The 144,179-nt window shown below is 42.5% G+C and overlaps 1 protein-coding gene across 1 annotated transcript; it reads left to right on the forward strand.

Moving 5' to 3' along the window:
* The first annotated feature begins 29,322 nt into the window (after nucleotides 1-29,322).
* LOC126176291 (trypsin-3-like) lies at nucleotides 29,323-114,993 on the forward strand. Its single transcript, XM_049923441.1, has 6 exons — nucleotides 29,323-29,403; nucleotides 58,572-58,690; nucleotides 65,923-66,061; nucleotides 83,505-83,621; nucleotides 99,185-99,340; nucleotides 114,850-114,993. Exons 1-6 carry the CDS (start codon nucleotides 29,323-29,325, stop codon nucleotides 114,991-114,993), a joined length of 756 nt encoding a protein of 251 aa, XP_049779398.1.
* Nucleotides 114,994-144,179: the final 29,186 nt, after the last annotated feature.

Raw genomic sequence — 144,179 nt, forward strand, 5'->3', positions numbered from 1 at the left:
TGGTGTAAGCACTCTTTGAATATTTAAAATTACAGCTACCGCTATCCAAGACTCTTTTTGAGGAAATGTAACCTGATTGTAACCAAAAAGTCATATGCGCTAAATTAACTGACTGAAAACATTTAGTAAACTAACAGCCATCCATTGTCAAGACTGAAAAAGCAACCTGGTTCACGAGTACCCAAAAAAAACTGTGAGAATACTGAAATATCTCTTACGTTACAAGCAGTCAAAAACTAATCAGAAATCATTGTTAATGAACAAGAAACGGAGGTCACATTCTCACAAAAACAAAGCACTGTGTAAATCAGTTTCTTCTAAAATCAGAGCTTGGTCGTTCACAATGTAATTAATGAAAAAATAACATGAAAAATTTGTCATTGATAATATAACGTCAAATACAAAGAAAAATTATTTACCTATTCCAACTACTATCACAAACTATCTGTAACTAACCAAAACGAAAACTCGATCGTCCTTAAAGAATATTTTAACTTATAAAAGCGCGTGGATCTTAAGGCCCCCATCCTTGTTCATAATTTAATCCAAGTTTTGTCGCCATTGGGGCCGATATAATGTATCACTTGTGAGTGCGTACTTTGCACACGTGTCGCATCCATGCCTTGAAAACTACATATCCAAAGTTGCTACATTCAGTTATATTTAAGGCTCTTTCCCGCTACTCCTATCCACTCGCTGACTTCGTGAAAGAATGAAATGGAGTAGTACGTATGAAAATGCCCGTGTGCCCTTTTTCCTATTTGCCACTTTGTCCTCAGCTTATTTTGTCGTTATGTTCTCTGATGTTGACTGCTTGACTAGATATGTTGGGAAATTATAAAATATCTGTGAAGCAAACTATATCGTGTCCGCATACATAAACTAACTAACCTGATCATGATATTATTCACATTAATAATCAAGTAATTATTTTTGTATTGCCAAAGATCGAAAGAGAAAAAATAGTTAACTTTGTAGTGTGTTGTGGGTTATAATTGCGCCTGGTGAAATTTAGTTTTGACGGTCATGAATAATCGTTTTCCTTAATTGATGCAGATCCTTAACTTTGGATACGAGTTTTGGCCAGAGATTAAATTCCGCTGACAGGATGACAATTTTCAACGATGAAAAGTACCTGTCGGTCTGGGATAATGACCGTGACTTTCCACCAAAAGACACTTGGAATAAGTGGTTTGGGAAGTTGTTTATACGACTAAAGAGGTGCTCTGAGTGTGACACAGATAATTCCAAGCAAGTTTAATACATAGGCCAGCACTGCAGCACTTTGATAATGCGTTTGATGATAAAGGCAGAAACGTTGACAGGCTTTTGGAGGTAATTGTACCTTATGTTTATTTAGAAAAGACCCGGTTAAGATTTAAGAGGGAGCACTTATTTCGTTTGACGATGAAGAGGCTGTGCGACAGACAGAGACTCGAACCCGGAACTTTTTCGTTCACTGCTCTTAGCGACTGAGCTATCCAGACAATACTCACGACTGCTCTCATAGCTTCAGTTCTGTTAAGACGTTTCGAAACAATGCACACGCGGCAGCGGAGTGAATGATGGACTCTGCACGCATGGTTGCTTCTGTGAAGCTTGTAAAGTAGGGAACAGCTACTGGAAGAAATACATCTGTGAGGGCAGGTCAATCGGAAAGACCATCGACTGAGGAAAGCAAGGTTCCGAGCTTGAGTCCCTTTCCGGTACACAGTTTTGCTCTGCTGGGGAGTTTCAAAATAACACGCACACCCCTGTAGAGTGAAAGACTCGTTCTTCAAACGATAAACGATACATCACAAAACAATAGAAACAGACGAATCACGTACATTATTCGCTATGTTCGGTAAAAAAGGCAATCAGTAATTAGAGAATAAGAACTAATGATAAAAATCAAGTTAACTACGATAGACTTTTGCACACTGAGCGCTCTCCAGTTTATGAAAAAGGAAGATGAAAGACTGACTATTTCTGCTTTTTTTACCTGCAATGTTTTGATTAGTGAAGTACTGGGAAGGTTCTCGTGGCGTTCGCTAAACCAGATATTTGTAATGTACTGATCATATTCAAAGGTATTTAATACGCTTATATTCTCACTCAAGAGTAATAAATAAAGTTAGGTATGTATATTGAAAATTCGTTTGCTTAATTACTCTGAGTTACAATATGGTGTGTTTGAACAGGTTCTCTTTTACGTTAGAGCAAACCTTGAAATTTGCGAGGTTAAATATTCTCACTAGTTTGTGCTCTCACAATTTCCGAACACCCATCATCACAACAAATTAAAATTGTTAAAACAGAAATCATATACGCTATAAATCATGATACTTTTTGATGTTTACTTCGTGTGAAGGCACAGTCGTATAAAACTTACTGGAATTCAGGAATATTTACTTCGTCTTCTTTGGTGCAGGAGTTTCGGAAAACCGTGTTTAATAACTCTGCTTCAGTGGCACTGTCATCAGTGACTTCACCGTGGTATTGACTGCGTCTTGCCACTGGTGTGCTGTATGTATGCCCAGAATCTCATTGGGTTTTCTGCCAGATTTCGAGACAGAATTTCGTTGTGGAAATCATTAAAAACTTCTCGCATTAAAGTACGCGCTATATTTCGAACTTCTGTAAAACTTTGACAATCTTAGGAATTTTGCCTTCTTTTAAATTTGGCCTGCTTTTTTCGTTGCTTTTTCAACAACGATTTGACCCGTTTTGTGTACCATGGGGGATCAGTACCATCACTTATTAACCTATGTGGTATACATCTCTCAGTTGCTGTCGATACTATCTCTCTGAAAACATTCCACAACTTTTCTACACTTACATGGTCAGATCGGAAGGAGTGAAGATGGTCTCTTAAAGAGGCGTTAAGACCACTTTCATCGTTTTTTTTAAATAGATATACTTTGCGTTTCTTTCTGATGGTTGTAGGTGTTACAGTATTCAGCCTAGCAGCAACTGTCTTGTGGTCGCTAATCCCTGTATTCGTCACAATATTCACTATTTGTACAGGATTATTTGTTGCTAAAAGGTCAAGTATACTTTCGCAACCATTTACGCTTCGAGTGGGCTCATGAACTAATTGTTGAAAATAATTTTCTGAGAAAGCATTCAGTACAATTTCGGATGACGTTTTATGCCTGCCGCCAGCTTTAAACGTATAATTTTTCCAGCATGTCGAGGGTAGATTGAAGTCAATACCGACTATAATTGTATGAGCTGGGTACTTATTTGAAATAAGACTCAAGTTTTCTTTGAACTGTTCAGCAACTATATCTTCTGAGTCCAGGAGGGGGGGGGGGGGGGGGGTTCGGTAAAACGATCCAGTTAATGGTTTAGTCCGATTGTCAGGTATAACCTCTACCCATACTGTTTCACGCGAACTATCTACTTCAATTTCGCTACAAGGCAAACTACCTCTGACAGCAATAAATACTCCACCACCAACTGTATTTAATCTATCCTTCCTAAACACTGTTAGATCGTATGAAAAAAATTTTGGCTGAACTTATTTCCGGCTTTAGCCAGCTCTCTGTACAACTATTTGAGCTTCAGTGCTTTCTGTTAGGGCTTGGAGCTCTGGTTCTTTCCCAACACAGCTACGACAATTTACAACTACAATACCAATCGTTTCTACAACTACCTTACTGTGTTTTACCTACCCACTTTTAGACGGACGCCCCTTGTGTGGTTCCCTGAGACCCTCTAACCTAAAAATACTGATAGTAATAATAGTACCTGCGCCAACAAAATGTAGCCCCGTAGATCAAAAGAAAAGCCGTTCTGTGAAAGTAACTATTGCATCCTGAGTTGTGTTAAATACTTATTGTATATATTCTATTGTAAACTTAATATTTACTTTATTAAGGTGGAATTTTTCAAAGAAATTAGTGATCTTCATATATAACGAAGGATGCTTGTTCACAATACAAAGAAGACTGCTACTGGTTAGGCAGCTGACTGGAAAGATGGAAACTGTCTGTAGGAATATTAAAGAGACCTTTGATGGAAAGAGAAGCACCTGTATGAGTATAAAGAGCTGAGATGGGAAGCCTAAGGAAAAAGGCAAGGCTGGAACGTGGAAGGAACATATAGTGGGTAAGGGTAACATAACTGCAGACAACGTTATAGAGGGCGATTTCATCTCAGGTCATACAGATCAAGAGTGAACGTGTCAAGTTCCAAATGATACCTCACCAAAACTATAACATTTGAATTTCTGATGATTCGTTACAACGCTACAGACCTCTATAAATGAGAGTATTTGTGAAAATTCCGTAACGAAAGGGAAAATTGAAAAATTGTAATAAAGAAACCAAAAGTGATAGAGATCTGAATTTATTTTCAACAAATACTTCGTTCCAAATACTATGAGACATGATTAATACATACACACTTCTGAACCTTTATTCATTTTTTTAGAAAAATAAACAATCAAAACATGTAACTTTCTGCGAATTTCAAAATTATGTTTTGAAAATATCAGTAGTCACGTCATGTTAACCGTCTTGAGAAATAATAAAGTTGAAGGACTGTTAACTGTTCGCTATGACATTAATGCATGAACTTCTTAAACTGAGAAAATATTTGCACATTAAGATGAAAGAATCTGAAAGTTTTTGGTTATTTAGAAATTATTTTCTCCAAAATCAGCATCCTAAATGTTCTAAAAATTTCACGGTACGTTAGTTGGTCATTGTACTTAGGGAATGTACAATCAGAATGGGCAATACTTGTCTGTACAAAATGTGATAAATTTCTCAAGGTAAAAAAATCATGGACACTTAAATATTTAAACTGAGCGATGACTTTAAGTAAATTTCATACGAAACTGTTATATCTGAATCAAAATAATTACCTTACAACATTATAAGTGAGTTGGAAAACCATTCATAATTTGTTTGAAAACATTTATAACAAAAATGAGGTATAGCGAAATTTATACACATTTTAATGATATTATTGACAAATTTGTATTGTTTTCTGTCATTATTTTACTTCTTCATGACCTTCTATGAATTAAAATTGCTTACAATGTAACGGTCAACACTGCGCCGTTGAAAAGAGGTCATTTTTTTCATCTGCTTCTTTTGTAGCCGAGCTCAATTTTCAAAAGGACAAGGATGATCCAACAAGAGCAGTACTTGGTGAATGTGAACTGCTTACTGATCTTTTGATGATGGCCATTTGAAACCATTAATAGGACCATGAGGTGTCATAAAGGAGAAGGTTATATCTTCCAGCTCATGAGAGAGACTTATTATCCGTCCCATCCACCTCTGGTTGTCATACACACAAGAAATGAAGTGGCTCACTATGAGATCTTCTATATATACTGTGGTCCCTGCACATCACACACAGCAACAGACTGCATTTCGTTGAAAACCGTTCTTTCAATGTGTGTGCCAGTCTGGGATGCAATCCAGTAGTGACTTGATTGAATTCCTACGACAGGCTTCACAGCAGACCACTCTTCTCTCTTTTAAAACGGAATTCCCTTAATGTACTACCATTTAGAATTATGAGTTTAATGTTGTTACCAATGTTGATATGGTGTGTACAAATCCAGTAGCATCTCTTATAGCATCAAGAGCTTCATGCTGGAGATTTAATCTTGCTCCAAGATGTTTACAGAGACCTCCTACCCCATCACATGCACCTTTTCCATGACTTTTTTTGTCTTACTTCCTGTACTACAATGTTGACCAAGTCATAAAGCTGAAAGCGGTTTTCAAAATTAGATGCTGCACCATCAGTCACATACACATGTTTAGGAAATGCATAGTCTCTAGATGCTCTGTCATCAGTTATCAAGCAGACAGCGTAGCATGCATGGGCACTGTCATGAATGAGATCATCACCGACAGTAGCGAAACAGTGTGATGCTCCAAGGAAATGAGCAACTATACTCACAAAGATTAATATTAATAGTTTTGAGACACTATGCCTAATCAAGAAATAGGAAGTTAGTGGTAGTAGGGCGTCTGCTTTAAGCGCATGCCACGTTGGTGACACAGACCATTACTGCGGCGCTAGTCTTACCGCTTATGTACATTGGAAAAACTGTAAAGAAGGCGACTCTACGAACGTACGTTAAATCGGTCAATCTCACTGAAACGTGAAATGACGTCATACAAGAAGTGAAACGAGAAGTTTCTGAATACCAGAAAAGAAGAAGCAATGCATCTGGAAAATCTTGATTGAAAATAGATTACCTGGATATACGAGTGTAGTAGTCTGAAGTAGTTGTTTTGGTAAATGGAGGAGCTTCAAAACTATTTAACACACATAATTAACTATGGAGTTTTAGTCACCTTGAATAGCTAGGATAAAAAGTTCTCGGTAAAATTACCACGCTAAATTCTGAAGAGCTCCCAAGCTTTTGATGATGACTACCCCTATTATCGTCATCAAAGACTATGTGAAGGCTATATCTGATATAGTCCCTAACGATGATGGTGGATATAGTCATCGAAAGCTTGGTATTTTATCCGGTTCTGATACGACATATTTACTGAGACCTTTTTTTCCAAGGATTACCTTACCAAGACTTAGTAACGTGGATTAGTTCTAGGTATAAGCTATTCATAGTGTTTTCACTATTTGCATTTAAGTGTTGTTGAAGATCAACTCCACCTTATGCAAAAACATTTTCAGTCCTTACTGACATAAAAATATTTCGCCACTGCTGTGCCATCTTCAGTGGATATAACGTTTTAAATCTTCTTATTGACCATCTAGAATCAAATAACAATTTCAGTTGCTCGTCTTTCTTCGTTGTTCCTTTTTTTCTAAATTCCATCTTCTCCCAATGTTGTTTCCTTTTTTTCTATCTGTGTTGTTGCTGATTTCGTTCTTCTTCTGTCTTGAGTAGTATTTTACTCTTAAAGTAATTTGTTTCTGTCACTTATTTCTGTAAAGCATCTTATTACCGATTACTTTGTCCGCCCCCGGTAGCTGAGTGGTCAGCGCGACAGAATGTCAATTCTAAAGGTCCCGGGTTCGATTCCCGGCTGGGTCGGAGATTTTCTCCGCTCAGGGACTGGGTGTTGTGTTGTCCTAATCATCATCATTTCATCCCCATCGACGCGCAAGTCGCCGATGTGGCGTCAAATCGAAAGACTTGCACCCAGAGAAAGGTCTACCCGACGGAAGGCCCTAGTCACACGACGTTATTATTATTATACCGATTACTTTTACCAAAAACATAGGAATATTTGTTTCGTTATCCTGTCCTCATTTTTTTACTCCTAAAATAATTTCTGTCTATCACTTATTTCTATAAAGCATGCTATTACCACTTTCTTTTGCCAAAAACATAGGATTATTTGTTTCGTTGTTCTCTTCTCATTCGGTAGGGTTTCCAATCGGTAGGGGTTTCCAAGGAAGATTAGCCTCTGCTTTGTAAATAATTATGATATTTTCTCCATTTTATCGTGAGCTTCTCATTGCTCCTCATTTTCCAACCGTCAGTAGTTTGTATTGCACCCACTATTTTTCCAACAATCCATCTTTCAATACCTCTACTCTGTTCATCTTGTAGTTTATTGTTAAGAATTCTCATATGTATAAAAATTCAGGTCTTACCACTGACGTACAGTTTTGTTTTCTTAATTACGCTGTTCTGGTTGTAGATATGTTCTTCCTATTTTATTGACTCTTACATATGTTGAAAATTTTTCTACTGTATAGTATCTCCAAGAAATTTACATTTACTTATTCTCTCTATTCTATCTGCTCTTGTCTCTATTTATTTTGGTGAATTTTTTATATTTGTCATGAACTTTGTTTTTTTTTTAGTTGAAGTGTTGAGACTAGTTCTATCAGCTACTTTTCTCAGAACGTTGAGTTTTTTCTGAATCTACTGCAAAGTCGTCTGCGAAAGCCAGAAAGCTTACCTTATTTACATTTAATTTTCTTTCTAGAATCATTAGTTAATTTTTGTGATTTTTTTAGTTCCTGATATCAAAGCTTCACAATTTTTTTCTAAGACGCAGTTTAACAGTAAAGGTGCCAAACCGTCTCCTTTATTTCAAATGACTGAGATAATTCTTCCAAACATTTACCTTTAGAATTCACATTCCTTACGATATGATCATTGCACCTGTGGCTGTAAGGAGGACAGAGACAAGGGAATGGCTAAGTCATTCACAGGTTTTCAAAATTGTAATTGGCTTCGAAAATTTCCCATTTGAGAGCAATAAAAGGGAGGAATGTGTTACGTTTACGTCAGACAAAGAGTACTTATTACTTCATGATGTTGTGCAATATGTTGCCAGCCTATTGTAAAAGAGAGAGGGAAGATAGTCTCGGATAGCGTTTAACTTATAGCATGGCACATTGTTGACATGGCTTGGCGTTAGTCAAGTGAGAGAACTGAGCTAGGCAGCAGTATTCATAGACAGAATTCCGGCAGCGTTGATTGGCCGATACATAAGGCAGCAGATCCCTACTCAGTGTCGAAGAGAGATGGCGAGACAGTCATGAGGAGCAGGTCACCATGAGCGTACGTGTGTCGGTCGTAGCTTCGACTCATCGCAAAGTAAAGACAGAGTAACCACAGTGGCCTCCTTAGTCAACATATTGAAGTGGCTTTAACTTATTAGAATCTAGCTGATTGCTCACGTTGCATATTGACTGTCTGTGAGGATGAGATCATAAAGTGCGTCGCATAAATTCATTCTGTATATCTGCCTGAACTTGCAGACTGGATATAATTCGGTTATGAAGTGTATAGTGCAATGTATGTGACGGCACCACTGAATAAATGAAGTTACGTGGCATCACTTTTTAGATCGTGTACGTTCTTTACTGACTAAACCAGTAGCAGATAACTACCTTCACAATCGACCATTGCAGCTGTACCTCTGGATTCAGATCCCGCGAGTCCACGATCGGCGCTTCCACTGCAGAGAAACAGACATCATCTGAAAGAAGCAGATTATTGGATTTCAGATCAACGACATCGAGATGTGGCCGACCTACATATCTCCGACGACGACCTCACCGTGAACAGTTGCTTTGTCGTTCTAAGGCGTGGTAGGCAGCGAAAGACGTCCCCGGAGGCTGATCAGAAAGCCTCCCCGGTGCGTCTGACAAACAGGTTTCAGGCACTATCTCTGGCTGAGCCAGATACAGCTGCCTGCCCTGTTTCAGAGGATGATTCTCAGCCTTCAAGGTCCGGGCAATCGCAGAGGGTGGGCTTATTGGTAGTTGGGAGCTCCAATGTTAGGCGCGTAATGGGGCCCCTTAGGGATATGGCGGCTAAGGAGGGGAAGAAATCCAGTGTGCACTCCGTGTGCATTCCGGGTGGAGTCATTCCTGATGTGGAAAGGGTCCTTCCGGATGCCATGAAGAGCACAGGGTGCAGCCAGCTGCAGGTGGTGGCACATGTCGGCACTAATGACGTGTGTCGCTTTGGATCTGAGGAAATTCTCTCTGGATTCCAGCGGCTATCTGATTTGGTGAAGGCTGCCGGTCTTGCTTACGAGATGAAGGCAGAGCTCACCATCTGCAGCATCGTTGACACAACCGACTGCGGACCTTTGGTGCAGAGCCGGGTGGAGGGTCTGAATCAGAGGCTCAGACGGTTTTGCGAACGTGTTGGCTGCAGATTCCTTGACTTGCGCCATAGGGTGGTGGGGTTTCGGGTTCCGCAGAATAGGTCAGGAGTTCACTACACTCAGCTGGCGGCTACACGGATAGCGGAGGCTGTGTGGCGTGGACTGGGCGGTTTTTTAGGTTAGAAGGCCTCGGGAAAGTACGGGGTCGGCTGTAATCTCAAAGGGTGCATGGCAAATACAGGACGTGATTGGATCAAGGAACAGTCGGAATTGTAGTTGCAAATTGTTGTAGTTGTGCTGGGAAAGCCCCTGAGCTACAAGCGCTAATAGAAAACACAGAAGCTGAAATCGTTATATGTACAGAAAGCTGGCTAAAGCCTGAAATAAGTTCTACAGAAATTTTTACGAAATCTCAGACGGTGTTCAGGAAAGATAAATTAGGCAGAATTGGTGGTGGAGAGTTTGTGTGTCAGTAGTGGTTTATCTTGTAGTGAAGTCGAAGTAGATACTCCGTGCGAATTGGTATGGATGGAGGTTATACTTAACAGCCGAACTATGTTAATAATTGGCTCCTTCTACCGACCCCCAGACTCCGATGATATAGTTGCTGAACAGTTCAGAGAAAATTTGAGTCTCGTAACAAATAAATACCCAACTCATACGGTTATAGTTGGCGGGGACTTCAACCTTCCCTCGATATGTTGGCAAAAATACTTGTTCAAAACCGGTGGTAGGCAGAAAACATCTTCCGAGATTGTCCTAAATGCTTTCTCCGAAAATTATTTCGTGCAGTTAGTCCACAAACCCACGCGAATTGTAAATGGTTGCGAAAACACACTTGACCTCTTAGCCACCAACAATCCAGAGCTAATAGAGAGCATCATGACTGATACAGGGATTCGTGATCACAGGGTCGTTGTAGCTAGGCTCAATGCCGCTTCTTCCAAATCCACCAGAAACAAACGCAAAATAATTTTATTTAAAAAATCGGATAAAGTGTCACCAGAAGCCTTCCTAAGAGACAATCTCCATTCCTTCCGAACTGACTATGCAAATGTAGACGAGATGTGGCTCAAATTGAAAGATATAGTAGCAACAGCAATTGAGAGATTCATACCTCATAAATTGGTAAGAGATGGAACTGATCCCCCATGGTACACAAAACAGGTCCGAACGCTGTTGCAGAGGCAACGGAAAAAGCATGCGAAGTTCAGAAGAACGCGAAATCCCGAAGATTGGCTAAAATTTACAGACGCGCGAAATTTGGCACGGACTTCAATGCGTGATGCCTTTAATAGGTTCCACAAGGAAACATTGTCTCGAAATTTGGTAGAAAATCCGAAGAAATTCTGGTCGTATGTAAAGTAAACAAGCGGCAAGATGCAGTCAATACCTTCGCTGCGCAGTGCCGATGGTACTGTTACCGACGACTGTGCCGCTAAAGCGGCGTTATTGAACGCAGTTTTGCGAAATTCCTTCACAGGGAAGACGAATGGAATATTCCAGAATCTGAAACACGAACAGCTGCTAGCATGAGTTTCTTAGAAGTAGATACCTTAGGGGTTGCGAAGCAACTCAAATCGCTTGATACGGGCGAGTCTTCAGGTCCAGATTGTACACCGATTAGGTTCCTTTCAGATAACACTGATTCAATAGCTCCCTACTTATCACTCGTATACAACCGCTCGCTCACCGATAGATCTGTAGCTACAGATTGGAAAATTGCGCAGGTCGCACCAGTGTTTAAGAAGGGTAGTAGGAGTAATGCATCGAACTACATACCTATCTCATTGACGTCGGTTTGCAGTAGGGTTTTGGAGCATATACTGTATTCAAACATTATGAATCACCTCGAAGGGAACGATATATTGATACTTAATCAGCATGGTTTCAGAAAACATCGTTCTTGTGCAACGCAGCTAGCTCTTTATTCGCACGAAGTAATGGCCGCTATCGACAGGGGATCTCAGATTGATTCCGTATTTCTGGATTTCCTCACAAGCGACTTCTAATCAAGCTGCGGGCCTATGGGATATCGTCTCAGTTGTGCGACTGGATTCGTGATTTCCTATCAGGAAGGCCGCAGTTCATAGTAATAGACGGCAAATCATCGAGTAAAACTGAAGTGATATCAGGTGTTCCCCAGGGAAGCGTCCTGGGACCTCTGCTGTTCCTGATCTATATAAACGACCTGGGTGACAATCTGAGCAGTTCTCCTAGGTTGTTCGCAGATGATGCTGTAATTTACCGTCTAGTAAGGTCAACCGAAGACCAGTATCAGTTACAAAGCGATTTAGAAAAGATTGCTGTATGGTGTGGCAGGTGGCAGTTGACGCTAAATAACGAAAAGTGTGAGGTGGTCCACATGAGTTCCAAAAGAAATCCGTTGGAATTCGATTACTTGATAAATAGTACAATTCTCAAGGCTGTCAATTCAACTAAGTACCTGGGTGTTAAAATTACGAATAACTTCAGTTGGAAAGACCACATAGATAATATTGTGGGGAAGGCGAGCCAAAGGTTGCGTTTCATTGGCAGGACACTTAGAAGATGCAACAAGTCCACTAAAGAGACAGCTTACACTACACTCGTTCGTCCTCTGTTAGAATATTGCTGCGCGGTGTGGGATCCTTACCAGGTGGGACTGACGGAGGACATCGTAAGGGTGCAAAAACGGCGGCTCGTTTTGTATTATCACGTAATAGGGGAGAGAGTGTGGCAGATATGATACGCGAGTTGGGATGGAAGTCATTAAAGCAAAGACGTTTTTCGTCGCGGCGAGATTTATTTACGAAATTTCAGTCACCAACTTTCTCTTCCGAATGAGAAAATATTTTGTTGGGCCCAACCTACACAGGTAGGAATTATCATCAAAATAAAATAAGAGAAATCAGAGCTCGAACAGAAAGGTTTAGGTGTTCATTTTTCCCGCGCGCTGTTCGGGAGTGGAATGGTAGAGAGATAGTATGATTGTGGTTCGATGAACCCTCTGCCAAGCACTTAAATGTGAATTGCAGAGTAGTCATGTAGATGTAGATGTAGAACAAATAGAGGCTGATACCGGTCTTGCAAACACAAAGGCAGTGTTGTGCTTGCTATATATTTTTAGTTCAGTGGGAAGTCGCATCAGAAGGCTGTGAACATACTCTACTGGCCATTAAAATTGCTACACCAAGAAGATGACGTTCTACAGACGCGAAATTTAACCGACAGGGAGAAGATTCTGTTATATGCAAATGATTAGCTTTTCAGAGCATTCACACAAGGTTGGTGCCGGTGGCGACACCTACAACGTGCTGACATGAGGAAAGTTTCCAACAGATTACTCATACTCAAGCAGCAGTTGACCGGCGTTGCCTGGTGAAACGTTGTTGTGATGCCTCGTGTAAGGAGGAGAAATGCGTACCATCACGTTTCCGACTTTGATAAAGGTCGGTTTGTCGCCTGTCGCGATTGCAGTTTATTGAATCGCGACATTGTTGGTCGCGTTGGTCGAGATCAAATGACTGTTAGCAGAATATGGAATCGGTGGGTTCAGGAGGGTAATACGGAACGCCGTGCTGGATCCCAACGGCTTCGTATCACCAGCAGTCGAGATGACAGGCATCTTATCCGCATGGCTGTAACGGATCGTGCAGCCGCGTCTCGATCCCTGAGTCAAAAGATGGGGACGTTTACAAGACAACAACCATCTGCACGAACATTTCGACGACGTTTGCAGCAGTATGGACTATCAGCTCGGAGACCATGGCTGCGGCTACCCTTGACGCTGCATCACGGACAGGAGCGCCTGCGATGGTGTACTCAACGACGAACCTGGATGCACGAATGGCAAAACGTCATTTTTTCGGATGAATCCAGGTACTGTTTACAGCATCATGATGGTCGCATACGTGTTTGGCGACATCGCGGTGAACGCACATTGGAAGCGTGTATTCGTCATCGCCATACTGGCGTATCACCCGGCGTGATGGTATGGGGTGCCATCGGTTACACGTCTCGGTCACCTCTTGTTCGCATTGACGGCACTTTGAACAGTGGACGTTACATTTCAGATGTGTTACGACCCGTGGCTCTACCCTTCATTCGAGCCCTGCGAAACCATACATTTCAGCAGGATAACGCACGACCGCATGTTGCAGGTCCTGTACGGGCCTTTCTGGATACAGAAAATGTTCGACTGCTGCCCTGACCAGCACATTCTCCAGATTTCTCACCAACTGAAAACGACACTGGACTCGCATTCGGGAGGACGACGGTTCAATCCCGTCTCCAGCCATTCCGATTTAGGTCTTCCGTGATTTCCCTAAATCGTTTCAGGCAAATGCCGGGATGGTTCCTTTGAAAGGGCACGGCCGATTTCCTTCCCAGTCCTTCCCTAACCCGAGCAAGTGCTCCGTCTATACTGACCTCGTTGTCGATGGGACGTTAAAAAAAACACTAACCTAACCTAACTGAAAACGTCTGGTCAATGGTGGCCGAGCAACTGGCTCGTCACAATACGCCAGTCGCTACTCTTGATCAACTGTGGTATCGTGTTGAAGCTGCATGGGCAGCTGTACTTGTACACGCCATCCAAGCTCTGACTCAATGCCCAGGCGTATCAAGGCCGTTATTACGGCCAGAGGTGGTTGTTCTGGGTACTGATTTCTCAGGATCTATGCACCCAAATTGCGTGAAAATGTAATCACATGTCAGTTCTAGTATAATATATTTGTCCAATGAATAACCGTTTATCATGTGCATTTCATCTTGGTGTAGTAATTTTAATGGCCAGTAGGGTATTTGCTGTAGCTGTACAGAAGGCGGGGAGAAGATCTGAAAAAGCAAGTATGAAGTACGGAGGGAATCCGTGTATACTTCTGGTAGGAAAGATGCCATGTGTTCTTGATGTGGGCATATCGCCTTCTTCTAGTTACCATTTAGACTTTAGAGACTGTGCACCGACAGTGTCATTAAAATGCGTTTATGAATGACATTATACTTCCTGTCTTTTGGTTCTATACGGTGATAAACTTCACATGATGGAAAGTCGATAAATCCGATGGATATTTTAATCTTTTTCAGCTGTATTCTTGTAGGACGGCAGAGCGTTGATGTGCACATAGCTTGTTCAAATTTTACACAGTGTGCTATATTGCCCGGCCTCACCATAATGTCTAGCTTCCTCCTGTTAACACTCAGTTGTTTCAGGGTAGTCTGTGACCTTTGCTTGTATGTGTATTTACTAGTTGACTGAAGTTCCAGTATCACGACCTACAAACATGGCGCTGTTCTGATTGAAAATCTGGATACCTGCCAAGGGAAACTTCGTTCCTAATTATTCTCTTTATTAGAATTAATCTTCTTATTTTGTTACTATTCACCTTCATTAATGGTAAATACTGATGCTCTCACTTCAGTGCTGTTCTAATCTTGAAGCACTGGTCTGACTGCTCTGCTATTATACTGAACGCGATGCTAAATTTTCATTAAAGGTTTTATTAAGTGTCTTGTTAGATCTTGAATAAAGTAATGCTATGTATGAAGGTAACAGCCATCGCGAGTTTGATGCAGCAACTTGTTGGCTAATGCTAAAATACTGAAAATGGTTAGCTCTTTAACTGTCTGTCTTTTTGTCATTGTTATCCTAATGACTAATATCTAGGACTAACACTTTAATGATCTCAAGGTATGTAATTCGAGATTCAACTTTTGCGCTGTCGATAAATGAATATTGCTATACTATTAATCAATCGATTCCAATCTTTTGTTTTTCTTATTAGCCAGTCTACCAGCACAAAAATTATTGACTACTTTACTAGTAGCAAATAAACCTATTGGAATCTGTGACAAAACTTTCAGGGATCGTGGAGAAAAGCGTGTATCAGTTTGAGATCTGTAGTCGTTATCTAGAAAAGACTAAGGCGGGGGGGGGGGGGGAGGGGGGGGGGAACTCTTCAGTTTCGATTTGAAAGCGCATGGATTAATGCTAAGACCTTTGAATTCTTGTGGTAGCTTATCGAAAATGGATGCAGCAGTGTACTGCACTAGAGTTTAAGGAAATGCGATCCAAAAGCAGATTGGATTTCTGCCTATTATTAACTGAGTGAAAGCTGCTAACTCTTGGGAATAAGCTGATATTGTTAACAATAAACGACAGTAAAGAATATATATATATTGAGAGGCCAATGTCAGAATACCCAGAGTAGTGAACAGGGGTCGACAAGAGGTTCGCGAACTTACTCCACTTATTGCCCAAACTGCCTGTTTCTGAGCTAAAAGTTTCCTCAGAAAATGGGAAGAGTTGCTCTAAAATATAATACCATACGACATAAGCGATTTAAAATAAGCAAAGTAGTCTAATTTTCGTGTCGAAAGATCACTTACTTTAGATACCATTCGAATAGTAAAAATGGCAGCATTACGTCTTCAAACAAGATCCTGAACGTGGGCTTTCCACAACAGTATACTGTCTATCTAAACACCTAGAAATCTGAACTTTCAGTTTCACTAATCACATGCCCCTTCTGTGAAGCTAAAACGTCGGGTTTCGGGTTTCGTTGAACTCTGTGTTAGAAACTGTAAAAACTGGGTCTCACTGTAATTTAGCATTAGTTTATTTTCTACAAGCCATGAACTTATGTCATGAACTGCACTATTTAAAACAGAGCCAATGTTGCACACAACATCCTTTACTAATACGTTAGTGTCATCAGTAAACAGAAATATTTTAGAATTACCTATAATACTAGGGGGCATATCATATCTAAATAAGGAACAGGAGTGGCCCCAGAATTGATCTCTGAGGCACACTCCATTTGACCATATTCCACTCAGACTCCAGGTCACAGCCATTCTCAGCACTGTGAATAATGATCTTTCGCTGTCTGTTGTTAAAGTTCCAGACTGCAGCGCCAGAACCGCTAGACCACCGCGGCCGGCAAAATATGCCTATCGTTCGAAACGTTTTGTTTAATCCATCCAGTGCCTCACAGAGAAAAGAGAGTGTAGCATTTTTAGCTGTTAAACGACTTCTAAAAGCGAACTGTACATTTGATAGCAAACTGCATGATATAAAATGATTAATTATGCTGACATAGGCAGCCTTTTCAATAACTTTATCAAACACTGATAGCATAGACATACGTCTAAAATTGTCTACATTATTCCCTTCTCCCTTTTTATAAAGCGGCTTTATTCAAAAATGGTTCAAATGGCTCTGAGCACTATGGGACTCAACATCTTAGGTCATAAGTCCCCTAGAACTTAGAACTACTTAAACCTAACTAACCTAAGGACATCACACACACCCATGCCCGAGGCAGGATTCGAACCTGCGACCGTAGCGGCTTTATTACTGAGTACTTTAATCCTTCAGGAAACTGACTATTCTTACAGAAAAATTACAAATATGGCTAAGTACAGGGCTAACATGGGCAGCTCAGTACTTTAATATCACGCTATGCACTCCATCATATCCATGAGAGTACTTAGTCTTCAGTGATTTAATTATTAACTCATTCTCCCCCTTGTCAGTATCATAGAGGAGTATTTCAGACATCAATCTCGGAAATGCATTTTCCAAGAGAGTTAATATTATCCCCTATAGAAATTAAGTTTTTATTTAACTTACCATCAATACTCAGAAAATGATTGTTAAATACTGCACATATACCTGAATTGTCAGAAGCAGAAATATCTTTACTGCGAACTAACTATATCATGCTGCTGACCAGACACTCCCTTCACCCACTGACCATATCGTTTTAATTTTATCCTGTGAATTAGCTATTGTATATGCGTACCACACACTCTTTGCCTGCCCAATAACAGTTTTAACCACCTTCAATACTATTTCTAATGGTCTACTGTAACTTGATTCTGACTACTTCCAATATTTTGATATAATTCCCACTTTGTTCTACATGATATCCTTATCCCACTAGTCAGCCACCCAGGCTACATTCTACTGCTAGTACTCCGTTTAGAACGTTCTAATGGAAAGCAACTCTCAAAGAGCATGAGAAAAGTGTTAAGTAAAGCATTATATTTGTCAAGCATGAGAAAAGTGTTAAGTAAAGCATTATATTTGTCATCTATGTTATCGGCACTATAAACATCAGGCCACTCTTGTTCTTTAACGACGTTTAAAAAACTCTATTGCCATTGGATTAGCTTAATAGTTTGTAATTATATGTGACATTTGTTTGAGTAAAAGCATTGTAGTGTAAAATTTGTGCTTCAGGTCTGAAAGGCCATCCACACTTTTTCTAACAGAATGCCCATGTAATGATGAAGGATGAATAAAAATATTGTGTTTGGCTGTGCTACTGTCTCCTGCACCCTGGTTGGAACACCGTCTGAATCAGATCATATGCGTTTAGGAGATCTACCAACAGCTTTTTTCTTGCGCGATCAATAAAAATTAATATTGAAGTCACCACATGTAACTAATTTTTGGTACTTCCTATAAAGTGAACCAAGAACCCTCTCTAGCTTGAGCAGAAATGCTCTGTAATCAGAGATAGGGGACTTATAAACAATAACAATTTGAAGTTTAGTTTCACTAAAATCAATTTCCCCTACACAAAATTCAAATATCTGTTCAGTGCAGTGCCGTTATACGTTTACGGATTCAAATGGAATACTGTCTTTTACGTACATGGCCGCTCTCCCACTCCGCAAGGAACTCCTTGAAAAACAACCAGCTAATCTGTATCCTGGTAAAGGAAGCCTCTGAATTGTCAAATTATTTAAGTTGTGCTCCGACATACCAATAATGTCAAAGTCAAGCAGTTCACTAACTTTATCTCTAATACCTCTTATATTTTGATGAAATATGCTAATTCTTTCTCTACATGGAAACATGACCCCTTCTGAAGGTGATTCCTTAGTTAGAGGGACTTCCTTTAAGCAGGTATACCTATCAGAAAAAAATGGTTCAAATGGCTCTGAGCACTATGGGACTTAACTGCTGCGGTCACCAGTCCCCTAGAACTTAGAACTACTTAAACCTAACTAACCTAAGGACAGCACACACATCCATGCCCGAGGCAGGATTCGAACCTGCGACCGCATCGGGCACGCGGTTCCAGATGTAGCGCCTAGAACCGCTCGGCCACGCCGGCCGGCACCCATCAGAAGACTTCAGTCTAATAAAGGTGCAGCTTTAAACACCAACTACTACAGTAATTTTTCCATGAGTGCCCGGATACTCATCATTCGATTGTGTATCTACTGGGAAATCACAATCGTCTGCTTTTTTCGCGGAAACTGCCACCGATCGCGAGTCAAAAATAACAAGCGCAACGCTATCGGCGGATTATCGATTCATACAGCGGTGTGAAACTAAGTATTGAAAGATGCAAGCTTCCCAATGAAGAGTAAAATGTTCGTTACTGTTGTCAACAACAGGGTCTATGAGTGTCTGGAGCCAGCTTGTTTAAAAAAAAAATCGACATACAGCGTAAACTGTCGACATTTGTACAGTTACGCAGATACACTGACCAGCCGCAGCATTATGACCACTGATCTGCTGTCGATATAACCCGTCCAGGTGATAGCAGCGTCAGCTGTCGCGGAATGACTGCTAGTCAGACACATGCACGGTGCATGTAGTACCAGAGAGCGTTCTGTCCGTGTGTGGAATGGGAAAGACGCGCGCGATCTGTCTGAGTTTATCCGAGGGCAGATTGTGATGGCCCGGATGCTCGGCACGAGCATTTCGTAAACTGCACGACTTGTCCGGTGTTCGAGGAGTGCTGTGGTGAGTTTCTTCAACACGTGGCGAAACCACGTCCAGATGTCGTGTTGTTGGGAGGCCACTCCTCGTTACAGATGTCGGAAGTCGTAGGCTGGGCAGACTGGTAAAACAGGACAGGCGGCGAACTGTGGCGGAACTAACAGGGGACTTTAATGCTGGGTAGAGTAAAATTGTGTCTGAACACACAGTGTGCCGAACACTCCTAATGATGGGCCTCTGCAGCCGACGATCCATGTATGTGCCAATGTTCACACCACGACATGGGCATCTACTACGGAAATGGGCACGTGACCAGCGGCACTGGACGTTGGCGCAGTGGCAGAGCGTTGAATCCCGATACCTTCTTCATCTTGTCGATGGGAGGGCGCGACTCCGTCAACTTCCAGGGAAATAGCTTTTTGACACCTGTACTGCGGGACGGAGACAAGCTGGTGGTGGCTCCATTATGCTCTGTGGAACATTCACGCAGGCATCCATGGGTCCAGCGGGGCTCGTAAAAATACCATGACGTCAAGAAATATGGCACACTGGTTGCAGACCACGTACGCAACTTCATGACTATCACGTTTCCAGACAGCAGTGGCATTTTTCAGCAAGGTAGCGCACCATGTCATAAGGCCAAGAGTGTGATGGAGTGGTTCGAGGAACACATTTATAAAAGGATGGGGCCCCTCCACGCCCACACCAACGTGGTGACCAAACCAAAAGTTCTACTGTCACCCCCGTAAACATGTTAGTTTCTGAATCAGGCGTCACAGGATGCGGGCTGTGATGTTGTCCATGCGTCTGGGTAGGATTACTCATTAACATGGTCCACCAGGAGATAGAAGTGGTCGAAAACGATTGAAGGGCAGCGGTTGTAAGGGCAGAGGAAAAAAAGTGCCAAGGCAAGAGCCAAGGGAAAAAACCTCTGCGACAGTAGGGCGGGTAGTATGGGCAGTAGCGGCTTGCTATCTGCGACAGTGCATGCAAGGTGTGGTTGTGTTAGTTCGAGGTATCGTGCATCGTTACCTTTGTCGTTGTTGGAGCTTGTCGCGGCGCTTGCTGCAGCTGCTGCGTCCCTGCAACAGTTCAAGGTCGTTTTAGTTTAGTGGGCGATCGGTCATGCAAGGTGTGGTTGTGTTAGTTCGAGGTATCGTGCATCGTTACCTTTGTCGTTGTTGGAGCTTGTCGCGGCGCTTGCTGCAGCTGCTGCGTCCCTGCAACAGTTCAAGGTCGTTGTAGTTTAGTGGGCGATCGGTTATAGATCGGCTCACAGACGGTGTAGGGGGTGTGTGTGGCTGGTTTGCGTGCTGTGTACAGTACGGTTTCCTTGCGGTTGCCTGTTTTTCGGCTGGTCGCCCGTCTGGGTTTCCAGTAATAACTATGTTGCAGGGGCTCGCCAGTACTGTCGTGTTAGCGTTCTATGGACCATAGATGTTTAGTTCCTAGCCAGTAATGTCTTTGGTCTGTTATGCTTCCATCTATGGTTGTGATCGTAGTTACCCAGAGAAAATTTAGGCAGTGGTGGGGATCGAACCCGGGACCGAAGGCGTTTTGATTATGAATCAAAGACGCTACCCCTAGACCACGGTGAAGACATTAGAGGAACACAGTGTTGAGTTCCAGTGGATGTGCTGGCCCTCCAACTCGCCAGATCTGAAGCCTATCGAACACATTTTGGATGTGACTGAACGTGACCTCAGAGCTTATCGCCTCCGTCCCCTGAGTTTACTGGAATTGACCTGTGTTTGCAGATGTGGTACCAACTCCCTCCAGTGACCTACCAAGGCCTCATTTCTTCTACGCGGCGCCGCTGCTTTACATGTCCAAGTTGGACATACCGACTGCTAGGTAGGTGGTCCTAATGATATGACTGATCAGTGTGTATTCAGCGCAATAGAGTCACAAAGATGAATGGGCGTAATAAATTGAACGAAATGCTATTTACTCTTTAAGAAGCCACCGGAGACCACGGGTTCTTAAACTAAAATATTCAACGATGCCTCTGAACTTCGAACTTTTGTTGGTGACTTTCTGGTCACCCTGCAGACTATTCATTGTAGTAAACAGGCGTTGTACCTGGTTAAGGCACTAAGTCACATCTTGAGCATGAACGACCAGATAGAAACTGGGAGTCTGAAGAGGACCTTCTGCTAAGAAATTTCGCTGTCTGCTAATAGTGTGGAACGCACCGTGATTGCGGTTTTGTCCAGATGGGTACGATAGAATTCTGCGCCAGAATTCTGAAATTGTTATTAATGTAGCAACTTTTGCAAGTAGAGCGTAAGTAATTAAAGTATTACTACATATGTTGGCGTGGGATTCTTATTGACGTAAAGAAGCCAACAGTAATAGCTTCAAGGCGCTACAGTCTGGAACCGCACGACCGCTACGGTCGCAGGTTCGAATCCTGCATCGGGCATGGATGTGTGTGATGTCCTTAGGTTAATTAGCTTTAAGTAGTTCTAAGTTCTAGGGGACTGATGACTTCAGAAGTTAAAGTCCCATAGTGCTCAGAGCCATTTGGACCAGTAATAGCTTCTTTTTCGTCTTTGATTTTCGACGCGGTCGTTTCCAGACTTCATTTCTCTAGGCTGCAGTGACACGTTTGCCCTGACAGTTTGTCCTGGTAGTTTATATGGCCATCATGGAAATGTCTTATATTTAAAATCTTCTGCTCTATAACGAAAATTGTGAGACCTGAGAAAATAATACATCCCTGTCAAAGGCAACTTTCTGACAATAGTTAGATGAATGTTTCATAGAATTTTATTAGTGTACTGCGCGGAGTAAAGTTTAATTACCTCGTTCATTTTCTTGAACGTTTTACGGAACGGGGCAAAGTCAGCGCTTGGCCTTTCGGTGAGACATATCCTTTGTTGGAAGTAAGAGGGTAAAATAATGTCGAGCAAAGTAGTAAAGGTGTTACGAATACGAATTACTGAACAGTAACCCTCGCTCCATTACCTCCATTTATTTTCATTTTTCGGAATTTTCCATCATTAAAACTCCAATATGGATAGCAATTATTTAAGCCGTCGAATGATTATTCTCACTCTCTCAGAATTATCTGACGTCTTCTTTCTCTGCTTGGATACGACTGGAGAAGTTGCGGAATTAGAAAGTGTACCGAGTACATTTTTCCATATTCTGTTCGTCATATTACGGGGTATATAATGTCAAATGATGAACCTGTCAGTACCCACTTCATGTGCTGATGAACTGAAGATAGAGATGGTTATTACCTGATGCACTGGAGGCTGCCCTACGCAGACCTGAGCTCCCAGTGCCTGCGTTGCTAAGCAACAGCGGCCGCCTGTTGCCGAGAAACGGCGCGTGTGTGTCCCTCGCGCGCCTTGCCTTGATCGATCGCAGTCTCCACGGCACATCAGGTAAGCCTTCTCTTTCAGAGAGTCCGCGTGTAAGAAACGCCAGCCGCAGTTACCGGTATCTTTCACGTCTTATTATTTGCTGATTGAATTATGTAATTATATGTAATAAATTCTTCATGTACAGGTCAACAGCCCCAATGTATAGTCTAAATCATAGAACCATTTTAACTACCGTAGGCTGTTAGTTTTATTCCTTTGATGCTACACGCATATAAATTGCATTACTGGCCAGTTTCGGCCTGAGGCCATTATCAAATGTGTGATATTGGTGATGTGTGTGTCACATTTAAAAATTTTGGGTAATTTCCAAGAATGAGTGCCTATCGAAGCCGCGGGCTCCAAACAATAGATATCGGACATGCGATTCTAAATCGATCACGAGACTGTGGTGGCGTTATGATAAATTATTTGTGAGTTGCTAGGAAAACCCAAACGATTTATGACGGTAGTGAGTGGGAGGTCTGGTACTGTAGTCGTTTCTTCGGCCGATTGCCTCACGTGGAAGAATCTACTTTCATGGTTATGCAATGTAGAAAATTGATTGAATTTTTGTCGAAAATGTGACACTCTACCTATATCTTTGCGTGACTTTGACAGTCTACCCAGGTTACGGCAAAAAGGGAGTGCTTCCCGTAGCATACACATCAAATGGACATTCTCATGACGACAACGTCGACGACGAGTGAGATGAGTCGTTTCCTTTGTAATTACAAATATTTTAGTAACGCTCTTCTTTTGTCGTTGGGCCGGCCGGAGTGGCCGAGCGGTTCTAGGCGCTTCAGTCTGGAACCGCGCGACCGCTACGGCGCAGGTTCGAATCCTGCCTCGGGCATGGATGTGTGTGATGTCCTTACGTTAGTTAGGTTTAAGTAGTTCTAAGTTCTAGGGGACTGATGACCTCAGAAGTTAAGTCCCATAGTGCTCAGAGCCATTTTTTGTCGTTGCTATAGTGACCACTATAAACATGCTCGTAACTCCCGACACCAAAGTCGCGTGATCGATTTAAAATCGCACGTTCGATATCTACCATTTAGAGTCCGCGGCTTCGATAGGCAAACATTCTTGGAAATTACCAAATTTTGTTACTTGTTATGTGGAGACAGACACATTCCCATACATACACTCGTCGAATGTTACAGATATGGTCTTGCATATACCAATCAGCTTACGACAACAGCTTTCACAAAATGTCATTTGTCAAAAAAAAATTAAATGTGTCACACACACACATCACCAGTATCATACATTTGATAATTGCCGGCCGCGGTGGTCTAGCGGTTCTGGCGCTGCAGTCCGGAACCGCGGGACTGCTACGGTCGCAGGTTCGAATCCTGCCTCGGGCATGGGTGTGTGTGATGTCCTTAGGTTAGTTAGGTTTAAGTAGTTCTAAGTTCTAGGGGACTTATGACCTAAGATGTTGAGTCCCATAGTGCTCAGAGCCATTTGAACCATTTGATAATTGGCCTAAGGCGAAACTAGCCAGGAATGCAATTTATATACATGATGCATTAAAGGAATAAAACTGACAGCCTGCAGTGGTTAAATGATTCCATCATTTAGACGTTATTTTGAGTTACTTGTAAAACAGGTTCCCTGATTTTGCGTTTTCAGTTCAAATGTCGTTGTAAGAGTGTAACAAGTATCTCGTACTGATAATCAACTCTAAACGAACAGAATTCTAATATATTGGCCAATAAAGTGGGTGTGTTTCTAAATTAAGATGGATACACTCAGCAAATACTAATCAAATTAATGTGGAATAAATAAGAATCTTTTAGATGAATTACATCTGTGACATTAAGTGAACATTGCTGTACGAGTCAAGTGTGACTGTAAAGTAATGAATGGGTGACTATGCTTCAGGCTAGATACTCAGTATTGCGTCTATAACCACATATTTCCATATTTTGAATTCTAGATGAAATAGGAAATGTTCATTAAGCAGATGTCGTAATTCACTAAACTAAAGGTGTTACCGCTACGATGCTCAGTCGCAGGTCAATACAAGAAACGTCTGTCGCACAAAATAATAACCAAGTAGCGTAAAGAGGGCTCTACAACTGGTGCGAAAACTACGATATTTGCCGTAAAAAAAATCGAAGCTGGTATCATAACATAAACTTTATCTATGTAGTCCGAAACGGAAAGTACGATAACATCTAACTAAAATATATTTTTATTAAGGATAGGTATAAGCGGTCATCGCAAAAAGAAGCTAAACAATATTTGTCGGAAAGAGAATTATTCGAGTATGGTAAAAGAAACAAAGACTGGAATTACAAACAACGACATCAAGTAAGAAGTAAAAGAAACTGACGCAAATTATCAGTCGTAGTGTCGCAAAGTAAACTTTAGGTATATAGCTGAAGTGAAGTCAACGATTCACCGTCAGGAATACACACTGGCGAACAAAAATGAAGCACCAAGGAGACACTTCGTATGTGTACACGCCATCGGCAGTTATGTAAATGATAAGAGGGTCGAAATCGTCAGTGACAGGTAGAACGGTTAGCACAGAGCATTAGTGCTGTTCGTTGGATTGGGTTGTATGGGGGAGGAGACCAGACAGCGAGGTCAACGGTCTCATCGGATTAGGGAAGGACGGAGAAGGAATTCGGTCCTGCTCTTTCAAAGGAACGATCCCGGCATTTGCCTGGAGCGATTTAGGGAAATCACGGAAAACCTAAATCAGGATATATGAAGGTAGTATCTGTTCCCGAAAGAACAGATACCATTGATGACCGTGCAGCTTCTCTATAATGAAATGATAATTAAACCGATACCCTAGCTGCAAACAAGCGTTGATATACATCATTGGGGACATGTTCAAAATGTGTGCCCCGACCGGGACTCGAACCCTGGATCGCCTGCTTACATGGCAGACGCTCTATCCATTTAAGCCACGGAGGGCACAGAGGATAGTGCGCCTGCGGGACTTACCCTTGCACGCACCCCTCGGTGGCTCAGATGCATAGAGCGTCTGGCCATCGCCGGTTCGAGTCCCGGTCGAGGCACACGTTTTCAACATGTCCCCAATTATGTATATCAACGCCTGTTTGCAGCTAGGGTGTCGATTTATCATTTCCAAACCAGGATGGCCGGAGGCGGGACTGAACCGTCGTCCTCCCGAATGTGAGTCCAGTGAGGCGTATATAACAAGCGTGAAGTTAGCCGGAGGTTGAGTGGTCACTGTGAAGGACATGGAAATAATGAATACTCATTTTAGACAGCGTTATCAGCATCCGAATTTGAAAAGAGCCTCGTTGTGGGTATCCATTTGGCCAGTTGTTCGAAAAGGTTAGTATCCAGACTTGTGGGGCCACACTATAAGAATACAAGTTTTGGTATCACACTGCTAGTAACTTACGTAATACACAGTACAAAATTAATCCTTGCCCTGAATAAAATGTGGTTTAGAATACAAATATCTACATAGTCTGCAAGTAATTTTACTACGTCACAGGAATAAAACAGCTGTCACACTTTAAGGTAGTGAAACTGCCAAGAAGGAATGATAATCGTAAACATTACGGCCTAATTAAATATATATTCAACGTTTGTTGATTATAATTCACCTTACTAATAAACAGAGGTCAATGCCCAAGAATTCTGTTTTGCAAAATGGATGATGCACGAAAAAAAAATTACAGAAAAGGTTAGAATACTTCAAATTCCATATCTGTCGCGTCTCTTACCGGTAGGAACTCGACGATATGACCATATGTAGAGGAAACCCGAAGATCGATTCTGACGGCATGAAATAAAATTTTGCGTGCATTTTGCCTTCAGAATAATAATCCGATTAAAATTACTAGATGGTTGGCACTTATGCATTGGAGCAGGTTTCCTCCAATAAGAGCGCTCAACGTCACCCTCGAACCGTTCGCCGATGCCAAACTGCCACAACAAGTGGGCATTTACTTCCAGTTCCTTGTTAGCCATTCTTTCTTGAGGTGTTTAATTCCGATTCATGGGTCAGGCACTTTTATTTCGATAATCACACCAGAAACAACACGTACACACACACAGACACACACACACACACACACACACACACACAACGATGCTAATGGAACACACAGGTCTCATACACAGCACTAACCAAACAAGCCGGCCGTTGTGGCCGAGAGATTCTAGGCACTTGTGTCTGGAACCACGCGACCGCTACGGTCGCAGGTTCGAATCCTGCCTCAGGCATGAATGTGTGTAATGTCCTTAGATTAGTTACGTTTAAGTAGTTCTAAGTTCTAGGGGACTTATGACCTCAGCAGTTAAGTCCCATAGTACTCAGAACCATTTGAACCATTTGAACTAAGCAAACAATACTGGACACTTCCGCTTCGGCACAAGACGCGATTCAGCGTCACATACACAGTTATCAAAACACTGAGATCGGATTGCATTAGATAAGCGATGCACGGCATTGCGTGAAGCCGAAATTTTTAAGGCTGCAATTCATTATCGTGACTGGGTGACGTTTGTCATAAATGTAACTACTTTACACAGCTCTGTGGCACTGAGCAATACTTAGCAAGTCAACCTGACGTGTTGAAGGTCGTACGTTCGGATCTCATCAAATGCAGCAAAATTATTCGTTTATTTCCAAATCCAACCAAAAGAGTTAATTAGTTTCAATGCAACTTTTTTATTCCTTATTTTTTGGCCCGTCGTCTTTCATCATCGTACTGACTTCTTTTGTTTGCTCTAATTATTCTTCCTATCATTCTTTTTTCGTTTGGAATTTGCCTGTGTCGCCTATTATCTGCAGTGAAGTGCCAAAGGGGACTGGTCATCGGTTGATAACGCGGCAGCCCGTGTAACTGGTGCGCGGATAGTTTCAGGCAACCAATGATAGCGAAAAATTACAGTTTGGTTTTACCGCTGAAACTGAATTTTTACTGTTTGCTCGTAAATGTTAGTTTTAATCGCCGTGAACAACGCGATCGTGGTTTTAGTTCTGCCGTAGATTGTTGACAGTCATTTTCTCGGATATATTGTACAACGTGAGATTGTGTTTAGCTTAGGACGTGAGTGTAAATTCAGTCTGCCGCAGTTCAGTAATTGGTCACTCGAAATCACCAGTGAACAGAGCATCTAGCATTTCCTACGTACCTCACGGTGGCCACTTCCAACATTGTTCCACGTTATACATTACCAGCATTTGTGAAGTGACCCACCGTGTTAATGTGTCACCTATAAATGAGCGATAGCCTGCGGCCGATGTGGCAGCACTGTAGCGTAAGTGACAAACGTGAACTTCTTCTTCTCAGCGATCACAGGCCTTGTAGACCACACGCGGCATCAACGATCTGCTTCCACCGCCTTCTATCTCTCGCAGGCTCTTTCCACCCTGCGGAAGTTCCTAATGCTGCGATGTCCTTCTCTATGTCATCTTTCCATCTTGTACGAGGTCGGCCCAATGGTCTTGTTGCCTTGAGAGTTCCTTCAAATGTTTTCTTGGTGATTCTGTTGTTTTCCATTCGAGCCACATGTCCAGCCCATTACAGTCTCCTACTTTTTAATTTCTGGATGAGAGTGGGTTGGTTCATTAACTGATAAATTTCATTGTTCTTCCGAATTCTCCATACGCCATTCTCCAACACAGGTCCCCAGGTTATTCTCATTACTTTTCTTTCAAAAACATTCAGTTTTTCTCTTTCATTCTTTGTAAGCGTCCAGCTTTCTGAACCGTACAGTAGTATGGGGCAGATAATAGTGTTGTATATCTTCATCTTTGTGGTGATTGACAAAGCTTTACTTTTGAGTGGGTTGATTAGTGAGTACAGACATCTTGACCCTGAGGCTATTCTTTCACTTATATCCATTTTTATCATATTTTTACTGTTGAAACGTGATCCAAGGTATTTAAACTGGAGAACTTTTCCGAATTTAGAACTATCAAGTAATTTTAATCGAACTATAGAGTGGACAATTTTAAGCTCAGCTGCAGTACCTGGGACACTCAGGCGATTAAAGCAAATCTCGCCGGCCGGTGTGGCCAAGTGGTTCTAGGCGCTTCAGTCTGGAACTGTGCAACCGCTACGGTCGCAGGTTCGAATCCTGCCTCGGTCATGGATGTGTGTGATGTCTTTAGGTTAGTTAGGTTTAAGTAGTTCTAAGTTCTAGGGGACTGATGACCTCAGCAGTTAAGTCCCATAGTGCTCAGAGCCATTTGAACCATTTGAGCATATCTTATATGATGTCTTTGGGTAAGATACATGTTGCATGTCCACTTTGATGGTAAGAGTGGCGATAGGTGCAGATTTATGGTGAATGGCGTCGGTGGCACTGTGCCAGAGGTTGGCTGGTTGGTTGATTCGAGGGAGGGGGCCAGAGAGCGAGGTCATCAGTCCAATCGAAGTAGGGAAGGAAGTCGGTGATGCCCTTTCAAAGGAACCATCCCGGCATTTAACTGATGCGATTAAGGGAAATTACGAAAAACCTGAATCAGGACGGCCCGACGCGGGTTTGGACCGTCGTTCTCCCGAAAGTGAGTCAGGTGTGCTAGCCACTGCTGCACCTCGCTCGGTGTGTGCCAGAGGGAGAATCCCTAGAGTGAGTGAGTGTGTAACGGACATCGGCTGTGCCGGCAGGTGTCGCCTGCCGCCCACGCGTCTGAGGAGGGCGACGGTGCGGCGGCGAGATGGTGGGCGACGCGCTGGAGCCGGTGCACGGGTTGGTGGTGGGCGGCCAGGACGCCGCAGAGAACGAGTTCCCCAGCCAGGTGAGTACAGGGCGGAGGCGCTCCTCCAACACCACCTGGTGGCTACCATTCGTAGCATCGTCAACAAGACCGACTGTGGACCTCTGGTACAGAGCCGAGTGGAGGGTCTGAATCAGAGACTCAGACGATTCTGCGACCGTATAGGCTGTCGATTTCTCGGCTTGCGCCATACGGTAATAGAGTTTCGGGTTCCACTTAATAGGTCAGGTGTCCATTACTCGTAGGAGGTGGGTACATGGGTAGCGGTGGATGTGTGGAATGGACTGGACGGAGTTTTAGGATAGAGGGCCTCGGGAAAGTGCAGAAAGGGTTTCAGTTTCAAAGGGTGCAGGATGAACACAAGAAGGGGATAGACATAGCAGCAATCAATATTGTAGTTGTAAATTGTCATATCTGTGTTCGAAAAGAACCAGTGAGACAAGCGCTAACATTAAGCACTGAAGTTCAAATCGTTATATGTATCGAAAGGTGGCTACAACCGGAGATAAGTTCAGCCGGAATTTTTACAAAGGACCTAACAGCGTTTAGTAAGAATAGATTAAATACGGTTGCTGGAGGCGCCTTTTTGCTGTTAGAAGTAGTTTGTCTTGTAGCCAAATTGAAGCAGATAATTCCTGTGAGTTAGTGTGGGTAGTGGTTATACTTTACAACCGAAATGAATTTCTAATTGGTTCCTTCTACCGACTTCCCGGCTCAGACGATACAGTTTCTGAACAGTTCAATGAAAACATCTCGTCACAAATAGGTACCTCACTTGTATCATTTTATTTGGTGGTGATTTCAATCTAGCTTCGATTTGTGGACGAAAATACGTATTCAGAGCCGGTTGTAGGTATGAAACATCGTCAGTAATTGTACTAAATGCTTTCTCCGAAAATTATTTCAAGCAATTAGTTCAGGAGCCTACTCAAAGTGTAAATAGTTGCGAAAACATAACGTCGGTAAAGAAACAATACCACGTAAGTAGCAAAATAAGAATTTTACACGAGAGACAAAAAACTGTCTAAAATGCCTAATACATTTCACAGCGGCACTAAAATTGCATCGTAGCACTACGAGGAAATATTGGATCAAATAAAAATGTGAAACAAAAAAAATACACTTTAAAAAGCTTAATTACGGCACATACGCGGAATTGTCTCGGTATTTACGCCATTATCTGTTGCTTACGCGGTATTTGTTTATCAGTCTCCCGGCACAACTTGACACATTCACGTTGGTATTTGGTGCTGAGAAAGCTAGTAAGAGCACATTTTGGAGCATTAATCATTTTTTACTGAAAGATTTCATAGAAATATTTTAAATAAATATACTGTTTACATAGTTGCGATAATGTCTGCACATTTCTTCAAGAAAAATCCTAAACGTCACTCATAGTAGCAACAGAGAATTACACTGCACTGATACTCGTCACACAGTTATCTCCGCGATAATTTTCATTCATAAGGAATGTTGTTGTTATACTATGACAATATTTAGGAAGAACAGATTTAAGTTGTCGTAAATGACCCCATTTGGCTATCTTGATTTTCAGTATTTCCTTTTATAGTTTCGGGAAGCAAACATCTCCACGAATTTTCCTCGGACACCTCGGTAGTTCTTGCCACACCTCGTTGAAAGAGCGCTTGTAGTAAATAATACCATTTGGGCGGTACTGTAGCGCCCTCGCCGGCCGCGGTGGCCGCGCGGTTCTGGCGCTGCAGTACGGAACCGCGGGACTGCTACGGTCGCAGGTTCGAATCCTGCCTCGGGCATGGGTGTGTGTGATGTCCTTAGGTTAGTTAGGTTTAAGTAGTTCTAAGTTCTAGGGGACTTATGACCTAAGATGTTGAGTCCCATAGTGCTCAGAGCCATTTTGTAGCGCCCTCAGATCGGTAACTGTAGGCTAATTTTTCACGGCTCTTCCAAACCTAATTGAGTCGTACAGCCACAAACTTTTCTCTGCGTTGTTGATGAAAAAGGAATAATCTAGGTAATGGACTTCGTATGGCTGTAGCTTTTTTCTCGCTTCTTTAGATATCATAGCTTATTGACTAAGAAGTGTAAATTCATGTCCTTTAAGCTTGCACTCAATGGAACTGTGAACTGAGTCACATTCCATCTGAGTATGGCTTTCCTCCAAAAACTTTTGTCTAATCAATACTCCAGTATCAATTGCTAATCTTAAAAGAGCATTTGATAACATCACGTTTCTGTTCTAATATGTGCAGCCGTCAGAATACAGAAAGCCTTGAACGAGATTTTCCTTAATGGTTCTGGATAGGGTGTCCACGATGCACGAGGCAAAACATGATGCAACCAAATCTCCTTGCGTTTCATCGAACCAGTAACATACTGCATCACGACTTTTTAAATTATACATTGTAAAGTTATGAACGGCCAACTTTGTGTCATAATAAACTGCTCTTGCACTTAAAAATGGAGCTACTTTCACGGCCTGTAAGTTCATGATGTACACTGAGCAGAGCTTCTGCTGGGCTTCTTTCTTGTCAGCGTCTTTTTGCATCCTTGCCTGCTCTTTCAGTTCTGTGTGTTGCTTCCACAAGTTACCAAGCCTTTAACTACAACACAACTCGCACTGGTCTTTCTTGGGGGAAAATAAGCTAATATTACCATCTTCTAAAAATCAAGTTAAAGGTAGCCCGACTTAATGGTGAAACCTTCTCTGCATAACATTTTTCCACATGGAGTCCATACAGCTGTTGTTTGGATTGTAGAATAGCCTCAAGATACAACTTCAAGGAGGATTTCCTGCAGTAATGCGACGGAAGTTTCGGAAGAGAGTCCAGGAATTCTTTCGTGAAGGTTCTCTCATCTTTCTTCTTCGTCTGTTTGATTCGAGGTCATCCCATGTGTGGAATTACCCAGCCAATATCGGACAGTCCATTCTTTAATCCCAAGAGCACTGAGAAATATCTTTTTGCATACTTTGTTTCCCCAGCTCATTTTTCAAATGATAAATAGCGTCCCTTTTCTCCTGGATTCGCCAGTGTTCTTCCCTGGACGTTTGGTTGGAATTACGTCCACAAGGTTGATAACGTAAACCTTCCTCTGATCACCTGATATTATTTCCCAAAATATGTTCAATACTGCCTGCCTATCAGCAGGAAACTGATGACACTTCCTTTGAATGGATTTCTGGCACATCTTCGAAGTACATGTCAGACCTAATTTTCGTGCCATTTTTGGAGTATCATGAGTGATTTTACCAATTCTATTTTTTTTTTTTTTTTGTATCCAATATACGCCTGGCCACGCATTCTCAGAATTTTATTGGCATTTTTCTTCCAATCTTCAGGATGTGGTTTAGACTTCATTTTCCTGTCACTGCTTACGTCACCATAAAATTCTTGGCCTTCACTGTCAGCATCATTATTGCTCCCGTGATCTTCCGATAATTTATCCAGAGTGTATGGCAAACAATGAGCACCATCGCGTAGCAATGAGTGTGAAGTACTGTCGTCGCTAGTGGAAGCTGTGACTGTGGTTTCATTTTGAGGATTGTTGGATACAGCCACTGAAGTTTCTAGATGAAAAATATTTATAAATTAATTCAAGCAGACAAAGCTGAAGCTCAAATTCATGTATTTATGGGAACGACGGCATCAGTAATACTATTAACAATAATCCCAAGAAAATTTACCTGCGTCATTAGATGTTGCAGGAACAGTAACCGAGAACCCCACATACGAAATTAAATCTTCTTCGGTAAATGTAACTTCAGCCTTACGACTTTCCTCGCCTGTTGTTTGTTCTGCATTTACGGGACATCCTACAAGAAAGTGAACAGTCTAGAAATCTTTGGCAGAGATGAATAAAGCACAGAACGAGTTAAGTGGGGGCGTTCTGATTTATATCACAATAAGACACTTGCGGTGCTACTAAAATTCAAAGGTGAATAATAAAACAATTTTCTTACCACTGTCAGTCACTCTCAGGAACGATTCTCCGCTTTCATAAGTTGATTTGAGCTGAGAAACAATTTCTTCTCCAGTAAAAAGATCGTCATCTATATCGCTGTCCATTATCACGAATGAAGCTACAAGCATGGAACCACTTTCGAGCACTGTTAAATACGTAATAACGCAGTAACAACGTGCTGTGACTGCGCGCAATTTTATATTTACGCGGTATTGTTAACAGTATCCATAGATTGTAGATACGCTGTATTTAATATTCTCTACAGTTCCGCGGTATTGCCATCTATTTATTTGCTGCGTCACATACGCGGTATTGTTTTAGATAATTTTATCATGGTAAATAATTAAAAATTCTGCATTATGACGTTAAGAGCTGATGCGCATACGGTCAACGACATTATCTGACCGTAAAACGAAAAATGGACAAGTTGTCAGTTACGCGGTATTGTTTCTTCTTTGACGATAAGTGACCTCTTAGCAGCAAACAGTCCTGAGAAAATAAGCATTATGACGTAACAAGGTCGTTACAGCAAAACTGAATTCTGCGACAACTAAATCCACCAAAAGTAAACACAAAATATACGTATCTATTTATAAAAAGCAGATAAAAAATCGCTTGACTCTTTGAAAAGAGACAGCTATCACTCCTTCCTAACAATGAACGTGGAAGTGGCTTTTATTTTGACACTAAAGTGCGCTTCTTTTACGATGGCGGCCGAGCTTAGGTTCGTTCTGCGCATCCGACGTCACAAAACACAGTCAGCCAGTGAACAGAGAACGACGTTGCAAGAGCTCGACTGCAGTGCAGAGCACGGACGAGTGTCTTCAGTTTTAAAAACGTTCAGTCATAAATAAAGTAACTGAACAAAAGCAATGTCTTGATAGCAGACTTTCTATAAAAGAATGTTTGGAAAAAGCATTTTTTATACCAACTGTTTCATATTCTATTAATTAATTAAACCAAACAAGCAATAAGCCTCCTAATTCAGGGGATAGCAAGGAAATTCATTCTCACTAACCGCTTTTTCGCAATAAAGAACAGCGGTAATTGTTTATTTCCTATTGTACTTCGACGAAACGTGAGTAAATCATAGCCCGCATCTCGTGGTCGTGCGGTAGCGTTCTCGCTTCCCACGCCCGGGTTCCCGGGTTCGATTCCCGGCGGGGTCAGGGATTTTCTCTGCCTCGTGATGGCTGGGTGTTGTGTGCTGTCCTTAGGTTAGTTAGGTTTAAGTAGTTCTAGAGGACTGATGACCATAGCAGTTAAGTCCCATAGTGCTCAGAGTAATTCATAGCGATAAACAGTGTTTGTCGGTATTTTGCTTGACTCTTTTAAACTACTGCAAGAATTCTATTGCACACTGAGCTGTGTTAGCGTAACGGTTAAGGTCTTTGACTGCTAAACAAAGGTGTCCGAGATCAAATCTTGTTCGATACTTAATATTTTCTTTATTTAAAAACTATATCGAAGTGTCTTACTTCATGAATTTTATTTGTTTCACTGTAATTTTTTGAAATTTCTAGTGGCTACTAAAATCGACCATGCGGAAAGTATACGCTGTGGACTTTTACCTCTGCAAACTCTTCAAAATTTCGTGCAATGGTTTACTACATTTAATGCCGCACAATAACTGCGTTGAACATCCAAACAAAATTAAATCATTTATGGGGGGAAGGTATCAGTCAAGAAGATGTGCAAAACATCAAATTTTTGGGCCAAATAGTTTTTGTGAAATCGAATGATAAGTGTGTCAAAGCAGTCGGAACACCATGTGTCTGCACAGGCGAGCAGTGCAGTAATGACAAAATCGCGCTCAGCGCGGAATGCGGGAAGCACGTCTCTGAAGCAGCGAAAGGGTTAATGCGGCCGTGGTGGCTTTACTTCATAAACTGCGCGCTGCACCCTAAACACAGTTTGCGAACTATACTATACTATGGCGCTGCTTCTCTTGGCGCATGCATCTGGCAACGCAGCAATCTCCCGCGTCTGGGCGGGCATGCACGAGCCGCCAAGATAAAAGAATTGAACTATAGTATCTTATGGAAAAGTATAAGTTCTGCTTGTTGAATGTTACGTGCTAGTTGTTTTCACGTACATAAGGAAAAAAAGTGGACCCAAAACTGAATCCTGTGCGATTTCTCCCCAGTCACTAATGTGATTTCTATCCAGTCAATAAAATTTTCTTTCCTTCCATAATTGCTTGAATTATTCAGCGTACCTTTTTGCATTCTGTTTGTACAATACTGTTCTATGAGAGTAACAGTACCATCAAAATTTGAGAAAATTATCTTTGTGGAGAAAAACTTACGAGAAACTGGGTCGTTTAAGGAACAGAGAGATGTGGAAGATGAGGTACCACCGCCAGACACCACATTTGCTAGGTGGTAGCCTTTAAATCGGCCGGGGTCCGTTACTATACGTCGGACCCGTGTGTCGCCACTATCAGTAATTGCAGACCGAGCGCCACCACACGGCAGGTCTAGTCTAGAGAGACTCACTAGCACTCGCCCAGTTGTACAGCCGACTTTGCTAGCGGATGTTCACTGACTACATACGCTCTCCTTTGCCAAGACGACAGTTTAGCATAGCCTTCAGCTACGCCATTTGCCACGACCTAGCAAGACGCAATATTCAGTTAGTATAATCTGAACAGATAATATTGTGAATCATGTACCGTCAAGAGCGACGTTCGTCATTAATGGATTAAAGTTAAGTATGAAACTAATTACGTCCGCTTTCTGAATTCTAATTCCTTGTCATGTTCCAGACCTCACGTCAGTATAGTTCTTCCCTCCTCACGCCAGCCTGCGTGATCTAAAACGCATGCATTTCGGCCTCCATTCCTGACACGGTGTTGGCTCTTGTGCCAACCCTACAGAAGATGCTTGACTAAGAATGGTTTCCGAAGTAGACTTTGTGGAGATTGTGTTGTACTGGGTTGGACAAAATTCATAAATAAGCACACATCAACTTGTCAGTGAAATGCAGCAACAACACATCACTATCGAAACAACGTCTGTAAGCAATGGGGCCAACAATTTTGACCACAGAGTCCACTTCTATCAGTGGATTATCCAGTGCAGTACTGCTGTGCTGAGTTTTCTACACATCATGTTGTTCTCAAATGAGGTCTCTTTCTGTGGCGATGGCGTTTCCAGCTATCGCAAGAACCCTGTCTGGAGTGATGGAAATCTATAAAGTGTTCTGATTTCACATCAGCAGCAACAATTCTCCATCGACAAGTGGACTCGTATTGCACACAACTACATAACAGGATCTTTCTTGTAGCCACTGTGTTTGAATGGTGCATATTTCATAGAGTGCATTCGAGATTTTCTGTCACGGTTGTGGCTAATATATCTTTCTTGTCCTTGAAAATATGTGTTTTCTACACGGTGGTGTGCCGTCCTACTTTGATATTATTCTCCATGAGCACTTGAATAACAGATTCCTTCATCGATGTATTGGAAGTACTGTCCATTGCCAGAACGATCACCAGAAATAAACCCTTTGGTTTTCTTCTATCGCTTCATGAAGGTTAACCGAGGAAAATGGAGACAGAACCGGCATATTCCTAACCTCTGTACCTGTACGTGAGACAAAGACGATGATGACAGGGTAACTTGAATTAGTTGTTGCATGAAATTAGCGATGCCCTGATAGGTAGGGTCATAGCGCCCTGTCTCTCCATACAACACACAACAGGGATATTTGAAACGGCGCCACTTATATTTTATTTTATTTGTTATTTTTTTTATATTTGAATGCGCTGTTGTAATGCCTGTGTTGAGACTGTCAGTCATCGATTTGAAGAGGTGCTGAGAGCTCAAATTATTCTTTAAGGTGTGAGTAGTTATGGAAGAAATGGGGCAGAACAACTAGAGAAAGAAGAGAGAAAAATACTGAGAAAAATAATAGGTCCCAAAAGAGGTGGAGAGAGATGGATGCGAAGACCTAGGGAAGAACTGTACCGGAACATGAGAACAATATCCGGGGAAATCAGACTCAAAAGGGCAAGGTTTGCTGGACATGTAATTAGGATGAGTATGGACAGAATGACGAAGAGAGTGTGGAAACAACAGGGAGAACAAGGGGAAAGACAGGAACCAAGTGGGTTGTTGGACTTCGGAAGGTCTGGTTGGAATTGGGGATCAAGGTCGAAGGAAAGGAAAATTGAAGGAACAAATATACACCGACCAATATGCCGGAGATCAACGACAGAGAAGAATACAGGAAAAGATTAGAGTGTCACCAGTGGAGCCGATAGGAGAAAAGAACAATGAAGATCTCGGGAGAAGAGCAGGAGAGAAGAAGAGAAAGAATGAAGAGGTTCTGGGAGAAGAAGAGGAAAATGCAGTCCACGAAATGGTTGCCCGTAGTCCTACAGAGACCGTAACGCAAGAAGAAGGAGGAGGAGGAGTTTATCGCAATAAGAAACTGAATGTTTAATTCCAACTCTTAGTCCTTTATGTCAAAGTACTCTTCTGGTTCTCCTACACCTGTAAATTAAGACTGTAGTGATTTGGGACATCCAGCATTTGTAGAAAAAGGTATGTTTGGCACTGAATTTATGTTAACAAACACACAAAAATACTGGGAAGGAATCAGCAAAATTATAAGAATTTGCCAAAACTGTAACAAATCCATCCAAAATTGTAAACAGAAACTGGAGATGGACATAACGTTGTCGTGCTTGCAGAAAATTCCATAGGGAACAATACTCTACTGCAGATTCCAAAAACGAAATTGCAAATATCACATGAATTTCACACAGCCACAATAGGTCAGTGTGTCTGATGCAATTTTTCGGTCGTAAATTACGATAATTAAGGCTAAAAGCATCTGACCATATATCAGACTTGCATAAACGTAAGGGAAAAAGTGAACAGGTTGTTTACAGTAGGATGCGAGTGCAAGTGGGATACTCAGAGAGGAGGAGAGATGGGGGAAGGCAGCCATTTTGGGTCATAAATTATGGACATTAAAATAAGACTGAAATCATCTGGTTATAAATTATACTTATGTAAATATAACTTACGAGCACAAGTGTGCGGTTTATTCACTTCAGAGTCACGTACTACCTTAAATAAATACCGAGTAAGAGAATAAAAGGATGGATTTATTACCTAAGGAAGCTCGACCAAGGGACTGGTCTGTTTATGCAGGGAGGATAATGGGTCCGTTACCCAGGACCCTAACGACGCAGGCATAGATGGGGTGGAAAGTGGTCCTGTACACTCTTTGGCCCACAACTAACTACTACACCCAACATCTTTAGTAATCTGCTTTGCATATTCTAGGCTTGTTCTGTCCCTACTATTTTTCTTCTCTGCTTCTCCTTCTAATGCCAAGTTAACTATTCGTGGATACTGTAACAGATGTCCCATTATCCAATTTTAACATTTTTAAATATTCGGATAATAAGTTGCCGTCTCTTTATCTAAGAATAGATGATGAATGCAGCTAGTCGCTATCTCTGTGTAATGTCTTGTCTGTATAGACGTGTATCTGTTGCCTTTAAGATCCCTTCACCTTCACACATAAATCTATACAGTAAAATAAGACCCTCCCAGTTCTTGGCCGATCCGTGATAAGACAGGCGAAAAATTAGACTAATAGAGGATTATTAGTATTATCTCTATTTTTATTCGCTCTCTCTTTCTCTCTTTTATCTATGTACAGTTTTTAATATAATATTTCATTACGTGAAATCAGCCAAATAGGATCTTTGGTGGAGTCCTTCGTCTTGGTAATCAGCGGCTGGCTTGCTGTAAGAGATCTTTACATTTATTATTACTGTTAAACACTGCAGTCAGTCGGGAAAATCAATAGTTTGGACAATTTGTTCCTTTTACGAAAGATTGCGAATTCCATATGTGTACGAAGCCTTTTTGGACGATTTAACACAGACTCAGTGATTGCAGGCTCTCTTCGACATAGCTGAAACTTCCCCACTAATTACAGGGCCAACGTGATCATCAAATGATTCAGAAAAAACTCATTCGTTCATTCACTCCAGAACAAAAAAGTCACAAACCTTATTTATGGAGGAAATTGTGTATTAAATCCATCTTCATTATATATCCAGATCTCCGGTGATTCCACGCCTTAATTATTTTCCTTTCACAGTCTCTTTCTCTTCAAACAAACCGCTAGCGGCACAAATGTTAATTGGCTCGCTTTAGCGAGAAGAAAAGCTGAATATGTATCTCTCAGAAACACGTCAATCCCTCAACAGATACTCCAGAAGCTGTCCTAGTTACCACTCTAACAACCATGGAGAATGCATATACAGGGTGTTTCAAAAATGACCGGTATATTTGAAACGGCAATAAAAACTAAACGAGCAGCGATAGAGATACACCGTTTGTTGTAATATGCTTGGGACAACAGTACATTTTCAGGCGGACAAACTTTCGAAATTACAGTAGTTACAATGTTCAACAACAGATGGCGCTGCAAGTGATGTGAAAGATATAGAAGACAACGCAGTCTGTGGGTGCGCCATTCTGTACGTCGTCTTTCTGCTGTAAGCGTGTGCTGTTCACAACGTGCAAGTGTGCTGTAGACAACATGGTTTATTCCTTAGAACAGAGGATTTTTCTGGTGTTGGAATTCCACCGCCTAGAACACAGTGTTGTTGCAACAAGACGAAGTTTTCAACGGAGGTTTAATGTAACCAAAGGACCGAAAAGCGATACAATAAAGGATCTGTTTGAAAAATTTCAACGGACTGGGAACGTGACGGATGAATGTGCTGGAAAGGTAGGGCGACCGCGTACGGCAACCACAGAGGGCAACGTGCAGCTAGTGCAGCAGGTGATCCAACAGCGGCCTCGGGTTTCCGTTCGCCGTGTTGCAGCTGCGGTCCAAATGACGTCAACGTCCACGTATCGTCTCATGCGCCAGAGTTTACACCTCTATCCATACAAAATGGCTCTGAGCACTATGGGACTCAACATCTTAGGTCATAAGTCCCCTAGAACTTAGAACTACTTAAACCTAACTAACCTAAGGACATCACACACATCCATGCCCGAGGCAGGATTCGAACCTGCGACCGTAGCCCATACAAAATTCAAACGCGGCAACCCCTCAGCGCCGCTACCATTGCTGCACGAGAGACGTTCGCTAACGATATAGTGCACAAGATTGATGACGGCGATATGCATGTGGGCAGCATTTGGTTTACTGACGAAGCTTATTTTTACCTGGACGGCTTCGTCAATAAACAGAACTGGCGCATATGGGGAACCGAAAAGCCCCATGTTGCAGTCCCATCGTCCCTGCATCCTCAAAAAGTACTGGTCTGGGCCGCCATTTCTTCCAAAGGAATCATTGGCCCATTTTTCAGATCCGAAACGATTACTGCATCACGCTATCTGGACATTCTTCGTGAATTTGTGGCGGTACAAACTGCCTTAGACGACACTGCGAACACCTCGTGGTTTATGCAAGATGGTGCCCGGCCACATCGCACGGCCGACGTCTTTAATTTCCTGAATGAATATTTCGATGATCGTGTGATTGCTTTGGGCTATCCGAAACATACAGGAGGCGGCGTGGATTGGCCTCCCTATTCGCCAGACATGAACCCCTGTGACTTCTTTCTGTGGGGTCACTTGAAAGACCAGGTGTACCGCCAGAATCCAGAAACAATTGAACAGCTGAAGCAGTACATCTCATCTGTATGTGAAGCTATTCCGCCAGACACGTTGTCAAAGGTTTCGGGTAATTTCATTCAGAGACTACGCCATATTATTGCTACGCATGGTGGATATGTGGAAAATATCGTACTATAGAGTTTCCCAGACCGCAGCGCCATCTGTTGTTGAAAATTGTAACTACTGTAATTTCGAAAGTTTGTCTGCCTGAAAATGTACTGTTGTCCCAAGCATATTGCAACAAACTGTGTATTTCTATCGCTGCTCGTTTAGTTTTTATTACCGTTTCAAATATACCGGTCATTTTTGAAACACCCTGTATGCATCTCTGTTATTTCAAAGAATAAGCGCACTAGAAAATACTTTGGCGTCGTCGAGCTGTCGCTGCATATATTACGAGAAAATCAGATCAGATAACTTTTCCAAAATGAATGAATGTGGATGGTTTGATTGAAAATGATTAATTGGTGCGTGGTAGAGGGTATTTTCTGTGGGGACATTACACAGTCCATTCTCCTGGTATGGATTTTTCATAGATGTCTTTGCTTGCCCATTATTTTTAGTATTCCTTCATTCCTCACTCAATCTATCTACTTTATTATTAAAATTCTTCAGTAGCATCACATACAAACTCTACCAGTTGTTTTTTTTTTTCACTGGGTTTCCGAAGATCCATTTTTCACTTCCATACAATGATGTGTTTCAGACGTACGCTTGCAGGAATTTCTGCCTCATTTCCACATCAATAATTGACAACATTAGAGCTTTTTTAATGAAAGCTTGGTTTGCCTGTGCCAACGTTCATCGTTGCGTTGGTCATCCTGTATAATATTGTTTCATTGACAGGAGAATTTTTTCACTTATTCCAATACTATGTTGTTCACAATTTTGAAGTTAAGGCCATCATTATTCTACTTTCACCTCCTCTTCATCGCAAAAAAATGGTTCAAATGGCTCTGAGTGCTATGGGACTTAAGATCTGAGGTCATCAGTCCCCTAGAACTTAGAACTACTTAAAACTAACAAACCTAAGGACATCACACACATCCATGCCCGAGGCAGGATTCGAACCTGCGACCGTAGCGGTCGCGCGGTTCCAGACTGAAGCGCCTAGAACCGCTCGGCCACACCGGCCGGTTCTTCATCGCATTTGTCTTTATTGTATTCAACCTCTAGCTTAATTCAGTGTTATGCATGCTTTCTATTCGTTTCATCAGATTTCCGTATTCGTTTCACTCGCTCAGAAGGGCTGGAGTGTCTGCAATCCTTGGTATTCGTTTGTGTTTCCCTTGCACCTTTATTCTTCATATCGTAGCATTTAATCTGCTATCGAATAAATGAATGAGAAGAAACGTTCCTACCGTGATGAATTACTGTCAGACACACTAACCATGCAAGCTATGGTTTGCGAAAGTAAGATGATAGGTAGTTGGTTGAGGAGTGGTAAGGTGCTGATTAACAAAATTACTAGTGATTAAAAAGTACTGGTAGTTTATTACCAATAAACAGTTCTACACTTCACAATTAATAAAACAAGCTATTTAATAGTGGGAGCACTGAATAAGACAGTGAAGCTTAAGGTTCACCACATCAATAAATACTGTCCTTAAAATGCACGGGTGCAACATGATAATAATAATAATAACAATAATAATAATAATAATAATAAGATCACTCCACGTTGTCAGACCCAAAATAAAATCACATTCATTCTCTTATCAAAATAATTGAAGGTACAAAGCAGTTATTAATGCCGTATGACATTGTTCGTTAAAGAGACAGTCGCAGGTCAAGAACTTCAGTTAATCGAATACCTACACTTAACGATTGAACAAATAGATTAAGGTCCAATGTTAAAAGCCCACAAGAATCCACTTTAAGCAATTAAATTTTATATGCAAATTTCATGCCTCGCCTGTAGAGAACAGCTTACGGCAACACTGCCCACCTTAAGCGAAAAACACAACTTCACTACTGAAACAACTTTAAAAACATTTAAGACAGACACAGGCAGATAATCAGGCTTATACACACAGTGAGCTTTATGGCTAATGGCCGGTCAAACACTAGGCACAAGGCGTGAAGTTCGTGAAACCTTAACGAAAATTGCCTGAACATAAAGGGTGTTTCAGAAGTGACGGTCAACGTTCAAGGATATGACAGGAGTGATCATTCAAAACAAAAAAAGTCAAGTAAACATGGGCTCTAAAACGCATACATTAAGAGCTATGAGCAATTCTTGATCTTCGACACTGCGAAACAAATCTCTTCTACTGCAAGCTCTTTGCTTTCCATATTTTTGGATGTAGCAGTATGGACCAATACAGGAAAAAAAGTCCAGTAAACATGTGCTCTATAATGCATACTTTAAGAGCTATGAGTACTTGTTCACCTTCGCTACTTTGAAACACAACTTTTCCAATGAACAAGAGCTCATAACCTTTAAGGTATGCATTTTAGAGCACATGTTTACCGGACATTTTTTCTTGTTTTCGTCCATATTACTTTGATTTTTTTTGTTTCCACTTGTCACTTTTGTCATATCCCTGAATATTGGCCATCACTTCTGAAACACCTGTATAAATCATAAGGGAAAATAATTACAAATATAAAGATGCCCTGGCCGGTATCGTATACAACTACAATACACAACTCCACAGTAGGCAAACACTTAAGCTCAGGGGATTACAGGCAAGTGAAAAACAGCAGTAGCTCATCAAATATACAGGAATAATTGACTAAGCCCAGCAGGCAGAAACGACGAGCAAACAAATCACAGTATAATTATTACACACGTGGATAGTCCGACAAAAGCTAATACAAGTAATGTGGACTCACTAAAATCTGATTGTTAACTGGTAGTCTTGTAAAACATACTTATAAGCAGAATTAAACACTATTCTAGTAAAACACAAGACATCAATAAACAAAACAAGGCTGGCAAGCACTGAATAGCTAATACGCCAGACAAGAAGCTTATAGAAAAATTTTAACAATAAGCGCAGATGTATGTACACAATTACGCAAGCCACGCCACCCAGTAACATGGTAAGTAGGAGTCAAAATCCAAATACAATGTTCGCCACAAAATCAGCTGTAAATCAGCTGAACACAGCCTGACAGAAAAATACAAATTAGCGCCTTCACTTCCAACAGAATATCGAAGGAACGACCACAAATACCTATTAGATCCGAAAGCAACCAGGATGCAGTGTACCACATGGCAGTTAAAAACAAAGTTACCCCCCATTAAAAAGAAAAGGGCTTACCATGAAGTCTGAAATATAGGCAAGCAACGATTCCCCGAGCAGGCTCGCTTCCTCCAATGGCGCGTGACATTCCACAGTCTAGGCCGCCGCCTTTCGGCTAGCTGTGTTCGGCCTAACAGGGCGCTCACACGTCCTAGGTAAACCCGTACTTCCAACTCTTCACAATGCTACCAGAAAGTCACGTCTCGGGTTGCCATAAACGCACCTTTGTCCCTGTCTACCAATGGTCACCCGCCCTCTTGCGGGCCGACTTCCTCCAGTTTCCCGGCAACGCAGCAGAGACATACACAGAGCAGATACTATCTATAACTGAATGCCAATCATGTCGTGCGCTCGTGACTCAGAAGGGCTGCATGTGGAGAACTATGTTGAATGAACCGTGAGGGTAAATTCTATCAAGTTTCGCCTGATTCTTCCCTAGATCATCGGAGGAGGCTCGCTTACCTCGCCTCTCGTATCGCTGTCTCGATGTTCCCACTGAGTTGGCTCCTAACATACACTAGCACTCGCTATTTGTGTGTGTTCAAGATTTTGACAGCGGTACTTGACTGGGTAGTCAATTTTAGTGAAATGAAACAAACACTCGTAATGCACACGTGTTCCCTGCACGCCGTCTAATCTTCGACTCGGCGTTGGGTTATCCTAGCTCTTCCCCACCTGCCAGCACACGACACTATCATGCTTGGTCAATTAATCCCGCCAGTTATTTGTAACATTGATTTAATTCTTTAGTTAATCTCTGCAGGTCAATTTTGAATAACTGAAATGTAGTTACGCTATGTGATCAAAAGTATCTGGACACCTGGCTGAAAATGACTTTCAAGTTCGTGGCGCCCTCCATCGGTAATTCTGGAATTCAGTATGGTGTCGGCCCACTCTTAGCCTTCATGACAGCTTCCACTCATGCATGCATACGTTCAATCAGGTGCTGGAAGGTTTATTGGGTAATGGCAGCCCATTCTTCACCGAGTGCTGCACTGAAGAGAGGTATCGATGTCGGTCGGTGAGGCCTGGCACGAAGTCGGCGGTCCAAAACATCCCAAAGGTGTTTTATAGGATTCAGGTCAGGACTCTGTGCAGGCCAGTCCATTACAGGGATGTTATTGTCATGTAAGCACTCCGCCACAGGCCGTGCATTATGAACAGGTGCTCGACCTCGGTGAAAGATGCAATCGCCATCCCCGAATTGCTCATCAACAGTAGGAAACAAGGAGGTGCTTAAAACTTCAATGTATGCCTATGCTGCGATAGTGCCCCGCAAAACAATAAGAGATGCAGGTCCCCTCCATGAAGAACACGACATCACCATAACACCACCGCCTCCTAATTTTACTGTTGGCACTACACACTCTGGCACATGACGTTCACCGGACATTCGCCATACCCACACCCTGCCATCGGATCGCCACATTGTGTACCGTGATTCGTCACTCCATACAACGTTTTTCTGTTCAATCGTACAATGTTTAAGCTCCTTACACCAGGCGAGGCGTCGTTTGGCATTTACCTGCGTGATGTGTGGCTTATGAGCATCCGCTCGACCATGAAAGTTTTCTCACCTCCCGCCTAACTGGCGTAGTACTTGCAGTGGACCATGATGCAGTTTGGAATTCCTGGGTGATGGTCTGGATAGATGTCTGCCTATTACACATTACGACCCTCTTCAAATGTCGGCGGTCTCGGTCAGTCAACAGACGACGAGATCGGCCTGTACACTTTCGTGCTGTACGTGACCCTTCACGTTTCCACTTCACCATCACATCGGTAACAGTGGACCTACGGATGTTTAGGAGTGTGGAAACGGCGTACAGACGTAGAACACAAGTGACACCTAATCACCTGTCCACGTTCGAAGTCCGTGAGTTCTGCGGAGCGCTCCATTCTGCTCTCTCACGGTGTATAAGGACTACTGAGGTCGCTGATATGGAGTACATGGCAGTAGGTGGCAGCACAATGCACCTAATACGAAAAACGTATGTTTTTGGGGGTGTCCGGATACTTTTCATCAGATAGTGTTTATAGAAATCAGTTTGGGTAAAGTCTCTAGCATAGTCATAATAGCTTTTCAATCATTTAAATATTAAATACACTCAAGGAAAAAAGTCGCAGCACTAAGAAGGAACGGTGCGACTTAAGCGAAAGTTGGTAGGCGTGTCTCTACAACGGGAAGATGATGTCTATTCAAATTTCGTGCCAGTCGCTTAAGAGTGGCACTAGTAACGCGATATAAGGATGCAAAAAAGGTTTGCCTTAAATACACGCTGCAACGGTCGTGAGCGTTAGTTCCCTTTGAGACTGGACTTGGTGAGTTGATGTTAGTCTAGAGCGCCCAGCAACGAAGACCCCATTCTAAACACCTCACTAAGTTTGAATGAGGTCACGTAGTAGGCGTACGAGAAGCTGGATGTTCCTTCTGCGATTTTGCAGTAAGACTTGGCAGGAATGTAGCCACCGTACGTGATTTCTACTAGAGATGTTCGCGATAATATACGATCGCAAGAAGACCGGGAGTGTGGCCGGCCACGTGGCACTATCGAGAGGGACTTAAGGAACTGGTACAAATCGATTACTGCAAGGACAGCTCCGAGCCAGAATCCTGCAGCGTGCATTCTGTTGACCAGAAAGCACCGCCATTTGAGACATAAGCTGTGTCAAGCAACAGTTCATCGGAGAGCAGGATGAAGTCTGTTGTGTTTCTTGATGAAAGCTGGTTCTTCTTCGATACCGGTGATGGCAGTGTGTTGGCTAGAAGCAGACCAATTGAGGGGCTGCAACCAACCTGTCTGCGTGCTAAACACACTGGCCCTGCACCTTGAGTTATGGGCTGGGCGCAGTTTCGTATGACAGTAGGAGCACTCTCGTAACTATCCCACGCACCCTGACTGCAAATTCGTACTTCAGTCTGGTGATTCGACCTGTTGCGCTGCCGTTCATGAATAACTTTCCAGGGCGTGTTTTCCAACAGGGAAGCGCTCGCCCATATACCGCTGTTGTAACTCATCATGCTCTACAGAGTGTCGACATGTTGCCTTGGCCTGCTCAACCACCAAATCTGTCTCTGCTTGAGCACATATGGGACGTCAGTGGACGACAACTCAGCCTTTATCGTCCCTGTATTGACCGACCAAGTGCAACGGATATAGATCTCCATCCCACATACTGATATCCGGCACCTGTACAACACAAAGCATGCAAGTTCGCATCCGTGCATTCAACATTCTGGCGGTTACGTTGGTTGTTAAAGTACCAGCATTTCACCTTTGTAATGGGTTAACCTGTGATCTTGCAATGTTAATCACTTAAATATGTTACCTACAAAAATGTATTCCCGAAATTTCACAACGCTACATTAATTATTTTATAGTGTTGCGATCTTTTTTCGCCAGTGTATCAATCCTAGGAGTAATTCTTCTTAGTGTCAAATCATACGCTTGATTCCCTGCATCTGTCGACACTCCAGGGTAGTTCGATCTACTCTCACAAGTTCCCCACATTGCCTGTCCTTGTGACATGACCACCTATCACTTGTAAATTGCGTAAATTCTACTACCTGCTGGCTCACGCTACAGTAGCATAAGCAGTTATATATGATGTAACAAACTATGGCCTGCAATGTGGCATAAACGTCACATCAGCCAATATTTTCTTTCACATCCTTAACTGCACCTTGATTTTTCAACGCCGCCTTACACCCTCCTAAACACCGACTTATGCCTCTTTATATTACAGTGTTAATGCTCACACTGGCCTGCCCCTCTTCGTAGCTGAAACCGCTAACACACACCTGTGTGAACGACTCCTAGGTGGCCGATTCGGAAGCTGGTGGCGGAATAAATTGGTTAGGAGTGCTGGATGCGTTATGTTCCTGATCACCAGACTTTGCGTCACTCTACTAGATTAAATGGTCGACCTTTCCGCTACATGTTGAAGCGAGATCATGTGATACTTTTGATAGTGATGCGTCATTTACATTGTTTCCTCGGTGCTGGCATTTGGTGGCAACGAGTTTCACCATCTCCTGTCTCTCATCACGCAATACAAGCTTGGCACCACACTGTATGTACATCAAGTGCAGTCACATACATTCAACAGATACAGTTAAGACGCAACTGTACAGCGCACGGAATGGAGCCACTGCAGGCGTAGGAAGTGGAACCCCTGAACATGTTCCTCAGGATGAACCAGCCAACAGTACTGTGCGACTCTTACAGATGTAGATGTGTAATACTACAGACGCCTGACGACAAAGGATGACAGGAATCCAGGCCAAAGGGCAGACCAATATGAAACAGTGAACACTATTTTAAGAATATTACAACATGAAATGTGAGTTTCCCCCGAGGCACAGAATATTAAAATAACTTCAAGGAATGCAGACAAAGGCGGCTGTTGAAGATGTCACCTGGCTGCAATCCCATAAGTTATTTGAATATTGTGAGATGAATACGTAAAGGGAGAAGGCATATAGACCAGCACCCAAACCCACCATAACCATAACACTAAACGACAGCAGTGAGAAAATGAAACATCATACAGTGATACAGAAGACGAAGCAAGCACCCTAATACAAAGTAACACGTAATAAAGACGCAGCTACAAAACTGTATAAACATTTAGGATAAATATTATAGACAGAAATATATACAAACACACTTACATAGAGGCTTACAAGTAAAGAAAATTCTGGTCGTAAATGCGTAGCTCGACGACTGTATTCCGAGATTTGCCATTCTGACAAGCCCCGTAAAGTACTGACACTAATAAATCTCTACACGAGTACATAAAAGGATGTGCTGGCCGATTGACTGACGCACTGTTTGACTCCATGCCCAAACCCAAAGCGCAATGGATAGAAACTTGAAATTTGGATAGGATGTTGATCTTGTACTGTAGGCATCGTTTAAGAACAGATTTTTCGATATTCCGCTCCTAAGAGGGTGAAATAAGCGATGAAAGGGTATTTGGAAATATGTTGCTACTAAGGCAGTTTTGAAGATAGAGCTAAAAAATTAGTATTTGGTTTCTCAGTCAGAAATAAAGAAATAAGTCTTTCAGGATTTTTGGAAATTCGATCACTAAGAAGTATAATAGTAGGTGAAAGTTTTTTAAAATAAATAGTTAACAAAGAAATACTAAAGCATTTTTAAAGCTGTCTATATAAACTGATATTTTACTTGGAAATTAAACCACTAGAGAAATAGAGGATGAAAATTTTTAAGAAAATATTTCGTTATATTTAAATATTTTTAAAGTTAAATCTACGAAAATTGGTGCTTCACTGCTTGGATATGAATAAAGTAACGTGTCAGAGAGTGAAGGTCTCTATGGAAATATCACCACAAGAACTCAAAGGAAGAATTAACAAAAAAACTCTGACCCCAGCAAGCAGAATCGCTTCTTGGTCAGAAGTACATTCTGAAATGATCATGCTTCTATAGCCTTAATTAGCGCGAACAGTTTAGAAGGTGTCGCAATTTGTGAAAAACATCAAAACTCCATTAAAGAAAAACAAAAACACTGTATGCAGACTGTACAGTCTCAGCGAGGGAGGCGGCAGGCGCTGAGCTAGTACTACAGCAACTGTGACTGAAGTGAACGTCGTAATAGTCTGTAAACAGTGACCGGCTGTTGTTGCCTAAGGGTCACTTAAAAATGTAAATAATGTAGCAAACTAACTTAATTTACAGTCAAATTATATTTAAAACTTGTAATGTCAAATCGCAAGGAAATGGGTCGATGCAATTCTGACACTTTCCTTTCCAATCATTGACAGCGGCAGGCAAGCATCTTATCTGTCCTTTCCTATCATTCTTCTGTCCTTTTCTAAATTGCAAACATTTTTACTTAACTAATTTGCAGTTCTATTCTGTTTAATTTCCTCTGTAACTCCTTATTATTACATTGATTTTTCTTTGTTACAAACATTATTTGCTTGCAATGTAGAAAAATTTGTTATTACATCTGCATCTACATCTACATCCATACTCCGCAAGCCACCTGACGGTGTGTGGCGGATAAATGATAAAAAGTGTAAAGTGAACAATTTGTCTTAAAATACTGGGTAAAAGGTCTTTAAATATGGAATAAATGAAATGAACTGTAATTTAAATGTGACTTTGCGCGAAGAGGAAGCGTTTGGTATTGAAAATGAGGCGTTAGTTCAAAATGGCACTGAGCACTATGGGACTCAACTGCTGTGGTCATCAGTCCCCTAGAACTTAGAACTACTTAAACCTAACTAACCTAAGGACATCACATACACCCGAGGCAGGATTCGAACCTGCGACCGTAGCAACAGCGCGGCTCCGGACTGGAGCGCCTAGAACCGCACGGCCAGCGCGGCCGGCTGAGGCGTTAGTAAGGAGATTATTAATATGGAGCCGATACCTGCATAGTTAGGTGTCCAAGTCTTCGCCAGCTCTCACATGTATCACGCCACCTGAACGACAGAAAAAAGTAGTACTATCCCAATATTTGGAGTGGGTCAGACTCTTAGGTGTAGAAAACTCTTAACTTCCGATTAGTGTTACAGTTATAACAACTGTAGCTATAGCACATCATCAATGCAAAATTCGATTGTATCTTGATAACACTATTACAACGTTTCTCAGTATTAAAAACTATGTAAGGGGAGAAAATTCTTTATATCTACAGACCCTGGGCAGTCCTAACAAGACCACATAGAAGTGGAATCTGTATTACTAATAGACTATCATTGAAACCAGTAGCAATTGCAGGTTGCCTATCTATTGGCTTATAGGGGCGGGGCAAAAAAAAAAAAAAAAAAAAAAACCTTGATTTGAATTGCTCACGCGCTGCCTGTGACAGAAAATATCTTTGCTGCAATAAAGTCGCAGGTCAGAGCAGTCTCGGCAGTTGCAATCGCCCGCTGCTACAACTGCCGAGACTGTTCTGACCTGCGACTCTATTGCAGCAAAGATATTTTCTGTCGCAGGCAGTGCTTGAGCAATACATCGAAATTACATTTGCTCGAGCAGGGTAGTGAACCCCTTACAATACAATCTTAAATTTAACACAATAAGAGAAGTATTACAGTTAGAAATTGTGTGTTTTTGTCTTGATGCAGCGGAACTGATGGCCCGAAAATACCCGGAATTTATTCATCCAGTATTTGAGGAAGAAAGCCCATAGCGACTACCAACAACTGAAACATAATTTCAAACCATTACGAAACTTCTTCTCTCTGACACCCGCCACAAAATGATGAAAGGAAAGGATACTTTTTCACTGTGCATGCAGTAAAATTCAGAATCAGACATGACATTTTAATTTGTTGCTTCTTTACTACCAACTCTATTCGCAAGACAGTTCGCAGACAGTATCCACATATACCAGTCAATGTACTTTCAAAATTATATCATTGTACGACGTATAGTTTAGGAGATATGACTTACAAACATTGAGATGCTTGAAAAACTTGCATGCGCTTAAAATGAAGCGCAAATTACCCAGATATATTCATACAGCGTTTCATAACGACAGCACACAGTGACTTCCAACAAACATAAACCATGTTTTCGAACCTTATCAAAACTTTTTCTTGCTTACATACTTAACGTCAAATATTTACCACACCAACTCGTTTGTAAATTAATCAGAAGTTTGAAGCTTTTTTATAAATGGAACTTCGATCCTTTAAAGGGTTCGGGTTTCCCAGTAGTAGTAGGATTCAAGCAACCGACTTGGAGGGGAGGGGAGGAGTGGTATATATCTTCCTATTCTCCATTCGTTTGCCTCTTAGTGCCTTTTAATTAGATTTCTTCAATTTTCGGCATAGATTAGATTAAGTAATAATAGGCTACATAAACCATTAGTAGAAACGCTATTGTTTGTATCCTTGTTGTACTTTCGAAAGCATTTATATACATATTGTGATTGAATGTCACAGTTTAAGGTCTCGGCTGTAAACAGTGGTTAGGGACAAGTTGGTTGTTTGGAGATATAACGCAATACGAGTGAATGGTGATATTTTATTCGGATAAGTCACTGTTTACAAACACTTCTAGGGGAGAGCTTCACAGCGAAAGGGCTCCGCGAGAAGAAGATGAGTGCAAGTCTGCGAAATGCGAGCGCTGTAATCTATCCATCGTCACAGGGAATAGGGTGGAGACTTGTGCAAACAGCAAAATCGATCCTGAAGCAAATGCTTGAAGAAATTCAGAATGGCGTTATGTTCCCTGTTACATTACATCTTCATATCAGCACGAATTGGGTACTTGAAGATTTTATGTTTTCCCTTTCAATTTTTCTACGAATCTTGGCTTGTTTCACAACATGATTGGCCCTGCTTCAGTAAACCCATAACTAATAAATTCCTTGACAGACCTACATTTTCGACTTTTTTAACACTGGTAAGAATATAACATACAGCTGTGTGCCTGTGATATCCACATGTTCGTAGATTGCTAAAGAATATGCAACAAAATCTTTACAATTATTTTGCGAGAAGTCTCTGAACGTCGTCTGTCATGACATGTGTGGGACGCATGATTGACATGACTGATAACGGCACCCCGTGGAAACTCTACCTGAAGTTGACACAAATGCTCAGGTGCATCTAGCGAGTTAAACATAGTCCAATTTTGTAGCTTATCCGAACGGCAGGCTCACATGATTTTTCTCGCTATTCTTCCTCCGTTTCAAATCTTTTCCCATTCATTGTTATTTCATCCCCCCCCCCCCCCGCCCCCCAGCCCCATAAGGGCGGTGCGCGAACGGGGTGTCTGCGGTATAGACAATTTGCCAATTGACAAGAAAATCTAAATGAAATAAAGGAATAGTGAACAGAAGGGTGAGATATTTACAGTGCCTTTCAAACTGTAAAAAGATGAAAAATGTAATGGAAGTTCTTATGTATAAGAGACATGAATTCTTTCGCTTTTAGTTGAAGACCAGTGTAATAAAAGGTAAAACCCCAAAAAATAGGACTACATTTAAAACCATTTAAAAAAAACCTTTCTGCAGAACACTGATGTTACAAAGAAACACTTCAGTGGCACTAAAGTTTGAAAGATCTGCTCTGGGGTAGGTATTCCATTGTTAAAGGGGTAGGTTTTGTCGTTGAGGAGGGTAGAATGGACGTGGTATCTGGATGCGGAACAGTTGCCTGTGTATCGATAAGGTTGGAGTAACTGTTGGGATACAAGACGAGTTGGAGTAGAGGATTATTAGTGAGGCTAAAATTTTTTGAAGAAAAGGGGTTAGGGAAAAGAGGGTTGAAGGGAAAGAAAATGGGCAGGGGAAATGTGGAAAATGGACGTAGAGGGAGCTCTGATGGGGTGGAACGGGTGTGATGGGTTTAAAGTTGGTAGGAGGGATAAATGCCGGGACGGAGTTCGTTATCTGGGAGGAGGAGGCAGTTCAATTCCTTTGGGAGAGTATGAGGAGGGTATCCACTTCAGCGAGCTTCCTTCTAAATATTAAAACCCCTTGTACACGTTCAGATCATTCACATTTTCCGTTCCCGTATTCCCTGGCGTGGTAAGACCTGGAGTGCCTTTGTAAACTCCACTTTCTGGAAGTATTAGGCGTCCGATGATACACTAAACATTTTGCGAACCGGCTTGTTGGGTAAAACAATACGATTCCACGCACTATAGATTGAAGTGCTAAGACATTGTTGATGTTAAACAATGCCGAGTTGCCAATGCTGCTATTACATGGCGCCGCTGTCAAAACTGACACACCTATTTCACATTTGGCGCTTTTCCTGTGTTGTCGCGACCACATGATGCACGCGCTTCTTACTCCCCACCACACCGCAAGGCGTGAGTGCCCGTCCTCAAAATCAGCGGGTTGCTACGCCCTTTTCTAAAGGAAAGTCTTATTTTTTACAGTATTAAATTCTGTCCACAATTTTATTCTTATAAGTTCATTATGGCTCCTTAACATTGTTTACTTGCAAACTCAGTGTACTTAACATGGGCTACTGTTGACTTGCCACTGTAAGACTGCTGGGCGAGTGAACGAAACGCTACTGTGAAACTTCATAAAAATACATATTTAAAAGATACGAATTGCATTTTATCACTCTAAAATTTGCACTGCCATTTTTGCAATAATAAAGCATAGCAATCTCAAAAATTATCCATGATTCAGCACAATTTAAAATTAATTTTATCGTCGCCTTACAACAGCATGTAAACAATGTTCAGGATTGACCTCAACAGTTGTGCACCGTCACTTAAATTCACCTATATAACGGTGAAGTATACGACTTTTGTTAGCATTATTCACTTGCTTAAATAACTAGTCACTTTTACCCGATTAGCAAAGAAACATTTGAATCGCATTGGCGTTCAGGATCATCTTCAGGATCTTCGTCTGAGTCGTAGTGGAACAGCATTTTCCCGGCCTGAATACTGCACTCTGGTAGCCGTGTTTTCGGCACTTACCACTGTTTACACGCACACATCCTGACAAAGTTACCATTGGCGAGAATCTGAAAGTGGGCATAGAACTGCCATTCTCATTTTTTCCGTGAAACTATCAACTGAAATAAATACAGCTAATCACGTAATATGTTTTACAGGAAATATCTCTGTTACTCATCGATTGACACTTACCACTCTTTACAGCCTAGGTCTTCAAACGAATATAATTTTGTTATTGCACCAACACTGTCTAGTCACATTAACGTGACCACCTGTCAAAAGTCTGAATATGATCCGCAAGGATAGATGCATACTTACAGGGTGGCGCACGAAATGTGTTACCAATTGTTTCTTTCACAATTTACGATGTACATTAGATATCCCGCTGGGGTCTTGAAACGTCCCCTTAGAACAATTTATACAAGACTGTGCTTAAACTGACACACAATATTTTTAGCGCAACGCAATCTGACTTTCAAAAATCCCTACAAAAGAATGGCCCTGACTAACATTAACCTATACCTTTCACAAATCACTTACCTCACAAAAATCTTCATTACTCGAACTACTGCAATACAGCGAGCGCCACTACTGCCAGCTAAATAAAAGATTCAAACTACGGAAGTCACTAACTACTAGTAGGCATAGTTAGCAAATGAAAGATTTTAATAGAGAACAAACAATGTATTTACCTTAATAGTGTTGAAAAATCATAATATACATAGTAGTTCATAATATCCAGTATTACAAATTTCAAAACTCCGCCATCTCTCTCCCCACATCCACCACTGCTGGCGGCTCACCTCCAACTGCGCAACGCTACGCGCTGTTCACATCCAGCTGCCGCTGCCCAACACTACAATGGCAGACAACAATGCAAACTAGCCACAGACTGCACACAGCACAGCCAGTGATTTTCATACAGAGTGCTACGTAACGTTGCCAATAAGAAAACATAAACAGCCTACTTACATAAAGAAAACATAAACATCAATGACAAAAAATTTAAATAGGCAAAGCAATTGCAGGACTACAACTAATATAAGGCACTGTGCAGCAAACAAGAAAAATAAATCAGTAAACTAGCTTAACAGAGTAATACAAAGTGAAATTTAGTAGCACTATGCCTGGCAAACAGCAGTAACTTATACCTAAACATGACAAAGCTCAAGCAGAAAAAATATTACAGTAAAAATGGCCATGTTGCCATGTTTAATACTTATGTCACATCTTAACACTAGAGTGTTACTCTACCAAAAAAAAAAAAAAATACCAAGTAGTTGAAAAGAAAATTATGTATGCAGTTCCTGTGAAATGTCTTTGTGCTCCCCCATTTTTGGGAAATGTATTACAAAATTAGTATTTACTGGATCTGTAGACAGAAAATATTTATATTAGTACATTCATTTCCCAAAAATGGGGGAGCACAAAGACATTTCACAGGAACTGCACACATAATTTTCTTTTCAACTACTTGGTAATTTTGTGAAAGGTATAGGTTAATGTTAGTCAGGGCCATTCTTTTGTAGGGATTTTTGAAAGTCAGATTACGTTGCGCTAAAAATATTGTGTGTCAGTTTAAGCACAGTCTTGTATAAATTGTTCTAAGGGGACGCTTCAGTCTCTACAGCAGTACCAGCAGAGCTTGGAAAAACAAATGAGTTACGAAATGACGTGTAATTCACGATACTGCCGCTAGGAGACTAGTAAGCAGCAATGGCTGACAATGGAAGACTGACGACCCAGCAACGATCGGCAATTGTGTTACTTTTTCATGAAACGAAAAGCCTTGTTGTGAGTCAGAGGCGTTTTCGACAACAGTTTAACACACGATGGGTCCCTTGCAAGAAGACCATCCACAGGTTGTACGATAAATTTGTACAGGGAGAAACAGTGTTGGAAGCGAAGCGACCTCGGCCTAAGCCTGTTTGTTCGCCGGAGAATATTGAAACGGTACGAGTTGCTGTACAGAGAAGTCCCGGGAAATCGTGTAGAAAGCCAGCAGTGCAACTGGGAATATCCAGACGCTCTGTTCAACGCATTCTTAAAAGTGACATCCATATGCACCCAAACAAGATGACCTGTGCACAGAAGCTCACTGAAGAACACAAGCAGCAGAGACTACTGTTTGCTCAGTGGGCGAATGATAGGGAAGAAACTCTCAACAACGTTTGGTTTTCAGACGAGGCGCATTTTCATTTAGATGGTGTGGTTAACAAACAAAATGTACGCTTTTGGACCACTGAAAACCCACAAGTGCTTCATGAACGACAACATTATGCTTCGAGGATTACAGCGTGAGCAGCAATTTCCAGTCACAGACTTATTGGACTCTTTTTCTTTGAAGAAACTGTGAACAGCGAGCTTATTTGAGCATGCTTCGCAATAGCTTCATTCCACAGCTTCTTGCTAGTGCCTTGCCCTTCAACACGCAGTGGTTCACGCAAGATCGAGCAAGGACACATACTGGAAACACTGTGTTGGAGTTTTTACACGAGCATTTCGACATGCGGATCATTTCACTCAGGTCTCCAGGTCGCTTCAATGACGGAGAAAATTGGCCACCCAATAGTCCAGACCTCAATCCATGTGACTTTTTACTTTGGGCGTATCTAAAGGAAAAAATTTTCCCAAAATGTCCACGTGATTTAATGGAGCTCAGAAGACTTATTCTTCAAACTTGCAGTGAAATTACGGAAGACATGTGCCGTAGGGTAAACACTAACTTCAGTCTTCGTTTGAAGAAAGGTAGGAAACGAAATGGTGGACATATTAAGCATGTGCTGAGTTAGGACAAGTCTCCATGGACGGCTCTTCATTGTAGTATATGTTCCTTTCAGATTGTATTGGCAATAAAGTTTATATTCAAAAACAAAATGGTAACACATTTCGTGCGCCACCCTGTATGTTGATCCACTGGGACTTCTAGAATGACGAGATTACTCAGAGAGTGCCACGAAACATTCCCAGAGCATAACATTCCCCCTTCTGGCATGGACCCGTCCTACGATTGTTTCAGGGGGTTTGCTTTGAGACGTTTCGCGCCTTGCACGCCAACAGTCATCTGTCTGATGGAGCATAAAACGTGATTCATCCGGAAAGGCCACCTGTCGCCACTCAGTGGACGTCCAGCTGCAGATGAAGAACAGTCAGCATGGGTACATGAACCAGGTGCCTTCTGCGGAGGCCCATACGCAGTAACTTTCCCTGAACTGTCGTTAAGGAGACAATGTTGGTAGCAGCCCTTGGTTCATTCGGGCTGTCAATCGGACAACAGTTGCACGTTTATTCGCCAGCACACATCGCCGCGGCCGTCGTTCACCTCGGCGCCGGTTTTGGATACTACCATTTTGCCATCCACGATATTCTTTAACCACTGCGGTGCGCGAATAGTTTACAAACTTAGCCGTTTCAGAAATGCTTCCACCCGTGGCTAGACAGCCAAGGATCATGCCGTTTTGGGCGTCTGGTAAATCACCCAATCTCCGCATCCCGATAACGACTGAACTGTTTTCTGCGTCCCCCTGACACGCTTTATACACCCTCCACTGACAGTGCTGCCAACTGAAGTCAGTGAGTGGCCATTGGACGTTGACATCGAACGTAGGCTTTGGTCACTTTAACATGACTGGACGGTGTATAAGTATTACCTGTGTCCTTAATGCAATGTGCTGCCCGTTGTACCATACTATTAAATAATGTTATAGGGTGTACCACTGTCACTGTAGTCATTTGGATTGTGAACGTTTTATTACGCAAGGACACGATGAATAGAGTACAGCCTGGGCTAGCAATGAAGTTGCGAATGTTCGTTGGATATGAAATAAGCAAGTGATCTCGCAGCCTCGGCTTGACGTCTGCTCGTGTGATACGTCTGCCGTCGGGACGGGTGTCGTAGTGACGTGTGTTTACGTCTGTAGCTGTCGCTGCAGCTGCTGCGCCCCGGAGAGCCGCCCTCGTACCGCCACGCGTGCGGCGCGTCCGTGCTCAACCAGTACTGGGCGCTCACCGCGGCGCACTGCGTCGCTTCTCGCCTTCAGTGAGTACCACTCACCTCGCGGCCTGCTGCTGCTCATACACTGCCTGAGAAGAAAAACGAAGCAGCCAGAAGACGAGGTCGGAAGTACGTAGCGTCGGTGGATACGTAAATGATCTAGAGCTACAGTTCTCTGTGAAAGGAATCTGGAGGTTACAATTAAAGTGTAGCTTCTCGAGAAGGTCCAGTTTGTGCTATTGTTATCGTAAGGCAGCAGATTTTGGTAGATATGCTAATGAGGTAATGTGGAATATATTTACATTGGAGAAAATTAGTTCCACTTTTGGCCACCAGGTGAAAATCTGGGCTGTACAGCATCTCATTAACGTCTCTAGTGCTCATATTGAACAAATTGTGTAAGCGGCGGTTAATAACAAAACCAGCACTATACCTTTCTCACTTGTGTAACCTTTTCTGCCCACATCCCGTCCCTAATCCATTACGTGTCGAAACATTTCTATCAGTTGTAAGTAGACTGTATCAGTAATTCATAAATTTTTCTAAGGGGACATTTCACAGTCTCCCTTGAATTCACAGCACTAGGTTTACACCTGGTGACCACAATTGTAACTAAATTTTTTTCCTGAGTAAATCGGTTCCTGCCATACAATAATTACAGGATAAAAGTTGTTCAAATGGCTCTGAGCACCATGGGACTTAACACCGGAAGTCATCAGTCCCCTAGAACTTAGAACTACTTAAACCTAACTAACCTAAGAACAGCACACACATCCATGCCCGAGGCAGGATTCGAACCTGCGACCGTAGCGGTCGCGCGGTTCCAGACTGAAGCGCCTAGAACCGCTCGGCCACAGGGCCGGCAATTACAGGCTACACTGGACTTCTGTCAGTAGCTACACTTTAATTGTAAGCACACAGTAGAGCGGCCACCAGAGTGCACTAGCACTGTTCATGTTTAGTCGTCTTATCGGGCCAGCTGAGGTATGTAAAGGAAGTCATATACTGAGTGATCACCGTGAAGGACACGAAGACGCTGCATACTCTGGTGACGCAACATCATCATCGGAGTTGTAAAGAGGACTCATTGTGGGTTTTGGTTTCGCCGGCTGGAAGAAGCGTGCAGTATGCAGATTTGTGGAGCATTCACGTGTAACAGTGGCCTGAAGTTGGACTTCATGACAATCTGAGGGCAGACATTCTCATCATCGCGGTTCTGGTCGACCACATCTGATCACCACATGGCAGGATCGCCGTACAATGTTCAAATCATATTGGGACCCGTCCACGTCTCCACCTGCCACTCAAGAACAGGTAATGGACTCAAAGCAACACTCTGTGTCACCCCCACCATTGGCTGTAGAACAGGGGCCGCCGAATAAGAAAATTACCGTAATATGCGTAGGCCATCGTTAACACAGGAAAATTAAAGAGATCTTTGGAGAAAAGAGAACCACCTGTATGAATGTCAAGAGCTCAGATGGAAAACCAGTGCTAGGCAAAGGAGGGAATGCAAAAAGGTGGAAGGAGTACATAAAGGCCGATGTACCTTAGGGCAATATTATGGAAGTCGAAGAGGACATAGATGAAGACGAAATGGGAGATAAGATACTGTGTGAAGTATTTGACAGAGCACTGAAAAACATAAGTCGAAACAAGGCCACCGGGGTAGATAACATTCCATTAGAACTACTGATAGCCTTGGGAGAGCTAGTCATGACAAATGTCTACCATCTGGTGAGCAAGATGTATGAGGGAGGCGAAATATCCTCAGGCTTCAAGAAGAATATAGTAATTCCAATCTCAAAGAAATCAGGTGCTGACAGGTGTGAAAATTATCGAATTATCAGTTTAATAAGTCATGGTTGCAAAATACTAACACGAATTCCTTACAGAAGAATGGAAAAACAGATAAAAGTCGACCCCAGGGAAGATCAGTTTGGATTCCGTCGAAATGTTGGAACACGCAAGGCAATACTGACCCTACGACTTATCTTAGAAAATAGGTTAAGGAAAGGCAAACCCTCGTTTCTAGCATTTGTAGACTTAGAGCAAGCTTTTGGCAATATTGAATGGAATACTCTCCTTCAAATTCTGAAGGTGGCAGGGATAAAATACAGGGAGCTAAAGGCTGTTTACAAAAATGGTACAAATGGCTCTGAGCACTATGGGATGTTTACAATTTGTACAGAAACCAGATAGCAGTTGTAAGAGTTGAGGGGCATGAAAGGGAAGCAGTGATTGAGAAAGGAGTGACACAGGGTGGCAGCCTATCACCGATGATATTTAATCTGTATATTGAGCAAGCAATAAAGGAATCAAAAGAAAATTTGGAGTAGTAATTAAAATCCATGGAGAACAAATAAAAACTTACGAGTTTTGCCGACGACATTGCAATTCTGTCAGAGACAGCAAAGGACCTGGAAGATCAGTGGTACGGAATGGACAGTATCTTCAAAGGAGGAATAAGATGAATATCAACAAAAGCAAAACGAGGATAATGTAATGTAGTCGAATTAAATCAGATGATTCTGAGGGAATTAGATTAGGAAATGAGACATTTCAAGTAGTAAAGGAGTTTTGCTATTTGGGGAGCAAAATAACTGATGATGGTCGAAGTAGAGAGGATATAAAATGTAGACAGGCAATGGCAAGGAAAGCATTTGTGAAGAAGAGAAATTTTTTAACATCGAGTATAGTTTTAAATGTCAGGAAGTCGTTTCTGAAAGTATTTGTATGGAGTGTAGCCATGTATGGAAGTGAAACATGGACGATAAATAGTTTAGACAAGAAGAGAATAGAAGCGTTCGAAATGTGGTGCTACAGAAGAATGCTGAAGATTAAATGGGTAGATAACGCAACTAATGAGGAAGTACTGAATAGAATTGGGGAGAGGAGGAATTTGTGGCACAACGTGACTAGAAGAAGGGATCGGTTGGTACGACACGATCTGACACATCAAGGTACCAACAATTTAGTGTTGGGGGGAAGCATGGAGGACAAAAATGATAGAGGGAGACCAAGAGCTGAATACACTAAGCAGATTCAGAAGGATGTAGGTTGCAGTAGTTACTAGGAGATGAAGAGGCTTGCACAGGATAGAGTAGCGCGAGAAGCTGCATCAGACCAGTCTGGGCTGAAGACCTCAACAACAACATCGTCAACAACAGAACACAAGCGGCTGCGTTTGGAGTGGCGCCGTATCCAGGACGCGTGATTAGTTGCTGAATGACGTCGCATTGTGCTCAGTGATGAAACGCGGTTCTGTGCTACCAAGGATCGTCAGGAAATATAGCGGCGACCTGTCGAAGGTCCCACTCTTCCAATGTTGTGGGGAGACACAGCGGTGTTACTCCTGTCATCATAGTGGTGAGCCGTCGCGTATGGCTTCGGGTCATGGCTGGTAGTAAGGGAATTGTGACGGCACAGGTGACGTCACAGACATGCTGCGTTCTCATGTGTTACCTCGCAAGCGACAGTATCATGGAGCCTCTTTTCAACAGGAAAATTATTGTCCTCGCATGGAAAGTCTCTCTACGAACTGCCTGCGTGATGTTGAGATATGCGAGTGCTAACAAGATCCACAGACCTATCAGCGACAAAACAAACGTATAACCAGTTCTGACGTCAACTCCGTCCCAGAACAGTATCCAGGATATCAAAGACCTGTTGCAATAATCGTGGGGCAGTTTGCGACAGGAAAGGGTAGAATGACTTTAAGACATCCATACCAATCCAGTCAGTGCACGCATCCAAGCGAAAGGGAGAGCAACGTCGTAATGATAAGTGGACTCATACTACTAAGCTCTTTGTAAATTAGAGTCGATTTTGTAATCACTGAAACAACATCACGTATCCTATCAATCAGTGTAGTTTCCTTCTCCCATTCTGGGTGCTTCACTTCTTTTTCTCAGGCAATGTATGTATGCTTGTCCATCATAACAATTCTCTGCACTCGGTTCTGAATATCACCTCAGGCTGACACATACATTGGCCGACTCACACTCCGGCCGATTGTTTCAGAAGGCAGACAGAACTACTTATTTGCAGTGACATAATGAGTTTTGTGAGGGATAACTTCTATAGATTAACCCCGCAAGGCGGAACGTAATGAGAGCGCGACGTAATGTACTTTTCGAGACTTTCTCATAATAGCATTAGCATTCTGAAGTAATTGAAGTAACACATTCGATATACAAGGGCGAAATACATCGACAGAGGTAATTTATTTCGTCCAAAAGGCGATGTTTTAAGTGAGGCTAATTAATTGTAACATCGATAAAGTAAGTGAACTACATTCTGTTTCATTTTGATTTTGACATTTTTGTGGTGATTTTCAACACAGTGAGTAGGATTGGTAGCTGTCTAGACGGAGGGTACGTCCACAGGATACGAGACGTTAAAATGAAGTTCAGTAATCACCTCTCAATTACAGGTTGCATAAGAAGGTGACTGGTCGTCTGGAAAACAAACAATATTAACAATGGCCGAAACAGAACGTTACAACTCTCATAAAATTATTTTCACCTGTGGCTATTAACTTCCTTCCAACCCAATAGCAGATATGGGCGTTACAACCCAGTCCCAACTCGCAGATAACTCTTCAGAATACATTAACAAATCAACAAACCACATTCCGTATGATAATTGTTATGCGCCGGAGAATATGCCTTAAGACAAAACTCATTCATATCAACGCTCAACATTTAGCAACCATATCAATAAACTAACATAAAATTCATGAGTCCAACTTCATTCTAAAATTCCAATGACAACCCTGTAGGTATAAAATAACTTTTAAGATCGAATCACTAACCACTACAAGATATTTCTTAAAATACAATACACAAAATTTTTCGATGACACTCCCTGGCTACCACTGTCATCTATAATACTGAATCAGTTAAATACAGAAAGGAGAAAACGTATGTCAAGACACAACGTCTTACAATTCGGTCGTACAATATTAACGTCCAAAACGCAAAGTGGTAATAATTCCATTAAGGCAAAACCCAGAGCCTAGCTAGTTATGCCAGTAACGGTCACTACCCAGTCGGAGGTGTCGCCTGCAAACTCTAAACAGATTTCCTTATTTAAAGTCGAACTGCATGACTTCAGAAACGATACCTGAAAAAAGTCGGTATGATATCCACAATCTCGCAGAGAGAATGCTCTCGAACACATTCTTTATTGAACACGCCACTTTTACTGGCTTCTAATTCGGATTCCAGTACAAATCCAAACCAACAACATGCTGCAGAAAATGTGGCGAAGAGAACGACCATTACCACAACACAGTTCACACAGCTGCGCCAGCTAACTGCAGCCGGTAGTTTAAAAGCGCGGTATTCTCCTGATCGTAAGGTCACATCAGACTGCCCTCCCCGGCCTCTACGTGCATCCTTCACAGGAGATGGCGCCACCGTACAGAGCCAAAGATCCTCATTACAGCTGGGATGTGTTGCCAAGCGGCACAACATGAAGCCGTGGACCCTTCAACCCTGGACAAAACAAATCAAGATAGGTATAAACGTATCTATGGGGGTAGAAAACCACTAGAAATTACATGCAAGCTGGTCAATGTACATGCACTTACATACTCTGCAAGCCGCAGTTAAACTGTACACAGCTTACTTTTTAATACATGTAGAAAAAATGGAAACGTACATAGTGTTCCGAAAATACAGGGCAATATTTCAGGTCATGAGATAATTCGTATGAACATGGGTTCGGAAATGAATATTTATAGAGCTATAAGACATGGAAGTAGGTTACCTAGTACATAAAAACCTCCAGTTTACTTTCAGTAAGGCACGAACACTTCCAAAAACTCCAAGTTTTGTATGTACTCTTTGGCTATCAGCCCGAATTCTTGGAAAAAATGTGATGCTTCATCCTCCAAAGGTGTAGCATAGGTCAACGGTTTTAAATGGGCCCACAGGAAAAAGTTCAAGGCTATGGTCAGTTCAGCTTGGTGGCCAAACAACAGCGATTAGCATAACAGCGAATCAGGTGTTTGCGGACAAGAACAAAAAAATTGGTAGGGTCCCCACCGTGCATGAAGCACAGTTGTTGCCGGAGTTGTAGTGAAAAACCTTCCTACACAGGAGGCAACCTTCTGCACAAGAGCCATATGTACCTCAACCCACTCGAACAACAGGGAAGTACATAGTGCCCTACCAAATGGTCCTCCATAATTCCTGACCAGACATTGATGGCGAAACTTTGTGTATGGGCCATTTCAATAGTTGCATGTGGAGTGACATATGCCCGGTCATATTGAGTATGTAAATTTTGGGTGCTATCACGTGTGAATGTTGCCTCATACGTCCATAACCCATTTCTGGAAAATCGGTCCTCATACCACGTTGTTGGATAAACCACCGACAAATATAACTCTTTCAGGAAAATTCGCATGAGTCAATGCTTGAATGTGCTGTAGGTAGTATGATACAGCTCTTGTTCACGCAGATATCGCCAGACAATACAGTAAGGGACATCCGCCTAACGACCTGAGCGCCAAGTGCTGATGTGTGGATTCTGTTCCGCAGCGTCAACAAATAGTGTCCTCAGTTGCAAGTGTGGTGCGTCGTGGCAGTCCTCTTGTTCCAGGTAAAGGTGTGAAACTACCATGATCACATAAGTGGTTGTGGACTTCTTGGAATGTCTTCCTGTCAGAGCACGGGCAGTCTGGATATTGTTCGTGGTACAGCCGACAAAACTCTACAGCATTGCCATTTGGTAACCCATACATGAAATTCATGGTTGCATACTCAGCATCTGATTACACTATTGTCGAAAACAGTACATACAGATGTATGACTGGCCACATTACACGACTGCAGCAGTGCTCAACCTGTACCTGCAGGAACCCACCTTACGACATCAGCAGCGGTGAACATGCTAACTGTGTTATACTTTGTTGTCCGCCAAGGCAGTTTGTAGTGCCCACCGTGAAGTACAGTAGTTCTAGCCCAGTCAGGTCCACAGAGACCGTTATCACATGACGCTATCGTCCCACAGGACTGCCGGACTGCTAGGGCGAATCCGTAGGACCATTAGTGAAGTACGCTATAACCAACGTCCATGTCCGATATCCCAATAAATATCCACTTCTGGACCCATGTTCATATGAGGCTTTTTTGCCTGCTGCATGTGCTGAACCTCGCCCTGAAATATTGCCGTGTATTTCTGGAACACCCTATATTTCAGGATGTACTTACTATTTGTTCGTTAGCAGCAAGAGTGGCGACTGTTCGGTGTGAGTTTGACCACAGGGAGATGCAATCAATGTCGGTGGTGTCCGGCACGACTCGCCTCAACGAGGGCGGAACGCGCCACAAGCTGCAGGCGGCCATCGTCCACCCGGGCTACGACGTGGACGACTCGTGGCTACACGACATCGCCCTCATCAAGGTACTCTGCAGCGTGGTGCGTGCGCTACAGGCTGCGCGTGGCTTCCAGAACAATCTGAAATTTGCTGGCACATTCAGGCTTAACATCCCCGACTTTATAACAGGGCATGTTTCCACTACTTTGATACAAACTTTCAGTGATGACGATGAATAGTTCAGTTTGACTTGAGGGACCCAAATTCAGAAACGACTGAGCCGAAATTTACATTTTCTTAAGGCGTTATAACCTAATTTATTATCTACGTACCTAGAAGTAGTAGGATAAATCTGGAATGAGGATATTTTTGACTTCAAACTGATATCAAAATAATTATTCTAATTATTTAAATTGATCAATTAATTACCCCTTTCCCTTGATGACGTCTTGGGTTTTCTCCTGCCGGCATGTGCCCCTTCCACATCCAATTGCCATCCCTTCTCTCCCATCCCCTCCCCCTGCCCAGGAAAAAATGGTGGGAGAAATCGCTGTCAGCACTGAGCTACTGAACTGTGAGGATCTCACGACAGTAATACATTGTCAGTCACGTTGCATTAACAATTTAAGGTACTAAAATGTTGGTTACACAATTTGTTGAGTGGTTTTCACATTGTACATCCAGTTTATTTAAACACTTTGTTCACGCTACAAAGCATTGTCAGTTTGGAATTGTGTATTCTGAATATCAGTGTTTGTCAGAGCGAAGGCAGTGTGGAATATTCTTTATTTAAACAATTTGTGGAAGGATGTCGCACTACCAATTTTGGTGAGGATACCTTTGTGTGCTTGCTCTGAGAGCATATTGACAGGTAATTACGAAGTAATTAAATTGGTATTCCAATCACACAGGGTGGAATACTATATATATATATATATATATATATATATATATATATATTGGGATAAGTTTTCTGTAAATAACAACAACAAAGATGTGTGGTAACGAATTGATTTTTATTCAATTCCCACAAACAATTCTTTCTATTCACATGTCACATAATAATTTCTTCAATACTTTTTTAGATATAGTTACACAATGTGATTCTTAAGAAAAATTTTAAATTAAATTTTTACAATGCAGAGATACTTTTGCTTTCTTACACGAAAAACTACATAAATCCGTAGTCCACCGAACAGTAGCATTGGCTGATAATTCTTTTATCTGTATGATCGGTTTGATCACTGAAACACACACTGTACCACTGGTTGACAATTGGTTTATCTCAACAATTGGCTTGATCGCTCACATAGGAGCACTGGTTGAAAAATAATAATTTTGAGGACGGGGAACTAGATACACATCTACACTTAAAAACCAGTCAGACCAGGACAGTTAGTGGCAGGTGAAACATAAAAAAGACTAATCTACTTACATGATGTGCAGTTTTTGTACACGTGCATAGCGCACAGATATTTTACAAGTACAATTTTCGTTGACACACACGGTCTGCTCATATTTTTTTACAATGTACTCCTTTATATCTGTATATAGTACACAACCTTCGGACACATGGTGTGCATAAATAGATAAATATTTACATGACACACACAAGCACACACAAGCACACCACACACACACACACACACACACACACACACACACACACACACACAAATATTTTTTCTATGATAAAAGCGTAATACTATACTGCAACATTTACACCCAGTCTCATTCTCTCCCTCTCACCAGAGTCCCCCACCCCGCCTTTCTCAACAAGTGAACGGTGTGAGTATGGGAGAGTTCCAGGCCCTGTCATCACAAATGACCCCTTTTTCGTCATGAGGTGACAGGCCAACTTTAGATCGCAGCACAGTTTACACCCCACATCCTCTCATACGAATACTAGTTTGCCGCATCATATGCCGCGGCTGTGGTGGAGCACCGTGGATACTACTACACAGGCACAACAAATACTCTTCCACTCAGAGGGCTCACGATGCCTTTAGCTCGTCTCTGAGTGGCACCTTCCAACGGGCAAGACACATAAATTTTTGCTCGCAGCGCTCCAAATTCCACTATCGGTGACCAATTCGCCTCGTCTGTCATTAGGTCGATAACCTTCTTGTTTTATGAAACAATACTGTAAGGAGAATCGACCGTATACGAAGATGTGTCGAATTCTTCACTGTGGCACCTCATTACTTCAAATGGACCGCAGTTATTCACCCCTGTATTCAGCTGCCTGTATCCATATAAAGTAACTTATGATCAGCTAAATGTTGGGTCTACAAACTCATAATGAAAGCGGTACATGTGGAATTTCGATAGGTCTCGTATCCACATCCCCGTATAGAGAGGTTTCGTGAACTCTACTGCAGCCTCCGCTATCTCCACAGCAACAAAGTTCTCATTGAACATTGTGACGCGTTTAAAATTTGGTGTGCATTCCCCCCCATTTCAGATTCGGCTTTAATCAAAATTTAACGATTTTCTCTTATATCCTCCATTGTTTAGCCGAAAACTGAATTACTCATTACTTTTTTAAAAAATCTCTTTGAAAGTCACACGTCACGGAAGCCATCAGTGTCTGAAATCGATATACTCCTCCAACCAGGGGGATTTCTTGAAGGAGACTGCAAAGATGATTCTAACAAGCCTCACCCCTAATCTGAGACTCTGCTGGAGATTACCATAGTGAATAATGTATCTCTTCTTGTTCCCCAGCGTTGTCATCAGTTTTGTGGTGTAGACTCCCCGTAAAACTAATTTCTCAGGACACAGTGGCAAATCGGAAAGCACATCATGCAAACTAATAGGGTATGTGAGTTCTGCTTCCACCACATACCCCATATCAGAATCAGCTGCCATACTCTCAATTTTTCCACCTAATCTCCTGCATTCTTCTTTGGGTATCCATCAAAACTCGCAGTTGTTAACGGATTCTGGGTGGGGAAAACCCATGACGTCATTAGTGGGGGAGGGGTAGCTAATTAGCGTAATTAATTTGATATCAATAGCGTCTTTGTTCATGCTTTACCCTACTATCTCTAGTGACATCAGAATGTACATTACACATAATTTCTGTTATTTGTTTTATGGGCATACGGTTGTGGTCGAAAGCATAATTTCCTCACTAACGTTTGTTCTTCCAATGCCGGAGAATTCATCGCAAGTTTCAACGACTTACAAAGCATTTACAGACTCGAACAAGGTCACCAAGCTGAACCGTTTATTCACTGACATGACGAAAGTCATGGGATAGCGATATGCATTTTGTATCCCGCCTCGAAGGCGGCGCGTGAGTAGGAGCAGCTCTCGGCCATTTGGTTATAGATCATGGTCCAGGGCCGACTTAGACAGGGAACGTCGTTAAGTGAACACTTAGAAGTGAACAGATAGTTGTTGTAAATTGCATTTGCTATTTACCTACGATTATTTGCACATATCCATTGCCATTGAGGGCCGTTTTTGTGTTATATTACAAGCAGTGTTACAGACTTCATTATTCAACAAGTCACAAAGATAAGTAAATTTTTTTAACTCATTGCGTGACTTTGGTACTAGTTTGTTGGATGTAGAACCTTCGTTCTCCTATCCTGTTACCTGTGTAATAGTGGTAGTCTTACCGGTTACAGCATCAAAAGCCGTTTCACAAACTCACAAACTCGGTGTACTGTAACAACAGTGGCAACTTGGTCTACACGGCAGTGGCGACGAGGCCTTTACAAAAGCCGGCTGGTGTGGCCGAGCGGTTCTAGGCGCTTCAGTCTGGAACCGCGCGATCGCTACGGTCGCAGGTTCGAATCCTGCCTCGGGCATAGATGTGTGTGATGTCCTCAGGTTAGTTAGGTTTAAGTAGTTCTAAGTTCTACTGATGACCTCAGATGTTAAGTCCCATAGTGCTCAGAGCCATTTGAACCATTTGAGCCATTACAAAACTGGCGACGAGGGTTTACAAAAAAAAATAGTGTTATGTATCTGTCACTTTGACGTGTAGAGCTGGACGCGGTGGCAGTTTCTTGGCCTGCCATAATGCGTGTGACTTACTTTATGAAGTCCTCTAGTAGTTGGTAACATTGTAGCCTAGCCAATCTAGTCGAACATGTAGCCGTACATCAGGAGGGAGAGGACAGTAAACTCCACTACTGCATTGCAGATGACGACAACTATTTGACCACTATTTTAAATAACGAGTGTGCAAGAAAAGTTTTAACTTTTTGTATGCTGTCAGAACTCCTGCCATATTGTTGAAAACGTTATTTTAATGCATCTCAGAATGGGTGCATTATTCTTTTTTAGTCAGTCATTACGCCAGTCACGATTATCTAAATCAGTTTTACAACTGTGATTGCCCGCCCATTTATCTTTTGTTTTTATTTAAGCACTTTTAACATCCATCATACTTGTTCTGTCAGTTTCAGACACTTTCCATGCTTTTATTAATGGTCCACCAGCTGCATGTATCAAGGGAAAAGTTAACATTTTCCTTGGATAATTTTCGTTTTATTTGGTATTTTATGCCAGATCAACGTTAGTTTTATTTAAGCGTAAGGAAAAGATACGAAAATACATGTAGACATACACCCTTCCATTTCATGACTTCTTTTATCCATTGTAATATGTTGATAAGCAACCATTGTGTTTCTTGTTATTGCCAGTCAGCCTTTCAAATGTCTAATATGTGTCCATGGGGCGCTATCCCAAGAAGATTGCTTTCAGAGAAAGACTTTAGCATTTAGGTCGTATTCTACAATTGGGATGTAAACTACACCATAGACAGCCCTGGAACTAATATAATCACCATCTGATGTGTACGCTATTATGTTCAGTCCTGATGTAAAGCTCTATAAGATTGTAGTCTGCGTTTACAAGCTGAAGGTTACAATCGGTGGAGTCATAGTGAAATGGCTTTGCTCTAGGTTACTGTGTTAGCGGACTTCATTTTCTTCGTGTTCGAACAAGATGCATTTTTTTTTCAAGCTGCATTATGACTACTAGGGCCTGCCATCTTATTACTTTATGCCGACCTTAGTGCTCCACGTAGACTTCTTAACCAGTACCCACGTCCACCACTGTACACAAAAATTGTGCTACGCAGTTGAGGCCTCGGGCACTGCTGCTCTTACAGAACCAAGTGCACGTGGGCACGTGGAGCTCTTTTGTGCGCACTTGGGTGTTATCTCTTAATTACTTACAGCAATCACACTTATTTTTTAAAGAAAAATACAGGAATTTGGAAGCAGGAAATTGTAAATTTATGGTATAATTTAAGAAGAGAATGAAAGAAGACAGGAAAGGGTAGATATAGATATGCCTTCACCAACACCACTTGCTGAAGGGATTTGGTATTGAACTTCAAGTCCAGCGTCCACATTTTGTGCTACCCATTTTAGCAATTATCCTCGTGAACGTCTTTGTTTGGGAAAACGCGATTTGTTCGGTCCAAGCGGGTCTAGTCTTTATCGGTGTTGTTTGTTAGAGTGCTGTGGCAGTTGATGTTTGTTAGATTACGTAACAACTACTATTACTACTAGGTTATTTAGTAAAGAAATTCTGCATGCCTTTGGAAGAATATCCTGCCTCTATGTAATCTGATTAAGTTATATAATGTTCCTACACAGATGTAGGAGAAATAACATGCCTCAACTAATCTATTATTAATCTTGTAAAAACATTTTTATATAATAAAACTAGAACTTATTTAAGTAATGAATCCATTAATTTTTTATAACTGAGCAAGGTGCATAACCTGTTTCTGTTGTCTATTTACGCTGTTTGATTTTGCTTGCTTACTTTATATAAAATTTATATTACATTCATATTTTTACATTTTCAATGATGTGTTCATTTATGTAACTGCTTAACAATGTTGGGTACAGGTTTAACGTGGACTATAGAACAATATCTATCCATGGACTATGCTAATTACTCCTTTTAATTAGATTCATTAATAATAAGATATAAATTGCAATCTTTTATTAACGTACCCGTGTTTTATGTTATATAGGTTTATCTGTGTTAAGGCAGTGTTGTCACTGTCACTGGTTTCATCGACAGTTCTGGAGTTACTCGGGTTGTCTATGTCGGCCTGTCTTCGTCTTCTGCGCCTTCTGTATTGATGAGTCTGTTTGTATATGTAATGTTCTGCTTTTTAGATGCTGTTGGCGATTGCGTTCAACTCTGTCCATATATCTGGATTCCTCACTGCATCATATAGTGCTGTTTCCGTTATGTGTTCTACGTTATTACGTAAGTGCCTATATCCAAGGCATTTCAAAAGTAAGTGTTCTGGGGAATCAAACCCCGCACGTGCAACGATTGCTTTCTGAAAGCGACATGCGCTGCAAATGCGTGGGATAAGGGCCACGTCCGGTCACAAAATAAATCACCCCTCGGCTGGGGTTGACATGGCGCAACTGTAACCACTCCCTGACCTTGGGGAAGAATGAACAGACTCGACGGCCATTCTTTTCCCAAGCCTCCACACGCCAATTCTTCAGTCGGCGCCTGTCTTCTGTGTGCTGCCTAGTGGTCTGCGACACTCTCTCAGGTCTGCCCTTCTTCAGCCAGTGCACTGCAGCCCAATATCTGATGGTAATAACAATCGGGTATATTCCAAGCACCACATACAGTGAATCGACTGATGTGCTGAACGCCCCAGATAGTCTCACACTTCTCTGCCCCCACCTAACAGTGATTTCAGTTTGTGACGAGAGCGAGTCTATGCGCCCATGTGCTAGCTGCATAGCACAATACCGACTCGTAAAGTGCACAGTGATTCATTCTTATGACTGTGAGCGGTAGTCTATATTGTGTTGAATTTAATGTTACTAGCTTGTGAAGTATACTTTCGGCATTGTTTGTGATTAGTCGTATGTTTTCGTTGAAGCTATGTCGTTCGTCAATGTGTACCCCAAGATATCTAGCTATACCTTCGCATTTTATGTTTGTGTTGTTTATTTTAAAGGCCAGTTGTCTTTGTGGTGAACTTTCAAGCATTGTGTACACTGTTTTTGTGCTGCTATGGATAATTAGTTTTGGTTGCGCCATTCTTGTATTGTGTGTAGCATACCACTGGCCTTGTTTTCCAACACTGCTCTTGTGTTGGCTGATATCACAACTAACATGTTGTTAGCATACACAGTGACTCCCTCTGAACGTCCATCTCCAACGATTAAATTCAAGGGCTGTTCAATTGTGGTATCCCAGAAGATAGGTCCGCTGATAGAGCCTTGTGGACATCCTTTGGTAATCCTTTTTACAACCTTGGGGTTGCCCTCTTGCCACTCAGCCACTCTGTTCTTACAATAGTCTTGAAGACTGTTGAACTGGGATCCAGGTACCAGCAGTTTTCGAAATCATGCAAACATTGCTGACCACCAAAGATTGTCAAAGATATCAGTAACGTAAATAAGAACCGCAGTTGTCTACTTCGGACAACCAAATGGCAACTGAATGGAAGTGGACTGGTTGTATTGAGTCAAGTCCCATGCAGGAGACTTCCGACGTACACCATTTTCCCCAGCCAGGCACAACAGGTGTGGGAAACAGGTCAAGTGGTACTACAACTGGTCTACCGTGGAGGACACCTTACTGTGAGGACTCCCAACCTAAGAGCAAACCCAGGTGAATGAGATGCCTATCATCTCCACCCGATCCGTTGCACGTGAAACGGCTGTCATACACAGTGCTGTGAGGAAAGAGATGCAGAAATCGCAGCTACAGCCTTACCATTCAAACGAAACGTAAGCTCTAACACCTGATAACTGTGGATCTTGCTTCATGTTAAGCCAATGTATGATGCAGCACACTACAGACGATACTTAACTCCTTGTGTGTGAGGTTTTCTCGGATGAAGCCTATTTCGCCAAAGACAACACAATTGATAGCAATGATAGTTACAATAGTAAATAACCAGCAAAACAGATTTCGAGTGAGTTTGTGGCCTGAGAAAGTCAATTATTGGTTAACAGGTCTTTGCTTCCTCCACCTGCACCAGTGTACGCTACACTTGTGAGTGATATCCTGAGCATATTTGTGGTTCTAGCTTGGTGGAACTCTAGTTCACTTTGAACATCTTTCTCGCGAACACCAGCGTCAGATCATGCCTGGATGGTGAATTGGAAGTGGAGGTACTATTTTTGGGTAGTTCTCTCACCTGATATGATCGCACTTGATACCTTCTTGTGACTCTAATATTCTGTCATACCAGCGATATAGATGCACACTCAGAAAGGAGCGCGATTATTTGCTTGGCTGATAGATCCGCTTTTGGAAGCTGCAATACCAGGTGTCTCAGCAAATAAATCGCAGGAGAATGACCGTCGGCCCACTACATTAAATAAATATCCTGCCGGGACAGGTGTAAGTCGGCAGTTCGTATCCTTCTATTGAAATCTCCGTTACGTCGATATAAGAATACAGCTGTTACCTCGGTTTTTTTCTGTTTAACCTAAACTTTGATTTGAGATTATTATTGTGTGTTTTTGTTTTATAACGGAAACGTACACCCAAAAAGTCATCGATTTCATAACAAATATTGTTCTAATGCGATACAATTCTGAATAGATCATTTTGTTCAAGATGCGTCACTATGTTTGAGCTCAGAATATGTCCTGAGAGACTACATTAGATGGAAGTGAAGATGTGAGACGCTTTTTGTGGGCCGCTTCCGCTACCCTGTTACCTGGTGTCCTTTAGACCTTCGTGACTTGGATTTTCTTCAGACTAGGCAAATTTTTTTGTCTGAGGGATCTACGGATATTAAAACAGCGACAAACTCAGTCGCGAATTCTGTACAGAATCTGATAAGGATTCCAAAGGCAGCTGGGCCTTTGTCAAATTTTAGTGATTTTTAGCTGTGTCTCAACACCAATCACACGAATATCTACATCACTTATCATACACATTCGTGCGACAGTTAAACTAGAGCTGTACTACAGGATATTTTTGTCTGTAAAGGTGCATTTAGAAACGGAGTTTGGTATTTCCGATTTTGCACTAGTGCCAACAACTTCATTTCGTGTGCCTCTCATGCGTGTATGGATACTAACTTTGATGCCACTGACAACCTTTACATGTGACCTGAGTTTCTTTGCGTTTTGTGAGAGATCGTCTGAAAAGATTCTCCTACACAATTCATTGAAGGCTTCTCGTATTTCTCTATCCGTTTTTTTAGCCCATTGATTTGCTTTACACATATTTGCTCTACAGCCTTTCATTGAAACGTTGGGCTAAGGGTACTGTCCTGCCGGACATGCCCAAAGACATCTTGATTCTATAGGTACACAATGGTAAAGGTAAATGTGGTGTCTGCAGTTGCTACGGCAGAAGTCACTGATGAATAGCGTCGGAAGAGCGTTTTCCCGTGTGGTGTTGGGCCTGCCGAGCGTCTGTACCTTGAGTCTCAATTACATCTACATCTACATCTACATCCATACTCAGCAAGCCACCTGACGATGTGTGGCGGAGGGTACCTTGAGTACCTCTATCGGTTCTCCCTTCTATTCCAGTCTCGTATTGTTCGTGGAAAGAAGGATTGTCGGTATGCTTCTGTGTGGGCTCTAATCTCTCTGATTTTATCCTCATCGTCTCTTCGCGAGATATACGTAGGAGGGAGCAATATACTGCTTGACTCTTCGGTGAAGGTATGTTCTCGAAACTTCAACAAAAGCCCGTACAGAGCTTCTGAGTGTCTCTCCTGCAGAGTCTTGCACTGGAGTTTACATGGGACTCCCAAAACAGGATTTACTTCAAATGGTTCAAATAGCTCTGAGCACTATGGGACTTAACGTCTAAGGTCACCAGTCCCCTAGAACTTAGAACGACTTAAACCTAAGTAACCTAAGGTCATCACACATGTCCATGCCCCAGGTAGGATTCGAACCTGCGACCGTAGCGGTCGCGCGGTTCCGGACTGAAGCGCCTAGAACCGCTCGGCCACAACGGCCGGCCAGGATTTAGGTAACCGATATTCTAGTAGCGCAGTTGTTTATGTAAAAACTCCAATATCGATTTTGAAAATGCTTTCCTAGCTGCTGGATAGTACTTTCCTTCATCGATTTTCGCTCCGATGTAAACTTATAACTGTTTTTGAAACGTGCTTGCGATTTCAGGTTACGTCATGCTGTTTTTTTTCTACGTCCGATATTTAATTGACGAGAAAGAGCCTCTGTATCGATTAAATCAGAGATCAGAAAGCTGATTTCCAGAGGTAATTTGTGTAAAGCAACTGACGGTTGGAAAACCGATATTTGGCAAGTCTAGCAAAACCGCTTCAGGCCTTAACACGTAAAGGGAGAAACTGTTTCCGAAACTCGGTTTTCGTCTTCCGTAAGTTGAGTCCCATGTAAACGTAGCAAGCCTGGCTTACGATCTCAGTGATCTACAGTTGCAATGACCTTCACACTTCTGTAAATTCATGAAAATAACTGTAGCAGATGATTCCATTGTTTATTACTTTCATCAGCCTCAACGAAATATTTAACACAGTCAATAGGGAGGCACTGTATAATTTACTAGTGAAGAGAGGGAATCTTCTAAAGCTCCTGGCGAGTGAGATGGCCCATTGGCCAGCACAAAACGTTGGACTCGCATTCGGGAGAATGACGGCAGAGCCCCGTCCAGCTATCCAGATTTAGGATTTCCCTGATTTCCTGTAAACCGCTCCTGGCGATTGCCGAATTGGTTCCTTTCCCACACTTTCATAATCCGAACTTGTGGCTCTTTCATAATTACCGTACTATCAAAGGGACATTAAACTCTATCTTCTTTTCTTTCTTCCTTCTAAAACTCCTGAGGATGATCATTGCTTTTCACGATGGTGTGGAGGGTACTATGAGGTTAGGCGTGATTATATCTGATCGTTTTATTGTGCAAAGAGCAGTTCGTCAATGTTATATAGTGGTTCCTGCCTTGTTTGGTATACGCTTCTCGCTAGCTCTCAATGTAGCTTTCAGCGTAACAAAGCTTGGCGTCTGTTTACCTACCAGAGCTCACAGGAAACTTTGTAACATCTGACTACTCAGATCCAAGTGCTGTCATGATCAGTTATTTGTAAACAACTTTTTATTCGCTGCCTATGCAGCATGTGCAGCACATACTCAATAAGACCTTCGAATGCTCGCGGAAAAGTTTGATACTGCAGGCAGGCTTAATTTATGTCTTTGAACACAAAGAAGGCGGTGGTTATCGGGCAAGGACGTTTGTCTGCCATAACAAGGAACTGTGGGATGAGTATGGGACATACACTTAAGCATCAAAGAAACTGCTATAGGCATGCGTATTCAAATACAGAGATATGTCAATGGGCAGAATACGGCGCTGCGGTCAGCAACGACTATATAAGACAAGTGTCTAGCGCAGTTGTTAGATCGGTTACTGCTGCTGCAATGGCAGTTTCTCAAGATTTAAGTGAGTTTGAACGTGGTGTTATAGCCGGCGCACGAGCGATGGGACACAGCATCTCCGACGTAGCAGTGAAGTGGGGATTTTCCCATAAGACCATGTCACGAGTGTACTGTGAATATCCGGAATCCAGTAAAACACCAAATATCTGACATCACTGTGGCCGGAAAAAGATCCTGCAAGAACGGGACCAAAGAGGACTGAAGGGAATCATTCAGTGCGACAGAAGTGCTTCAGATTTCAATCTGCGCCAGTAAGTGTCAACGTGCGAACCATTCAACGAAACATCATCAATATCGGCTTTCGGAGCCGAAGGTCCACTCGTGTACCCTTGATGACTGCATGCCACAAGGATTTACTCCTCGCCTGGGCCCTTTAACACTGACATTGGCACTGGACTCACATTCGGGAGGACGACGGTCAATCTCGCGTCCGGCCATCCTGATTTAGGTTTTCCGTGATTTCCCTAAATCGCTAAAGTCAAATGCCGGGGGGGACTGATGACCTTCGCTGTTTAGTCCCCCTTAAACATCCCCACAACCACCACCACCACCATCAAATGCCGGGATGGTTCCTTTCAAAGGGCACGGCCGACTTCCTTCCCCGTCCTTCCCTAATCCGATGAGACCGATGACCTCGCTGTCTGGTCTCCTTCCCCAAACCAACCAACCAACCAACCACTGACATTGGACTGTTGATCACTGGAAACATGTTGCCTGGTCGGACGAGTCTCATTCCATATTGTATTCAGTGGATGGATGTGTATGGGTATAGAGGCAACCTCATGAATCCATGGACCCTGCATGTCAGCTGGCGACTGTTCAAGCTGGGGGAGGCTCTGTAATGGTGTGTTGCGTGTGCAGTTGGAGTGATATGGGATCCCGAATACGTCTATGTACGACTCTGACAGTTGACACGTCGTAAGCATCCTGTCTGATCACCTGCATCCATTCGTGTCCATTGCGCATTCTGACGGACTTGGGCAATTCCAGCAGGGCAATGAAACACCTCACATGTCCAGAACTGCTTCAGAGTGGCTCAAGGATCACTCCTCTGAGTTTAAACACTTCCACTGGCCACCAAACTGCCAGGACATGAACTTTATTGAGCATAACTAGGATGCCTTGCAACATGCTGTTCAGGAGAGATCTCTACAGCCTTCTACTCTTACGGATTTATGCACAGTCCTGCAGGATTCATGGTGTCAATTCCTTCCAGCCTACTTCTGGCATTAGTCGAGTCGATGCCACGTCGTGTTGCGGCACTTCTGCGTGCTCGCGGGGAACCTACATGATACTAGGCAGGTGTGTCAGTTGCGTTAGCTCTTCAGTGTATTTATCCAGTGCTCTTTCAACTACTCTTGTACACTTGATTCAGAGTTCGTCTACTTGTTCCTGCCCAGAGTTAAATGTTTTCAATTCTTCTTTGTGATATGTTATTGCCCAATTTTTATCTAGTTTACTGGTCGTATAAACGTTCCTTCTTGTTTTAATTGCCATTTGCACTTCAGTACTCATTGTCATTGAGCAGTTTAAGCAGAGGAGTAGTGGCTTGTTTTCAAACAAGCTGTTTGCTGCTAATATATATGTATAAAGTAATCTAGCAGCAATTGTTAGCATGATGAGATCAGCACTAATCGTATTTTTTGTTTTTGTTTTTTATTTACAGAAATTGCTTGTTGTGGCTGCCTTCTGCCTGATATTTCACAGGGAGAACCTGAACAGCAACGGCAAAATTTCTGATGAGTTACCTCTTTCTGATCACAATCAACTGAAGAAGCAGCCAATACAAATCTAAGAATTGGGCATTGTCACTTGGCATATGGATTCCTCTTCAGGAGGGTGGAAGATGCAGAACACAGGCATCAATGGAGCATATTTCAATTAAGTGTGTTCTATTTTATAACCCATGGACAGACCTTTATCTCCCACAGAATCTACCCTTCATAATAAATGACAATCGAAGGAGCCACCATAGATCGCAGGTTCCTTACACCAAATCCCTCAGCTAGCAGTTAGTATTTTAATGTGCTAAACTGTGAATTCATTAGCACTCTTCAGATAAATAAATAGACACAAAAAGACAATGAAAACACACACACTATATAAAAAACAAAGATGATGAGACTTACCAAACAAAAGCGCTGGCAGGTCGATAGACACACAAACATACACACAAAATTCAAGCTTTCGCAACAAACAGTTGCTTCGTCAGGAAAGAGGGAAGGAGAGGGAAAGACGAAAGGGATAGTATCCTTTCGTCTTTCCCTCTCCTTCCCTCTTTCCTGACGAAGCAACTGTTTGTTGCGAAAGCTTGAATTTTGTGTGTATGTTTGTGTTTGTTTGTGTGTCTATCGACCAGCCAGCGCTTTTGTTTGGTAAGTCTCATCATCTTTGTTTTTAGATATATTTTTCCCACGTGGAATGTTTCCCTCTATTATATATATATATATATATATATATATATATATATATATATATATATATATATATATATATATAGGTTGCCCTGCAGAATAGGTGTCTTCTGTTGGAATCAACCTGGTTAGCAGGGTGGCCTACATGTCAAAGGCCAAAACCCGTTTTAAAGCCCCTGACACGTAGATTGCCCTGTGTTGTGTTCAAGTAGTAGTTACCTAGCCTATACACTGGGGACTGGAAAATCATTTCTTGCCACTGACATGTAAGCTGTCCTGCATGACAAACGTGTTCTGATATTGGCCTGCTTCATCATCCTGTTTTGCAGGGGTACAGTTGTCCACGGGCCTGGCAGGGAGAAGGTTGTGATGGTTATGGAAGGGGATGGATATGAAGAGAGAGGCAGGATGAGAGGGATAGGGAGACAGGGGGAGAAGGGGACAGTGAGATAGATGGTTCAGTGTGAGATGGATAAGGAGATGGGGAGGAGGAAATCAATAGAGAGAGGGAGCAGGAGGAGATATATAGGGGGCAGCAAGAAATGAGAAGGGATAGTATTTGAAGATGATGTGGTTGTCTACAGAAAGTAGCAATGCGAGACGATGGCATCAATTTGCAGAATGACCGACAGAGGGTTAATGAGTGGTCCACGCTCTGGCAATTGATCCTGAATGTATATAAATGTAACTTATTGTACCTACATAGGAAAAGAAATCCATTAATGTACAAGTACACTGTTAATGACAAATTGCTGAAAACAGCATCTACAGTACAATATCTAGGCGTAACTGTCCAGAAAGGTCTTAAGTGGAATTAGCACATAAGACAAATAGTACGAAAAGTTGATGTCAGTCTGCAGTACTTAGGAAGAATCTTGATGAAACATATCTTACAAGACGCTTGTTCGATCGATTATCGAGTATTTTTCGACAGTCTGAAAACCTTACCAGGTAGGATGAAGATCCAATAAAGAGCAGCACGTTTCGTCACGGGCTTGTCCAGTCAGCGTAAGAGCATCACAGAGATGCTCAACAATCTCCAGAGGCAGACTCTGTAAAAAAAGGCATTGTGCTTCATGGAGAAGTTTTCTATTGAATTTTCGAGAGAGTACTTTCCAGGAAGAGGCAGACAACATTTCACGAAATGCCCATGATGAGAAAGTTCGAGAAAATAGAGATAATCCAAGACGCCTACCGCCAATGATTTTTCCCATGAACCATTTACGAGTGGAGCAAGGAAGGGGGGCGCACCTTCCGCCACGCACTGTCAGATAGCTTGTGGAATATCGATGTAGATGTAGTGAGGAGAAGATGCACAGAGAGAAGGAGGGAGCAGGAGATGGGCAGGGAGAGGGGAAGAGGAAGTGGACAGACAAAAGGGGAAAGATGAGGAGGTGGACAGAAAGAGAGGGGGAGGAGGAGTATATGGACATAAAAAGAAGAGTGAGGAGGGAATGGGCAGAGGGGCGACGAGGAGGATATGGGCAGAGAGGGGTGGAAGGAAAGGTATATTGGCAGAGAAAGAGGTGGACCAGGAGAGAGGGGTACGAGTAGTATTTGGACACAAAGAGGGGAATGAGGAGATAGACAGAGGGAGGAGCATGAGATGGGCAGAGAGGTGGGGGGGGGGGGAAATGAGACAGGCAGAAATTTGGGGAGGAAGCGATGGGTAGAAACGGTTGTAGAGGAGATGGGCAGTCGAGAGGCAGGGAGGAGATGTGCAGAGAGGGGGGAGAGAAGGAGATGGGCATAGAGGCGAAGGACGAGTTGGTCAGAAAGGAAGGGGAGGAGGAGGTGGGCACATAGAGGGGCGACGAGGAGAAGGTTGGAGAGAAGGAGTGAGCAGGTGGACACGGAGAGGAGCAAAAGGTGAGCACATTTAGTGGGGAGTAGAAAACGGACAGAGAGAGGGGGAAGGAAAAAATCGATAGAGACAAGGAGGAGGAAGAGATGGACAGGAACTGGTGGGAGAGGAGGTGAAAAGAGCGAAAGGGAAGAGAAGATGAACAGTTTGTAGGGGGAGGAGGGAGAAGTGTAGGAAGCATGTGGATGATGGAGAGGGGTAGTCAGCAGGCGAAAAGGGAAGAGGGTGTGAGAATTCAGGTGGAAGAGAGAGAGTGTGTGTGTGTGTGAGGTGCAGGACGGTGACTGTGAAGGAAAGAATAAAACAAATTTCTTTAAAAGCAAACTGTATCAACAAGCACAGCACAATAAAGAACAATTTAAAGTTCAATGATGTGTGGGGACTCATAAAACACAATCTTCGAAATGCAAATGAAACACAGCAGTATATTTGTAGACAAAATTAGTTATAAAGTGGCAGGACATATAGAAACAGGGGTCAGATAGCTCTGGTTGGATGACTGGCTAAAAATTGTGAGTGACCAAAGCAGTCTGGAGTACACTAAAATCTTACAGCCAAAATTTTAGAAAGGAGTCCTGACAACACAGAAAAGATTAAAACACGCACACCACTCATATAATTGTCATTTAAAATATACAGCTAGGTCCTATCTAACACACGGATCTGCCCTGAGATCATCAAACAGAATGCATTCAATTAAAATATCCTGTATTGACACCCACGTTCCATATCTTTGACGAGCTGGTGGGCTCTGTAGCCATAAGAGAAACCATGAATCAAGAAACAATGACCAACTCGTAGCCCTGCAAGGTCTACTTCTTTATCTCATCATATAGGTAGATCGTATCTAGCACACGGGTCTGCCCTGAGATCATCAAACAGAATACATACAGCTGTAAGCCACAGTAGCACTGAAAGTTTCAAAGATCACGGCTTATTACTCTTCAGTTTCAGGCAGTTGTCTTCCACCAACACATGGCCTTCAAGGCTAAGTGTGTGGTGAGTGCCCACAGGGAGACTGAGTAGTGTGAAGGCAACAAGTCTCCTTGGCAGCCGCATCACTTCATTTCCCTGCGTCCGTATGGGCCCTAGTATGCACGAGAAGATTACTTCCTTCTTATGCATTTCCAAGGAAAGGAGAGCGTCTTACATATCTTGGACCATCCTGTCTGGTTGGTATATCTATCCAATAGCAAGAAGGCGCTTTAAGAATCAGAGCAAATAAGGACTTCCTTGTCGCAATGCTGTCTTATCTGCTGAAGTGGTCTCATACTAACAATGAGTTGTGCACAGTAATCTGAAAATTGCTCTGGGAGCCTGGTCCTGAGGACATGTTCGGAGAAGTGCCCAGCTTAGATCCATCAGCATAAACACTAATAATATGCGAAGGGTGATTTAAAACCTCGAAAAATTTAGTTTTTAATATGTAATCTGGGGTAAAAATATTCCATCACTTCTTCAGTTCTAAAATTAACTTGGATCCCTTTGGTTACTAGGAGGATTCCCTGCTCGACAGCAGTGTTTGGCACTTACTTCTGTCAACCTGTAATATCTCAAGGCTCACCCTCCCACAGATCCCAAACGTTCTTGTACCCATGGACTGTATGTGGACAGATGTTCCGGTGGTAGCCAGGTATCGGAGATCAATGCTGGCGTTTTTGGAACGGACAGAGCCCTGTATGCTTGGTGTGCCATGAGAAGGCCGAAATACTCAAAAAATGCCCACGAACGACCTCCTAAATTTTGCTTCACCCTGCGTAACTTCGCTGTGTGATTTGCAGCACTAGATATGGGAATGTATGAACGGCTGGATCGGAGGTGAACACTGCGTGTGCTGCAGGTTGTGGAGCCGTTCCCGCTGGACGGCGTGAAGGTCGCTGCAGCGAGACTGCCGCAGCAGGGGCAGCCCGTGCAAGACGATGACGTCGCGATTGTTGTCGGCTGGGGGCTCGTGCAGGTAAGGCGACGTGACCTGCTATCCTCACTCTCTCTCTCTCTCTCTCTCTCTCTATCGTAATGGAGAAGGCTTTCAGTAAAATCTATTTATTACGAGGGAGAGTCAAATGAAAACCTTTAATACACTACTGGCCATTAAAATTGCTACACCAAGAAGAAATGCAGATGATAAACGGGCATCATTATACTAGAACTGACATGTGATTACATTTTCACGCAATTTGGGTGCATAGATCCTGAGAAATCAGTAGCCAGAACAACCACCTCTGGCCGTAATAACAGCCTTGATACACTTGGGCATTGAGTCAAACAGAACTTGGATGGCTTGTACGAGTACAGCTGCCAATGCAGCTTCAACACGATACCACAGTTCATCAAGAGTAGTTACTGGCGTATTGTGACGAGCCAGTTGCTCGGCCACCACTGACCAGACGTTTTCAGTTGGTGAGAGATCTGGAGAATGCGCTGGCCAGGGCAGCAGTCGAACATTTTCTGTATCCAGAAAGTCCCATACAGGATCTACAACATGCGGTCGTGCATTATCCTGCTGAAACGTAGGGTTTCGCAGGGACCGAATGAAGGGTAGTGCCACTGGTCGTAACGCATCTGAAATGTAACGTCCACTGTTCAAAGTACCGTCAATGCGAACAAGAGGTGACCGAGACGTGTAAGCAATGGCACCCCATACCATCACGCCGGGTGACACGCCAATATGGCGATGATGATTACACGATTCCAATGTGCGTTCACCGCGATGTCGCCAAACACGGATGCGACCATCATGATGCTGTAAACAGAACCTGGATTCATCCGAAAAAATGACGTTTTGCCATTCGTGCTCCCAGGTTCGTCGTTGAGTATACCATCGCACGCGCTGCTGTCTGTGATGCAGCGTCAAGGGTAACCGCAGCCATGGTCTCCGAACTGACAGTCCATGCTGCTGCGAACGTCGTCGTACTGTTCTTGCAGATGGTTGTTGTCCTGCAAATGTCCCTATCTGTTGACTCACGGATCGAGACGTGGCTGCACGATCCGATACAAGTATGCGGGTAAGATTCCTGTCATCTCGACTGCTAGCGATACGAGGCCGTTGGGATCCAGCACGGCTTTCCGTATTACCCTCCCGAACCCACCGATTCCATATTCTGCTAACAGTCATTGGATCTCGACCAACGCGAGCAGCAATGTCGCGATACGATAAACCGCAATCGCGATAGGCTACTATCCGACCTTTATCAAAGTCGGAAACGTGATGGTACGCGTTTCTCCTCCTTACACGAGGCATCACAAAAAAACAACGTTTTACCAGGAAACGCCGGTCAACTGCTGTTTGTGTATGAGAAATCAGTTGGAAACTTTCCTCATGTCATCACGTTGTAGGTGTCGCCACCGGCGCCAACTTTGTGTGAATGCTCTGAAAAGCTAATCATTTGCATATCACAGCATCTTCTTCCTGTCGGTTAAATTTCGCATCTGTAGCACGTCATCTTCGTGTTGTAGCAATTTTAATGACCAGTAGTGTATTTTTTTAAATATTATTTATTGTGCAGAAGTGGTACAAAGCTGTATCACTTTTCAACATAATCTCCTCCACGCTCAATGCAAGTCCTCCAGCGTTTACAAAGTGCATAAATTCCTTTAGAAAAAAATTCTTTTGGTAGTCTGCGCAACTACTCATGCATCGCGTGGCGTAGCTCTTCATCAGAACGGAACTTCTTTTCTCCCATTGCGTCTTTGAGTGGTCCAAACATATGGAAATCACTTGGGGCAAGGTCTGGTGAGTATGGTGGATGAGGAAGACATTCAAAATGCAGGTCTGGGATTGTTGCAACTGTTGTACGGGCAGTGTGGAGCCTTGCACTGTCATGTTGCAAAAGAACACCTGCTGACAGCAATCCACGTCGCTTTGATTTGATTGCAGGCAGCAGATGTTTTTTTAGATCTGTGTATGACGCATGTAATGCTCCAAAATGACGCCTTTTTCGTCCCAAAAGAGAGTCAGCATAACCTTCCCTGCTGATAGTTCTGTTCGACACTTCTTTAGTTTTGGTGATGAGGAATGGCGCCATTCCACGCTCACTCTCTTCGTTTCCGGTTAGTGGAAGTGAACCCAGTTGTCGTCCCCAATACCGATTCTTGCAAGGAAGCCATCACCTTCCCGTTCAAATTGCCGAAGAAGTTCTTCACAAGCATCAACACGTCGTTCTCTCATTTCGGGAGTCAGCTGCCGTGGCACCCTCTTGCAAACACTTTGTGAAACTGGAGCACATCATGCACAATTTGGTGTGCTGACATATGACTAATCTGTAAACATGCTACAATGTCATTCAGTGTCACTCGGCGGTTTTCCTTCACTATGGCTTCAACTGCTGCAATGTCTGTGGAGTCACAACTCGTTGTGCCTGACCTGGACGAGAAACATCTTCCACTGAAGTCACACCATTTGCGAACTTCCTACTACATTCGTAGACTTGCTGCTGTGACAAACATGCATCATCCTTCTGAACCTTCATTCGTCGATGAATTTCTATAGGTTTCACACCTTCACTACGCAAAAACCGAATAACAGAACGCTGTTCTTCCCTGGTGCAAGTCGCAAGTGGGGCGGCCATCTTTATACTAATACTACGACCGTATGTGTGCCTCTGCACTATGCTGCCACCTACATGCCATTCTGCACGCTGTTTGTAGCACGCTTAGCATCCTAGAGAATAACGGTGCGAAATTTCGATTTGTTATTACAAATTTAAGGTTTTCATTTGACTCACCCTCGTACACTCTCCGAAATTCTGAATGTAGCTGGAATAAAATACAGGGAACGAAATGTTATCTACCACTTGTATAGAAACCCGCCTGTAGTCACATGATTGGAAGGACGTGAACGGGAAACGATGGTTGAGAAGGTAGAGGGACAGGGCTCCAGGCTATCTCCCGTTTTATGCAATCTGTGCAGTAAAAGTAAACAATGAGAATTTTCGAAATGGAATAAAAGATCACCAAGTAAAAACTCCGAAGTTTTCTTATCCTGTGAGAGACAGCGAAACTCTTGGAAGAGCAGCAGAACGGAATTGATAGTGTTTTGGAAAGAGTTTGTGCGGTGAATGTCACCAAAAGTAAAACGAGGATGATAGAGTGTAGTCGAATTAAATCATGTAACATTGGGGAATCTCTCTTTTGACTATAGTCTGATATTCTGCTAGCGAAAAAGCGAGTCTTATCTAAACATTTCAGTTTTCCATTTCCTTCTCTATGAAATGGTTGTGCATTTCCTCCTAACTCTGGAAAGAGTTCGGTCAAGCGCTTCAAGTAACTTCTTTTGTGACTCACTGCATTCATCCAAGACAATCAGTTTACAAATTTGCTATAGTTTCGCGATGCCAGAACTTTTTGAAATATTGTATTACATGTTTGGGCCTCCGCAAGATGTATATTCAAAGACAATTTGAGCGTCGGATGAGCTGTGCGACCACCATCCAATAATGTAGCTGCAAAATGCGATGAGGCAAGAGCCAAAGCGTTTCCATTTTGAGACCGAATTGTAGCTAAACTGATGGGGGACGTTTTTCCTGTCCCGTCGGGCGCGTCGAGGAAAAATGGACCTCCACTACCATTGGCCACAGCATTTGTAATTGTTTCGTACGTAAGGTTTTGATCTGCAAATATGAGTTGTTCGTTTTTACGACAAACGTAAGTGAGTCATCAGCACTGAATTGTAGTTCTGTTAATAAATGTCGATTATAATAGTCATACGCAGGACGTTGTGGTGCAATCACGCCAAGTTGTTGATGGTTATATAAATGTCTTAGAATTTTTTGAGAGCTTCATTGAACATATTGTCCGAAAATAGAATGGTGTCATCGTTCTTAACGGTACGAATATTGTGTAAATACCTTCGCTGAAGCCCTCTAGTCCTCTCTGAATTTTCCCCATAGGTCATGTGGTGTATATGGTTAACGTATGGTCAAAATAACAGCCGATACCAACATGAGAGAGTTTACAGAAATCGCACTATATAGAAGACTAAATGTCGAGAATTACAGCATTGTGTTCCTCGCAGTCGATTTTAACAGAAAACTGGTACATCGTTGCTGTAAAAGCTATACAGTTACAAACCACCTCCAGATGATCCCCTACATTATTCACGAAGCATTATCGAATTCATTCCAACATAATCTTCTGGAAAATGGAGAAATCAATGAAACTGTCAACAGACCAAGAAAATCTACAAGGATTTGGGATGATGTAGCAGCCTGATATAGAAAGAACAACTTTTTACTTAAATCAATTCCTATAGAAAAAGACAATATTCTCTGATTAGATCCTCATGCTTTTCATCTTCGACAGAATTAGACGGAAACGTTTCTACATCAGCACTATTCCAAGATCACAATACAACAACATCAAGACCACTGGGATAATGCGAACATATATAAGTCGAACAATAGGCAACCAATCTCAGTTGTGGTTGTTTCGACTGAGAGGTTTTCCCTCAGCCATAAGGCAAATGCTAGGATTTGGATTGAAGGAAAGTTAATGAACAACATCTTCCTCCCAACTATCCATATATGTGCAATTAAAAATCCTACAAAATGAAATAAGCACGCAGTGTCCGAAATAAATAGTGTCACAACATCACCAACTACAACGGTCGGCTGAAAAGGGCTATGCTCTCCTACAGCCCGCCATCTCTTTCAGAGGGGGAATGAAAGATAAAAAAAAAAGTATACGTTTGCAGAAAACCGCGCGTAAATCGGGCCATTACTTCTTGAGAGTATACATTCCGAATAAACATACATTTTATATAGATAAGGATTTAACAGAAGACAGACACTTCTTTCTGTCACACCATTCTCGAACACGATAATTATACTGTTATTTGTACATACCTTCAGGATTGCTGAGGACAACTGTGCAAAAGATGCAAGACACATAGCAAATAGACAAAAGTCAAAGGATGGAGATTCTCTCCAAACTTTTAATTCACACTACAATTGCTCAATATGGGACACAGTTTGTGACATGGCAAGCGTAAAAATTAGTCGACCTCAGTGTTATTGCACCTGGGAATGAAGGAGCTCCGGCCGGCCTATTGTGAGTTTTTATCGCGATATTTCAACAGGATACGCTGAACCACTTGGTATTATATTCACAACTGTCTTGAAATCATTTACAATGAGAAGCGCTTTCCTGTCACCACTGTACTTGTTTACTGTAACGGTTTACTGTAACATGTTCCCGCTAACGACCACGAGAGCCCACGTGCAATTATATCGTGGTAAGGTAGTATACAGGCTAGCTGCGGTTGTCAAGTGGTTCTAGGCGCTACAGTCCAGAACCACGCGGCTGGTGCGGTCGCAGGTTCGAATCCCGCCTCGGGCATGGATGTGTATGATATCCTTAGGTTAGTTAGGTTTAAGTAGTTCTAAGTTCTAGGGGACTGATGACCTCAGATGTTAAGTCCCGTAGTGCTTAGAGCCATTTGAACCATTTTTGTAGTACACAAGTGCAATCTATTGCAGTCGCTGTCACGAGTTGCACTGAAAGGCGGAAAAGCAGCTCGCTTTATTAATATTCTCACTGTGTTGCCCGTCTGCAGGCACGAACTGCACTGAAGTGACAGGAGTCATGTCGTGCCTCCTAATATCGTGTCGGACCTTCAGTAGCAGGCTTAGTGCAGCAACTCAACATCGATCTCATTCAACAAATCATTGGAAGTCCCCTGAAGAAATATCGAACTATCCATAATTGCGAAGGTGCAGGATTTTGTGCATGAACTAACCTCTCAATTACGTCCCATAAATGTTTTGTGGGATTTACGTCGGGCGATCTCTGTGGCCAAATCATTCTCTCGAATTGTCCAGAATGTTCTACAAAGCAATTGCGAACACGTGTGGCAGTGACATTGCTCGTTCTTATCCTTAAAAATCCCATCATTATTTGGGAACATGGAGTCCATGAGTGTGTTAGCACTGACAGCTCTACTCAAGTGCCGCTGCTCTCCGTCGCTAAGTGAAGACCGTCGGCCACGGCGTTGTCTGAGGTGAGAGGTAATGCCTGAAAATTGGTATTCTCGCACCAGGAGTCAGTGCATTCCATGTAACCACAGCCCACACCGTTATCGAGCCACCACCAGCTTGCACAGTGCCTTGTTGACAACGTGGGTCCACGGCTTCGCCGGCTCTGCGCCACTCTCGAAGCCTACCAACTGAAATCGGGACTCCTCTGGCCAGGCGACGGTTATCCAGTAATCTAGCGTCCAGCCGATATGATCACGAGCCGTAGGAAGACGCTGCAGGTGATGTGCAGTTAGCAAAGGCACTCGCCTCGGTCATCTGCTGCCACAGCTTATTAACGTCAAATTTCGCCGCTCTATCCTATTAAGAAGGGTGTAAGACAAGGCTGTAGCCTTTCGCCCCTACTCTTCAATCTGTAAATCGAGGAAGCAATGATGGAAATAAAAGAAAGGTTCAGGAGTGGAATTAAAATACAAGGTGAAAGGATATCAATGATACGATTCGCTGATGACATTGCTATCCTGAGTGAAAGTGAAGAAGAATTAAATGATCTGCTGAACGGAATGAACAGTCTAATGAGTACACAGTATGATTTGAGAGTAAATCGGAGAAAGACGAAGGTAATGAGAAGTAGTAGAAATGAGAACAGCGAGAAACTTAACATCAGGATTGATGGTCACGAAGTCAATGAAGTTAAGGAATTCTGCTACCTAGGCAGTAAAATAACCAAAGACGAACGGTGCAAGGAGGACATCAAAAGCAGACTCGCTATGGCAAAAAAGGCATTTCTGGCCAAGAGAAGTCTACTAATATCAAATACCGGCCTTAATTTGAGGAAGAAATTTCTGAGGATGTACGTCTGGAGTACAGCATTGTATGGTAGTGAAACATGGACTGTGGGAAAACCGGAACAGAAGAGAATCGAAGCATTTGAGATGTGGTGCTATAGACGAATGTTGAAAATTAGGTGGACTGATAAGGTAAGGAATGAGGAGGTTCTACGCAGAATCGGAGAGGAAAGGAATATGTGGAAAACACTGATAAGGAGAAGGGACAGGATGACAGGACATCTGGTAAGACATGAGGGAATGACTTCCATGGTACTAGAGGGAACTGTAGAGGGGGGAAAAACTGTAGATGAAGACAGAGTTTGGAATACGTCAAGCAAATAATTGAGGACGTAGGTTGCAAGTGCTACTCTGAGATGAAGAGGTTATCACAGGAAAGGAATTCGTGGCGGGCCGCATCAAACCAGTCAGTAGACTGATGACAAAAAAAAAAAAAAAAAAAAAAAAAAACCTACCGACTACGTTCATCGCAAGTCTCACATTGATTTCCGCCGTTATTTCGCACAGTGTTATTTATCTGTTAGCACTGACAACTCTACTCAAGCGCCGTTGCTCTCGGTCGTTAAGTGAAGGCCGTCGGCCACTGCCTTGCCCTTGGTGAGGGGTAACGCCTGAAATTAGGTATTCTCGCACACACTTGACACTGTGGGTCTCGGAATCTTGAATTTCCTAACGATTTCCGAAATGGAGTGTCCCATGCGTCTAGCTCGAACTGCCATTCTTCGTTCAAAGCCTGTTAATTCTCGTTTCGTTACCATAATCACGTCAGAAACCTTTCCACATGAATCACATGAGTGCAAATGACACCTCTGCCAATGCACTGCTCTTTCACATCTTGTGTACGCGATATTTCTGCCATCTGTATACCTGAATGACGCTATCCCATGACTTCTGCCACCTCGGTGTAACTCTATGCGACGATACGGAGCGGATGAAATGTTTACGTGTCGTAACACCTCTGTCCACTATTGCAGCTGCTCAGTCGTCTCCTGAAACGCCAGAGTTTCTTGCGAGTGACCCTACACTTCATATTTCACCAAAGAAGAATGACTGCTTATACGTCTCTGTGCAACCTGTTATTTGTCCAGTTTGATCTGTTCGGTTTGTAAAGGACAGATAAGCCTGTGAGCATTCACACTGGTCTACTTTGTAGACACTCGACAACCGCTCTTAATTGGATCTCGTATCACTCTTGACCAGTATTCGAATGTGGACTGTAGCAGGGTGTGTTTAAATCTCTGTTGTAGGTTCAAATGGTTCAAATGGCTCTGAGCACTATGGGACTTAACTTCTGAGGTCATCAGTCCCCTAGAACTTATAACTACTTAAACCTCACTAACCTAACAACATCACACACATCCATACCCGAGGCAGGATTCGAACCTTCGACCGTAGCGGTCGCGCGATTCCAGACTGTAGATCCCAGAACCGCTCGGCCACTCCGGCCGGCCTGTTGTAGGCAAATTCCAATTTCCCAGGCTCCTATCAATGAATCGCGTCGTGTTGTTTTCTTAACCCACAAAGGAGACTATGGGAGATATGAAGTAGAACACCTCATATCTCTTCACAGTTTCTCACAAATATTTCCATGACTTGACTTATTTTAGGTTGCTCATTTATCCTGTGGTCTCAGGATATCACACTTTTAATTTTTTAACAGTACACAATTTTTCATGTTTCTGTATTAAGAATTAGCTATCAGTCTTTGCACCAGGCTGATATACTCGTATTGTCTAGATCTAAGTGAATATTACTGGCAATTTTACAGGATGGAGTTTTATCACAGACAAATGCATCATCTACAAAACGTCCGGATTGCACCAACACTATCCGCCAAGTCGTTGATGTGTAAACTGATCAGCGACGATCCTGTTACACGTTACTGGGCACACCAGATATTGCTTCAATGACTGTAGATTATAATCCAGTTACAGTGTGCTGCCTCTTGTCTGAGAGCAAATTTTCGACCCAACTGCATATGTGTAGTGTCATGTTCCATCAGAACTTATTTTTCTATGGGGGATGTCGACGTGGTACTAAATCAAAAAGCCTTACGTTATTCTAGAAACATCGAATCTTCCCGGTTTTCTATATCGTCGTAGCGCTACTAGATAGATGCATGCGTGTTCGATGTTTCCGGATCTCATATTGGTTTCGTTGTAGTTAGTTCGTAAAATGAACTCTGAATATTTTCTAACATTCTGCTACAAAGTGATGTGGGTGATACAGGACCTCAATTTCCTCGTTCTGTCCCTAGACAGGCCAACAGGGCCCCACCGACCGCCGCGTCATCCTCTGTGAACGGCACCGCCGAATGCGGTAGGGAGGGGTACGTTATCAGAAAACCGCTCTCTTGGTGGCTACGTTATCTCCAAACCGCTCTCTTAGTAGTTGTCGGGTTTCTCAACCTCGGAACCGTCACTAATCGGTTTAGCTTAAACCCCCCCAGTCGGTCTCACGAGGCTGAGTGCATCCATACCAGTTCTCCCAAGAAGGAAAAATTACTGCCACTACCGGGAACCGGAAGGCACCCGTGCCGACCACTCAGGTACGGAGGCGGAAGGTGTAGGATGTCAGTTCTGTGAAACTGTACTACCTCCATTTTTATACATGGATGTACTTTCCTCTCCTGGAGGAATTCGAGGTAAATTGTGATTTAGAGTAGATGGTTCAAATGGCTCTGAGCACTATGGGACTTAACTGCTGAGGTCATCAGTCCCCTAGAACTTAGAACTACTTAAACCTAACTAACCTAAGGACATCACACACATCCATGCCCGAGGCAGGATTCTAACCTGCGACAGTAGCGGCCGCGCAGTTCCAGACTGTAGCGCCTAGAACCGCTCGGCCACCAAGGCCGGCATTTAGAGTAGACTCAGAAATCCATTACAACGCTATGAGGCCTTACAGTGAATTAGTGATTTACGCTGGGAGTGTGCTTCAGTTCCTTGTGGACAAGAGGAACGGTAGATAAGGTTCTTGCTTTGAAGTTGGTTTATAGTAGTCGCGCCAGAATTAAGTACCACTGTTGACTGGTTCGAGGAGTCTCTTGCAGATGTAGTTCAACACCTCGTTCTTAACGCGATAACACCTAAAGAAGTAAAGGTAATTTCAGGGTTACCTCAGTGGATCATTAAAGTGCGATTACTGTTTACAATATTTATAAAGTGTTTTTTAGATAACTTCGGAAGCTCCGTCAGGCTTCTGCAGGAAGGTCCCCGTGCCAGAATACCAGCTTAATGCATGATAACCTGCAGAGGATCAACGATTCTTTCAAGGACAGGCATTTGGGCTTGAAAGTTGATAAATGTAACGTAATGTACACAAATAGGCAAAGGGACGCGTGACTATTCGTTTACGCCGCCGACGATAAATCACTGCGAACAGTTACAGCCATAAAATACCTGGGAGTAACAGTCCGGAGCGAACGGGAGAGGAATGCCCACTTAAAAGTAGATGTAGGATAGGCAGGTGTTAAGTTGAGATTCACTGGCAGAATCTTAAAGGAATGTAATTCATCCACGAAAAAAAAGGTACTTGAAACACTTGTTCGACCGATTTTTCACTAGTGCTTATCAGAATGGTATTTTCACTCTGCAGCGGTGTGTGCGCTGCTATGAAACTTCCTGGCAGATTAAAACTGTGTGCCGGACCGAGACTCGAAGTCGGGACTTTTGCCTTTCGCGGGCAAGTGCTCTGCCATCTGAGCTACCCAAGCACGTCTCACGACACGTCCTCACAGCTTCAATTCTGCCAGTACTTCGTCTCCCACCTTCCAAACTTCACAGAAGCTCTTCTGCGAACTAGCACTCCTGGGAAGAAAGTATATTGCGGAGACATGGCTTAGCTTCAGCCTGGGGAATGTTTCCATAATGATATTTTCACTCTGCAGTGGAGGGTGCGTCAGTCTGGGACGCTTACCAGGCTGGATTAATTGAAGAGATAGTGTTGATCGAATGAACAACGGCACGTAGGAATGCATGATAGTTTAATAATCGCAAGAGCGTTGTGTTGCATGGACAAACAACAAGCTGCAAATCGTGGACGCTACAAAAGAGTGTGTGCAATGCTCTATCCAGGAGATGAATGCGAAGTGGGAAGTGGTCATTAGAATGAAGGTCGTCAATGACTTCCCACTGAAGATAGTCCGTGAGAGCTGGAGAGCAGAAAGAGAGGTCAGTGGCAGAGAATGACTCAGCAGCAGCACTGAAATGAGTGGCCGTGTCTTTGTTGAGAATGCACAGCTCGTGAGACGTTAGGAGGCTCTCCGAACTGTCCCGAGGGCAAGTAGAAGTCGAACCCCATAATAAATGATGGACATTGAAGTCTCCCTGTTAGAGCCTCAGAGTCAATAATTCAATCGCATCGTGTGGAGGTAAATATAGCGAAAGAGCTGTGAGCCTCTGGCGTACGTGAACTGAATGTACAACAGCTTGCAAGGCAGTAGCTACGGGGGGTTTAGCTGAGGAGTGGTGACAGAGAAAGAAATCCCACCCTTGATCATTTCCCCCAGTCAAGTTTTCCTTGGGTCAGAACATATAGCGCCGCAGGAGAAGGGCGTCAAACGCTTTAAAATGCATTTCCTGCAAACACCAGCACAGGGGGTGTCCCTGTGCTAGCAGTTTCAGTACCTCCACATGTGTCCAGAACCCATTAATCTTCCACTGCAGGATGGGAACCATCTATAGTGGGGATAGCATTTTCAGCCTTACTTTCTTCATGGGAGGGTAGCCCATAATAGGTGGAGGCTCTGTTTTGGGGCGAGATGCTTGCCTCAGCAATGACTTCTAACCTTTTTGAATACAGAAAGGCTAAACCTTCCAGAAGGTGCCATCTTTCCTTTTTACTGTCTTAAGCTTTACGAGCCCTCTTATTTAATTGGATGTTAGTACCTACTAGCGGCCCACCCTTTCACTGGGAGGAGAAGGATATAATTTCGAGGGTTCGATCTCGGTCCCACAAACAGAGCCCTGCATGCCTAGTTAAACCTTATACAACTGAGGTGCGGCAGGATCCACAGAGGTTGCCCGCTAATGACTGTTACAGTCATGCATCTCATCGGCGCGCTGCACACCTTGGGGCTAGAGGGTTCCTTATAGACGTTTTTACCATCCTCACGAACCGGGCTGTCATGCCAAGATGCCCGTTCCCTGTGACTTAAAACGTCCCTCCGCTGTATCGCACGGTGGTCACTGAAGCATGCCAAGAGTTTATGGTGACAGAAGACTGGCACCGCTAACCGGTCCTCAGCTCATGAACCCCACAGTCGCCAAGCCCGTACCCAGAAAATGATTGTTGAGCCTCTGAGCTTTACAAAAGAAGTGTTTTGCATCATGACGTGCGTTCCAAAAACCGTCGGACAACACGCACTATCTGACCGAGTTTTGTGTAGGCTCTTCCCCTTTATGACGGATTGACCACTGCAGGAGATACTTTCAGTGCGGGTCTAATGTCTGTGGAGAAATGGCAGCCCATTCTAATTCCAGAACCGGAACCAGACAAGGTAGAAAGGCTGGCTGTGCTGTGAAGTGAAGTCGACGTTCTGACTCATCGCAGAGATGTTCCATTGCGTTCAGGTCGGGACTCCGACATACTAGTCTGTTTCAGGAATGTTATTCTCCAGAATACAGAATAATTCCAATTTCGAAAAAAGCAACATGTGCGAAAATTGCCGAACTATCAGTTTAATATCCCACGGTTGCAAAATTCTGACACTAATTCTGTACAGAGAATGGAAAAACTGGTAGAAACCGATATCAGGGAAGATCAGTTTGGATTCCGGAGAAGTGTGGGAACACGAGAGGGATACTGACGCTACGACTTCTCATACAAGAAAGATTAAGGAAAGGCAAATCTAAGTTTACGGAACTTGTAGGCTTAGAGAAAGATTATGACAATGGTAACCGAAACAGTCTCTCTCAAATTCTAAAGGTGGCAAGGGTAAAATACAGGAAGCGAAAAGCTGTTTACAATTTGTACAAAAACCAGATGGCAGTTATAAGGATCGAGGGGCATGAAAGGGAAGCAGTGGTTGAGAAGGGAGTGAGACAGGGTTGTAGTCTATCCCCAATGTTATTCAATCTGTATACGGAGCAAGAAGTAAAGGAAACAAAAGAAAATGTTGGAAAAGGAATTAAAGTCCAGTGAGAAAAAATAGAAACTTTGATGTTTGCCGATGAGATTTTAATTCTGTCAGAGACAGCAAAGGACTTGGAAGAGCAGCTGAACTGAATCGACGGTATCCTGAAACCAAGATATGAGATGAACATCAACAAAAGCAAAACGAAGATAATGGAATGTAGTCGAATTAAATGAGATGGTGCTAAGCGAATTAGATTAGGAAATGAGAGACTTAAAGTAGTTCATGAGTTTTGCTATTTGGGCAGTAAAATAACTGATGACGGTCGAAGTAGAGAGGATATAAAATGTAGGCTGGAAATGGCAAGAAATGTGTAACATCGAATTCAGATTTAACATCTACATCTACGTGATTACTCTGTCATTCACAATAAAGTGCCTGGCAGAGGGTTCAATGAACCACCTTCAAGCTGTCTCTCTACCGTTCCATTCTCGAACGGCACGCGGGAAAAACGAGCACTTAAATTTTTCTGTGAGAGCCCTGATTTCTCTTATTTTATCGTGATGATTATTTCTCCCTATGTAGGTGGGCACCAACAGAATGTTTTCGCAATCGGAGGAGAAAACTGGTGATCGAAATTCCATGAGAAGATCCTGTCGCAACGAAAAACGCCTTTGTTTTAATGATTGCCACTCCAATTCACGTATCATGTATGTGACACTGTCTCCCCTATTTCGCGATAATACAAAACGAGCTGCACTTCTTTGTACTTTTTCGATGTCATCCGTCAGTCCCACCTGATGCGGATCCCACACCGCACAACAGTACTCCAGAATAGAGCGGACAAGCGTGGTGTAAGCAGTCTCTTTAGTAGACCTGTTGCACCTTCTAAGTGTTCTACCAATGAATCGCAGTCTTTAATTTGCTCTACCCACAATATTATCTACGTGATCGTTACAATTTAGGTTATTTGTAATTGTAATCCCTAAGTATTTAGTTGAATTTACAGCCTTCAGGTTTGTGTGACGTCTTCTCTGAAAGTATCTGTATGGAGTGTGGCCATGTATGGCAGTGAAACGTGGACGATAAACAGTTTAAACGAGAAGAGAATAGAAGCTTTTGAAATGTGGCGCTACAGAAGAATGCTGCAGATTAGGTGGATAGACGAGATACCTAGAGAGGAGGTACTGAATAGGATTGCGGAGAAAAGAAATTTGTAGCACAGCCTGACTAGAAGAAGGGATCGGTTGATAAGATAAATTTTGAGCCATCATTTGAGCCATCAAGGGATCACCAATTTAGTGTGTGTGTGCGTGGGGGGGAGGAGGGGGAGGGAATCGTAAAGGGAGACCAATAGGTGATGCAGTAAGCAGATTCAAAGGATGTAGGTGGAGTAAGTACTCGGAAATGAAGGGACTTGCACAGGATAGAGTGGCACAGACAGCTGCATCAAACTGGTCTTCGGACTGAAAACAACAAACAACATTCTCCAAAGGCCATTCCTTCGCAGATGCTGCTTTATGACAGGGTGTGTTTTTGTGCTATTACAAGATGCCATCGTCTGCGAACTTTTCTTCTATTTTAGACAGAACATGATACTACAAAATGTGTTCATATCCTTCCGCATTTAGGATTTTCCGAAGCGCAATAAGCGAACTACAACCTAACCACGGGAAACATCCCCGTACCGTAACAATATCTCCTTCTCACTTCACTGTTGATATTACACATGATAGTAGGTGGCGTTCTGCAGGTACTCGGCAGACGCAAACTCTTCGATCGGACTGGCCCAGGGTACGCAGTGACTCGTCACTCTAAATCATTCGCTTCCAGTGATCCTCTGTCCAGCAGTATAGCTCTTTACGAAGTCTCAAGCATCGCTTAACATTGAATACATGAATTTGTGGCTTAGGAGGGACTGCTCGACCACTGCACTCGTTGTATTCAGCACCCTACGCACAGTTATTGTGCTAGCTTGGACTGCTGGTGACACTGTCGAACTCACGAGTGATTCATTTCGCTGATTTGATGCGACTTTTTAACAGTCAGCCTCCCTGTGTGTCAGCAGAAGATGTCTACCTGGTCTCGGTTTAGCTGTGATGTTTCCTTCGCGCTTCCACATCACTAGTCTATCACCAACAGAGCGGCTTGGGTAGCTTTAGAAGGGTTAAAATGTCCCTGGAATATTTGTCATTCAGATGATATCCAATGTGTAGCCCAAGTTCGACGTCACTGAGCTCTCCTGATCGAACCATTCTGCTGGTCCTGCTTCGCTGCTGCTGCTGACAACGCAATACCCCCCCCCCCCCTAAAAACCACGATGAGGAAATCAGAGAAATTGGACTGGATACTGAGGTTTATCGCCAGTTGTTCTTCCCACGTACCATTCGCGGATGTAGAGAAAATGGTAGCGGCCCTGAACTGGCTTATGGAATATACATCTACATTTGATGTAGCCTTAGGGATGACATAGATGCAGATTTTATGTTGATGTAGATTTGATTTGGATGTAGGTTTAAAGTAGATGTAGATGTAGATTTGAAGTCTATGTAGATAACGACGTAGAGAGCTATATGGTGGTAAAGATGAACGTTAAACGCTGCCCTTACATGTTTTTTCGCAGGAGACGGACACGCAGCCGTCGGAGCGGCTGCAGAAGGCGGAGCTGCGCATCATTAACCAGTTGGAGTGCCAGTGCGCCTACAAGAGCGTGGGCGAGAGCGTGCACGACACCAACCTGTGCGCCGGCGTGCTGCAAGGTGGCATCGGCGCCTGCCAGGTCAGCTACGCCGTCACATCTCTGTGTCAAACCATCGTATGCCATTTTTGGCCGCGTTGTTCGACCGCCTAGTGCAAGTCTTTATTTCACCCATTTTGGTGACTTTCACGTCGATGATGATGAAATATGAAGTCAACACTACACCTAGTTCAAATGGTTCAAATGGCTCTGAGCACTATGGGACTTAACATCTGAGGTCATCAGTCCCCTAGAACTTAGTACTACTTAAACCTATCTAACCTAAGGACATCACACACATCCATGCCCGAGGCAGGATTCGAACCTGCGACCGTTGCGGTCGCGCGGTTCCAGACTGAAGCGCCTAGAACCGCTCGGCCACATCGGCCGGCACTACACCTAGTCCCAGACCGTATAAACCCTCCGGCGGACAGGTAATCGAACTTGGGTCCTCCGTATGGAAAAGTGTGAATATACACTCATGCTCATAAATTAAGGATACTGCTGGTACATGGTGAAACAACGCTCTCGTGGAAGGTTTGCGAGTTTAAATTACCTCAGGGTATGACCAGGCTGTGGATTTGACTTGCGGTCGTCTCGCGGTGGGGCTGGTAGCAGTCCACATAAGCACAGGTGTGTCGGTGCATGTCAGAGGACGGTGCAGCGAGTAAGTGTGCAGTCGTTTTCAGACGTGCCAAAGGTGACTGTGTGTTGAAAATGGCTGAAAGAACACATATTGATGACGTTATGAGGGGTAGAATACTAGGGCGACAGGAGGCTGGTCAAACACAGCAGATCGTAGCACGGGACCTCCGTGTGCCACAAAGTGTGATCCCAAGATTATGGCAACGATTCCAGCAGACAGGAAACGTATCCAGGCGCTACAGTACGGGGCATCCACAGTGTACAACACAACAAGAATACCGATATATCACCATCGCCGGCCGGAGTGACTGAGCGGTTCTAATTGCTACAGTCTGGAACCGCGCGACCGCTACGATCGCAGGTTCGAATCCTGCCTCGGGTATGGATGTGTGTGATGTCCTTAGGTTAGTTAGGTTTAAGTAGTTCTAAGTTCTAGGGGACTGATGACCTCAGAAGTTAAGTCCCATAGTGCTCAGAGCCATTTGAACGATCTCACCATCAGTGCCCGCAGACGGCCACGGAATACTGAAAGTAGCCTTGCTCGGGACATTACCGCAACCACTGGAACAGTTGTCTCCAGACACAGTGTACAGACGAATGAACAGGCATGTTTTATTCGCCTGGAGACCTGCAAGGTGCATTCCACTGAACCTTGGTTACAGGAGAGCCCGTAAATCCTGGTGTCAAGAACACAGTACATGGTCATTGGAACAGTGGTCCAAGGTTATGTTCACGGACGAGTCCAGGAATAGTATGAACAGTGATTCTCGCCGGGTTTTCATCTGGCGTGAACCAGGAACCAGATACCAACCCCTTAATGTCCTCCAAAGGGACCTGTATGAAGGTCGGGGTTTGATGGTGTGGGGTGGGATTATGACTGGTGCACGTACACCCCTGCATGTCTTTGACAGACGAACTGTAAATGGTCAGGTGTATCAGGACATCATTTTTCACCAGTATGTCCGCCTTTTCAGGGGTGCAGTGGGTCCCACCTTCCTCCTGATGGATGATTACTCACGGCCCCACCGAGCTGCCACCGTGGAGGAGTACCTTGAAACAGAAGATATCAGGCGAATGGAGTGGCCTGCCTGTTCTCCAGACCTAAATCCCATCGATCACGTCTGGGATGCTCTCGGTCGACGTATCGCTGCACGCCTCTAAACCCCTAGGACACTTAAGGAGCTCCGACAGGCACTGGTGCAAGAATGGGAGGCTATACCACAGCAGCTGCTCAACCACCTGATCCAGAGTATGCCAACCCGTTGTGCGGCCTGTGTACTTGTGCATGGTGATCATATCACATATTGATGTAGGGGTACATGCGCAGGAAACAGTGGCGTTTTGTAGCACATGTGTTTCGGGTCGGTTTTCTCAACTCATCACCAATACCGTGGACTTGCAGATCAGTGTCGTGTGTGTTCCCTATGTGCCTACGCTATTAGTGCCAGTTTTGTGTAGTGCCACGTTGTGTGGCACCACATTCCGCAATTATTCCTAATTTATGAGCATGAGTGTACTTGTGAGCTAAGAGGATCCTGAGCCACTCGCGAGCGCCTGGATGTTCTGCCCGTTGCTCACGACCCACCTACTGTCGGTTTTTCCGGCAAGTACAAACGGGCGCTCAGGGTGAGTACGAACGGCAATGTTGAGCGCTCATGCAACGCTCTGGCGAACGGTGTGCCACACAGACTTCTCAGGTGAGGCGCCCCACCTGTTTCTGCCCGAGTGGTTCATGGGCTACACGCGACCACGTTGCTCGCAAATGTACACACCCTATTATATAGTAATATACGCACATTCTGGTGGAAACGTTCCCGTTGTTATCATGTAGCAACTACTAGGTGTACGTTCATGGTATTGACTGCAAGCATGAGGGCATACCTGTCGCTTCGGCGAATGAACAACCTTGCTTATCAGCGTCAGCTGCATTACCTTTGTAACTGAATGCCCGCTGTTGCCCGGTTCCTTCTTTGTCTAGTCTTACGAGGGCCATACGCAAATTAACCTCTGACTTATTATTGGTAGGTTATTTACAGACTACTTATGTGTTTCCTTACTTGTCCACATAGTCGCCATACAAATTCAATGTGTTGCCTTACTTGGCCACATAGTCACCATCCAAATTCAAACATCTGTCACACCGTGAAACCAACTTCTTTATGCCTTCATGAACACGAATTTGTTGACTTCATCCTTGAGTTCATTGTCGGTCGTTAGATGTTGATTGCCAGTACGGTTTTCACCTTTGGAAAGAGATAAAAGTCGGTTGGTGTGGACTGTAGGAAAGAGATTGGAAAATCTCCTATCTGAGTAGTCTTCGATTAGCAGTATGGCTTCGCACATTTTTCGTGAAGAAAGATGATTCTCCGGTAACCATCCTATACCATTTGTTTTCGATTCGTCTTCGGATTTTCGTAACAGCCTCGCAATAAACTTGTGATGTCACAGTATTCTCAAGCGCTGCTCTCATTAAATTTTTTGTCAAAATTCCTTTGTTGTCCCAAAAGATATTCAAGAAAGGTAATAGGAGTAATCCACTAAATTACAAGCCCATATCGTTAACGTCGATATGTAGCAGGATTTTAGAACATATATTGTGTCCGATCATTATGAATTACCTCGAAGAAAACTGTCTATTGACACACAGTCAACATGGGTTTAGAAAACATCGTTCCTGCGATACACAACTAGCTCTTTATTCACATGAAGTATTGAGTGCTATTGACAAGGGATTTCAGATCGGTTCCGTATTCCTCGATTTCCGGAAGGCTTTTGACACTGTACCACACAAGCGCCTCGTAGTCAAATTGCGTGCTTATGGAATATCGTCTCAGTTATGTGACTGGGTTTGTCGTGAAGTTGCAGCTGGTAGGCAATGGTCTGTGTGCAATAAGGTTGCTGAAACGGGATGGCCTGTCCAGAGTCCCGACCTGAACCCAATGCAACGCCTGGTGTGGTGATTTAGAAATTCGACTTCGCTCCAGACTCCAGCACCTTCTCTGCTTTCGGCTCTTGAGGAAGAATAGGTTGTCATTCCACCATAGACGTCAGAGACCTCACGAAAAGTGACCCAGGAGGGTGCAAGCCGTCATAAAGGCGAGGATGGACATACCCCGTATTAATGTCCTCAGTAGGTGTCTGGACACTTTTTCTGAGGTGTTGTATACCAACAAATAATTTAGAACATAATGCGTAAATGCCGCCCTGAAACGAAGAAATTGACACAGTGGGGGACTGGGGGCGGGAGGGGGGAGGTTGCTGCATCGTGTTGGGGTGGCATTTAACCAGTCAGAAGACTGAAAAACACACACACACACACATCCATTATTCTATACACCAATGAGAGAGCGAGGCGGAAGAGCGATTCATACACTGGACTCAGTGGTAAAAGACATTATCAAGCGTTAAGCGCTAAGAAGCGATAAAACAAATAAAACTAACTCTGCGTACATCTTGGACAGAATTTTAAAAGAAGAAAGTTTCCGATTTACTATTGGTTTCCTACGAAATTAATGATGAAGAGAGTTGTAAGGATATTGACATTCATGTTAACAGAATCTTCCATCGGTTCTTGGTAGAACAACATTATAATAAATGAAAAGCACCAGTTTACTTTTGTTCCACTCTATTACTTTTATTGTTCATTAAATAAATGATCAAAGTAGAATATGAACAGTATTTAATGAGACAAGTACAAGGGGTGTTGAAGTTGTCTTTGTATTCTATATGGACTGTAGTTTCAATAGTTAAGGCTATCTTTTAACTGGTACTTGTGTTACTGTCCATGTTGAACAGCCCTTGTAGTTGTCTCATCGAATACTGTTCATATTCTACTTTGATCATTTATTTAAAGAAAACTGTTACACAGCCACTGTTTTGATTATAATGTTAATGTTAAAATGCAGTACCACCTTACTCTCAAAGATTGTATTTATTGTAGGTTCCCTCAAACACCTCCATTTTCTTGCATTTATTTATTTCTGTTTATCTTGTTGATATTGCTTAAGTTCCTTATGTATTCTGTAGTTACATTGATAATTGTCTCTTCTTTTAATTGGTTTTGTATCACTCTCCATGTTTCATACCTCCTGATGTAGCCTTGTCTAATAATAATTTTATTTCATTTTATTAGTTTTGTTTATTATTAGGAACTGTTATGTAGACATGCTATTCCGATTTTGTGCTAAGGGTTTTCCTGTCTACGCCATTGTTATTTATGTACTGTTCAACTTTTACTTTTTCATTGCATTACCACCACACTGTCAAAGATGTTACTTACTGTATGTTCCTACTTCAGTCTAGACGTGTTACTTCTCTTCCAATGATGTTTGCAAACATTGTAACTTCTTTGGTGATAATACTCAGTAAATGTCTGAAGATGGCCTTGTAAGCCGAAAACCGGTTAACAATAAAAGTAATAGAGTAGAACAAAAGCAAACTGGTGCTTTTCATTTACTATATTGACATTCGCTCAGGCAGCAGAAGTTCCAGCGATACGGCGATTTTTCTGATACAGCAACACTTGGAACCAACTAAATGCATGACTGCATAGTGTTGCCAACAGAAAATGTTCTTGACAATTAATACGTTTGTTAATGTGACTTACAAGCACATGAAATATTTAGCCAGTATTAACAAAGATTTGAGGCGGAGTGTACCTCAAGACCCTCTGCAACACTGGTGCTAGATTTCTTTGTTAACAAACACCAACGTCCTCGCTGTGCGTAGCGGAGATGTTCTGCTGGGCAAATAACAGAGTATCACGAACTCATGGGCGTCCGTTTAATAGCTTTCTTTTAAATGGGCACTACACTGAAGCTTTCTATGAAGGAAAATATAGTACGCTATCTTCCAAGGTACTGTGAAATGACAGACTTCCTGCTATACATTATACCCCGGACACCAAGAACCTTTTCTGTTTACGAGTAATTTACAAATAAACGCCCAGACGTAGCAACTCTACAGAAATACTTACTAAACAGACTAAATCCAATGGTGGCCACTGCTTGTTATTAGCACCTGTCACTCGAACTTCCTGATTTCCATAGTCACAATTAATCAGTCCTAAAGAATGCCGCAGAGTACACTGAGGTGAACTAAAGAAAAACTAAGACAACATAAACGTATTCACCTTACTTCTAAACTTGCAACGGTTTCTAGCAGTTAAGTAAAAAGTACAAAATACAACGTCTCTGCGGAAATGAGCTCTCTGCATTGGGGTCTGGCCGAGCTTCAGGTACGCACATCACGTTCCGACTTGGACGGAACCGTTTGGTTCGTTGAGTCGCCGCATTCAGCAGCGCTGCAGCCTAAAAGATTCACCCGCCTCGTTCTCACTGCAAAGCTCTGACGTTGCGCTCCTTCTGGTGACACATTCGTGGCCTTTTTGAAGGCAGGGAAGAGGTTGACTGGCCAGCAAATACGTACCAAATTCGTCTTATAAAAACATACTTCATTGCTGAGGCCATGTGTCCTCCAAATAAGTTCCTATACATAGGTATCACAAGCATAAACAAAGAAATATGTGCGCCACACCGTAACTCAAGGATTCTGCACAGAAAGCACTCATTCGGAATAATAGTCTTCCAGCATACTCTACGAATTAGCGACACCACTGGGTGATAAAACATCAGTAGAACACAATCAGTGGCGCCTGTAGCCCATTCGCAGAGTAACTGCCAAGGTTCTAATAGAGATGTTGAAAAAAGGTTATTTTTTCGCATAAGCAAGCATCAGCCGCCTTTCTTCGGATAATGGTGAGCTATCAGTGGGCAAGAAGTTTGAGGAAATGTTAAAAAGAAACAACATTGGGCATATTAACGTTTTCTCGTTTTGTAAAGGATTGAGATGAGAGTCATTGCACTACTATGCATACAACTCGTACAGTTAGATTCGGATTCTTTAGTTGTTAACCAAGTGAACGACGGTCTCCTGCATCTGTTGCTTTTCCGGTAGCAAAACAGGAGCTCCTACGGCCACTAAGAACATCACACACATCCATGCCCCTAGGCAGGATTCGAACCTGCGACCGTAGCGGTTGTGCGATTCCAGACTGTAGATCCCAGAACCGCTCGGCCACTTCGGCCGGCCTGTTGTAAGCAAATTCCAATTTCCCAGGCTCCTATCAATGAATCGCGTCGTGTTGTTTTCTTAACCCACAAAGGAGACTATGGGAGATATGAAGTAGAACACCTCATATCTCTTCACAGTTTCTCACAAATATTTCTATGACTTGACTTATTTTAGGTTGCTCATTTATCCTGTGGTCTCAGGATATCACACTTTTAATTTTTTAACAGTACACAATTTTTCACCTTTCTGTATTAAGAATTAGCTATCAGTCTTTGCACCAGGCTGATATACTCGTATTGTCTAGATCTAAGTGAATATTACTGGAAATTTTACAGGATGGATTTTTATCACAGACAAATGCATCATCTACAAAACGTCCGGATTGCACCAACACTATCCGCCAAGTCGTTTATGTGTAAACTGATCCTGTTACACGTCACTGGGCACACCAGATATTGCTTCTATGACTGTAGATTATAATCCAGTTACAGTGTGCTGCCTCTTGTCTGAGAGCAAATTTTCGACCCAACTGCGTATGTAGTGTCATGTTCCATCAGAACTTATTTTTCTATGGGGGATGTCGACGTGGTACTAAATCAAAAAGCCTTACGTTATTCTAGAAACATCGAATCTTCCCGGTTTTCTATATCGTTGTAGCGCTACTAGATAGATGCATGCGTGTTCGATGTTTCCGGATCTCATATTGGTTTCGTTGTAGTTAGTTCGTAAAATTAACTCTTAATATTTTCTAATATTCTGCTACAAAGTGATGTGGGTGATACAGGACCTCAATTTCCTCGTTCTGTCCCTAGACAGGCCAACAGGGCCCCACCGACCGCCGCGTCATCCTCTGTGAACGGCACCGCCGAATGCGGTAGGATGGGGTACGTTATCAGAAGACCGTTCTCTTGGTGGGTACGTTATCTGCAAACCGCTCTCTTGGTGGGTACGTTATCTGCAAACCGCTCTCTTAGTCGTTGTCGGGTTTCTCAACCTCGGAACCGTCACTAATCGGTGTAGCAGCCCCCCCCCTCCCCCCCAGTCGGTCTCACGAAGCTGAGTGCATCAATACCAGTCCTCCCAAGAAGGAAAAATTACTGCCACTACCGGGAACCGGAAGGCACCCGTGCCGAGGGAGGGAGGGAAGGTATAAGTTCCGCATGCATCTTGGCACATTTTCATGTCGAGGAAATGACATTAGCGACATTGTCCATTGTCGTCCACCACCTGCGATTTCTCAAATGTTCGTATAGGGGTTGCTTTGTTTAGAAAGGCGTTACGGTTTAGACTGACGAGTTGAGACGTTCCCATATGGTCAGACTGACAAACGTCATTGTCTTTCCTGTTGAATCTGTGCATACACACTTGATATGCACGATGTCCTGTTAAGTAATGCACAGTGAGTGCCCTGGATGGGAAAAAGTTGAATCGGCAGTCAAAGAGGAGAAGGAAGTCATCTAGCATTCTGGAGTGAAGACACCCACTGATTTTCCCCGCAGCGGGTTGCAACTCCAGCTACTTGTTTGTCAGCTCTAGGTAAGAGAGTGTTGTTTGTTAGTTTGTTATTTCATGGATCATTTGTGCGGTTAATAGTAATGATATGAAACGAGTAAATTTACATTCACATTACACATTCGTTTGAAAATATGGGTACACGCTAACCATGTACAAAATCCTTTAATACAGACGTGAGTTATTAATTTCTACTCAGCATGTTTTACAGTCTACAAAAAGTTCTAAGGAGTAGAAGGAGTTGTAAAAGAGAAACTTTTTCAGTTTGTTTCAAATTTAACTATGCTGTTCCTCAGACAGTTTATATCAATGAGAAAATGATCAAAATTTTTGGTTGTAGCATTGTGCACCCCATTTTGTACTAAAGACAACCTTAATATGGAGTAATGGATGTCATATTTTCTTCTGCTATTGTAATTGTGTACGCCATTCTTTCTTTTGAACAGTTTTGGATTATTTATAAGAAATTTCATGAGAAAACGAATATACCGTGAAGCAGTACTCAAAAAACCTAACTCCTTAAACATAGATCTACAAGATAATCGTGGGTGAGCTATTCTTACAACATGATTTTGAGCGATGAAGACTTTCTTTCCAAAAGACAAGTTATCCAGAACATTATTCCGTATGACGTTACTGAATGAAAATATACAAAATATGTCAATTTAGTGATTTGTTTCTCTCCAAGATTGGCAGTGTTCCGAAGTGCAGATGTTACTGAACTAAGGTGTTTTAGGAGTTTCAGAGTGTGGATTTTTTTTCAGTTTAAATTCTCAGCGGCATGCCCAAATAAAAATTTTGAAGTTTCAACCCTAGTCATTATTACCTCGCCATGCGTTAGACTTATAACTGGTGTAGCATACCTAGATCAGCAGAACTGAGTATGTTACGTCTTTTTTAAAATTGGGACTGAGATAATTTGCAGCAAAGCACAAATAATGCTGTTAAGAACATCGTTTACCACCTCTTCTGTGACTGTATGTATGTTTGCATTGATTACAACAATAGTGTCACACTCAAGAAGTACTAAATCTGCTTGTCGGATATTAGACTGAAGATTATTTACATACATTCTAAGACAAAAATAAAAAACGACCCATCGGGAAGGTATTATCCGACAGTGACGGTAATCGATAGATGATATGCACACTCACGCTCATAAATTAAGGATAATTGCGGAATGTGGTGCCACACAACGTGGCACTACACAAAACAGGCGCTAATAGCATAGGCACATAGGGAACACACGAGACACAGATCTGTAAGACCACGCTATTGGTGATGAGTTGAGAAAACCATCCCGAAACACATGTGCTACAAAACGCCACTGTTTCCTGTGCATGTACCCCATCATCAATATGGGATATTATCACCATGCACACGTACACAGGCCCCACAACGGGTTGGCATACTCTGGATCAGGTGGTCGAGCAGCTGCTGGGGTTTAGCCTCCCATTCTTGCACCAGTGCCTGTCGGAGCTCCTGAAGTGTCCTAGGGGTTTGAAGACGTGCAAGGATACGTCGACCGAGAGCATCCCAGACATGCTCGATGGGATTTAGGTCTGGAGAACAGGCAGGTCACTCCATTCGCCTGATATCTTCTGTTTCAAGGTACTCCTCCACGATGGCAGCTCGGTGGGGCCATGTGTTATCATCCATCAGGAGAAAGGTGGGACACACTGCACCCCTGAAAAGGCGGACATACTGGTGCAAAATGACGTCTCGATACACCTAACCTGTTACAGTTCCTCTGTCAAGGACATGCAGGGGTGTACGTGCACCAATCATAATCCCACCCCACACCATCAAACCACGACCTCCAAACAGGTCCCTTTCAAGGACATTAAGGGGTTGGTATCTAGTTCCTGGTTCACGCCAGATGAAAAACCGGCGAGAATCACTGTTCAGACTATACCTGGTCTCGTCCGTGAGCATAATATGTCCCAATGACCATGTACTATGTTCTTGACACCTGGCTTTACGGGCTCTCCTGTGACCAAGGTTACGTGGAATGCACCTTACAGGTCTCCGGGCGAATAAACCATGTCTTTTCAGTCGTCTGTAGACTGTGTCTGGGGACAACTGTTGCAGTGACTGCGGTAATGTCCCGAGCTAGGCTACCTGCAGTACTCCGTGGCCGTCTGCGGGCACTGATGGTGAGGTATCGATCTTTTTTTGGTGTTGTACACTGTGGACGTCCCGTACTGTAGCGCCAGAACACGTTTCCTGTCTGCTGGAATCGTTGCCTTAATCTTGAGGTCACACTTTGTGGCACACGGAGGGCCTGTGCTACGATCTGCTGTGTTTGACCAGCCTCCAATCGCCCTAGTATTCTACCCCTCATAACGTCATCAATATGTGTTCTTTGAGCCATTTTCAATACATAGTCACCATTAGCACGTCTGAAAACGTCTGCACACTTACTCGCTGCACTATAGACTGACATGCACCAACACATCTCTCTATATGTGGACTGCTGCCAGCGCCACCGTGCGGCGACCGCAGGTCAAATGCACAGCATGTTCATACCATGAGGTGATTTAAACCAGCAAACCGCCCACCAGAGCGTTGTTTCATCATGTATCAGCATTATCCTTAATTTATGAGCATGAGTGTACATGTGCAAAAGACAAACAAGTGATTACAGGTTCAGAAAAATTGGATGACTGATTCAAGAGAAAGAGCCTCTCAAATTTAGCAAGTCAATAACGCATTGGTCCACCTCTGGACGTCCTCCTGATGGACATCATGTCAAGTTCTGTCCAATTGGCACATTAGGTTGTCAAAACCACGAGATTTTCGAAGGACCTTCCCATAATGCTCCAAACGCCCTCAATTGTGGAGCGATCTGACGCCATTGCTGGGCAAGGTAGGGTTTCACAAGTCGAAGACAAGCACTAACAGCTCTCGCCAAGTGAGGGCGGGCATTACTTTGCTGAAATGTAAGCTGAGGATGACTTGCCGTGAAGAGCAACTAAACGGGGCGTAGAATATCACCGAAGTACCGCTGTTCTATAAGAGTGTCGCGGTTGACAACGAAAGGGGTCCTGATGTGAAAAGAATGGCACCCCAGAACGTCAGTCCTGGTTGTTGGGCCGTATGGCGGGCGACAGTCAGTTTGGTATCCCACCGCTGTTTGGAGTCTTTACAGACACGTCTTCGGCCTGTCATCTCATTGAATGAAGTAAAATTGTCTTCAGTCGTGAGTCTCGTTTCGAACTGAGCCCCGACGACCAGCGGTGGTGGTGATGGTTTGTGTTTAACGTCCCGTCGACAACGAGGTCATTAGAGACGGAGCGCAAGCTCGGGTTAGGGAAGGATTGGGAAGGAAATCGGCCGTGCCCTTTCAAAGGAACCATCCCGGCATTTGCCTGAAACGATTTAGGGAAATCACGGAAAACCTAAATCAGGATGGCCGGAGACGGGATTGAACCGTCGTCCTCCCGAATGCGAGTCCAGTGTGCTAACCACTGCGCCACCTCGCTCGGTCGACGACCAGCGAAGACGTGTCTCAGACGCCCAGGATAACGCTGTCATACCAACCTGACTGTCACGCGCCACACAGCCTAACATTCGGGAATTATGGTCTGGCGTGGTTTTGATTTTCATAGCAGGACCTCTTTGGTAATGCTCTGCGGCACCCTTACATCACAGTGGTATATCGACGTCATTATGCCTCCCATTTTAATGAATGGTTCAAATGGCTCTGAGCACTATGGGACTTAACTTCTGAGGTCATCTGTCCCCTAGAACGCAGAACTACTTAAACCTAACTAACCTAAGGACATCACACACAGCCATGCCCGAGGCAGGATTCGAACCTGCGACCGTAAGTAACAGTCGCGCGGTTCCAGACTGTAGCGCCTAGAACCACTCAGCCACCACGGCCGGCACCTCCACCTCCCATTTTGCTGGCATTCATGGCAAACCATACTGTTCTTACGTTTCAGCAAGGTGATTCCCGCCTGCACACGACGAGAACTATTAGTGCTTCTCTTCGTGCTTGCCGCCCCTACCCTGGCCAGCATGATCACCGGATCTCTCCCAATTGAGAACGTTTGGGGCATTATGGGCAGGGACCTCCAACCACCTTGTGATTTCGACGATGTAACGCTCCAATTGGACAGAATTTGACACGATATTCATCAGGACACCTCTTATTCAGTGCCAAGCCGAATAACTATTTGCATATGAACAAGAGCTGGACCAATGCGTTATTGACTTCCTCAGTCTGTGAAGCTCCTTCTCTTTAGTGAATTATTCAATTTTTTTGACATTGTAAATAATTTGTTTGTCTCTACCAGTTTCCGCCCCTTAGGATAATTCCTTCCTGGTGCGTCGTTTTTTGTCTTAGAGTGTATATGTGAAACAATATTTGACCTAATTTTGAATTTTCTGGAACCCCACAAGTGATTTGGCCCCAGGTAGAAGAACGCCCCATGCTTCCATTGGCCGAATTATTATATATAATTTTCTGTATTCTTTAGGTTAGATATGACATTACACTTAGGTTATCGCCGGCCGAAGTAGCCGTGCGGTTAAAGGCGCTGCAGTCTGGAACCGCAAGACCGCTACGGTCGCAGGTTCGAATCCTGCCTCGGGCATGGATATTTGTGATGTCCTTAGGTTAGTTAGGTTTAACTAGTTCTAAGTTCTAGGGTACTAATAACCTCAGCAGTTGAGTCCCATAGTGCTCAGAGCCATTTGAACCATTTGAACTTAGGTTATCTATGCCATCAATTCCATAAAACCCCAGTTTACCTTTGAGGATACTGTGAGTCACACAGTCAGATGCCTTAAGCCGTCGGCACAGGGATTGTGCATCCGAAAGTTGAGCGTTGAGCGTGCCGAGTTTCTGACGTCATAGCGTGGAATAGCACGTTCGGGAGTCTTTCCGAACGTGGAGAGCAATATCTGGCAAGTCAGATTTTCTGAGCGTGCGTCTGAGCGTTGACCAATGAGATGGCACAACACGCCGACTCCGTTCAGTACAGAGTTGTGAGGCGCCATAGTGGCATTCATTTCAAGCCCATATGTATATACGCCGTTTCTGAGCACCAGAAAATGGAGAATCACTGGAAAACCGGTTGTTAACTGTGTGATTCGCTCCAATAAAATAATGAGAAACAACATATTCGTGGCACAAGAATTATTGTAACTTGGCGTATTATGAGAGCAGGCTATTTGAAGGCAGCGACACACTGAAGATCCACCCAAAACGCATTGTTCTTGGTACAACTTGTTATAATTAAATTTCAATTAGTAACATATTTACGATTAAGATTTTCAGCCAACAAGTAAAATAAATGTTTAGTAACCATCTGTGTGCAGTTGGTTTAACGCCGGCACGGTAGCTCAGCGTGTTCGGCCAGAGCTGGCTGTCCTCTGTAATAACAAAAACCTGAGTGACAAGATCAACAACGAACTTCAACGGATGTACTGTGACGTCCGCTACGACGAAATACAGCGAACCATAGCATCACTGTCCCGTATGGAACTGTTTGTTGGGGTGGTGGTTCGCGTCTTGCCACATCCAAATTTTTTTTCCTAACATTCGCGTTTTTATTAGGTTCAGATACTTTATTATTAGTTTAATGTAAGTATATACTATAATATTTGATGTTATGTAAATATAAGTTCACCTTTTTTGAGGGGTTACTTTGTTCGATTAGCTTAATCTACAGGACAGCTTGCGCTACTTGCATAAAGATATTTTGCTCCTTTCTCCTTTACGCTTCGCAATTCACATGTTGCAAGGATTCTGATACTGGGTAGGAACAGTGATCAAGTAAGACTGACCTTGGGGTTTTACTAAAATGTGGGAATCATGAAATAATGTTTATCTTATGCGGAGAAGTATTCCAAATTCGTACCGCACTGTTTGTAATGGAACTTTTATAAACCTGTGTCCTTATTGATTGGACATGGTACTTTCCTTTTCGTGGTCGATGGGGGAAATATGCGTTTTAAAAGACCTAACGTGGGAAATTTACACGCGCCCGTTGAGTAAACAGTGTGATTTAGGAACTAGAAACATCCTTCAACTGCCGCTGGAGTGCGCTGCGATCGCGTATACCACGTTGGGGCCCACGTAACGTATGCACAAGTCTTATCGTTCCTGAGCGTTCAGCAGTGTGCGATTTGTGCTTTTACCAGTGGGGGGGGGGGGGGGGGTGATGTCTTAGGGGGTTAATAAAATTATATACGTTACTAGCTTTGACCGTGGCGTTACCCATGGTTAAACAGTTATTTATAAATAGATGTTAATGCCAAAACTCACTATTCACGCGTATGCACTATCAGAAAAGCCATGCCTTGTTATATCTTTAAAAGTACATTATAGGTGAAGCTTATTTACAAAATCATCGACATACAGGTATACGAGGTGAATTCAAAAAGTAAAGGCACATTTGTGAAAAGCTGTACTTATTCTGATGATAGAAAACTGAAACATGCGTTATTTTTCTACGTAACCTCCCTGGACTTCAATGCAGTTTTCCCGACGTTTTACGAGTTTTTTTACTTCATCAGAAAATACGTTCATCAGTTGCATCTGTAACCAATTTTGCACCGCAGCAATGACGTCTTCATCACTTTCAAATCTTCTTCCCTGTGGTGCTTCCGTTAAGGGTCCAAAGATGTGAAAATCGCTTGGGGCCAGGTCTGGACAGTATGGTGGGTTTTCGAGCACCTCGAATCTCAACTCCTTTACTGCGTCGGCTGTCCGTTTGGCAGAATGTGGTCGAGCGTTATCTTGTTGAAGGATGACACCTCTTCACAGTTTTCCACGTCGTTTGGATCTGATTGCATGTTTTAGTTTCGTGCGCAACACATCACATCCACCACGCAATACAGACGTAGCTTAGAAAGCCTCGTTTACGCTGGGGCGACGTCTTGCTACATTGTGGCATGCTACGGAAATGTGGTGTGCGTCGTCTTGTCATTTAGTTCTAAATGTTTTGAAATGCTTACCTACTACATAACACTTTTTCAAAATTAATAACCGAGCATAATAATAGTATTAATAGTAAGACTGTATTAAAAACTTTCAGTGCTCGGCTCCACAAATTTAAATTATATGTAAAGTTTTGCTCCAGTGCATGGGAAATAAACATCCCAGGTTGGGATGCATAAACTAAAACCAGAGGAGGGGATGATCTGATGCAGAGGGGGGGGGGGGGAGGGAATCCCCCCCTGCAAATCGCACACTGGCGTTCAGCAGCACGTCGGACTTGGCACGCTCAACGTTAACGTTTGACAGCACGGTCCGTGTGCCGACTGCTTTAGGTAGGCTACAGAAAGGAACGACCGCATGTGCGCAGGGCGACTCGGGCGGCCCACTGTTCGTGGACGGCGTGCTGGTGGGGCTGACGTCGTTCTCGCTGGGCTGCGCCCGGCCCAACTTCCCCGCCGTCTTCACGCGCGTCGCCTCCTACATCGACTGGATAGCGCAGCACATAGAGTGAGGCACGTGCAGTGGAACTCGACTGGGCGACGCAGCACGCGCGATGAAGGCGGCGGCGCCACGGCTCTGGCCCGCCTCCTCTTACAAACTCTCGGCCTTTCTCGTTGAATTTACAAGTTTTTATCTGATAAGTTTGACGTTCCCTTCTTATGTAATCTTGTATGTTGTCCATCATTTTTCCTACTGCAATACAACTTAAAATTCCCTATATATACGGCTAAACTTATTGAAGCAACCGACAAAGTATGGTTAAAGCGTGTAAAGTGTTACTTTCAAACCGAGAAATGCACTTTTGTGTGGTGGGATGAGAAGGTTAGAATACGAGATGTATTCAGTGTAAATTTTATTTAATAAGAAATGTCAACGAATCTTTTACTGCGTTAATGAAACGTGTAGTTAGTGAAACGTCAATTTTTTTTATTTAAACAGGGAGTATGAATCTCAAAAATCTTTTTGCTGTAAGACTGAGCCTGTATGAGGTCATTACCTCGTAAGCCGCCTTTAATGTGAGGGGGAGTTGAGACTGGGTTGGCGCGCCACCCCGTAATGGCGTTGGTTCGTCACATTCTTTGTAGCAGGCTGTTCCAGCTCGTCGGCTCCGTTGTGAGCCGCGGAGCGCTCCCTGCTCCAGGGAGCCGTGTCGCTCGCTGTGACCATTCGAGTGGGCCGGCACGGCTGGCTGAGGCAGGCGGCAAGGCAAGCGTTTTGATGTGCCAGCTGCGTCTTACAAGATCGACAACCTTATACCCAGCTGCTAAGACGTGGTGACATGCTACACCAGGAAATACGATGTCCAGAAAATAAATAAGAAACAACTGTTTTACAAGAAACTGCATACTAAATTTATTGGGCCTCTGTGGCTTGACATTTTATTTTCATTAGAAGATCGGAAATATCAGGCGTCAAAGTGTTCGCGGCGTTAATGCGGAGGATGGCCTTCATTGTTGCATCCTGAAGAAACGATCGCTCCTTACTTTTTACTCTTTTGAATGCTGAGAAAAGCTGCTCACAACAATAAGTAGGTCCAAACATGCACATGATCTGAGCGGCATTGTTATGAAGTTTGGGAAATGTTTTTTGCTATAATGAACGATACCATCGTGACAAATCCAACGTGTTGTAGTACCTCTCTTTCAACGAAGTTGAATTTTGCAAATCAATAACCTCCAATTGAAGTGACGATGACAAGTCATCGGGGGAAACTGAAAAAGGAGTGCTGAACACCTTAAGTTCCATTTCCAAACTAGTGAAGTCTCGGAATCGTGTTTCAAACGACGTGATGAGCTGCTTTAACTTTGCTTGGTAATTGCTGAAAGTAGTACCTTCAGGTAGTTTTAAAGAAGCAAGACGATTGAAGAACGTTAAATGCCCATTACTCATCTGCCTCTCAAGTAAACGTAACTTTCCCATGAACACTTTGATCTGGTCGTTCATGTCAACAATTAGCTGCCCTTTGCCCTGCAATGACAGATTTAAATTATTCAGATGCATAGTTATGTCAGCTAGGAACACCAGGTCTGAAATCCATTTTATATCTTTCAGACAACGCATTTCTTCCCCTTTCATTTCGAGAAAAAGGGATATTTCCTCACGAATGGCAAAGAAAACTTCAAGAACTTTTCCCCGACTCAGCCAACGAACTGTACTGTGGTAAGGTATATCCCCATACTCCGCTTCCATATCTTTCAGGAATCCTTTGAATTGACGATGATTCATACCGTGACGCCGCACAAAATTCACGCACTTCACGACATCTTTCATTACGCCACCTAGCTCCACTGTTTCAGCACACAGTGCCTCTTGGTGAATAAAACTATGAAGAGTCAAAATGTCTTTCCCGAATTCGTCCCTGAGTTTATTTTTCAAACGAGAAACAATACCTTGGTGACGCCCGGTCATTTGTGGTGCACCGTCTGTCGCTACAGAATGGAGCTTATCCCACGGCAAATTCATATTGACCACTGATTCACAAACAGCTTCAAAAATGTCACGTCCCGTTGCGGTTTAATCGAGTGGTACCACATCCAAGAGTTCTTCAGTTACTTGCAGCTCCATGTCGACACCACACACAAAGACTGCAAGCTGAGCACAGTCCGTTATGTCGGTGCTTTCGTCAAGCGCTAGCGAAAATGCAACAAAGCTCTCCGTCTTTTTCCTGAGCTGTGTCTCTAAATCCGCTGCCATGTCCAGGATTCGACGAGACATTGTTTGCTTCGACAGGCAAACCCCTTCAATTGCCTGCACCTCCCTTGGAAACAAACATTCTGCAACTGCTACCATGCACGATTTTACGAGTGGTCCCACCGAAAACGGCTTGCCACTCGTCGCAATGTTGTGAGCGACCCTGGACTTGCTCGAATTGCAGATTCAGTAGTGTTTTCTCCGCTCTCATTCACCTGAAAATCATAAACGCATTACAGAACACGAACTATGATGCATGTTCTGATACCCTCCGTATTACGAAACCGTTTTTAAACTTACATCTCCTGGTATGTCGTTCTTAAGCCTGGCTACCAGTTGTCTGCGTGCAACGCCTTTTACCTGATCGTAGTGCGCTACGTGAAGACGTGTACAATGTCGTTGTATATTGTACCTCTTCGCAGAATTATATACTTTATGACATACAAGACACTACGGACGACCATCCCTCTCAATGAATAGAAAGGTATCCTCTAATAGAGGTACAGGGCTCCCGCGGCTAGTCATAGCTGTCAATGAACACGGATTATTGCGCCAGTTGCGGGTGCATGCGGCCAGGGGGCAGTGAGTTCGCTTTCCCCCTGCACGCGGGCTCAGAGCTCTGGAGCACTCCGACTCCCTGGAGCTCGGATGGAACCGCCTGCTTTGCAGGGATCGACCATACACTCTTACACTATGGTCCAGAAATACTTGTGGCGTTCAGTGCAGCACTTTTTTTCTCGGCCAGTTTCTCTTGGAAACATGCAGAATTTGTCGTGTGACTGTTATGTGTCGACAGAAGTGCCGACACAGTGTTATTTAGAAGGGCCGATTTAAGGCACGCTATAATCTCACCCAGAATCTCGTGAAGTCTGAAACAGGATACTTCATAAATGCTATAAAGAAAAGAACGGAGCTTCTCGTATACTTAACTTTATTCTCTTGTGTGGTACATCTCTATGGTGAATACAAGTAAGACTCTCTCCAGATATGGTTAACTGCGCCTTGCTAGGTCGTAGCTATGGACTTAGCTGAAGGCTATTCTAACTGTCTCTCGGCAAATGAGAGGAAGGCTTCGTACGTCTAGTCGCTAGCAATGTCGTCCGTACAACTGGGGCGAGTGCTAGTCCGTCTTTCTAGACCTGCCATGTGGTGGCGCTAGGTCTGCAAGTGCTGACAGTGGCGACACGCGGGTCCGACATGTACTAATGGACCGCGGCCGATTTAAGCTACCACCTAGCAAGTGTGGTGTCTGGCGGTGACACCACAGTGACATCGTGGAATATTCTCGGTACAGCCCCTATAGTTTCATGAAGTTCCGATCGGTGGCAGCACTATACTTAAATATCAAAATGGCGTCTGTAAACGGAGTTGCGTTCCAAGCAGAGACCTGTCATTGAGTTTCTTTTTGCGGAAACCAGATTATCGCAGATAACCGTAGGCACTTGCAGAATGTCTAAGGAGACTTTGCGGTTAACAAAAGCACGGTGAGTCGGTGAGGAACAGTCATCAGCGCAACAAGCTGTGCAAACCTGTTCGATCTCCCGCGTGCCGGCCCGGCCGGCCGCACATCGCGGAGACTCCTGCACACTTGCAGTGTATTCGCATTTTTGCGGCGTCGAAGGGGTTACTTCACTTTCCTGATGATAACACAATACACTTCAGAGCTGATCGCTGCACCATGGGGGAAGACATCAAACAAAATAATCCATTCAGAGTCCCAGACTTCACCGGCTGAGTTTGTGGCTTTGAACTTTTTTTGTCGCTGGAGAGGTGGTGTGGCGCCACTCCATGGATTGCCGTTTTGTTTCCAGTTTGAAAGTGATGTTTCATCGCCTGTGGTGATGTTCTACGAAAAAGCCTCGTAACGCGCAAGGAATTCCGGCGAGGAACCCCCTTCGAGCATTGCTACCTCTGGATCACGGGGTCCTCGGTTCGATTCCCGGCCGGGTTAGGGATTTTCTCTGCCCGGGGACTGGGTGTTCATGTTGTCATCATTTCATCATCATTCGTGACAGTGTTGGACTGTGTAAAAATTGGGACTTTGTATGGGCGCTGATGACCACGCAGTTGAGCTCCCCATAAATGAAACATCATCATCATCAACATACCTTTAAGTATCCCAGCTGGAGAACAAAAGCGTCAGCACTACCAATAGAGACACCCAGTTGAGCAACGAAGTGTTTTATTGTGATCCATCTATCACTTCGAACGGAAGTGGCCGGCCCGTTCTTCTCAATGGTTGCAGACGTAGCTGGCGTAGGTTCTTGAAATAACATACCGGTATCACTTTATACTAATGTATTCTTATTAGGACACAGTTTACACCATTAAATATTTGCAATTACGTTACGACAGAAACAAATGCTAGCGCAGCACAACAGCTTGCGTACCTTATTCCAGCTAACACCAGAACGAACAGAACAAAACAGACTAGACAGAAGAATGAACATTTCATTGTATTTTATACTCTTACAAAGATAATATTTCTTTTAATTACTTACACATTATAATCTCATGCAATAAAAATAATGTCTTTTCCGCATCTATCGATCTATATTGTATATTTCTACAGTTAGTATTATTACCTTTCGCAGATAAATCGATGTTTTCAATTCATTTTGAGTCACATACAGTCATTTTTATTTATGTTTCACCTCGATAATCGTGAATATTGATACATGGACACTACACCTGTATGTCTGCATGGTACCACATTAGAGGTACTAAGATTGCTACATATCAGCAACATAAATAAGAAAATAAATCAAACGTCAGTAAACACTGAGAAAAAAATAGAAAAATTAACATACAAAACAGACGATACTAGTGAATTATTAAAAAAACCGAGTAAAATTAATTTTTTATTCACTTGAATTAAATTACAAACTGCAAACTGAATCGTAGGGCAATCCCACAAACTACTTGCAGCTTCAATAAAATACGTGGCTCTGAACGCCGAACATCAGTCACAATAGCCCATAGAATGTTTATATCGCGACCGCCTTACCATTTCGACATTAAATCACCAACAAGATCTCAACTACAAAAAGTTACAAGTTCAGTCAAATGTTTATATATTATCTAAACGTCTTTGTTGTTAGAGCTAGATCACTATCGTTGAAGAGTTGGTCCGGTGATCACATAAACTGCGAAGTATTGTAAGCAGCCGTGTCTAAAAGTGTCTACTGACCTGGTCTTGCACCAAGATGAAACCAAAAAGCCACGATTGTGTGTTTCCCGTTAACGCTCATTTTTCTTCTTATTTCCCGTGATACAGATACACTGACAGCAGAGAAGGAACACCAACTAGCCTATACCGACCGCGCTTATCTTCTTCCTTGAATACCGTCGCTGCCTTCCCCTCTCTTGCCCAAACACAACCGTTCTCTGAAGGTATGTCGTACCCCCTGGGTTCCTGGGCTCCTTGCCGGAATTCCTTGAGCGTTTCAAGGCTGATCATCACAATTTTTTGTCCAACGTCGTCACAGAGAATGAAACATGGGTTCATCACTTCGAACCGGAAACAAAACGGCAATCCATGCAGTGGAACCACACCACCTCTCCTGCAAAGAAGAGGTTCAAAGCCGCACAGTCAGCCGGTTAAGTCAAGGTGACGGTCTTCTGGGATACTGAAGGTGTTAATTTGTTTGATGCCTCCCTCATGGTGCAATGATCACTTCCGATGTGTCTCGCGTCCGTCATCCGTCGTAATTTATTATTATTATTTTGATTGTTGCCGACTTACGTGGTGGGCCTTAATCAAAATATTTCATTCAATTTTGATTTACAATTAAATGCTTTCGTGAAGTTCTCCTTTTTAACAATATTAATCTTAAATTATTTGTTACGTTAATAAATGTTAGACTCGCTGAATCTTAAAACATGACCATATAAGTTGAACAATGGAATAAACTTTTCATATTAATTTCCTCGGTTAGTCAGTTCACTTTAAAGCAAAATATCTTTAGTTATTAATTACAATTACGGCCCACACACGCGCGAGAGTATTTTTTCTTACATCCGTTAACCATTGCATTGTGGTCGGAGTCCTGGCACTGGCTCTCGGCTGTGGTACTGAAAATAAGAACCTTAAAGCTACGTATTTTCTGCAACGTCGGGCGGCTGTGGAGAAAAATGTATATTATGTTAATAGCGGGCGAGTTTTTCGCTTCCGCTAAATTTTATAAGTTAACATCGCCACGTAATGGCGTCGTTGGCTGCATCGGCCGCTGCGATTGTTGAACTGTAAATTACTCGTATGCAGGTTAATTCAAGGAAGGCGGACATGAAATCTGGATTACCTCTTACACATTAAAAGTGAACAAGAATATTAAATCAATATATCATATGCTTAATTAGTACAAAACTTCTTACATTTGCCAGCACTCGCAAGATGTCCGTCTACACGCAACCAAGACAAGAGAAGAAGTGAAGACGACTAAAAAATTAACAAAAGAGCGTATTTTGTCGTCCCTTTAGATCATTTTGTTATATTTCTTTGCACTCGAAACTTACACAGAGAAATTATTATTTTACGGGTACATGATAAAAATATATACTATGCAATTTTTAAATGTCTCTTCTTCATAAATACTGTTTTTTAAAGGCTTTTGGTATTATTTCACTGGGGACGCTATATGTGTATTGTGTTTTGTCGGTGGTGTCTAACACAGGTAAACACCCACACAAATAAGAACTTAAAACTTCTTTATTATAACATTTTATAATATGTAAATCGGCGCGTTGCTCAGGCAACGATACATTTTACAACTCTCAAGAAAGAATACAATCTTCTTTTGTCTCTTGTGATACCACAGAACATGTAGCTCTGAAGCCAACCTTATCGATGTCAAAACACTATATGGAAGAGCAACCTGCTCCCACATCACTCCCTTCTCAGTAAGACGGTCACAATTCACTGTACCACGTCCACTAGTCTTGCGGGAAATCGAATTACGCGACCCGATCTTGATGTTCGTGGTTTTTATCTTCAGGTTGTTCATCCGGGGTTGGTGGCGAAACTGGAGTATCTTCCGGCAATCTAACACCTTCGTTCAGCAAATATACAGGTTTGAATCGGTCGATGGAAATGATTTTTACTTGGCCTTTAATTTTGAGTCCAAAAAATTTTGGTGTTCTTTCCACGAATTCGTATGGGCCTTCATATGGAGGTTCTCACGACTTTTTAACTCTGTCAACCCTAACAAATACCTGTGTTGAAGTGCTGAGGTCCTTGTATACAAATGGTGTCTCTTTTACTTCGTGAGCTATTTGCACAGGTTTCAGCCAGTTTATACATTCCAGAATGAGATTTTCACTCTGCAGCGGAGTGTGCGCTGATATGAAACTTTCTGGCAGATTAAAACTGTGTGCCCGACCGAGACTCGAACTGGGGACTTTTGCCTTTCGCGGGCAAGTGCTCTACCAACTGAGCTACCGAAGCACGACTCACGCCCGGTACTCACAGCTTTACTTCTGCCAGTACCTCGTCTCCTACCTTCCAAACAGAAGCTCTCCCAGTTCGAGTCTCGGTCGGGCACACAGTTTTAATCTGCCAGAAAGTTTCAGTTTATACATTGTTTTAGTTGCGAATCAAATTGGGTAAGTCTAAATCCCTTTTTGTTCCGACTTCTTGAAAAAAATCACCAAGTATCTTGATGTATGAACCATAAACCATTTCTGCTATCGTAGCATTCGTGTTATGCCAGAACCGGTTAATAGTATTTCGTGACTTTAATTACCTATAAATGATATTTCAGGTAGATAAAAAATATAAAACCGGTTACCTATTGTCAGCGTAACAATTGGTTTTATCTCAAAAATGATTATCCCGGCTAATATTTGTCACTCTGCTAAAGAAATCTCCACTTGACGTTGTGTAGAAATGTTGTCCGTAAAGTCGTGTGAGTGGCACCAAACTGCTTATCATTTATCAGATTTTACACAACTGTTACTTAAGATGGAAGCACTTTTCTCTAGCAAAGGGAACATTTAGTCACAAAATACTACCCGCGCACAACACTGACGTATGTCTCCTATTAAAATATTTCCTGTAAATCGTCCGAAATAATTAGGCTTCATACATCAGCAAATAAGAAACTGATATTACGTACATGCTGTGAGCATTGTATTTACGGATTCAATCTGAGTTGAATTCTGTCTTTTAAAGTAGATTCGGGAGCACCAGTGCACATTTACTTCCATTCATTTAAATCTAACAACATTTATATTTGTTAAAATTCTCGATTCAAAACTGCTGCGGAGATATTTTTGCTAAGATGGCGACAGACAGACGATAGTCAATTTGTCTATTGTTATTCTCGATTTATTTTATATCAAGTTAGTATATTTAGATAAAAGTCTCTTGTTCTCTATTCTTTAGCATTTAAAATTATGCTCAATGAAAATGTTTCATATTTTTTATACCAGCTACTAGTAAACTCTGCTGTAAGTTACTACCGCTAATGGCTGCGCTCCTAATTGCGGAGCTTATAAAATAAAAAAATAAAAAAATTGTAATTAATATTTGCTTATCTGGAACGTGGACGTTTAATTATTTGATGTCAGACGCTTGACAATGGCTTTTTGGTAAATGCAATGTCATTCGTATTTGACCGTGAAATGTGATTCAAATAATCGGACTTCGTATTTAAATCGTTTCCAAAGACTGCTGCGGTAGGTGCGGACACAAAATCTCAATATTAGAATAATTTGCCAGCCATGTCAGCCATGTGATTGTCTACTAAACATAAAAAAGTTTACACAGTTAGTTAAATCAGATATATTCAACGAATAAGCCTACAGTTAAATAATTCCACTTACTTTCATAAATATAGAATCTTTACAGGGTCGAATGCCTAGTGAGATTGCAACTCGCAGTGTTCTTATATAACATCAAATATGGCGGTGTGCCAGTTAATAAAATATACGTGCTTCCCGCACCAGCTGTTCTACCAGACCTACTTCTTCTTAATGAAACATAAGAGTGTCGTAATTGTGTTTTGTTTTATCAGCGGCATAGCGCTGCAGTTCTGTGCCATAGGCTTTATTTATTTGACAGAGATTAATTATTTAATTAAGATTTCGCGTTTCCGAGGAAATCACGCACGGCATGCAAATGTGCCTTTATAAGCTGAAAATTAACACTTAAAAACATTAATTAGATTGGATTACAATTGAAATAAATACAAATCCACGTCTAGACAATAGCGACTCTATTTTTGCAATAATAATTAACAATACATATAGTTACAGGTTCTCTTTACAGACCTCACACGTCTCACGTCCGAACAGTTCATCGGTTAGCACAGGAAGAACAACTGAACCACAATTATCACAGATAACAAAAAAATTATAATTGTCGTTGTCGAAGAGTGTAGTTCTCTGATAACAGTTTTAATTCATACAGGAATTAAATTATTACAGAAATAATAAAATAATTTTCGTCATTTTTACACGATGCGGTATCGATAATATTTGTTGAAGTTTGTACACTTAGTTAATTTTCACATCGTGTGGCTAGAACATAGTGTCGTGGTTATTACAGTGTTTTCTCTGATTGAGCAACGAAGACCAAGAACGATACAGGTATTGTTTGAGTCCATTTTGTAGCTGAATGTGAAGGGATTGTTGCTTTAAGTGTGCGATTAAATCTTTCTATTTTTCCATTGGATTGGGGATGACAAGAAATAGTTTGAGTTTGATTACAACCACATATTTTTGATAGTGCTTGAAATAGCTCAGAATTAAATTGTCTTCTGCGATCAGTTACTATTTGATAAGGTGTGCCAAATTTAGTACTCCAATAATTGAAGAAAGCTTGAGGTACAGCTTCTACTTGTATATCCCAAAGTGGTATTACCTCTGTCCAATTCGTAACTCTATTGATGCACGTTAAGCAATACGTATATTCATCAAAATGGGGGCATTGGCCCTATCAGATCCAGATGAATCACTTTAAAACGTTCATCAGTGTCGGGAAAGTTTCCTATTGTCGGTGGTGTCTAGCACAGGTAAACACACACACAAATAAGAACTTAAAACTTCTTTATTATAACGTTTTATAAGACGTGTATCGGCGTGTTGCTTAGGCAACGATACATTTTACAACTCTCAAAAAACAATACAATCTTGTTTTGTATCTTCTGATATCACAGAACATATAGCTCTAAAGCCGACCTTATCGATGTCAAAACACTATATGGAAGAGCAACCTGCTTCCACAGTTACCTTTAGGAACTTGGAGAAACAACTTAAGCGTGTTCATCGCCACAAAAATAGAAACGAACTTCTCCTTCTCCATAACAACGCAAGGCCTCACGCGAGTCTTTGCGCCCCAGAGGAGCTCACATAGTATCATTGGACTATCATTCCTCATTCAATCTACAGCGCGGATCTCGCACCTTCCGACTTCCATCTGTTAGGCTGAATGAAGGATGCACTCCGCGGGAGATTATTGATCAGCAAGCTTCGACGTCGACCAATAGAGTGTTCCTATGCGGGCGTACAGGCCATCTCGCTAAAGTGACACACGGCTATCGCATTGAGCGGGGACTATTTTGAAAAACGGTTTTATAGCCAAAACAGAGGGGAATAATATGGTTTACTGGACTCCTGAATAAAACCAACCTGTTCTCAAAAAAATGGGTTGCATGGGTATTGAACGCCCGTCGTATAATAGTTTCCTTTATAATAACAAAAAACCGGTTTTAATCAGCACAGCAAACAGCTTAAGCAGAAATTTAAAAATTAGTTACTAAGACTGTTAATCTTAAGCCCCTTTATGCGCGTTTTTCAGTGGCTTCCTAAGATTTAACATACATCGCGTTATTTCTTAAATGATTATTTTATTATTGGCTATTTCAATTAATCATCAAATTATTAACTACACACATCTTACAGCTAATCATTTGGTACATTAATTAAATGGAATATTGTGCGATTCCAACGTGCTATCATCATAACACAAGTGAATGCTAAATTTTAGCTTAATTTTCATATAAAACTGTATCAATTTTTTCTTCCCTAATCAATTATCTGGATGAAAAAACTTGTTTATTGGATATTTAGTCAGCCGGTGTGGCCGAGCGGTTCTAGGCGCTTCAGTCTGGAACCGCGCGACCGCTACGTCGCTGGTTCGAATCCTGCCTCGGCCATGGATGTGTGTGACGTCCTTAGGTTAATTAGGTTTAAGTAGTTCTAAGTTATAGGGGACTGATGACCTCAAATTTTAAGTCCCATAGTGCTCAGAGCCATTTTTATTGGATATTTGTACATTTTATTTGGCCTATTTGACGTTATTGTATCTATCTTTGGTGTGCATTAAGCTTATTAGTGCCAACTCTATTTCCGTGCTTCACAGTGTAATTAAAAAAAGACTTGTTTATACTGTCGTTATATAATCACCAAACCGTACCATTTTATAGGACTAGTTTCTGAAGTAATGTTGAGTGGTGTAACATACGTAGACAGCGAGAAATTAAGAGGCTTCCTCCTAATAAATACAATGGCCGGGTATTTTTATTTTTGATTCATTTTAAGGCGCTGTGTTAAGCACTTGACCAATGGCCTAAATGTCAACATATCAGTCGTGTTCTAGTAAATAAATTATTACAGTCAACAGCGGAAAGAAAATATTCAGAAATTTGATTCTGAATGTGTGCCACAAGGTGTCCTTATATTGATCAGATCATCTGTCAACCTAATATATCCTAAATTCTCGTGGAACATAAATAGTGTACACAGCAAACAAAGCAAAGCAAAAAGCAAGGGACTTGATGAGGCCTCAAACACCCAAGCATTTCAAATCGAATCCATGAAAGCTGTTTTCGCAAATGGCTCGGATGACAGATGTGACGGTACAAACCCCCTTTACTACATGAATATTTCTAGTATGTAAGGATTGCTTTGTGGAGAGCGAGCGCGCTACATGGTGCGTGATTTGCGGAAGCGCATGGTGCGCCCACGCGAGATTTGCAATGGTCTCTGAGATGGTCTCCGCCGCCGGGCGGTCACGTGGCCCGCAGCTTGGGGCATTGTTTGGTTTTTCGCGAATTACTCGAAAATTGTGTAGCTTGCGGTGAAGAGCGATGCGGCAGTGGATTGTGGTCAGCAATATCTTTGTTTCACGTCGCGAGACGCAAAAGTTATAGTAACCTCAAAATCGGTTAATATCACGAATACTGAAAGATTAATAAAAATAGTAATTAACAACTTATAGGGATGAGCGAGTGCTCATTAAAAACGTCTCGTCATAGCGGATCGAGTGCCGTAATCACACACTCCTGGAAATGGAAAAAAGAACACATTTACACTGGTGTGTCAGACCCACCATACTTGCTCCGGACACTGCGAGAGGGCTGTACAAGCAATGATCACACGCACGGCACAGCGGACACACCAGGAACCGCGGTGTTGGCCGTCGAATGGCGCTAGGTGCGCAGCATTTGTGCACCGCCGCCGTCAGTGTCAGCCAGTTTGCCGTGGCATACGGAGCTCCATCGCAGTCTTTAACACTGGTAGCATGCCGCGACAGCGTGGACGTGAACCGTATGTGCAGTTGACGGACTTTGAGCGAGGGCGTATAGTGGGCATGCGGGAGGCCGGCTGGACGTACCGCCGAATTGCTCAACACGTGGGGCGTGAGGTCTCCACAGTACATCGATGTTGTCGCCAGTGGTCGGCGGAAGGTGCACGTGCCCGTCGACCTGGGACCGGACCGCAGCGACGCACGGATACACGCCAAGACCGTAGGATCCTACGCAGTGCCGTAGGGGACCGCACCGCCACTTCCCAGCAAATTAGGGACACTGTTGCTCCTGGGGTATCGGCGAGGACCATTCGCAACCGTCTCCATGAAGCTGGGCTACGGTCCCGCACACCGTTAGGCCGTCTTCCGCTCACGCCCCAACATCGTGCAGCCCGCCTCCAGTGGTGTCGCGACAGGCGTGAATGGAGGGACGAATGGAGACGTGTCGTCTTCAGCGATGAGAGTCGCTTCTGCCTTGGTGCCAATGATGGTCGTATGCGTGTTTGGCGCCGTGCAGGTGAGCGCCACAATCAGGACTGCATACGACCGAGGCACACAGGGCCAACACCCGGCATCATGGTGTGGGGAGCGATCTCCTACACTGGCCGTACACCACTGGTGATCGTCGAGGGGACACTGAATAGTGCACGGTACATCCAAACCGTCATCGAACCCATCGTTCTACCATTCCTAGACCGGCAAGGGAACTTGCTGTTCCAACAGGACAATGCACGTCCGCATGTATCCCGTGCCACCCAACGTGCTCTAGAAGGTGTAAGTCAACTACCCTGGCCAGAAAGATCTCCGGATCTGTCCCCCATTGAGCATGTTTGGGACTGGATGAAGCGTCGTCTCACGCGGTCTGCACGTCCAGCACGAACGCTGGTCCAACTGAGGCGCCAGGTGGAAATGGCATGGCAAGCCGTTCCACAGGACTACATCCAGCATCTCTACGATCGTCTCCATGGGAGAATAGCATCCTGCATTGCTGCGAAAGGTGGATATACACTGTACTAGTGCCGACATTGTGCATGCTCTGTTGCCTGTGTCTATGTGCCTGTGGTTCTGTCAGTGTGATCATGTGATGTATCTGACCCCAGGAATGTGTCAATAAAGTTTCCCCTTCCTGGGACAATGAATTCACGGTGTTCTTATTTCAATTTCCAGGAGTGTATGTTAATATTCATAAATAATTAAGACGTAAAGAGCAATAACAAAGTTTGAGGGAAAACTGTTTATAAAATTCAATAGAAAATTCATGACGTAAAGAACGGCACTATATAATATTTTGTGTGGCATCACACGTATTTTAAACTAGTTAAGTTATACTATACACTTAACTTGCAATAGTTTTCATTGTTTGCAAATTATTATTAACATTTACCGCCCATAATTAATTAATTCTTTAGATATGAAGATTTTGAGCAGCGCAATGTGTAGATCGCTGTAGAATACGTGTAAAAACGGTGCTATATGCAGTTTCATGTTAAAATTTTCCAGCACAGATGTCAACAAACAAATTTCCGCTAAGGAGCGAACCTCACTTGTGGGTGGCCCATGTGGTCGATTGAGTAAGAATTTTTCGCGCCGATTTATTTCGACAAAGAGCATTGTTTAATAGTGCAAGTGCGCCAGCATATATTTGGTGAATTGGAAGTGCTACGATTATTTGTGTGAGTACGATTTACGAGATATACATCGTCCTAAGTGAACATGTGGCGATCTGTGATTCCGCGCCAAAACTGTTAGAACAAAGAGGACAGTGGGACTTGTGGTTCTGTTCGAATTGATTGAATAACTTTCGATTATAGCAGCCTACATTACTGCTATTGGGGGCTCGGAGTCAAATTATTATTAAAGTAAAACTGTAAACAGTCTTACCAGTGCTAATTTCATTGTGTGTAAAAAAAGGACGATGCCAATAAATAGTGATTGAACTGTGTGGTGAAAAACTGATTTTAATATAATAATCGCCTAATTCTTGTTCCGTAGCATAAACTGTACTTATGTCTGAGTGAATAGTTAATTCAAAACTATAACAAATGCGCAGGTGTGGAAGTGTACTAATGCACCAAGTGTGGAATTATCCCCTGAGACTCAAGTGAGAGCCAAAATTTGCAATAACATTTTTTTAACCAACATTTGTATATGCGCATTCGTGTGAAAACGCTGCAGCCGCACTTCTTCTTTTTTTTTACCGCCCCGTCGCACAGACCAGTCCAAAAGTGGAGATTTTCACTGACAAGTTGGACCAGGTGACGGATAAAATCCTTTTCTGGGGCTCAGAAGAGAAAATTTATCAAAGAACAAAAAGAAAAGATTGTCTTCGTAAACATAAATGGAGGGAATTAAAAGGTGTGAAATCTAAGACCTCTAGAAAAAGACTGTTTCAGACTGACTGATGCATACAGTCACCTTCCACCTCTAAGAAAGGGAACAAGAAAACAAGGGAGGAGTCTATTACTTCCACTTCTTAGGATAATGGGAGCCAGAAAAGCCGTGGAAAGAAATAGTTGCTCACCAAAGATAGACAAAATAACGTCAAACAGACCAAATAAAGTATACAAGTTTTTCATTCAGATAATCGATTAGGGAAGCAAAAATTGATACAATTTTATGTGAAAATTAAACTATAATTCAACATACACTTGTGTTATGATGATAGCACGATGGAATCCCACAATATTCCATTTATTTAATGTACCAAATGATACGTATAGTACAGCAGATTCTGTACTTAGGATGACGGTTATCAATCGGGGATATCCACTGCTCAACATCAGCTTTCAGCTACAATGTTCAGTGAGTAATTACGACGTCCTTCAGAATGCTACTTCTGAAACTGTACGTCCATGTTGTAATCTTATTTGCTTTTGCAGTATAAAATATTTAACCAGCTGTTTTTACATCAGTTTATTTTTAGTAAGTATTTTGAAGACTTCTATCATCTTCTACAGACATCAATTTACGATGTTTCCTGTGTACAGAGTTCTTTAACTCAGAGTTCCAAATCATGTACAGTACTGCTAAGTTAGAAAGATACTCGTGTCCGTAGTCTATCAGATTTATTAACGTTTTTCCAGTATGCGATCTCCAGACAGAGTAAATCGTACACATAAACAATCTGGTCCAGGTGTCTCACTTTATTTTTTATTTACCCACGTTACGAAACTAAAGTACTCTGCTTATCCATCAGTTCACTTAATTCGTAGATCCAATGATTACATTCACGTTAATTCCAAATTTCGGAACACAAGAAAAAAGATTTTTGGCACTACTGTTTCAAAAATTCGGTAACAATCTAAAAATATTTTAGTTCAGTTGTAATATTTTAATTTAGTAGTTAGTTCTTTCCTGATTGTATAACGAAGTACCTAATCCTCTATATGAATTTCAATTTGAGTCCATTTTTGCTACTTCATGCAGTATCATGACTCTGTTTTCATGTGAATGGATTTTGAGCAGTGTGCGATTTGTAACTTCTGAATGGTATTTGATGTTGTAAGTGTCCATATCCTTAGTAGCATTCCTTCTCAGTTTGTCTTGTAGAGATCAGAGAACATTGAAAAATGTGATTTTTGTATTCCTTCCCATATGAAACAGTTCTTTGTAAGTTTTGTCTGCTCCTTTTGTAGCTAATGTACATTTTTACTATCTCTGAGAAGGCTAAGCCGCTTGTAGTGCGTGAAAATGAATTATGTTTTTAATTTATTTCAGACATATCCACGTTTGAACTGCTGCATATACTTGCGCACGTAATTTCGTAGTAATACCAGCCGCTACGTTGTGCTTAGGATCTACTAAGCAGCATTTTTTTATTCTTTTTGGAATTTTATGTTGAGAGCTGTTTTCTATGGTCATAAGCATAACGTGATGGTGCTGAAACGATCTTGTCTACCAGTATAACCGTTCCTTTCTGAATATTACGATGCATATGAGTTATTATGATTAATGAGGTGCTGGTCTAAAATAATTATTTCTGATCTAGTTTGTTGTAGATATCTAACGTGATAAATTCTTGTTGGATGTTAATCCGTGTTTAGTCGTTGGTTCCGCACGAGCTATGGACATCAGAACTAGCTGTCATGTTTGGTGATTGCTGATGACATCATTTGGTCTAGATAGGCCTCCCTGTACCTTTGCATAATAGGTGTTTTGATTGGGAGGCTACTGCTTAATCTGTAGGGAACCTGTATGCGGAAAACATTGAGGATATCGCTTCAGACTCGCCATCAACAGGGAGTCTGCTGAAAATTATGTGTCAGTTGACGCTTTATGCTTTGGAACTTTGTTACTCCATTCACAGTTCTCAGCTTTACATGCGAAGTGTTCGCCGTTGCCAGTGCACCACAACAAACTGTCACACAAGTACGTAGGCTTCCGTGGTTAGAGATAGCTATCATAAAAGTTTTGCGGGTGTAGATCGTCGTCATGCTGTAAAATACAATACTGACCATTAAAATTGCTACACCAAGAAGAAATGCAGATGATAAACGGGTATTCATTGGACAAATATATTGTACTAGAACTGACATGTGATTACATTTTCACACAATTTGGATGCATAGATCCAACACGGTCGTGCATTATCCTGCTGAAATGTAGGGTTTCGCAGGGATCGAATGAAGGGTAGAGCCACAGGTCGTAACACATCTGAAATGTAACGTCCACTGTTCAGTGTCGTCAATGCGAACAAGAGGTGACCAAGACGTGTCACCAATGGCACCCCATATCATCACGCTGGGTGATACGCCAGTATGGCGATGACGAATACACGCTTCCAATGTGCGTTCACCGCGATAGCGCTAAACACGGATGCGACCATCATGATGCTGTAAACAGAACCTGGATTCATCCAAAAAAAAAAAAAAGACCTTTTGCCATTCGTGCACCCAGGTTCGTCGTTGAGTACACCATCGCAGGCACTCCTGTCTGTGATGCAGTGTCAAGGGTAACCGCAGCCATGGTATTGGAGCTGACAGTCCATGCTGCCGCGGACGTCGTCGTGCTGTTCGTGTAGATGGTTGTTGTCTTGCAAACGTCCCCATCTGTTGACTCAGAGATCGAGACGTGGCTGCACGATCCGTTACAGCCATGCGGATAAGATGCCTGTCATCTCGACTGCTAGTGATACGAGGCCGTTGGGATCCAGCACGGCGTTCCGTATTACCCTCCTGAAACCACCGATTCCCTATTCTGCTAACAGTCATTGGATCTCGACCAACGCGAGCAGCAATGTCGCGTTACATTAAACCGTAATCGCGATAGGCTACAATCCGACCTTTATCAAAGTCGGAAACGTGATGGTACGCATTTCTCCTCCTTACACGAGGCATAACAACAACGTTTCACCAGGCAACTGCTGTCTGTTTATGAGAAATCGGTTGGAAACTTTCCTCATGTCAGCACATTGTAGGAGTCGCCACCGACGCACAACCTTGTGTGACTGCTCTGAAAAGCTAATCATTCATATCACAGCATCTTCTTCCCCTCGGTTAAACTTCGCGTCTGTAGCACGTCATCTTCGTGGTGTAGCAATTTTAATGGCCAGTAGTGTAACTATCATTAATGGATAAGAACAGCATTGCATTAGCCATCCTCTGGTTCTACAGTATTAATGCACGAACTGATGTACTGTGTTTCCGAGCGGCCGCTTTTTGACCTATTCATAGGGCATAGCATCATGTCACAATTTTGAAAACTGTTGATTTGATTGGTACAGTATAGCGACAAATGAGGAAAAGTTTGTACGATTAGTTTCGTGCGATGGAAGAAGTGGGGGTTAGCTGTTGCCTGTTGCACTATTCAGTATGAGAGAGGGCTGTGAGTCCTTGGCCACTGGCGAGTGAGGTACTGATTACTTTGAGCGTTGTTTTATCACTAAGGGCCATGGAACGCGCAGCAACAGTTTCTCGCAGGTAACGTTCTCCTCACAAGACGTCAGTACCGCTGGTAGGGATTTGATAATTGGAAACCGGTATTATGCAAGCCTATAGCCATCGTCTCTATTCCTACTGTTATGGTGTTTTAATATGTGACTGTCCTCCCCAGTCTTGCGTTTTACTGGCGTGGACTGTTTTGCAACCACACAATCCTTACCAAATGCTATCTTCCTGGACCCAGTCCTTCTGATGTTCGGCCGCTGCCGATTTCTTGTTTTGCACAAGAATATTGTGCTCGTACTTCCGGATGCGTGTTGCTACTGGCCTGTCCGTTTCGCTGAAGTAGACTTTTCCACACGCACAGTGCACCTTGTACAACTGCGCAGTATGCTTCTCTGCCTGTATCTTACAAGTCCTGGAGAACTCGTTGTGGACACCGATCCATGTGCTTTTCTAATCGGTAGCCTTTCACGAAAGGCAAGGGCGCTGCAGTTTATATATGCCCTGCTGTGTTTCGTCTTTTCATTAGTTTCCATGATTATGTGGGTCTATTTAGAGAGCTAATCTTTGGCCACGAACATTGTTCGCATCCTTTTAAGCTACGGTGTGTTAGATTGTGACCATTACTAAGGTAAACTGTGAAAAGGATGAATACAAAACTGAAGCGAAAGTCATTTTTGTATCCTGCAAGTCAGTGCTTCCAGCTACTCTGTTTCTTGTTTCTACATATCTTTGATCGGGGTACTGCAGCCTGTATCAAAACAACAAAAGCAAAACGAGGATAATGGAATGTAGTCGAATTAAGTCGGGTGATGCTGAGGGAATTAGATTAGGAAATGAGACACTTAAAGTAGTAAATGATATTTGCTATTTGGGGAGCAAAATAACTGATGATGGTCGAAGTAGAGAAGATATAAAATGTAGCCTGGCAATGGCAAGGAAAGCGTTTCTGAACAAGAGAAATTTGTTAACATCGAGTATAGATTTAAGTGTCAGGAAGTCGTTTCTGAAAGTATTTGTATGGAGTGTAGCCATGTATGGAAGTGAAACATGGACGATAAACAGTTCGGTCAAGAAGAGAATAGAAGCTTTAGGAATGTATGCTACAGAATAATGCTGAAGATTAGATGGGTAGATCACGTAACTAATGAGGAGGTATTGAATAGAATTGGGGAGAAGAGGAGTTTGTGGCACAACTTGACAAGAAGAAGGGACCAGTTGGTAGGACATGTTCTGAGGCATCAAGGGATCACAAATTTGGCATTGGAGGGCAGCGTGTAGGGTAAAAATCGTAGAGGGAGACCAAGCGATGAATATTTTAAGCAGATTCAGAAGGATGTAGGTTGCAGTAAGTACTGGGAGATGAAGAAGCTTGCACAGAATAGGGTAACATGGGGAGCTGCATCAAACCAGTCTCAGGACTGAAGGCCACAACAACAACAATTTCATATTTTTGTCAATGCTGAATGCTACTGTAAATCTAGAAACTTGTAAAAGCTGAAGATTTTGGAAAATCTCCACATCGCTTACGCGGTCTCTAAATGATCTGAATACATATTTCAGTTATTGAAAATATATACCGAGTATTCCGTGATTAAGTCGATTTCTTTCTAGTCTCTTCAGGCTATGCTCCCTTTATCATATTCCATTGGTCTCAGTGTTTACAATCACTCAGCATTTGACCATGCATCTGCTTAAATTACAAAAATGTGATGATTGTAATATTAAAACAAAATTTTATCTCGCTGCGACTTTTCTTGTTCAAGGTTCCTTCCACTGCAATCTGCTTCGTAGTTTGCTATGGTTAAATCAGTTTTAAAATTTAACTGTTTAGAATGAATTAAAAATATGTAAATTTTGTGAAAAACCTCTCTGTGTCTATCTTCCTATGACGAATGAACCTGAAACGCTAAAGCTGCATACAGAAAAATTAAAGAGTGGTGAATAAATGAACATGTAAAAGGAGTCGCGCTACATTTGCTAAGTGCAGATGCGGAGCACCAAACGATCACGGAAAAATACTTGTAAGAGTCAGACTTTGTATGTGATTGTCACTCTGCACAAGGTTCATTCTATGTGAAATGAAAATTTGGTATGACTGAAAGGAGGTAAGACTTTTTCGTCTCTTCCTCTACATGGGAGCAAACTTCGTATAAAATACGCAAGTCCTTCTGGTATGCAGAAGAACAGCGGTAAATAAATACATTAACTGAATCTCTATCGTTCTGCAATGACACATAGAGTGACAATGAAAGAGCACACTCTAACGTGAAAAGTTAATCAGACGATCGTTCTGACCACGATTTTCCGCAGAGTGTCGACAGCGACGCAATGTATTATGCTCCTACAATTTGCAATTTTTTTTTCAGCGGTAAACCAACCATTTTTCCGAACATTTACACACATTACTCTGTTGTATCTGAACACCAGCTACTGAAGAAATTCGACTTCATTGTCAGCTTTCGAACGTCACATGCAAAACACGATTGAGGAAAGCCCTCCGTTTCGATGACTGAACTACACTCAAAGGTGTGCAGTTGTCATACAGTAACAGCCATTCCCTCTGTCTTTCCTAGCCTTTATCCTGTCGTCTGTAGTCTGTTTTTGATGATTTGGCATATTTTGTTTCGTTTTAACTTTGTCACCAGGTACCTTTTCCTGTATCCACGCGTAATAACACCAATTGCTCTGATATAATATGGTGATCCCCAGTATGTAGTCGACCATAACTTCAAGCTGTACGAGACTCTAACTTTATACGTATGTGAATCTAAATGAAAAATTTCGTATATCAGCCTAAAATGCAAACAGAGGAAATTAAGACACAAAAGACATGATCACAGCACCAACGGCGTATTGTCGGTATTACTCATAAATTTTTGTTTCACACCTTCAAGGTTTACAAGTTCTTTCGATCTACGAAAGTATTGTGAAGTTTTCCATTACCTGTGTAAAACATATTTTACTCAGTAGCAGTAACAAATTCTTCTAACTCACTAAAACAACAACAATTTCGAGTGGCTCAAATGAGTGATGTAAGCCTTTAATTGGACGCCATTTCGAGACATCGGTATTCTTCAACGACCCCACTAATCACAGCTGGGAAAAGGTATCCAAAGTCTGACGTGGAATCAAAACCACCTGACCTTTCTGCAAATCTCCACATCTTTGAATGATAAAGGCTAGGTTAAAAGCACGCTGGAAAAAAAAATCCATTGTCCAACCGGGATACGATTCCGCAGTCCTTCGTTTCCCAGGTGCCTTATCGCTATAGTAACAGGCCCCACTCCGACGCTCTGTTCCAGAATAAGTTTTGTAACGTCCCCTTAGAAGAATTGTACAGGACTGAGCTTAAACTGACACACAATATTTTTAGCGCAACGCAATCTGACTTTCAAAAATCCCTACAAAAGAATGGCCCTGACTAACATTAACCTATACGTTTCACAAATCACTTACCTCACCAAAAATCTTCCTTACTCGAACTACTGCAATACAGCGAGCGCCACTACTGCCAGCTAAATAAAAGATTCAAACTGCGGAAGGCACTAACTACTGATAGGGATAGTTAGCAAATGAAAGATTTTAATGGAAAACAAACAATGTATTTACCTTAATATCATCACAAGTCATAATATATGTAATTTCAAAACTCCGCCATCTCTCTCCTCACATCCACCACTGCTGGCGGCTCACCTCTAACTGCGCAACGCTACGCGCTGTTCACATCCAGCTGCCGCTGCCCAACACTACAATTGCAGACAACAATGCAAACTAGCCACAGACTGCACACAGCACAGCCAGTGATATTCATATAGAGCGCTACGTAACGTTGCCAATAAGAAAACATAAACAGCCTACATACATAAAGAAAACATCTACAGCCTACTTACATAAAGAAAACATAAACAGCCTACTTACATAGCCCCCATGCTCCCCAAAAAAAATTTTATAATTTGTGTTGGGCAGTGGCCAATACAGATTTGAAAAAATTTTTCGTAATTACAATATCAAAGAAATCAAATGCACACACTTATTTATACAATGTTGGTCAAAAGCTAAAATTTTCTCACAGTCCATAAAGACAGTCCAGATTGTTCATCACAGTAAAATTTCAGTGGTTTTTTTTTTTTCAAAGTCTGAGCAGTAAAAGACAATGCACACGGAAGTAGTGGATTTCCATGCAGTCTTGAAGAAGTAGTGTTGTCCTTCCAACTGAAAGACAGTGCTGACTCTTGACATGCTGACAGATAATGGGCCACAACAGAGCAAACCCACAGCAGAGTGATTCGACGTTTTGAAGAATATTGGTAGGTAGGTCATCACAGAGCAGACCCACTGTAGTCCTGGTAGAGAGTATGGTATTGGTGGGCCACCAGAGGTGCAGACCCACTGCAGTCTTTGTAGAAATAATGGTATTGGTGGGCCATCAAAGATGCAGACCCACTGTAGTCCATGTAGAAATAATGGTTTTGGTGAGTCAGCAAAGGTGTAGACCCACTGTAGTCCTTGTAGAGATGGCCAGCAGCCATCTGTTGTGACTGTGTGGGTGCACAATCACCATTGAAGAGTCTTGCAGATAATATAGCAAGTCCATAACCACCACTTGTGCACTCACAAAGTTTTTGGAATTGTCCTTAGAACCAGCAATGCTGTTATCCAGTCCCTTGCTGAATTATTATCACACGTGCAAACACTAACAGTCCCAACTTCTCACATATTGTCCATATACTATGACCAACAGAAAAGTGTGCAGTGAAATGTAACTAACAAGTTACTTAATTTGATGAACTGGTGTCAATTACAATATTATAACATGAGAATACAATTACAAAGGTACAAAATATATCATTAAAGAACATAACAATACAGATAACATTTGTAGTACAAGCTTTACAAAAGAATCGAAATAACATATACATCAGTGTTACAGGAATTATAACATAAGTTCATACATAAAAGATCAGAATAACTTTTTAAACATCAACTTTACACATGAGCATTAAAACAAAACAGAATAAATAATGTCTAAGCATATTTACAAGGTAAATAACATATTATTAATGCCAATTATATTTGAGGAGAACAGTATTCCTCATCATGGTGATTGTAGCTTAATATTAGAAGAAAAAATTCTATGAAACTACACAGAGACAGGAAGAAAACAAATACACAAGGGTACGCAAACACATAGTGGGATAACACAAAAGGAAAGGACAGGGTTCGTTTTCAGTGTAACATTTGGTACTGCAGTCCATCCCAAAACTTCTTTCCATAGATCTTTCGTCTTATTTCAACCTTTGCTTCCACCAAAAAAATCCTATCCAAGCATGCTTTCTGTATTTATATGTTCACATATTTCTTACCTCATTATTTATTTTCCATTATCTTACCTCATCATTTATTTCCAAGAAAATCCTACCTATACCTGCTTTCTGTACTTATTTCGTATAAATTCTCAACGCATTTCTCCCAATTCATCGCAACTCATTCTCTTATAGTCTACCCCCTCTTAAGCTAACTTAAATCTACTGAGCTCAGATGCTAAACTAAGGGACGAGGCAATGCAGCAGCATAAAACAATTAACACAAACATCAAGGACAAAAATTTTAAATAGGCAAAGCAATTGCAGTACTACAACTAATATAAGGCACTGTGCAGCAAACAAGAAAAATAAAACAGTAGTAAAACTAGCTTAGAAGAGTAACACAAAGTCAAATTCAGTAACACTATGCCTGGCAAACAGCAGTAACTTATACCTAAACATGACATAGCAAAAGCAGAAAAAATATTACAGTAAAAACAACAATGCAGAAAAGGGAAATGTCTATTCACATCTTAATGTCTACGTAATTAAAGTGGTGCACCACAACAACTTATTGTAAAAAAAAATATTACCATGTACTTGAAAAGAATATTATGTATGCAGTTACTGTTACTAGTCCCTTCTTATTGTTCATTCCTTTCCAAGTGCTCCTTTTTTGAAAAGTGTGGATCACAAAATTATTATTTAATAGATCTGTTGACAGAAAGTGTTCACATTAGCAAATGCATCTAAGTTTATTTTATAAAACTAATGCTGCAACACAGCTGGAAACCAGATATTAAACAAAATGAGCAATCTCTCAACTACAAAGACAAAAGATGTAAAATGTTTCTAATCATTTCATTAGGCATTTTAGTAAATATCATAAATTACGAGCTCCACAGTATGCTTTCAACAAGGAAATGTCAATAGCGAGGACAATGGCCTCCCCTTTCTTTTTTTCCACCTCTGCTTCTGATGAGGTACTCACTAATGACTTGTTCTCCCGGCGTCTGACACAGCTGGGTGCCCACGACGCATTATGTGCAGGTGGTCACTTAACTTTCTTACGGAAATATTTACGACAGCAGTTTCCGCTACAGTGACAGTCTCATATACAAAATTTCACGGGTCGAGAATTTGCGTTGCAAATGTGTAGAAACAAAATCTTATGAATATAACAGTGTCCAAAAAATTTTCGCCGGCATTGTGATACATTCACGCATATACACACACATTTCATAACTCTTAAAGTATGATTCTTGGTTTCCAACATCCTTTTCATAAATCAGAGTCCCTAACCACTACTCCTTATTCCTTACCTTATTACACATATGCATATTCGTCGACACTTCTTCAATATTTCATCTTACGATGGGTCCGAAAAAATATAAACTGTTCACAAAGTACAGACAAAATACAATTTCATAAGTGTGAAGTTACCCAACTGTGTAATTGTGTAAACATGTGTCACTGATGTAGTAAAAAAAATGTTTATCTCTCAGTTAAATGCTCAGATAGCTGTGTAATTATGTGTTAGAGAAATATGGTACCGATGTGTAAAGTTGTATAAGCAAATACCATATTAGCTAGGGCTCCTTGTGCTTGCCAAACACATGGTACACAAAGTAGGCGTGTACCCCCCTGAGGATTAATGTAATTATGACCTCAGGTGTTACAGATTACAAGAATGGAATGAAATGTATTACGGAAAACCTTTGTATCATTGTACTTCAAATATCTTTAAAAATAAATGACTTAAGTACAAAATTAATCACTCAAATGCGTGTCCTGTAGCGCTAAATGTGCGTCTTGCTGTAAGATAATTTCTGTGGAAGTGTCGTAGTTATTTTCCTCCGAAAGCTAAGTTCTGCAGAAGTCAATGTACTTACCTCATGATAAACAAAAGTGAAATGCTTTGCGTATAGATATCTTAGTTATTACGCTTATTGTTCTGATGAAGAAATTACTGTGCTGTAACGTATTGTTGTGCTACGGAAAAGGCTGTCTCATTGTAGCTATACCACAAAAGTTACTACTAAAACATGTTTTACTTTCCAGAATAATACATAAAACTGTGCAGACATAAAACATGTTTTACTTTACAGAAGAATTCAGAAAAACTGTGCAGATATAAAACAGATACACCGCAAAAGCAACATTGTAAATTGTCACTCATTAGTAGCGTCATGATAAAATCGTGTAGCTGTTACATAAACTAATCACTGTGTCATCTGGTATCTCACATAAAGTACTTTAAATCCAGAATGTATTTTCAAGTAAACCAAAATGTTGCATTAAAATCTCATTGGCAGTATATGTTCTAAGTATGTAAGCCTGATAGTCGTTACGTAATCATGCAACTAACAAGCAAGAATGTACACACACAATAACACTGTGACGTCTGTTCACTATAACAATGCATTCGTAATTTCTGTTTAAGTAAGTTCTCTTGGTTCTTGATTTGATATTTAACTTCCAACATTGTTGCATGTTAACAGATTCTAAGTCTGACAAAGCATACTAGCAATGTAAAGTGAAAAGTTATATGGCAAAGACAAAGTTAAAAGGCAGATTATCTATCAATAAACGGTTTCACATGTGAAATGTGGTGTAAACCTTTACTCTTCCTAGTACGTAGTGGTTCAACTTCGACGCAATTATCATGTGGTATACGTCGGATTCTGTAAGGTCCATTGTAAACTAGAAAGAATTTGTGACTCAAGTGTTTCTTCTTAGGTGACAATGAATGAGCTTTAATGAGAACTTTCTGACCAATACATAATTTCTTTGCCTTTGCTTTACCGTGTAGTTTTCTCCTTTTGTCTGCTGCAGATTTTATATTTTTAAGAGCCAAATCAATTATGTCTTTGTGTCGAAGTTTACGTGTATTTGGGAAAGGTACAAGCTCTCTGATTCTGTTCGGTGGTTCTTCATTCTTCAGTACAAGAGTAGGTGGTAAAGCAGTGGAGTCATGAGGCATTTCATTCAGCACGTTTTGAAATAAGTGTAAATATCTGTCCCAATGCTGATGCTTTCTGTGACAATAAAGTCTGCAAAGCTTATTGATTTCTTTCATAATCCGTTCAGACGGGTTACAATGTGGTGAGTACAATGAAATAAAAACAGGTTTGATTTTATGATTCCGAAGCATGCGTGGCCAAACAGCAGATCTGCATTCCGGTCCGTTATCTGAAATGACTTTAGCAACGTGGCCTACTTCACGTAAGAAATTTTTAACAAAGGCGTTGGATACAGACCGTCCAGTGGCTTTACATAACGGAGTGAAAGAAACAAATTTTGAAGTAAGTTCAACAGCGAGTAGAACGTACGAAAATCCATTAGATGTTCTGACAAGCGGTCCCAAGAGATCAACAGCAGCAAATTCTTTTAATTTAGAAGGAATGATAGGAAACAGCGGAGCACGATGGGAGATAGTAGATGGTTTCGCCTTTTGACAAAGTTTACAAATAGACAAGACTCTTCGAATTCTCTTTTCCATATTGTTAAAATAACAAGTCGTCCGAAGAATATGATAACATTTTCGTGAACCAAAATGTGCGTAGCTGAAATGAATGTACCAAATGAGCTATTAACAAAATCGTCTGGAATGCAAAGTACCCATAGCTTGTCATCAACAGTGCGGCATTTGAACAGTATGTTGTTTCTCACCAGATAATAATGCCGAATCTGTGTGTGTGTCTTTTCATGCCATTTGCTCTTGATGTCTTTCCAAATCGGATCTTTATCTTGTTCATGAGCAATGTCCTTTAAAGATGTGGTGATGAAGTTTTCAAAGGCGACTTTCTGAATGTAAAGAATACTGAAATTTTTTTCGAGGTTGCCTTCTGTGTTACTTTTCACAAGCCCAGCCGGTGCGCGTGACAGTGCGTCCGCAACAATGTTCTCCTTGCCAGGAATGTAGACTATTGTGAAGCGGAATTCTTGCAGAAACAATGCCCAACGTTTTAACCTGTCATGATTTAATTTTGAAGACATAAGAAATTGTAATGCACGATGATCACTGTATACTTTTACGTGCTTACCAGAAAGAAAGAAACGGAATTTGTTAAATGCCCAAACGATAGCTAAGGCTTCTAATTCAGTAACGGAATAATTTTTTTCAGATTTTGTTAGCACTCGGCTAGCAAAAGCAATGGTTTTCTGAACAGTAGTGTCATTTTCTGTGGCTTCTTGAAATAAATGAGCACCAAGGCCGACTTTAGAAGAATCTGTGCTAAGGCAGAAATCTTGTGACAGATCTGGATGAGCTAGTATTGGCGAGTGAAGTAACACTTCTTTCAAAGAATTGAATTCCAACTGTGCTTGTTCGTCCCAGTTCCAAACAGTATTTTTTCCAGTGAGAGAACAAAGTTTTGGTGTAACAAGAATTTGCATATTCAGAAAACGACGGTAAAAATTAACGAGACCTATAAAACTGCGGACTTGTTTTTTTGTGGATGGAACTGGAATGGCTCTGATTGCTTCTAACTTTTCAGGATCCGGCTGAATGCCTTCAGAAGAAATAATATGTCCCAAAAACTTCACCTTTGACCTACGGAATTCAGACTTTTCCAGGTTAACTGTAATTCCAGATTCTGCAAAAATACGTAACACGCTGTTGAGAATGCGATTGTGTTGTTCCCATGAGGCTTCTGCTATCAGAATATCGTCCACATATAAGGTGATGTGACGTTTTAAGAACTCAGGTAATATAGAATTTAGCCCGCGAATGAATGCTGCCGAAGAAATGTTCAAACCAAAAGGAAGTTTTCGAAACTGATAACAAACGCCGAAACAAAGAAAAGCTGTGTATTTTCTACATTCTGGATGAAGTTGGATCTGATAAAAGCTGGATCTGAGATCAATGGAAGACAACACTTTTACACCATTAAAATTTTGAAGAAGTTCTTCCATCGTCTGCGGCCTGTCTGTTTCAGGAATAATGATAGTATTGATTTGTCTCGAATCTAAGACAAGCCTGATCGATCCATTTTTCTTCTCAACAACATGTAATGGATTGTTGTATGAGCTTACTGCAATCTCAATAATGCCCTCGTCAAGCATAGATTGTATTTCTGTTCTAACACGGTCCCTATAATGTGCTGGAATTACATATGGTCTAACACAAAATTTAGTATGCTCACGAACACGAAATTGGTATTGAAATCCCTTGATTGTTCCTGTTTTGTGAGTAAAAACTGTGGAATGTGCTTGTAAAATCTCAAAAAGGTCCTGCCTATCAGTGTCATTAAAATTCTCAATTGTTTGAATTTTATTCTGAATTAAC

This window comes from Schistocerca cancellata, chromosome 3, assembly GCF_023864275.1.
Source record: "Schistocerca cancellata isolate TAMUIC-IGC-003103 chromosome 3, iqSchCanc2.1, whole genome shotgun sequence".
Taxonomy (NCBI): Eukaryota; Metazoa; Arthropoda; class Insecta; order Orthoptera; family Acrididae; genus Schistocerca; species Schistocerca cancellata.

Coding starts and splice junctions, on each gene's coding strand:
- LOC126176291 (XM_049923441.1), top strand. CDS start 29,323: ATGGTGGGCGACGCGCTGGAGCCGGTGCACGGGTTGGTGGTGGGCGGC. Junction 58,691..65,922: donor TGCGTCGCTTCTCGCCTTCA/GTGAGTACCACT, acceptor GTTTGACCACAG/GGAGATGCAATCAATGTCGG. Junction 83,622..99,184: donor TCGGCTGGGGGCTCGTGCAG/GTAAGGCGACGT, acceptor GTTTTTTCGCAG/GAGACGGACACGCAGCCGTC.